The 144,179-nt window shown below is 41.2% G+C and overlaps 7 protein-coding genes across 10 annotated transcripts; 6 read left to right on the top strand and 1 right to left on the bottom strand.

The window, feature by feature from the left end:
- Positions 1-25,917: 25,917 nt before the first annotated feature.
- On the top strand, positions 25,918-32,840 carry LOC117745559 (endoribonuclease ZC3H12A). The gene is made up of 6 exons (XM_034553965.1): positions 25,918-26,135; positions 26,982-27,431; positions 27,833-27,972; positions 30,389-30,623; positions 30,794-30,900; positions 31,024-32,840. Exons 2-6 carry the CDS (start codon positions 26,989-26,991, stop codon positions 32,040-32,042), a joined length of 1,944 nt encoding a protein of 647 aa, XP_034409856.1. The 5' UTR covers positions 25,918-26,135; positions 26,982-26,988; the 3' UTR covers positions 32,043-32,840.
- Positions 32,841-40,723: 7,883 nt separating this feature from the next.
- Positions 40,724-48,143, top strand: LOC117745391 (cell wall protein DAN4). Its single transcript, XM_034553679.1, has 11 exons — positions 40,724-40,801; positions 41,689-41,811; positions 42,991-43,078; positions 44,175-44,693; positions 44,847-44,912; positions 45,041-45,069; positions 45,164-45,262; positions 45,582-45,738; positions 45,872-45,936; positions 46,248-46,349; positions 46,911-48,143. The coding sequence occupies exons 3-11, from the start codon at positions 42,994-42,996 to the stop codon at positions 47,160-47,162; spliced, it is 1,374 nt and encodes a 457-aa protein (XP_034409570.1). The 5' UTR covers positions 40,724-40,801; positions 41,689-41,811; positions 42,991-42,993; the 3' UTR covers positions 47,163-48,143.
- A 25,669-nt stretch (positions 48,144-73,812) lies between these two features.
- Positions 73,813-93,996, top strand: inpp5b (inositol polyphosphate-5-phosphatase B). 3 transcript variants are annotated; one of them, XM_034554135.1, is made up of 23 exons: positions 73,813-74,074; positions 74,929-75,009; positions 75,308-75,405; positions 75,565-75,594; positions 75,699-75,809; positions 77,085-77,228; positions 81,934-82,012; positions 82,820-82,984; positions 85,273-85,374; positions 85,620-85,734; positions 86,495-86,611; positions 87,019-87,206; positions 87,392-87,503; positions 87,605-87,714; positions 88,321-88,456; positions 88,661-88,771; positions 89,019-89,184; positions 90,980-91,215; positions 91,540-91,647; positions 92,052-92,136; positions 92,820-92,947; positions 93,044-93,155; positions 93,553-93,996. In XM_034554135.1, the coding sequence occupies exons 1-23, from the start codon at positions 74,019-74,021 to the stop codon at positions 93,657-93,659; spliced, it is 2,697 nt and encodes an 898-aa protein (XP_034410026.1). In that variant the 5' UTR covers positions 73,813-74,018; the 3' UTR covers positions 93,660-93,996. The 3 variants fall into 3 exon arrangements, with proteins under 3 accessions (XP_034410026.1, XP_034410022.1, XP_034410025.1); XM_034554131.1 differs by lacking the exons at positions 73,813-74,074; positions 74,929-75,009; positions 75,308-75,405; positions 75,565-75,594; positions 75,699-75,809 and adding an exon at positions 75,864-76,744; XM_034554134.1 differs by lacking the exons at positions 73,813-74,074; positions 74,929-75,009; positions 75,308-75,405; ... (1 more) ...; positions 75,699-75,809; positions 77,085-77,228 and adding an exon at positions 78,841-78,985.
- A 399-nt stretch (positions 93,997-94,395) lies between these two features.
- mtf1 (metal-regulatory transcription factor 1) lies at positions 94,396-108,385 on the top strand. The gene is given in 12 exon segments (XM_034554130.1): positions 94,396-94,769; positions 95,897-96,149; positions 96,152-96,463; positions 99,357-99,595; positions 100,608-100,739; positions 101,020-101,093; positions 102,396-102,529; positions 102,844-102,921; positions 103,114-103,207; positions 103,294-103,964; positions 104,324-104,393; positions 105,045-108,385. Coding segments are annotated over 11 exon segments (2,484 nt in total). The 5' UTR covers positions 94,396-94,769; positions 95,897-95,960; the 3' UTR covers positions 105,536-108,385.
- A 1,538-nt stretch (positions 108,386-109,923) lies between these two features.
- On the top strand, positions 109,924-115,137 carry yrdc (yrdC N(6)-threonylcarbamoyltransferase domain containing). 2 transcript variants are annotated; one of them, XM_034554369.1, is made up of 6 exons: positions 109,924-110,158; positions 110,995-111,121; positions 111,822-111,936; positions 112,032-112,151; positions 112,351-112,481; positions 114,262-115,137. In XM_034554369.1, exons 1-6 carry the CDS (start codon positions 109,987-109,989, stop codon positions 114,386-114,388), a joined length of 792 nt encoding a protein of 263 aa, XP_034410260.1. In that variant the 5' UTR covers positions 109,924-109,986; the 3' UTR covers positions 114,389-115,137. The 2 variants fall into 2 exon arrangements, with proteins under 2 accessions (XP_034410260.1, XP_034410259.1); XM_034554368.1 differs by having other exon boundaries at positions 110,926-111,121.
- A 1,538-nt stretch (positions 115,138-116,675) lies between these two features.
- LOC117745623 (glycoprotein endo-alpha-1,2-mannosidase-like protein) lies at positions 116,676-127,884 on the bottom strand. Its single transcript, XM_034554074.1, has 4 exons — positions 127,374-127,884; positions 125,232-125,341; positions 118,338-118,414; positions 116,676-117,312 (listed from the first exon to the last, which is right to left on the bottom strand). The coding sequence occupies exons 1-4, from the start codon at positions 127,882-127,884 to the stop codon at positions 116,676-116,678; spliced, it is 1,335 nt and encodes a 444-aa protein (XP_034409965.1).
- A 4,072-nt stretch (positions 127,885-131,956) lies between these two features.
- Positions 131,957-141,700, top strand: si:ch1073-284b18.2 (protein lin-28 homolog A). The gene is made up of 4 exons (XM_034553908.1): positions 131,957-132,068; positions 132,544-132,716; positions 136,472-136,656; positions 139,483-141,700. The coding sequence occupies exons 1-4, from the start codon at positions 132,038-132,040 to the stop codon at positions 139,697-139,699; spliced, it is 606 nt and encodes a 201-aa protein (XP_034409799.1). The 5' UTR covers positions 131,957-132,037; the 3' UTR covers positions 139,700-141,700.
- The last annotated feature ends 2,479 nt before the right edge of the window (positions 141,701-144,179 follow it).

Genomic DNA, 144,179 nt, shown 5'->3' with positions numbered 1-144,179 from the left:
CTGATGGGGAGACACTTTCAATGTTTTCATATGAAGACAAGCAAGGCATTGTCTGAGGTGCTGCACTACAGATCAGCAGGTGCACACAATGAGGTGAAAATCTGCAGATATAACCATTAGTATTAATGATTACAGTTCTGCCATTGCTCACAACTATCGCTGTAATATTAAGTGGCAGCTCTAGGTTTTGTCCACATATTGTATATTGTGCTGCATAGGCTCTCGAGATGCAGACGTTACTGCATTTCCAAGTCATTCCATATGTTTCTGTTTCAAATTGATATCCTATGCAGACGCACAAATCAAGCTGGAGATGCCATAGCGGTGTAATGCGAGAGTTACTTGATAAATAGCAATGTTGGGTTCTGCCAGCGAGTGTTTTCACTAATATTTCTCTGCGGTTTATTGTCTTCGGTTGTTCTTGTGCTGCATGATCGGTTCTGCTTTAACAGCGTGTATTGTTTTGGTGAATCCCCGCTGAGTCCAGGCCTGTATCATATCATCATATATTCATAAAGTTGTGGTCACCCAACAGTTGTAGTATGTAGCTGTGGAGATCGTTTTTGTTGGCTTCAACGCTCAATAGTTTACTCATTAATGAGCAATACAAATTGAGATTTCACACAGCTTCATCAGTGGCAGGTGTCCTGTTTTGAGTAAAAATCAGAATTTGGCCACTAAATAAAATAGGCGGTACATATAATGTAGGGAGTGATTTCAGACCCATCCTATGTGCTCTGTGAATTATCCACAGTTATGGTTTATTATTCTGGAAAGAGGTGTTGATGTTGTAGTTGGTTTTTTTTCATGTAATTATTTCATGATTTAACCACAGCAAATTGTATCCAATAAACTCCCATTGTATTAGTGTGGATGCAGAAATCTCTGTATTTAATTTGCCAAATCAAAAACGTGAATAAAATTCTCGTCAACATTATTGCAATTTCAGTTTTCTTGTCAATAAATTGGTTTTAAACTATGCTTTTTGAAGCATATGTTTATGTATATTCAGCTTTGTTTCTATGAAAAATAAATAAAAGTAGAGAAAAGCTCATGGGTTTGGACAAACAAAAATGTATTAAGATAGGAAGAGATTTATGAATCATAAAGTATTATCCTAAATTGCCCTATGTCAGCTGGGATAGGCTCCAGCGCCCCCGCGACCCTAATGAGGATAAGCGGTATTAAAAATGGATGGATGGATGGATGGATGTATACACAAAAATACATCTTATAGCAGTGTGGCTTGCAGCCTGCATTTACTCTCTCTGTCCCTCTCTCCCTCTCCCTCTCCCTCTCTCTCCCTCTGCATATGAGTGAGAGACTGTAGCTGATACTGTGCCCAGGTGATGAATGACCAACGGGGGATAAAATACACAGCAATAACCTCCAGGCAATCCGTAGCACACTCGAGTACGGGCCAGCAAATTTATCATTCAATTGTCAGAGGATTTTATCAAGTTTGTTTTCTCCCGTGTCTTTTGATTTATTTTACAATGTATAAAAGTCACTCTGAGTCAGCATTCGACAAGTGTCATTGCAGCCAATACACAGCAAACCTACGGGAGGCACAGAAGAAAATCCCGAAACGAATTCGAAATTTCACGGTGACTCATGAACAACAATGGGACATAGCATTTTACAAATTCTATTAATTTCGCAGAGAATTGTCAAATGTGTCCACAACAGAGGAGCATGAGTGGTGCTGAGGCCAACAGTATGCTATAAACTAAACGGATGGCCTCGCTCTCTCTCCTCTCTCTGCTCAGACGAGTGGAGTGCGTGGGTTTGGGCGGCGTGGTGTAGGAGGCACAAACCCTGCTGAGCCCCGTGGGCTATGCACACTCATCAGCACATGGAGTGCACTTCACTATCCTGAACAGAATATACATGCTCCCTCCCCCATTACACACATCTACAGCGGTGGAAAAGTTATCTCAGCAAACCGCTTGTTTATTTCTCTCTAGCAGGCTAATTGTTAATCATTTTCTTTTTAATTGTGGTGGTGGGTCTGGCCTCTCAATCTAAAGTGGCAGGCATCCTGAGGCTCGCCCCGGCGATAATGTGATGTTCAGTTGCATGCGTTTAGTCTTGCAGCGGTGGGCTGTCCCCCAGTAGTCACTGAGCACAGCGTGAAGGCAGCCCTTGAGGGACATTACCAGGCCATCGCCTCGGATGCGTAATATGTAAGCTGCTTCTCACTGGAGGCAGGGAGCCTGGTTCTCTGTCTTGCCCAGCTCTTGCCTCTCTCTCTCTCTGGGGGCTTGGCAGTGCCCATGTGGAGGTGGCAGTGATTGATGATGCCCACTCCGTTTAACACACTGTGGGAACCCAGCGGCAGATGGGGATCTACAGATGCATGCTTCGCCGCCAAGCTCCACAAACTCAGGTCTTGAGGAAGTCAGCGTTGCTACGGCGCGTCAGTGAGCCGTTTCACTCGTGCAGCAGATCATGTTGCCATCTTTCCTCGTACAGATCATCCAATTGAACATGCATCATCCAACATGACACTTTTAATGTATTCATATGAAAACCAACAAGTCATTGTCTGAGGTGCTGCACGTACAGACACGCTTCTTCCTGGTGTCAGCATCAGCAGGTGGTCACACAATGAGGTGGAAATCCGCAGATACAAGCATTATTATTAATGAATACACATCTGCAGTCTGTCATTGCTCACAACTATCGCTGTAATATTAAGTGGCAACTATAGGTTTTGTCCACATATTGTATATTGTGCTGCATAGGCTCTCGACAGGCAGACTTTACTGCAATTCCAAGTCATTCTGTATGTTAATGTCTCAAATGTATATCCTGTGCAGATGCACATATCAAGCTGGAGATGTGGAATGCGAGAGTTAGTTTATAAATAGCAATGTTGGGTTGTGCCAGCTCCTGTTTTCACATATATGTCGCTCTCGTGCAGCATGATCAGCTCTGCTTTACCGTCACTACGATGGCCTGCAGGTGCATTCGCACCACCAAAGTCCAGCAGAAGAAATGTAATGCATGAGCATAAAGCTGCTCTCGGATGGTCAGACATCTGGGCTTTGCGGGGAAAAGTGTAGCGGATTTAAGTGGCATCAGAAAGTGGCTACGTCACATCCTGATGTTATCTCATTGGCCGCATTTTAAAAAGGTCAGTGGCAATTGTTGTCAAATTTAAAATAGTTCCAAGTTTGAGCGCAGCAAGCGATGCGCCAGGCCGAGGGGAGCGCTTCCTGCATGTGTGGGTGTGTAGGTGGCTTCATGCTTGAATGAGCATTCCTATTATGCAGTTATTGGACCATTATCTTTCACAGGTTCATGTCATGATGTCCCCCCCCCCCCTCCCTCCTCCTCCATTCCTTTCACAAGTTTGACGTATTCATCTTATCAACGTCACAAGAGATGCGATTGACTTTAAACATTTTAAAGTTATGTTCACGCAAAGGGGGGAAGAAGGTAGAAGGAAGTTATTTATCGGTCTGCTGAAATGGGAGGAAGTTTCATTTAATTGGATTGTGATGTGCCCTGTTGTCATGGCACCCGGATCCCATCCTTACACTTATATGTACATGTGGGTGCATAAGTCTTTGTGTATGTGTGTGTATCTAACACAGAAGAGCGACAAGGTGGAAGTGAAGTAGAGACAGAAACAAAAGAGGGAATAATTATCTGACACAGGAAATGAGTTTCTATAAAGAGCTTTTAGTGATGGAGGTATAGCCAGTAATATTGATTGAGAGAAATGAACGTGTTTGGCCATTTGTCACAATGGGCTCAAGCTACAGCTGGTTAAGTGGCCACGGATCCCTTCGTCAGTGGCAAGTGAAATAGCAGCCAAGAGGTTTAGTGCATGTGTAATGAAGGGACACAAAGTCCATCTGCATCTCAGTCTGCTTTGATGCTTTGATGTGGCATGTGCTCCATCTCGATTTATCTCCAAAGGCGACTCTATAAAACCCCAGATTAGCTAGACACACACATCATTTGTCTGTGATGGATGTGGAGCACAAACAGAAAACTAAATTTGCATAATTTTGAAACCTTAATTAACTGGTGGAGAAAACATCCCTATTTAAATCAACAATTTGGAGAAGGGAGCATTTAGACAGTTAACTAGTGCCCAGAGTGTCTTCACTCCGATGGAGAGGTTTGAATGTCAAGTGCTTTGCTGAGGGGCATTGATGGTTCATAGCATTTGGCCAGCAGCCGAACAGTCTTTAAACATAACACTGATGTATTTCCAACTGATAACAAACATGTTAGCAGACTGTTGCTTATTACAGTAAAACATCAAGAAGACACACAGAAAGGTGTATTTGGAGTTGTGTCATCTGACAAATGTATATCTTATATTCTAATCTGACCTAACATTGACTCACCTTTTGGTTACAAACTGTCATGACAAACAAAGACTAGAACCTAAATGCACGACTCAAAGCAAAGTAACAACAAAAATCGCAGTTTTAATTAACTGGAAACAAACAAGCAAGGGGAACTTGAGTCGGGACACGGGGAGCACCGGGAGCTGGGATCGAGACACGGGGAGCACGAGTCAGGACATGGGGAGCACGAGGAGTCGGGACACGGGGAGCTGGAGTCGGGACACGGGGAGCCGGAGTCGGGACACGGGGAGCACGGGGAGCTTGAGTTTTGGACACACGGAGCCGGAGTCGGGACACGGGGAGCTTGAGTCGGGACACGGGGAGCCGGAGTCGGGACACGGGGAGCACGGGGAGCTTGAGTCGGGACACGGGGAGCCTCAGTCGGGACACGGGGAGCACGGGGAGCTTGAGTCGGGACACGGGGAGCACGGGGAGCTTGAGTCGGGACACGGGGAGCACGGGGAGCTTGAGTCGGGACACGGGGAGCACGGGGAGCTTGAGTCGGGACACGGGGAGCACGGGGAGCTTGAGTCGGGACACGGGGAGCACGAGTCGGGACACAGGGTGCACGGGGAGCTGGGATCGGAGCGCCGACGGCACACGGGGAGCTGGGATCGGTCGGGGCGCCGACGGGACACGGAGAGCTGGGATCGGTCGGGGCGTCGACGGGACACGGGGAGCTGGGATCGGTCGGGGCGCCGACGGGACACGGAGAGCTGGGATCGGTCGGGGCGTCGACGGGACACGGGGAGCTGGGATCGATAGGGGCGCCGACGGCACAGGGGAGCTGGGATCGGTCGGGGCGCCGACGGGACACGGAGAGCTGGGATCGGTCGGGGAGTCGACGGGACACGGGGAGCTGGGATCGGTCGGGGCGCCGACAGCACAGGGGAGCTGGGATCGGTCGGGGCGTCGACGGGACACGGAGAGCTGGGATCGGTCGGGGCGCCGACGGGACACGGAGAGCTGGGATCGGTCGGGGCGTCGACGGGACACGGGGAGCTGGGATCGGTCGGGGCGCCGACGGGACACGGAGAGCTGGGATCGGTCGGGGCGTCGACGGGACACGGAGAGCTGGGATCGGTCGGGGCGTCGACGGGACACGGAGAGCTGGGATCGGTCGGGGCGTCGACCGGGCACGGAGAGCTGGGATCGGTCGGGGCGTCGACGGGACACGGAGAGCTGGGATCGGTCGGGGCGCCGACAGGACACGGGTAATCAGAACTGGCATGGACTGCGGCACGGAGGCTGCAGCGGTAACTGGCGTGGACTGCGACACGGAGGAGGCAGTGGGAACTGGCATGGACTGCGGTGCAGAGTCCGCAGCGGGAACTGGCGTTGACTGCGGCGTGGAGGCGATATAAGGAACAGACATGGACTGCGGTGCGGAGTCCGCAGTGGGAACTGTATGCCGCCGCAGCCCAGAAGCAGCGGCACGTCGGCGTCGGGCTGCTGCTTCCCCTTTTGAAAGTCAACTTGGTGCGTCGCCGTCGGGCTGACTTTCAAAATAAAAACAGGAAATCACGAGACAACATGGACACAAGACACAAAACTGATTATCTTAACATGAGAGTTTCCTGGACATGACACAAACAACAGCTCTTGAGCTGCAAAATGCCCCACCATCTTCAGCGGCTTGTTTCTTAACTTCATCTGGGAAAGTAGCATACGGTGTGTTTATCAGAGCTCTTTCACTGAGACAGCTGTCTGATGCAGCTGAAGACGTCGCTGATGAGAGCTTTGAGACTGAACCAAATCAGTGAAGATGCGGGCCATAAAACCAAAGCAATCAGCTAAAAGACACAAAAAGGTTCTGTGGAAATGAGAGAAATTGCAGAGTTCAGTGATAACTCTGTGTGGGTTTGTTACTACGAGCGACCCTTTATATATATATATATATATATATATATATATATATATATATATATATATATATATATATATATATATATATATATATCTCAGAGCAATTTAATCCACTGTTTATACAGAAATATTGGCAGCTTCAAATAATACATTTATAATTCATAGAAGGTATGAGGCAAAGACAGATATACTGTGGTTCTGTAAATGAAAACAGTCAACGAAATACTAATAAGCTGTATAACTTTTATGTTGCTTTTCTTATTGTTGCTTGTTTAATGTTCATGTCACAGATTTGTTCGGTGAAAAGGACGTCTGTAGCTGTTTTCATTCAATGATTCCTGAATATATTTGTGTATAGTAAGCGATGAGACCAAACACTGAACTCAGAGCTGAGAGTGCAGCGTGAGGTAAACGCTATGATCACTGAAAAAAAAAAAGACGTATTCACTCTACAAACAATGTGTTGAATTAATTGCCAATCCCAGTCCACAGAAACAGTCATTAGTCTATAAATCCGGCTAAGAATGTTAAGAGTGGCATAAGGCAAGATTAACCATCCATCCTCAGAAGTACCAAACTGAGTCACAGTTGAGTGTGAATGTAAACACTAATATTGACATGGGGAGCTTTTGTAGCTTAACTGTGCACAAGGGAGCTCTGTAGCCAATCCACTCACTCACACACAAAGAGAGAGACACTTCTTTTGATGGCGCCTTACATCGTGAAAACAAATACGTATACCTTTGTGAGTTGTTTGATTTTTAAAGGTTTTCCCAAAGCAGGGAGTAGAATCATTTACAGGAGTCATAATTTAGAAAATCACTGTTGTTTGTGTCGAGGTGGTATTAATAGTGGAGACTTTTAACAAATCAAATGAGTCTCAATGAATTAAATATTGGACTATGACACTGTTAGTGGTGGCTTGTAACCGAGTGGAAGTAAAATTACTTTTCTATTTCATTTATTTTCTTTTTACAGGAAATACTGCCTTTTATTCCATTATAATTATCTGACAGATTTAGTAACTAAAAGCCCGTGCTCGGAAATGAATAGAAAGACTAAAGTCTATTTGAATAATCTTAGTATAATAATAAAAGGTCAAACTTGTGAGATTCTACAGAGGTGTAAGAATTTGTGTTTACGTTATTTGGTATGCGTAAAGATAGAACACAGCATACATTCTCTGCATTTCATTTCCGGCCTAACAAACCTGTACATTTTTGTAATGAATATCCTCACAAACCCAAAATCATATCACCACATCTGACCATTACCTGTGCACAAACTGACACTAATAAAGTGAAGCAGAGCAAAGTTGGAGAGGTTTTAGTTGAGGCATGTTAAGGGGGAATCTTCAAATTGGCCATTTGGGTAACAGTTATGCCATTTATAGTTTCCTTAATTAGTAAACTAATTTAACTTAATTTATCCATGGTAAGTCACTATAGGTATTCGTTATATGCTTTGGCTTTGTTTTGAAAAGTTAATCAATCAGACTCCACTTATTCCCATTCAAAGAAAACCTTAATTGTTCTCTTGTTTTAGTTCGTGAACTGAAGGCCAATGCCTTTAATATGTGTGTAGTACCACAATCCACCCACCAGATGGAGACATAGACTGTTTTCACATAGAAATCTGAAGATAGGCTGTTTGATGCTGGAAGAAGGCAGAGTGCGAATGCTCCTCCATGCCATGTCAATAAGGCGACTGGAACTCAAAAAAGATTCAGAGACATCGTAGGAGCCATTAGCAGCGTTGATATGCCCTCTTACACAACTTTACAAAACAGCTCAATTTAAAGTGACATGATTTATGGTTTTGACTTCATGAAGTGAAGTTATTTCTTTCTCTTCTTTGGCTGCTAGTTCAGTGAGTTTTGGTCAAAAAGTGATAAGACTTATACTTATATATAATAATGTCTAAGTCCCAGCTTTCATGACAACATACAGTTTGTATGGGTAGCTGTCAATACCCCAGGAAAAAGTGGCCCAACCGTAGAATTACATCTTCTAGGTCTGTCTTGTGGTAAATGGAGTGTACTTGTATAGCGCTTTTTCAGTCTTCCGACCACTCAAAGTGCTTTCTCATTACATGTCATCATTCACCTATTCATACACTGATGGCAGGAGGCTACCAAGCATGGTGCCATCTCCCCATCAGGACTATGTAACCATTCATACCCATTCTCGCACTGCAGGGGCACAACTTGCACAAGGACAAGAACCACTGATCCTGATTGAAGGACCCTGCTCTACCACTGAGCCACTGTCGCCTTTCAGAGCAATGAACAGGGCCCACACTCTCCAACGCTATATTCAATTGTCTTCGTTCAGATAGCACCAGATATGTCTCCTCGCAGCGCTGTGCTTGTTTGTGCTGTGTGCTCGTGTAGTTGCTTGGTGTTGGAATTGTGTTTGGTTTGGGTAAAAATTGTTATAATGAGCTTTTATCTGAGCTTCTTCCCTTTATGCGAGTATGCAGGATGACTATGGGACATGTTTGACATGGACATGTGCTTATCTGGTGGTTATTCCAATGTGCCAAAACTGCCCCTTGGACAACAACCCCTTAAAATGCAAAACATTACACGTTTCACTTGAATTAAAATGAATTAAAGTATATTTTAAGTGTAAAACCATTTAAAATGTACAAAATAATATGCTCTGATAATTTGTATGTGATCCTTAAAGGACATGGATTTTTCAATTAAGATGCAAATTAGGTTAATTAGTGTGTAGAAGAGTTTAGTTTTTTTTAACCCTCAAAGTGAGATTATGTAACTTTTGAAAGAAAGAATAACGCAACAATCCTCTTACAAATTAAAAATGTCATTCATAAGCAATAAAACACACTTTTGATTAATTCAATGAACTCAGGTATTTTGTTGTGTATGACCGTCAGTATGTTGTGGTTCACTTTATTTTAGCACTCATCATTATCCTGCATCCTTCCACTTTCAGTTCAGTAAAAGTTAGAGAGTCTTGTTTTAATTTAACTGGTTTGAAATGGGGCCAGAACCACCCCTGCCTATACAGAATGGTTAACAAATTAATTCCACTAACTATAACAGTAAAATCATGCCTTTACATTGATGCATGACTAAAAATTCTCATGATAGTTTATTAGTAACAGGACATTATTCTGTTTTGAGTACTTAACTAGTAAATACATTGAGTGCGTGTTCCTGATTATATTCCATACTTTCACTAAGTAACATTATTAGTAAAGGACCTTTTCTTGTAATGGAGTATTTTCACAGTACACAGTAAGTACTTTTACTGAAGTTAAGGATCTGAATACTTCCTCTTCCACTGGCAGATATCAAAAATAGATAAGGAAGCACCTCAGTGTTGCGTGCGAGCACTTAGATCCCACAACAGCGCTAACGGGAATCTGGAGCATCCAAATTTAGTCGAACGAAATCCAGGGTTAATCACCCAGGATGCAACATCTGTTAGAAAAGAGAGAGCATGGTAGCTTGCATTGGAAATCCATTTGCTCCTCAAATAAATTGGGGGGAACAGCGGAATTGTGTGAAAGTGTTTTCAAAATTCATTACCTATTAATCCAAATGGGCTGGCTTCTCATTTGCATCAGAGAAAATAATTGGTATACATACAAAATCTTAATTGTATTTAGTGGTGAACTAAATCACACATATTTGGCGAGGCTATATTCAGCTAGGCTCTGCAAATGTTATAGATATTAAGCCACATCGATTGCTGGCCAATATTTGGACTTCAAGCGAGGACGGAATATGGTGATGGTTTTTTTTTTGCAAAGCTACTGCTCTGCAGCTGAACCCTGCACTACAAAAAGCTGCGTTGTGTCTCTGGAGAGCTGAGGGGTTTCTATCCCAGTACTCTATTTTATCCGGCTATACTCCATGCTACCTGAAGCAGTGTTGTAAACAGGTACATGAAAGTGCAGTTCTCTAACGAGGAGTTTCCATGGCTGCTAAGTTGAGAGTAAAATCTTTTGGCTGCATGCCTAAGCTCCCGCTAATTGTCAGGGAGGAGGGTTACCTTGAAAACACTCTTCAACTCTCACGTCACATTAAGTCTTAACCAATACAGAGAAGTGGGAGAGAATGAAACAGACTTCACTCCAAAAAACTTAATACCGGATCCTGTGGGAAGATCCGTGCCCGTTCATCTTTAATGTATCTCAACTTGTGCTCCGAGGCTCTGAGGACTGACAATGGAGAGCAGGCAGAGCGAAAGAAGAAGAAGAATGGTGAAGGAAAGAGAGAATTGGGAAGGAAAAAAGAGAGGATGAGGGGGCAGCTTACTGGGGAATAGGAGTATACTGTGAATGATTGATGAGCAGACAGGGCTGTTGGATGCATTTGCCAAGCAATAGAAATAGACTAATCCATCCTTTTCACTCCCTGAGGATCATAGCACCGTAGTCATCACTGAGCTAGTGGGATTTTTTGGCACTTTCCAGTTTGTTCACTGACCAGTTTTCAAGAAGTTGAGGAGTTGGCACCAAATGGTTTCTGGTGTTTCCCTTGCCCCGACTGCCTGTCCCTCCCTTTGTCTCTCTGTACCTGGTTCATTTGACTGGATCAATCTGTTCTGCCCCGAAATGTCCACACTCATCTCCTGTGTCATTTCCCCCTTGACCACCCACTCTCGCCAGCTTCATTCATGCTGCATCCTGATTACACTTGTATGCCTCTTTTTACTACTTTTCACATCAGCTGTTCTTCTGTGTTTTTTGCTAAACACAGAGTGACCCCTGTTGGTGGAGAATATACTTACAGGCAGTAATGGCACATCTTTCTCTTCTCTGGGGGACATCAACCGTGAAATCAGCCTGGCATTGGTTACACTGTGACAGGCCCTCTGTCTCGGGGCCATATTTGCCCCCTGCTCTCCCTCCTCGTTTGGGAACTAGCACCAGTCAGCAGGTGGGGTTAGCCTCCTTGATTCAGAGGTCTCCACAGCGTTTCCTCTCTCTTTTAGAGCTACTGTACAGCTGACCATTAAAAAGCTCCACTGTAAATCCAGTTGCTGGCAATCAGCGCATCGTCGTGTTTTTCTTTCTATCTCAGAAACATGAAATAATGTGTTTGTTAAGTAGTGTGCTGTGGTGTAAGAAGTAATCATATTTTTTATTTAAGTAACCATAGCAACACCACAATGTAAAAAGAAGCAAAGTACTCGGCTAAATTTTCCTTTGTTTTTTATGGCAGGCCAAACGGTGCGGTAAACAAAGTGAGATATTTGGGTCACATCACCATGACCTAAGTGATGATGACGATGTGCAGCGCCAATGTTGCAAACGAGCCAATATGCTGGCACATGAATGTAATATGTGCACAGACGATGGTAAAACAGCTCTTTATAGGGTCTACTGTACTCTTTATACAGCCCATGTATGGTACAGTTATAGTAAAGCAAAAGATTCAGGTGGCATTTTTTATGCTTTTTGAAACAGTGAAAGTCCTATGTTTGTGACTATTGTTTCCACCATTCATGCTGTGTTGAGGAATCTAATGCACAAATTTAAATGTCGATTGACTGCATCAAAACATTTATTCATAAAGGTCTTAACTGAGCCAACACAAAGTGGAACAAGGTATTCTTCTTGTTTTTGGAAACATTGGAACTCTATGTTTTTTAACCACGAGTGTTTTCTGAACTGCAATAATTGCACCTGCATCTTGGTGTCCTCGTATTGTATTAATTTTTTTGTTGCATTTTGTAACAAGCTCCTGGCATCAAGGAATGAGCTCACTTAGTGTATATTTTTTGAATATCCTTTATTTTGTTGCAGACTGTCCCTCTGCTCTCCCCTCTCGTGCCTCCATTCATATCCACCTCATATAGGACACTGTCACTCATAGCTTGATCGCCTGCAGCTGAGGGCAATTAGGCTTATTCCCAGCACCTGTTCCCTGAACCACTCCCCCCCCCCCCCCACCCACACCCCTCCGCAGCTGGTCCTAACCACGCCCCAGCCACCACACATGTGTTTTTGTTGTTGCATGGACTCATGTGTCTGAAGAAATCAAGTTTAATAAGAATAACGAGATTACGGGTGTCACGTTATACCAGTATTGACGATAACCATGATATTAAAAAATTTAATATTGATAGCTTAATACCCATATAATAATATGTGTTGTACGGTTATAGTTATCTCTGCACATCTCTAAAATAGTATATTGAGTGTAAATCAAAAGACAAAATGCAAAATTAACAAGTTAAAGATGAATTTCACTGATAGCATCTTGGTACAAATGTTATACCGATATTGAGCCAATGTCCTTATCGAGAATAAGTTTTCTCCCAATAATCGTGTAGTAGAAGGCTGACAGCCCCTGGCCCCTGTGTTATACATTGTATATATAACTATAATATTATTGTATTATTGTTCTTACAATTATTAATATTGACCCAGAAGTAACATTTTGAAGGGATAGTTCAGGTCTACTTATTTGTATGAGTGTATTATCGACAGTTGATGGCGGACTGCACGCCAGTTTGGCGACAGTTATACCGTCTATGTATATATATGTATATATATGTATATATATATATATATATATATATATATATATATATATATATATATATATATATATATAGGGATGTTGTATGTGTACAGATATATATATTCAATTCAGTTTATTTTTTATGGACCAACATCACAAATTTGCCTCAGAGGGCTTTACAATCTGTACACATACGACATCCCTGACCTTTGACCTCACATCGGATCAGGAAAAACTCCCCAAAAATAACCTTTCACAGGGAAAAAAGGGAAGAAACCTTCAGGAGAGCAACAGAGGAGGATCCCTCTCCCCGGATGGACAGAAGCAATAGATGACATGTGGACAGAATGAACAGCGTTACAGAGTTACAACAATGAATATTACAGAAATGTATGAATAATGAGTAGTAGGCATGTACCACGATCCAGACCTCCCCCACCCATGAAACAGAAGGAGGAAGAGAGGAGGGGGGGGGGGGGTATCAGCAGGGCCACGGAGGCAAGAGGCATCGCGAAAGAGTCCGCACCAATGAGGCCAGGCCTTTGAGGCAGGAGGCACAAAGAAGGAGTATACTTGAATAGTGCTGTCTATGCTCTATTCAAAATCAAATCACTCATGCGTTATTATTGCACTAATTTTATATGTATATATGTATATACTTCCTGAAGTCTTGTTGACACTGTGTGGTTGCCAGGCGTCTTCATCTACAAGCTTTAGAGAAGCTGCGAAGGACATTTTGTTTTAAGCTGCTGGCTGTAGCTTCCTACATTTATTTTGAGTTATAATGATCATTTAACTCTTGGCAAGAATGTGTATTTCACAAAAGTTTAAACTATTGCTCTCTGCACAGCATTAAGTCGGTCTATTTGTGTCCATCTCATCTTTGTACTGTACGTTTTACAGTTTCAATAAATGTGACAGTCTATTAACATGTCCTGTGTGCGGACCCTCATCATTCTGTTGAAACAGTAACTTATTCATTCTGAGGCTGAGCAGCTTCCCAAGATGCAGAGTTGATATCATTGTGTTCATGCTGCAGTTGGTCTTGGAAGTCAAAACAGAGAGAAGTGAATCATCTTAAATTTGCTAAAACACTAAAATTATGACACAGCCAGCAGAGAGTTCTTTTGAACTCGGCTGTCTTCACGAAGGGAAGTGTAATTGGGTTTCAGTGTAGAAAAATGTCTGGAGTTTCACTTTTCTTTTGCTCCAGAGTAAAAAAGAATGAATAAGACATATGCAGATGGGAATGTCAATATGAACTATGCTTTCTCTTTGCTTTCATCATTCTCGTAAGGCATCGTGACGTTGACGATTTTGTGGATGGGAGTGAAATGTATGTATGCCTGAAACAAAGGGTTTGGGGGTAGCACCTGGTTCGTTTGATGAAATCATGTAGAACAGCGCTTCTATACAGGAGGACATTGCTCAAAGACACACAATGTAACCTGAGTGATATCTCACATGAAGATAGTTTACTAAAGCGTTGATGAACCTAATAGATAACATGCACCTGATGGGTTCAGTTGGTAAGTTAAACTTGACTTCTCCGCAGTCAATCACGCTCTGCTTAGACGACACACCGGGTCACCAGATAAGACCGGCCCCTCTAACACTCTCAATTACCGCACGTGATTTATTTCAGATTTCATTTAATGACCACCGACTCGAACCCCAGCCACAGACAAGACTGACTTAGAAACCTCAACCATGAGATTTTGATTTAGGGAGATCCAAGTGATTAAAAGTTAATTGTTGAAATGTGTCACGGTGGCTTGTTTAATTACGGCGAATGAGGCATTCATTTGGGCTCCGACTTAAAATAGCATGGCGGGTAACTAACACTGGGAGGCTCTCCTGTGTGGATGCAACGCTGCTTTATTTACTTTGCAGTAGTCACACCGATGACCCCTGGGGAAGATAATTAAGGTGGAATCAACATTTCATGCCGTACGTGATGAGCATATCAAGACAATTATGCTCTTCAGCAAAAGGGATGGGGAGCTTGAAGCCAGAGAAAATGCTGATAAGCAGTGTTACACAGGTTTAAATTGTGAGGAATAACAGACAGTTTTGAGTATTCAGATGTGGCTTATCCCTAGGCTGCTGCTTACACGGGATAATTAGGTCCAATGTAGTAGCTGGAGGAGGTAGATGGTGGAGTGGGAGTGCACAGATTCAGAATCAGCCTGTTTAAATTATTGTATTTATGTGTCTTAAGCTATTCCACACTCAGTCAATCCCCCCCTCACTGTCACTTGGGAACCCACAGAATGCTCTCCTATCTCTTTTAGATTTGTTGGGCTCATATTCATTGCCACTGATGTATGTGTCAGGTCATAGTCCACCATTGGCATTAATGTATTCCATCATTTCCACTGTATTCGAGTAGAAGAGAAGCCATAAAGAGCTTTCTTGCCTCCCGCAAAGTTTGAACTGGGTCACGATAACGACCCCGCAGGCCGTTTCTCTTTGCATAAGTATTCCTTTCATGACATGCCAGCTACACAGCAGATACTCGGGCAAAGTTCATTTCCATGTGAACTACTGCCCTTTTCTCTCCTTGTGACTAGAAAAAGAGCACATTCGACTATTTGTCAATAAGGTCACACGGCGTCATTGAAGCACAAGATACCAGACTCCAGCAATAACATCCAGTTCAGAAAGTAGCGCCACCTGCATATTTCTTTTTTTTCAGCTGCTGTGTGTGTTTGTTTTTCTATCTTACATTTTGAAGGTTTTTCATTTTGAAGATATTGAAGCTGCAAATTATTATTTTCATTAACAATGAATGTATTAATGTATTTAAATTATTGTTTACTCTATAAAACAAATGTCTCACTTACCCAGAGTCATAGGGGATGTTTCATATGTCTTGTTTTGTCCAAGTTGTAGTCCAAAAATCCCAAAATATCACATTTATAATTATATAAAACAGAGAAAAGGGATATTGGAGAAGCTGGACGCAGACTCTGTTTGGTATATTTTCTTTGAAAACTAACTCAAAGGGATTATTTGATTCTCAAAATAGCTGGCAATTGAATTTCTATGGATGCATAGACTAATCAACTAATCTTTGCAGATATTTTATGTTGAATACTGAGAGGAATTCACAATATAATGAGTGCTTGCTTCATGTCTTCTGTCCTTTGTGCGGCTTTTTAAAACATGAAATAATTTCCACTCTCATTTTGACACAATTCACAAATAAAAGCAAACACCAAAGGACTGATGGTGAAGAAAACAAAAGGATGAACAAGTGTTCTTCGGTTGGCACGGGACAAACATTTGTGAGGGGTGATGATGTCACCATTACATTTGCATGTCGACAGTTACCATAAATTACATTTTGTGAGTTTTGAGTGACAGGGTCTGAACAACATTTGTTTGTAAAGTAAAAAAAAAAAAAGCAGTTGTATGGTGTTAAATATCTGAACTACAAAAATGGATGTTATTGAAATCTTGTCAACATCTGTTGCTAATATGTAGAGCCATTAGCTCTGGACAGGGGACTATGTCTCTCTATTAGCACTTTAGCTTGTCTCAGCCTTAATGCTTGAAGCTTAATGTTCATAGATATTGAGAAACGTAAATTATTTATAAATCACATCATATTAACAGAACCAATAACAAAAGTGCTATTTTGCATGTTTTGCATTAAAACACAAACACACACATATATACTCATTCAAATGATGACGGCCATCGGGAAATAAGAATTATTCAATGTGTGCTGTACTCATTTCACGCCTGATGGACTCTCACCTTTAACTGGAAATGCGCATGTTTTTTCGATGCGGATTCAGGCACAGGTCTTCTAATAAAAGAATAATGAAAGCATTCTCCCTTTTTAATTGGAAATTGTTAGAATGACATATCAATCCGGCTGCGGAGATGCCCTTTCCATGTATGCTGTAATTGAAACGTTCCCTATTTCCCACTCAGAGTCTCACTATACAGGAGATTAAGATTGTTTATGTCTTGGAAAACTAGACTGTCTGCATGGTTGTTTATTGTTGACTCTGCTTTTCTATACATCATATCATCATATCAATTCATTTTTATTTATTGTCCGACTATTATCTTGACGCTGGTGTGATGTATTACTTCCATCTTCTGGGTTGTAAATGCTTCATGCAAAACACACTAATGTGCCATTCTCTTTTGATTCTCAATGATATTAACAGTACTATTATGATTGGTGATTCATCCGCCTTCATAGTATTCGCTTTCCGCAATTTTACAACCCAAAAACTCTGATTTTTCCATTAGCATTTTTGCAATTACCCGGAAATTCTATTAAAGTTCCTGGCAATGAAATGACAAGAAATGATCACCCTATTAAGCTCTGGAGCTAAAAACAACATAATGTGCACAGTGTTGTATGGTAATAATTTTTATTAGTGAAAGAAACTGGGAATTACTACCTGTGTTTAACCACTCAAAATTCTATTTCAGGTATTCATGGCATGAGGCTGACAAGTGAACTGAAACCGAGCAAATAAAAACTGGCATCCGCTGGATAAATGGCTGCATGTTTGGGTCATGATAAGGAAAAATTACTTTTTTTACACATCACTGAGGAGAGGAAAACAAAACCTGGTGTGGGGTTAAAAGCTCTTTAATCTGTTGGAAAATAAACCAGCGGGGGGGGGGGAACAAAAAGCAGCATTCTGTCTTACTGGTTCAAGCCTTTTTCTCGATGGAAGATGGAAGTGATTTAGAGCTCATCAAAATGACACAGTATGGCCCCCAAAGCACACGTAGTAAAAAGCATGATAGTGGTCCGCAGGATGGGCAAGGTACTGTATCAATCTTTTGGGGGCGTCCTAATGGAGCTATTAACGAGTCAGTTGTCATATTTAAACTTCATTAATCATGACAAGAGGGATACTATACTCCCTCGTTTAACAGGACAACTTCCAGATTCTCTATATTATGTGTAACACTTTTCTTCCATCCATCAATCCATTGGTCCATCCATCCATTCATTCAATCATCCATTCATTCATCCTCCATCCATCATCCATCTCGGAGGTCTGACTCATTGCCCTGCTCGATGTCAACCTGTTTTTCACCCTGATGTAATTAAGCTGAAAATGTCCAAGCAAATTCTAAAGAGACAATATGGCAGTAATAATTGGTATGATAATTAACAGAACAGGAACAATAAATTGTGCTCCAAGGATTGTTCTCTGTCATTAAGAGAGCCAGACAAAGTTTGATTTGACTGAATAGCATTGAATAAGGAATAAATACTATCAAGGAAAGTTCTATGAAGTTTGGTGTCATTTAGAAAATGTATTCAATGACAGTAATTACACCTAGTATTTATAGTGGGGAACTATGCTGATTTGTATATCAAGTAAATCATATAGTTCAATCGTTTGTTGCAGCTCTAGTTTATGTTGGTCATTAGTCAGAGATACAAAAGCCAGAAGGAAAGCGTAGATGCTGAATCAGTTCAGTCTTAAAGGACAAAAAAGGGCACGAGGCCGACGTTACATTACCCCAGCCAGTTGGCAGCTTGGCTCCTGAGAACCCACTCCCACTGGGTGTGGGTTCAGAAATCTAACAGCTAATGGCAACAGTCGCCCCATGCAGCGCTACTGACAGCAAACTAATGCCCACACATACAGAGTGGAGCACAAGAGCTGTCAACACCCCACCATGGCCCTGTGGGTATAAACTGGCAAAAGAAAGAAAACAGAGATGGAAAAATCAGCCCTCAGTTGAAATTGATGGTCGTTGTTTCTTTTTCCAACACCTCTTAAACACTTTTTACTACTGAGGGTGGATTTTCCTCTTCGGTGTTTGTCTTATAAGAGGGAGCACACTGAACTGGTCAGGGAAAGAGGATATTATTATCCAGTCTGTAAACACAATTCAAACATGTATTTTAAGCTCTCCCACACACACAATACTCACACGTGGATCTGCAGCAGGATGGGTGACAAATGAAGGGAAAAGCAAAGTTTCTTCTCATGCAGGATACTCAACTGGAGAGATTAAACATTATATGTCCTCATTTGATGTGTTGATGATGATTGTGGAGCACTATCTAGCATGTTTGCTCTCCCATAGGTGTTAAGCTGGGTTGGAAGTGGCTGTTTTGTTATGTTTCTCTTTGTGTTGTCACCCATCTATGATTTGGGGCAGATGTTTGCTTTAGCACATGACAGTTTACATCTTTGTTTTGAAATCTTGAACCTTCCTGTCTAACCTCAACTAAATTTCTCCAGCTACTGAAGGCCCGGCCCTAATTATGTGTAGCGCACCTTTTGGGCCACTAGAAGGCATCACACCAAATAGTCTTGTTAGTGCTGCATGAAAGTAAGACAATTTAATGCATGGTTATTATTCATCATCCTACAATAACATCCATCACTTCTGGGTTAGTTAATTTATAAATATTTGAATTGCTTTTCTTTAGCTATTTAATAATCATAAGCACTTTGCAGCATGTGAAAAACATTAACAGTCTTTCTTTTGTCACTCTGCAGAGAGCTGAAGTTTGAGAAAATAAAAATGTTGTCACAAAACGCCCGTGTTATAAACTAGTAACATGGAGTTTTAAGACTTAAGCATTTACCAGAAAAGGGGGGTCAAACAACATTATGGGAAATGGGATCCAGCTTTTTTTTCACTTGGCTCAAGCTAGAGACTAAAAGTGAAGATATCTTAACCTCTTCTCTTTTGATTTTGAACCATCTCCTTTTTAGTATGTCTCTTGTAAGTCGGCAAACTTTATAGAAGTGCAAAACTAAATTGCCGGTGTGCCCCTTTATATAGCATGAGTCACCTTTTCTGCCAGTAAAGCCACAATTCAGAAATGATTTTGTATCCTACTTTACATCATGACAGCAGAAGGAATTGGAAGCTATCTGAATTTATTAAAGCACTATTTAATTAGCAACAAAGCTACCAACCCACGCGGGCTTTCATGAGACGAGCGTGGACGAGAGTGAGGGAATCGCTGAACAGCTGCACTCATCGAGATGAGCGGTATCTCCGTGGTTCAGCAAGCAGAATCAAGTTTATCAGTGTACAGGTTAAACACCAACACAGAGCACCGTCAGCAGAGAACAGGAGTCCTGAGGGGAACCGACATCAGAGTAATCAACATCGGAACGCAAGAAGAGACAACACGCCATACAACAATTTCACCTTTTTTATCCTGTCAAATTGAATCTTCCAACACATTATTATTTATTTTGAAACAAAACCTAATCCACCAACATTATAAACCAATACCAATAATACAATGTCATGTTCTCCTGCAGGCCACAACCGTCTTGACTAATGAATGCCGGTACAAGTTCAGATCCTTGAATTAGTATCTGAAAGTGACAAACAGCAGCTCGTCCCAGACAACGCTCGGAACAAACAGGCATCGGCTTAAATCCATCTTGAGCAGCACACATGGCAGAATGCGAGACCGACATGATTTTCAATTTTTCAGCGTTGCTCCACAGTGCAGATATATTTGTGTGACTGAATCACCACAATATGAGCGAAGCACTTCGGCAGGAACTCCAGGTTCTTTCTCCGAGATCCCAGCAGAGAGTGCATTAATCATCACAGTCTCCCTTCTACGGGAAGACAGAGAGCAACAGCTGGAGAGGAGCTTGGCTTTAAACAGTACAGACTGCAGGAGGTTCAGCCATCACTTCTTGTTGTGGATTCTGACATCAATAGTAATGAATACCTTGGAGCGTTGCCTGACTGCCTGAGCATGTATTGCTATCACACATGAGGCCGGCCTTTGGAAGCGGTTTTGTTTGTGTGCCTTTGTGTGTGCTAGTAACCGTGTGTACTTGTAATGCACACACCTCTGTGTACCTGTACGCCCTCATGCATTGTTGTGAGTGTGTGCCTTTGTTGGGACAGATATGAGTAATATGCAGAATAACATGTTGGCCTAAATGACCTAAACCGACAGGAACAATTAATCATACCATTGTTGGTGCTCTTGGACAAGGCTGGTGCCTCATGCTGAGGTTACACCTGCATTGGGATCCAGTGCACTTACACACAATGATCTTTAAATGATCTATGGCTGGCTGGAGCACATTTGTTTCAAGCAAAGAAGCAAGTGTTTGCATGGTTGTTGGACAGTTAAAGGGTCAGTTTACCCAGAGTACAAACAAGAAAATGTGAAAAAACGGATTATCTCATTTGTGTAAGCTAAAAACAACTATCTGCCACAAAGGTGAGTAAATACGTTCGATCCTCAAAACTGAATAATTGGCAGTACACACATGGGGTGCATGCCAATTCCCTTATTTGATTACCCTGCTCCATTATCGTCGCTTGACCCGAACATTATTCCTGTCCGCCATCATGAAGGCTTTTCCTTGAAACCGACCTGAGCTGCAGCTGATGAGACTCATCTAAAACTGCATAACAACATGCACTGCAGTCCAGCTTCACAATCAAGTGCCCCATAATATTGATTAAATATCCCCATTTTGCCTCCCAGAACTGTGGCGAATATTCTCATAATTTTTTCAGCCCCACATTTACCCAGAAAGGTAAATGTGGTACGTAAAATGTCTTTACGTAAGTACTATTTTCAACATTGTGTTCATTGTTATTTGTGTATCATTTGTATATTTGTTACCTCTGAAATCACATGTGGCACCAGCATTTCTTCCCATTTTCAGCAACTAATTTTCAAATCATTCGAGATAAGAGAATGCTTAAATATCTGTATCTTATTGCGGGGGGGGGGAGATTGCTCAAAGTAATTTTATCCATTGGGGAAAAGAAGATATTGATTATAGCTGCTTTAAACATGTCTTATTAATGTAGCCATCAGTTAGGTCCCCTGTGTTTGGCAGTATGACAAGGAATGAGAATATGCACAGTAGAATTAAGTAATAAGGAGGCCATGAAAAAAGGTTGACAAACGTCTTACTTCTTACAAACTGAAATAAATGAGTGTGTGTGATCTTGAGATAAATACAAACGCTTCAACAGTAAATCTTGGTGGGTAGATGTCTGGGCTCAGCAGGCTGGAGAAGTCACTTAATTCCTGCTCAGGGAATTCACCTGTCAATAAATAAAAGCAAATGTAATTAAACACAGACTTAAAATCGGGGTCCTCCCCATTCCACTGCTCTTTTGTCCGCTCTTCCATCAATGCTCTAGCCACCTAGCCGGCTTCAATGCCTTACTCCTCTCCACTCACTCACAATGCCAGGAGGTCTTTGCTCACTGATCTTTGTAGGACAAGCAGTGGGATGTCTGATGCAATAAATGAACAAGATGAATGTGTGGGATATGTTCATTTGAAAGCTCTTGTCACTGAGGGTTTGTCGTCCGGCTGCACAAAGGGTGGTGCCGTCCTGCCTGATTTACTTTAGATTCAAACCATGGCTAAATTGGAAATCGTGAATCACTCTGACACCATTGGCGCAAGATGGATTACTCCAGTTAAAGGCTGCCTTTTCTTTACTTTGGTTCTTTTTAAAGAAATCATACAAAAATTAATTTTTCTGACAGACGGCTGACCCGGGCAGTCGACGAAAGGAATAGCAAAGGGAAGCCAGCACTGAGGCACTACAAAGCTGGTTTTATCAGCACAGCACTATTCCAGCGACATCCAAAAGCTCTCAGCGCACAAGGAGCCTGGCTGAATATTTGATCAACTGTCTCATGTTTAACGAGCCTTGCCAAACTACACCTGCCTGGAGGAAAACGATATGCCTTTGAGCAGGGTAATGCCTCCCCCCCCACAAGATGTTAAGGAAATAAGCGTTTGATGTTCACAATATCTAATCTGCACTAATCTCCTCCAATCTTGGGCACTCGGATTCTCAGCGAGGATCAAGATTTGCATTTCTGAACAATAGCTCTCTGAATGCAAATGATGCCTTCCAAAATAATCAAGCCATAAATTACTAAACAAAACACTCAACCACACTGTATAGGCTAAATGGAGCTTTTACGGATTGAATACAATACAAAATACTATATGACTGTCCTTCATGCCAAGTGGGATACAACAGATATTTTTGTCATAATGTATTTGGAAACTCTCCCACATACAAAATCATGGATAACTCACGAGTACAAAGCTTTGCCTTGTCAATGCTCTCTGTGTCTTTCTGTATTTCAGCCTGAGCTTGAATGTGAGTGTGTGTGAGCGTGTGTGTGTGTGTGTGTCAGTGTGTATTCACCCCAAATCATCGCTGCTGGCTGCAGCTCGTTGCCCAGCAGTAATATCAGGCCTTGCAGACACCTGGGACCAGTGGTGTGGGCCCTCGGAGGAGGCAACCGCCTGGCAACTGGCCCTGATTACTTTCTCCACTCTCCGGAACTCTACTCTGTATATGCCATTAACCAGTTGTGCACGGTGTGATCCCAACTCGACCGTGCCATTAACCCTGTACACAAAGGCTTGTTTACAATCGCACACATACACACGACAGACAGAACTTCACAGTTTAACCAGCAGGCTACTGAAGGCAAAGCCATCTGCAGACCAACATCCTCCATCATCTCCCTGGTGAGGCAGGAAAGCATGAAGCGAGGGGGACATCTAGTGGGCATATTGGAGAACAATCAGACATGAGCGGGTCCATGTCAACAGTCTCTGTGATGTGTTATTATTACACTGATATGCAGGGTAAAAAGGGGAGGATGCCCTCTAATCAAACAACACGAGGTAACTTGTTGTCGACCGTTTGCTTTATTTCTGTTTTATTACACGTTTCACATTATTTTTCCTTTTGCTTTGCTGTGAGTGAAGGGCATGGTGGTAGAGAGTAGAGTAGTGTCCAAGTATAAATATCTTCACCTCACTGTCACGGCTACCACCTATCATCCTTTAGTACTCTAGTACGTTTTCTTTCAGCAATTTCCATCATACATTATTTCTATTACGTACAGTTAAGACCAATTATTTAATTTATATTAATAAATGCATTATTTTAATATCCTGTTTAATCAGTCGTTTTGTTTTGACAAATACATTTTGTAATTTTGGGGGATTTACAGCGGTCATCAGATGTTTGGTTTTACTTTCTACTTCCTACTTCCTACTACTAGGTTCTCCCACACCTGCGTTTCATTAATTGGTTAGTCTCTTGTGTATTTAAGATGTGTGTTTCCCTGTTTCAGATTCAGGTGTTCTGCTTCAGTTGCTTCTTTCTACGTGTCAGCAATGCTCTCAGGTTTCCGTCTGTGTTCGGTAATCCATGTTTGTGTTGGATATACTTCTGCCTGCTTTTAGAATCAAGCTGGAAGTCATTCTTGTCATTAAATCATTATTCTCCCCGTTGTCTCCTCATCTCTTCATCTGCGTTTGGGTCTAAACCTGCTGATCCCGGACCTGTGGACATTTAGCTGGTTTGCGTTTTAAAGGGTCAGTGTAATCTGACATTTTAAAAGTCAAATCTCAGCCTTGACATGCCCTGGCCTCACATGCATTTTAGTTAAAAAAGCAAACACCGAGAGCAAAGCTAATATGACATTACTTCTCCAATAACATTAAAGTATACTGAAGCAATACTATGTGCAAGATGGTTACATTTGGCAATTATTTTCTTTAAGAAAAGAACACGTTTAGAGGTGCTTCACAGCCACCAACTGGAAAGAGTGAGGGACAAGAGATCGTGATGCAGCGCTGTTCTACCACAATGGTAGAACAGCGCTCCGCCTAAAGCCAGAGTTTTCTATGACTTTAACCTGGCGTGATTGTCACAGGTGGCAGAAATGTAAAAGCTTCTCTTTGGAGGGAGAGAGTTTTTAGAGACTGAATGAATCTGACGGCTTTTTCCAGACAAAATTCTCCACGAGTGATAGAAAAGCTCACACTGAAATGTTTCTAGTATTTTTTTGGCCATTTGACCTCGCTGGCTATAAAAGATGCCTTATGTAATGACGCGGACATACATGAATAGTTAACTATATTAATAATCAGAGTTATGTTTACTTGCATATGAAATTAGGTATAATTCCCTAAAAACAAATTGTTACCGCTTTGGATTATGTTTTTATGCTTGGTCCTGAATTGCTTAAGTTAGCACTGCTGGTATATTACAGCTAATAGAACACCTAAATGCAATTCTTCTGATTATGCTCCATCAAGTTTCCAAGAGTTTTAGAAGATTTACATTTAAAGAATCGGTTGGAAATAAACAGCATGCATTTAGAGTGCATGGATTGGTAAGATAAATATATTCACTTATGAATTTAAACTATTGGACATTTTCTACTAGCATTATTCCTCTCTTGCCTTACAGTATTTGCAACAACAGAGATGCTTTTTTAGGCAAGCATGCCATAAAGGCAAATGACGTGCCACATGCTTCCTTTTATGAGAACGAACTCAGAGCTTGATCGAGAAAGCCGGGGTTAACAAAGCATGTTGACTACCACCATCTTGGTACCCGATAACTCTGACTGGGCCTTTTGAGTGTGTCAAGCCAGCTAAGGCAAAGGAAGCCTGGCTCGGTTGAGCTTGCTTCATGGTACTCAGGTGCTGTTGCTTTGGTCTGAATCTGTGACGTAACCACGCTCCATTCATTTGAATTTAAGATGAGAATAAAAAAGAACTGGGAAATAAATGTGGAATTATGAAATAAAAGTCCTATTACATTCATAAATATGGAATTATGAAACAAAAGTCTTCTAACATAAAAGTAGCCCATTGAGAAAAATGTAATATTATTACTATACTGGCTCATTTACATATTGATTGCCTTGTTTATATATTTCAAGATTTATTTTATAGCCATATTTATTCATTTTCTAGGCATACTTTATGTATGTATCTATATATATATATATATATATATATATATATATATATATATATATTATAAATAACGTTAATTAATTAATTACAATTAATATTACATATAGTATTTGGTCAATAATAATAATTTAAATGCGCTCCATAAATAAATGAAGTGGATTTGTCTTTCCGGTGCTACATCTATAATGTCTCTTATCGGGGCAAATGAAGAGTGGATTTCATTTCATTTCATCCGTTTATTGCCACTGTATCGTCGCCTAAAGGGACGACGACAAACAACAAAGGCGATGTAAAATAGCCGAGACACGCACACACAAAGAATGAAAGAAAAACAAGTGGTGTAGCCAGCAGCGTGAATGACTGACAGCCGAAGGAAAACGAACACCTTATCTAATCTCTGCTTTATGCAAATATGTCAAGGCTCAGCGTGCCTCCGTCAGCAGGAGGAAAAAGCAAGAAATCGTTTCCCAAGAGGGCGGCGCCTTGAAGTCAGAACCGAGTCAAAGTTACACTGTACTTGTGCAACACTGTCGGGAGTTGTGACTGACTTCTGCTGACGGGCGGAGGGACGCGAGGAGAAAGAGGAGGAAGAGGAGGAAGAGGAGGAACAGGAGGCGAGCAGTGGAAGGTGAGTTGTCGGTTCGCCTCCCGAGAGTTGTTGACGAGGAAAAGGGCCGCTTGCTGCCGATAACCTGCCTCTCGGTCCGCGGTGGAAGCGCCCGGTTGGAGGCTTGTCCCTCCGTCCGGTAGATGGGCGTCCTCTGAAGAGGATTAGTCGTGTATGTTTCCGTCCAGCGGCGGTTGTTCCTGGTGTGTCCATCTGACTCCATTCGACCAGGCTGAGGGGCTGTACAGGAGGCCTGACGTGACGGGCTTCTTCTCCGGGGCTTCTTCTCCGGGTCCCGTGTGGTGGCCCAAGTGTTTTTCATTTGACTCCAAGTCCTCTTTATCAAACGGGACAATTACAACACTCACTTCCAATGAAACACGAATGTGTACCTTAATACACTCAATTATAATATAGAGAATATAACTTGTTGGTGTATGTGTGTGTATATATATATACTTTTTACTTAAAATAAAGGCAAATACAGTTACTTGCTAAATTAACTGATGACAATTGTCATAGGTTAATCTGACAATTATTTTCTGGATTAATCAATTAATGGGATGTCCATCCCGGATGTGGCATCAACAAATGGGTCGTTTTGTTCAGGAATGGGATTTGATATATCACCCTGAGGCTGTGTAACCTGGAAATTATTCAATTTACTTTAATTTAATAACAACAAAAGAAGCACATTCTCACATTTGGTCAGACTAATTTTGTTCAGTCTATTGGAGATGTCAGAGTTTCCAAAGATACCAAATGTTGGGTTAAATGATCCAAAAGTGAAAGATACAGGGAAAACTAAAGGTTAAATTATGTCAAATTAAAACATGTATTCCTATTTGAATATCTTTTTCCTTTCAGCCAGTTGATGAATATCACCCAGAGGCCGTGTAACAAGTATTCTATGCTGCTGATAAGAGGCCCATATGCTCCAGGAATGGATCAGGCACTTCCAAGCCAGAGCTCAGTGTTGGACCAGCTTGAACCGGACAGCGAGGAGCTCCAGCTCAGAGTGGACTTCTTCAGGAAACTGGGTTACCCCTCATCAGAGGCGAAAGCTGCTCTGAGGAAGCTGGGCCTGAGCACAGACACCAACTCTGTGCTGGAAGAGCTGGTTCTGAGCAGGACCGGAGTTGCACCCTGCATGTCCAGTTCTGATGGTGATGAGATTAGCACGGGCCAAAAGGACCCACTGCTGCCTCCCAGTTGGGCCCTTGGAACCTGCAGAACCAATCTACAACATGGGGACCGGAAGAACACAGACACAGAATTGAGGCCCATTGTTATTGACGGCAGCAATGTTGCAATGAGGTAATCTGGATACGCTTTTTCCTCTCTATTATGGGGTCGTAGATAATTTTGTTAAATCATATTGAACCATTTTCAAAGCTATGTTTTACTTCTTTGAACTATGGCAGCAGGTGTTGTCTACCTGAGGACCGCCAAGTGTCTCTAAAACAACGTGTCATTAAACTCAGACCCTGAAATATGCATCGCCGTGTTGCTTTAAAAAGAGGAGGCGTTCGCTGCCCTGCCTGTGCATGTTTCTGTAATGGATACTGCTACAATATGCAAATTCTAGGCACACGCCTCAAAATCTCCACCATGCAATAGATATGAAGTGTTATACAAGAAGTTCACAGTGAGTAACATCCCGAGCCAAGTTTTTCTTCCTTTCATATCCATCTTTTCTCCCCTGCTTCTTTTTACAGCCACGGCAACAAGGAAGTGTTCTCATGTCGCGGCATCCAACTTGCAGTAAACTTCTTTCTGGACAGAGGTCACAATACTATTACAGTGTTTGTTCCCACTTGGCGCAAAGAGCAGCCCAGACCTGACGGCCCCATAACAGGTGAGGATACAAGACTAAGTTATCACCAGGTGTCAACCGCCAGCTCTGAAAAGTGAAGCCAATGTTTAAGTACCTTAAACCGACATTCTTTCTAATGGCAAGCCGGGGAGACTTCTCTGGTTGCAAAAAGAAGTCTATGAGAACATTCTCCTACTCACTTTATTTATTACATCAGTAAATATTGTAAACATGATATTATGGTCCCAAGCCTTCTTCAATACAGCATCATGCAGGGACCAATGGTCCTGTTTTGATTAAAATAGACAATAAATCAGCAGCGGTATGCTCTAGGTGGCTACCTTGTTATTGACAGGTCGCTACCATACGGCGTCACACCTCCACAGTCCAAATATGGGCACTTCCGTTCACTAGTTGCAAAAAAAATAGACAGCAGCAGTCAAAATCCAAGATGGCGATGATCCAGTTGCCGAACTCGAGGCTTCATAGCCAAAGGGTGGCGTCACAGTGACTACGTCCACCTTTTTTTCTATGATAGTCATTGATTTCTTAAGCAAAACGCTGGCATCACCGTTCAAATGCACTTCATTACGAACAACAGTAAGCGAACCCATCAACGTTCACACGACCCAAAGTACATTTTGAACGTGTTCATTTCAGTAGTTGTTGACAGTCCAAACTGTTATATCCGCTTCAGTACAAAACTAGCCGATACAACCACGACCATAAGGTTAATAGCTCAACCGCCTATTATTTTACTGAGTATGAAATAGTTTCTCTGGCTTTTTCAATCTTTGAATATGCTTTTAGCAAGGAAGTAACATATAGTCAACACCTTCTCACTTAAAATTCGTCAAATACAGTAGCTTGGTCACTGGCCCTAAGCTTCAAACCATGACGCTCTAGGTACCCTTCTGGCATCAGTCTGGACTTGGCAGGGGGTAATGGTCAGTTTCTACTCGATACATGCAGAGTGTCTTTTCTTTGAAAGGAGGATTTTGACTGATGACAGAAATACTCAAATACTCGAATGGAGAACCGCTGACCGCCACTTCACTTAATACCAAGTCTGGGAACAGGACGAAACTATTAATCTGTTCAAAAAACGAAGCATAAAAGCATCAAGTTTTTTCTTCTTCTATTCTCTATTTCTTGGCGGAGAGCATTAACTTCTTTGAGTTTCCGCTGGTTGCCGGGCAACTAATAACCTAAGAATTGTCTAGCACATATACTTGTAAATTAATCGTTGTTTTACACTTGCGTTAGATTAAACAAACAATATATAACATGTTGATCAGTCAGCTTTAGAGGTGTAAGGAGTGTTAAGCACATTTTCCAAAATGTTGAACTCCCTTTACGGAGCTTTTCTTTTGTAAGAAATGTGATAATGACCAAATCTCCTCTGAAACTGTTGCTTTAGTAGGTATGCATATTCCTGGAACTGAGAATTAGTCCTGTGAGATATTGTTTCAATGTTGTCTAAAGCAGAACTACTGAACACATGCCAAAGCCATGAGGCAACACGGATAAGATTGTGAAACAGAGGATTACCCAAATGGCTGCAGAGTTATGGTTCCGAATGAAACCAAGACAACAGCAATTGTGGGCATACACAAACAATTTGTTACAGTGTTGTAATCTGTAACACAAAAGAGCTCTACATTTCAGACAGCTGAGTTCCTAAGGTTTGTGGGTGTATCTGCCAGATTAATATCATATCTACACCATCTCTTTTATTCAGTCTTAATGGATCATGGTTTCAAGCTATTCATGCTGATCTAACCTTAGGCACCTTCAACTATGTAATGAAGGGTGGGCCAACCTTAAAAGATTGACGCATCCTCTCTCATGATTCAGTATCTGTGTAGACAGGGTGGAGCAATCCAAAGCTTCTATTTTCAATCAAGGAAGTAAAAGCTGGCTCGCAGTCATTCCTGGGAAAGCCCCATCAGGAAGTACAGCTGGGTTTTTTTCTGCTTTTAGATTAACTGCTGTCAGTTAATCTACAGGAAGAGGTTAATTGAAAACTGAGAGGCACATAAATTAGAAGTGCCTTTAAGCGTTTGTGTGCATTGTCTGTAAGGCAGTAGCTCAGCCATTCACATGTCTAGCCTCTATGTAACCCGGCCTCTTGTTGAGTCATACACATTTCATTTTTCATTTAACTCTGTGTGTGAGTGCGTGTGTGTATTATGTTTTCAATCATATTGCAGTAGATGTAATATGATATTACGTAAATATTAGATTGTTTGTAAAGGTGATACCTTACTGGATGTCTTTTGTGTGGGATTGATTGCCGGGGCTTTTGCTGAATGCTTTGTGTTTGAACGTGTGGCTGTGGATCACGGCAAATGTGTGTCATGTTACATAAGAAAGCTTATGATTTTATAACAAAACAAGTACCTCCTTGTCACTATATCTCCAAAGCCATCTGACTGATGACTTTTTGAACTTTCAGATCAACACATCCTGACTGAGCTTGAAAAACGGAAAATAGTGGTCTTCACTCCATCGCGCCGAGTTGGTGGCAAGCGAGTGGTTTGCTATGATGATCGCTTCATTGTCAAGGTGGCGTATGAGTCAGATGGAGTAATTGTATCCAATGACACATACCGCGACCTCCAAGGAGAAAGACCTGAGTGGAAGAAATGCATCGAGGAGAGGCTCCTCATGTTCTCCTTTGTGAATGACAAGTAAGCAATTAGCCTGTTTTTCTTCCTGAGCATGTGAGGTTCCACATGTTTCTTCCATGAATGCTATTTAATTGGGTTCCAGAGGGCATATTGCATCTTAAGGGTATAATCAGGGAAGCTTTATTATGCAGCAGCCAGCTGATTTGTCACAAGTGCATTTTCTTTTCCAGATTCATGCCCCCAGATGACCCTCTGGGTCGCCATGGACCCAGTCTTGACAACTTCCTTCGGAAAAAGCCGCTGCCTACAGAGCAAAAGAGACAGCTGTGTCCTTATGGTAAATTGTGATTAGCATAGAGCTCCATTCCTTTAGATGGATAGTATCGGATAGTATACTGCTTCCCAAATGAGATTACCTATAATTTATGTGCATGTGTGTGTCCGTTTTTGTTTTCCTCAGACAAAAAGTGTACTTACGGTATCAAATGTAAGTTCTACCACCCAGAGCGGTCAAACCAGTCCTACCTGTCATTGGCTGATGAATTGAGAGAAAAAGCCCAGATTTCTACTGTAAAAGAACAAAGGAATGCCAGAGTATCACCCAGGCAACTTCAGTCTGATCCTGGGCCGGCTCTTGATGCATTTCCCCATCCTAAAGACTCAAACACAGAGCACACAAGAGACCAGCAAAGTTACTCACATCCCAGTCAGGTTTGCAAAAATACACTGTACTGGGAGGATCCTAGAAAAAGTCAAAATCATATGCCCTGTCCTGTAACAGGAGGCCAGGGTCAGAAAGAGTGGCCCGGGCTGCACTCCATGCCAAATCATTACTATGCCAACGTCTCTCACGATTACCTGGATTCTGGCCTTGGCTCTTATGAGAGTCAGTACTCTGACTATTCGCATTGCCTCAACCACTCCCACAGCCTCAGGCCTCAGCAGCAAAGTGCCTTGGCTGGGCCCAGACATGCTCAAAACAACACCAGCCAGTCTTGCAGGTGCTGTTCCCACATAGTGCCAGCTCAGCAGCAACACCATGGAGACCAGGGCACCAAGGGTCAACCCAAATACGACACTTACCCTCCTCACATGTTCCCGGCCAGTGTGCCACACCAAAACAGCCTCCGGAGCCATCTCCCTTACAGTGGAGCCCCACATCATCAGCAACATTACTGGTCGGATCCCTTTCAGGGGCTGCCCCAAGCCAGGACATCATGTGTTCTCCCCTCTTCGGTCCATTCATCACACCCTCACAACTGCTCTTACAAAGGCCAACAGCACCACTTCTCGGGCCAACAACAGTCGTCCTCTGCTGCGTACGACCCACAAACGTTGGAACTCCGCAAGAAGCTGCAAGCCATCTTCAACCCGCAGCAGGTGGATAGAGTCATGGAAATGTTTCCACATGTGATGAATGCGGAGAAACTGGCTGCAGAGATCCTCAACCTGAAGGCTCAGAGAGGTATATTCGGATAATTCCTCTGATTATTTTCTTCCCATATCAGGACTGACATGATTCTTGTGTTGACTCTCTTTCATAGTAAACGAGGAAACGCTTGAGAGGCTTCAAGTGTTTCTAGTGGAAGGATTTGTAATCTAATTGAAAATATGTTTCCGTCCGTGCAATTTGCCTTCCTATTAATGCATTCTGTTCAATGCTTTTTGTATGACATTGTAGTCAAATGGGACCCTATCATCCAATGATTTGGATGTAAAGTGCCTCTAGACCAAAAATATTTATGAATGAGTTTTTAGAGTTGTGACCGTTGATGCATATTGTGTCCAATGCTCCATGTCCATATATCTTTTTTTTCCAAAACAAGGAAATGCTGGATAAAGTATTACATTTTTACAGGAACTACCATTCTCAGTAGTTCTCCAGAGCAGCGTGTTGTTCAATAGTATCTCTGAGGTGTAGCTACACTATATCACAATATGCTGTGGCTGCCCGATGCATTCAGTGGGTGTCAATCCAGTTGAAGATCCGGGCTCCCGCATCGTATTCATAATGAAACCCAACAAGGAAAATGAAGAGATTGCTTTGTGTCACCACCTTTTCTTGTAATCAGCAGCTGTTTCATGATACATTCTCAGAACAAGTGTTGCTGTAATATTAGACGTGTATTTAGATCACTTTGCGTTTGAAGAAAATGACAATGGAAATGTGGAATTTAATTCTCATAAACAGAGATTATGTTCTCATATAATTGTATACTGTGAGATAAATGCATAGTTGGCGTATATCGGAATAAAATAAACACAAAAAATGTAAAAGTGTTTGATATAATGTGTGTCAGTTAGGTTAGTGCTCTACCAGTCTTTCTTGAGCTTAGCTAATTCAGTAAATATGTCTCCAAAGTTTCGTTAAAGTTTAGCATTTCACACATTCTTTTAATCCAGACCATATTGCTATATCACTAAAGTACGTCTCCTACACACAGACCTGCCTAATACAACCATTTTTCTGAAAGAAAATAGGGAAAGCCCAAGGGCTTTTACAAATGAAGAAATGCTCTTCAGCGCATGTTGCAAGCTTGAAACCTTTTTTTTTTTTTGTTCCACTGTGTGAGGGCAAAGGTTAGTCTGTGTGTGTGTGTGTGTGTGTGTCTGTCTGTGTGTGTGTCTGTGTGTCTGTGTGTGTCTGTGTGTGTGTGTCTGTCTGTGTGTCTGTGTGTCTGTGTGTGTCTGTGTGTGTGTGTGTGTGTGTGTGTGTCTGTGTGTGTCTGTGTGTGTGTGTCTGTGTCTGTGTGTGTGTGTGTGTGTGTGTCTGTCTGTGTGTGTGTCTGTGTGTCTGTGTGTGTCTGTGTGTGTGTGTGTGTGTCTGTGTGTGTGTCTGTGTGTCTGTGTGTGTGTATGTGTGTGTGTGTGTGTGTGTCTGTGTGTGTGTGTGTGTGTGTCTGTGTGTGTGTCTGTGTGTCTGTGTGTGTGTATGTGTGTGTCTGTGTGTCTGTGTGTGTGTGTGTCTGTGTGTGTGTCTGTGTCTGTGTGTGTGTCTGTCTGTCTGTCTGTCTGTGTGTGTGTGTGTATGCTCAGAGACAGACTGCCGTCAGTGGAAGTGTTTCAGCTATTCTGAAGTAAGTGTTTCTGTGAACTTTGGTAAACACATTCATGGTCCCCAGAGGAGGAATTGTAATCACTTTGAGTCCCGGACCTTTTGGGGTTTATCAGTTTTACAGGTATTTACCTGTAAAACTGATATTCCGATTATACCCTGCTGTATTTTGTTGTCCTAATTTTTTAATATTAGCATGCTAACACGCTAAATGTTCACGGTGAACATGGATAACATTATACCTACTAAACATTAATATGCTATCGGCATTATGAGTATGTTTGAGCATTTAGCTTACGGCATACTTTGTTCAGTGCTGAACTGGTTTTTAAGACTTATGGTTATCCAAAACTGAGCTTGAAATTCAGAATTTCTCATGAAATTAAGACACTGTGTTGCTCGTTTTTTGTGAGCATACGAGTCCACCAACTAACCCAACAAAAGAACAACAATTACTTTTTGCAACACCAACATTACTGACCGTCCAAGCTCACACAACGGAAGTACGTGATGACATGGTATTTTTATTGGGAATAACAAAGGAAAATACCTCAGTTTTATGTATATTCTTTGATTCAAAGAGGTTTCTCATTAGTTATCAAATCCATGCATGTAACTAGTGTTCTGCACTCTTTCTATGCATCCTAATGGGCAGTTCTACACCAGCAGTCTGTACTTCTGTCATTCCCAGGCCATCAGCAGTTTGTGGAATGATACAAAGACGCCATAGCCGGGCTTGCTGCAAAGGACAGAAACAGAAATAACAAAATATTTATAATGGCCATGAGAAAGGTTAATTTAAAGGTTCTTCAGAGCATTACTATAGAAGCAAACAACTATTTGCAATGTAAAGATATTGTAGGGTGACGTCATCCTGATAATAAAGTCACCCTCCCTCTGTGTGTGTAGTCCGAGTTTCTCTTTGTTGACATACCCGGTGATATCTGAAATGTGATATTTGAGTGACGCAGTGGTGAACGCAATACATTCCAGGGCAGCACTGAATGTCAGGGTTACACACCCTGAGACGCATTAGGAGTCTGCATGTTGCTGTTGCTCACACAGTAAGAACATGACATCAGTTACCATTCAAAGTAGCTGTGTCCCCTGTGGCTGCCATCATGCAATCCGTAATCAGGTGTCTGCAGCTCCACCCCAAGGTGGAGATCTGCCTCCCCCTGCAGGTGACCCAGGTAACGAATCGTTCCTGTGCTGATCCGTCCAGATGGCAGCATGATCCTGACCCGGTGACCCAGCTCCAGGTCCATAGGGGAATGGGGTACAAACACCCGGTGAGGCCCTTTGGACGTCCTCCATGATCTCACACTGGAAGAAGAGGGGTACCGTCAGTAATGCAACAAAAACAAAGACGATACATTTTAAAGTGCTTTAATTGACAACTTTTGAAACATCAGTGTTATTGAATAATGTACAACGAGTGTTCTTTCTCTGATAAAAATACCAACATTTCATTGTGAAATAAAATAATATTGATTAAATCCGTAAAACATGCAGTGTAGTTTGACAGTTTGGGAAAGACAGTCATCCACTTTCTTTTGAAAAGTTAGCATCAAAAGATTGATAAACACGCAATTAATTTGGTGTAATAGTAATAATTTGGTGTAATAGTGAGCTTTAAAATGTAGCTTTTTCCCAGTGTCTATGGAGTCTCTGTGTCTATGCAGTCTTTGCCAAACTACCGCTTTAAAGGGCTGCACGCCTGCACCTGGTGGCTGAGGAGGAGGGAGGGCTCGAGCTTAGTGCCAATGATAGGGATAACTGGCTGCCTGACAAACTGCTTGCATAAGTGTCACTTCTTGACGACACCTCTGAACCTCTGTGTTGGTACATCATTCTTGAGACACCACCTGTTTGTTAGAAACGAGCAGTTGACATCATTATTGAATTCAAAAGCATGAATGTATAAAAACACTTCTAAATGAGCCCAGTGTGTCATTTACTTGAACATTGCTCCACTGCGTCTCCATTGTCCACCCCTGAGTCTCCATGCTCATCACAACGGTCCACTTTCCCCAACCGTCCACCCTGAGAGGCCAGCTGAGGAAAAGGAGACAAGTTATCATCACTGAAGTCCACTGGTGGAAAGTAATAAAGTACTTTTACGCAAGGTTTGTTCTGAAAAATCATTGTGGATGCCAGATCTTTAATGGAGTATTTGTATTGTTACTGTCACTTAAGTCAATGATGTAATATTTCTTCCACCTCGTCATAGGCACAACTTCAACGACACACACATGTTCACGATCTCACCTGATTAAGTAACTCTCCCTGTTTTCTTTGCAGCTCCGCAAACCTCATTTCCCATGATGCTCTCTCACAGGCGACCCTGGTCTTCAGTGACAGTATCTCCTTCTCGGTTTTGGTTAGTCTTTGGTAAAAGGCTGTTGTACGGTCGGGGCTGCCTGGTATGGCTGCTATTGCTTTACTTTCAGATCCTGACAAATTAAGTCAAATGGGGTCACCACATCGTATCTTTATTTACACACGTGCTGACGAGATGTAAAGTTGATTTGTGGAAGAATGCAGGTAGACCTTTAGCTCCATAAACTAAATAGGACAATAGTAATAATCAGAATAAATCCTTTATTGATCCCTTTATTGGGGAAATTCTTCTCTGCATTTGACCCATCCTTAGTAATGAAGGAGGCTGCAGTGAAGCGCCCGGGGAGCAACTGGGGGTTCAGTGTCTTGCTCAAGGACACTTTAACATGAACTATGGGGAGAGCGGGGATGGAACCAGGGACCTTGTGGTTACAGAACCACTCTCCCCATGAGCTACAGCCGCCCCAAATACAACTTGTTGTGGGTTTACATTCAACCCTGATCGATGTGGTAGATAGACTTTATTTCATCATAACAATTCATTTTGGTGGATACTGAAAAGTCATCCTTACCCACAAATTGTTTCAGCTGTCGGCTCGTGCCCTCTATATTATGATGTTCCCTTGGCAAAAATTTGATTGCATTGTATGGGCATATCTGAAATGCAAATAAATAAGGTTTATATCCACCATTAAAAAAATCAGCCCTTATCATAACGTGATAATGCCATGTCCAGGTATAAATGACACATTTCACAGAGCAAACACTCACCCAGAGGAACCTGCAGGTGCACAGTATCCCCTTGAATGTCCATGTAAACGCAGTCCACATGATGTATGTCGTCATGTTGAAGCATGTTCACCTCACATTGTGATATTCTGACTGGGGAAATAATTACTGTGAATGTGAATTGACAGTAATGGGGGGATGTAATCAGAAATGATATTGATCTCAACATTACCATGTATTAATGATAGTTTTACTGGACCGAGGTATAATGAGTTCAAAGGATCAGTAGGGTGCTAAAGAAAGAAGGCTATGCCATCGGTAATTGGATGCTGCCACGCTATGACTAAAACAAACACACATCAAAACATGGATGGAAGCCTCCTGTTGGAAATAAACAGACAGAGCTGGACACTGACCTTTGCCAGAAGCTCAACTGTAGGATGGAAGGAAACAATCCCATGCGGGGTAATACGGAGACGATCAATGGGTCTCTGTCCTAGTCCATGTTGAATGCTAATGTGGCGCACTGACCTGTTGCTATACGCACCACGACTGTGTGAACAGTGCTGCTGACGACTGCTGGGGAGGTAAATCTTGTCTAATCCTCTTAGTCATGCAGTTATAGGGCCAGGTTCCATTCAGGCTGCTTAATTTGGGCTACTGAGCCTTATCTATAAACAATGTGAATAAGCCTCCACATGCACTGCAACTGTGCTGGAAGGAGGAGGATTCAGTGGCAGCATCCATCTGCTCCGTCTGTCTTTTGATTCAGTTGTAAGAGCTGAAGTGATAATAAACAAATATTACTTGAATTTCCATTTAATTTAGAACATACTTTATTTGCATTTCCATCCACGCCACATATTAGTTTTTTATTTGCATGTTCCAGCTCTTCATTACTGGGGTTTTTTGTTCGTCTTTTACACGCAGTAAAATATAACAACCCAAGGGACTTTAGACTTCAGACCCTTTTACTCGATGGAGGTATGTGGACATAGTTAAACAAATACAAAATACAATAGAATAATAAAGAAAAAATAGTAAACAAATAAGTTGAGCAAACAAGCACTTTGTGGTCAGTGTAACCTCGGATACCATTAATATTATAACAAACGTAATAATATTGGTTAACTTAAAGTTGATTTACTTAGACAAATTCTATGGTGGCATGAACTGTATCTGTTAAGGGTTTCTTGTAAAAACTCGGACAAACTATTAATTATAATATTTATAATATTACATGTCTTGTGTATCATTTTATATGAATGTTCCCAACTGTTTTTTGACATCTTTGGTAACTTTGGTATTTCCACTAAATGTATAAATAAATAAATACAGACAAGGCAACAAGGAAGGGACGGTTAATTCTACTGACCGCCTCCTTTCTTCAACTTTCTGTTCATTTAGAGTGTTAGTTAGTTATTTGTAATTAGTTTGAGATACTTTAAATAAACCCTAAGCACAAGATCTACTGAAACAATACTTTGAAACTAGTTTAACCTTTAAGCCCTTTTACAACTCTTCGATTTTTATTTAGTGTTGCATTCAGTACTAATGAAGCAAATGATCAATGAATAAAATGACTCCAAACACAGGGCTGTGGGGCCTCTTTGGCTCGCTTGTAAATCCAGCCTTGAACCAAGGAGTTTGGTGAAGAAGTTTGTTGCAGCTTAATATTAAATATGATAGCTTTATCATTTTTAAGGTCTTAATGTTGACACTGCCTGTATGATAAAGGCTGCAGTTTGTTCTGTGTTCAGAGGATGTGGATGTTAGCACTCATTAGAGCTGACATTTTACCTTGCCCTGACTTTCATTTATTTTCTATTGTGCCAGAGCATGAGCTATGTACACTAAAAGGCAGGCATTGGATTAGAAATGTTTTACCAGGCATTGGGTTTGTATGACGTTGCACAGAAGCTTTATAACCATGAAGCCATCACCCAGTAAAATGAGGGAAGTGAGACTGCAACCCAGACTGTCTCACTGAAATACAATCATCAGAAGGGTTCATTATCCTATGGATTATTATACAATAGTTTTTGGTTTCAAAGCAAAGCTGGACAATTATGTGAAATGTGAGCCAACAGGGAATATTTACATGGTTAATTGCTGTGCGTGAATAGCCGTATAACATCAACCCTTGTATAGTCAGCTTCCGTTCAGGTGTGCTGCGTTTCACTCAAAAAGGCAGAAAAACACGGATCAGGGGCCATAAGTATTCGGACTGCGGGACAATGTTTCTAATGTTGCCTATTTACATGACTGGAATGGATTGTTTTAAAAGCAGTCAATATGTGGTTGAAGTGTAGACTTTCCGCTTTATTTCAATGGATATAACAACCATATGGTATTAACTGTTTGGGAACTACAGCCATTTTTACACAGACCCCAACATTTTCAGAGGTTCAGAAGTAATTGGACAAACTAACATAATAGTGAATATAATGATTATTTTTAATACTTGGAGGAAACTCCTTTGCAGTCAATGATTGCCTGAAGTCTTACAGCCATAGTCATCACCAAACGCTCCGTTTCCTCCTTGAGATGCTTTGCCAGGTCTTTACTGCAGCCTCTTTCAGTTGCTATGTGTGTGGGTCTTTCTGCCTTCAGCTTTATCTTAAGTAAGTTAAAAGCATGCTCACTTGGGTTGAGAGCAGGTGACTGACTTGGCCGTTGAAGAATATTCCATGTATTTTCCTTGAGAAGCTCTTGGGCTCTTTTCACAGTATGTTTTGGGTCATTATCCATCTGAACTGAGAAGGGCCGTCAAATCACTTTTGCTGCATTTGGCTGAATCTGAGCAGATAGCAAAGCCCTAAACAAAGCTCATTCTGCTACCTCTAGCAGCTGTGACATCATCAATGAACACCGGTGACCCAGATCCATTGGCAGCCAAACAAGCCCGTGCCATAGCACCGCCTCCTACCATGTTAACCAGGGGACTTTCCTTTCCTTCTCCACTCTTTTATCTTCCCATCATTCTGGTATTAGTTCATCTTGGTTTCATCTGTCCAAAGAACCTTCATCTAAAACTGATCAGGCTTATTCAGATGTTTTCTGGCAAAGTCCATCTGTCAATCACAATGTTTCCGCTATCTGCCTGTTAATGTAGTTTGTCAGCCTTTTAATGGCCTCCTTCATTTGCATTGACACCTCTTTGGTCCTCGTGCTGAGAGTTCCCTGGACCAGCTGCCAAAGACCTTTTTATTTATCAAACCATTTGTAAGACAATGGTCCAATTACTTTTGAGCCTCTGGAAATGTGGGGGTCTGTGTAAAAATGGTTGTAATTCCTAAACGGTTAATGCGATAGTTTTGTTATATTCACTGAATTAAAGCTGAAAGTCTACACTTCAACCACATATTGACTGTGCCGTTTCAAATCTGTGTAAAGTTATGTAAAATAAGAATAATTGTGTGACAGTCCAAATACATACGGCCCTGACCAAACTAAACAGTAACTCTCCACATCCCCAGCATCAAACAATAACAATGATATCTGAGTTATCCAAGCTACTCACAGTCACTCTTTTGTCTAAGAATTTGCATCACGTTGGCAGACAACAGAAAGAAAAAAAAGAAATTATGCAAATTATGAGAATATTTACATGTATATACTGCTAAACATTATGCGTTATGTGATATCGAGGGAACACAAGCTAAGTTGGCAGTCCTAAATAGAAAACCATTTTGATTACTGTAAATAAACAACTGCATGCATGCAAATGTATTCCCAAGAATACGTGAGGATGAACAGTATCTATGTGTGCAGTGGGTGAAGACAAATCTCCTGGGACAATAAAGACGATCTATTAGCTAAAACTTGATAAAGGGAAGAATTCTGAATGTATTTTGCTTGCATCCTTGTATGTAAAGAATACGTACATGTCTGTCGATGTTTGTGTGTGTCGCTCCCTTCCTGTCACTCTCTTGATTACGGCTAATTCCCCTCACCTGTCCTCCACAGCTGCCTTCCATCCGCTCCTCAACTCATACACTCGTCGCTGTATCATCAATTCGTAGTCTCCCCCTCTCTCTCTGGCCATACATTGGGAGAATATATATTTCACCATTGGAGGCACGTCAGGTTATGAAAGGAGGACTGTAAGGTAATATATTTGTGGAGTTACAATTCAAATTTAGACCTGATTTTACCACCTTCAGAATGTTCTCTCAAACTGTATCTTCCTAACGACACCTTGAAAAAGCCAAACACTGCGGACAACATTGCATGCGTTTCATGAAGCTGCGATGGAAAAACAGAGGTCTTTTGTCACCTGTATTGTGCAACTGCCTTTTGTGTCGTGCCCAAGAATTCTACGTTCTTTAGGCCACAAAGAGGTGATTGTAGTCTGTGGGGGCTTTATTGCTGGTAGAGAGAGAGGGTCTGATTTCACATTGTGCTGAACAGAAACCAGCTCCCTATACAATCCCCCCACAGGGCACTGAAATCTCACCTGTACTCTTATAGACTCTCAAAGGCCTAATCCACTGAGTTATTTTAATAAGTCTTTAAATGTTGGTTGTTATCCTTTACTAAAGTAACCCAACAATGTGATTCATTGTAATTCAATATCATCTTTTATGTTGAATTGGCATGGAAGTGTTATCAAATGGTATTTTAATAGCTAAAGAGTGAAACGATGATTCAAAGTAAATGTTTTACCTGTTGTGTGTACGTAGCACAATACAGTGTAGCAGAGTTTTACTAAATGTGCTTTTTCTTTTCTTTTTTTTGGGGGGGGGGTAATTATTTATCATGCTGAATTAGAGTGTTTAGATGAAATATTTAACCAGATTCCTGGTCAAAACTCATAACCAGTCGTGAAGGGATAGTTATTAATCAAGTGCTTTTATAATGCTGTAATTTATCATTACCGCATCAATTTTGGGGCATCTTGAGACCCACCCAGCCACTGCAGGCCGTTAGTCTCCTCCTCCCTCACTCGTATAGCTGTGCAGGTGAGAGTTTCCCCTTCTTACATTGTCACTTCAGTGCTGTTGGCAGGAAGCAAAAGGGGGGAGGTGACAGACGGCAACAGAGAACGGGGACACCAGAGAGAGGCTCTCACTTCAACCACAGCTGACACACTAAAAATCTCTACGAACTGCACCGCAGGTGAGTGGACTTTTAGTGGAAAAACAACAGATTTTTATACGATATTTGTCGGTATGATTTAAATAAAGCGTTGATGTTTTCACCTCTTTTTCTTTAATTATATTTTGTATCTTATTTTTTTCAAAGATTACTTATAATTTTGTTATTTTTCAGTCTCGTAAACAATATCCTTAAAAGTATCCTATTTTGGCGGATTACAAAATGATTCACAAAACATTGAGGTTTTCTGTTAGCATCTCCAACTGAAAAATACAGACATGTATGAATAGTCTCATGAATGCAGTATACCCAGCAGGTTCCCTATGTTTTCATGTAACCAGTCTAGTCATTAGGTATTGCCCTTGATTCACCAGCATAACATGATTCATGTGTATAGGGAGTTTATTTAACAGGACCTACAGGAACATGTGAGTCGCAGCACGATAATGTAGCACCTGAACACCAATTTAAATATCATCTAAGAAAACTACTCTTGACTTTTTCCAGTTAAACTCTGCATTCTTGCCTGGAAGCCAACACGGCCAGTGTTGTCACTCAGTTTCTAGGGTGAAAAGCCCAAAGGACGCCTCGCTAAGGAGAGGGGAAAAAACAAGCCTTGCTGCTTAGCGGTTCTCCCAAGGGGACTGCTGGAGGAACAAACACATTTTAATTGTGTTCACTGATAAACCACTGCAAGAGACACGGGATATCATTGTGTCACTGCACATAAGTAATCTGGACCTCGTAATGGGGTAACCACTGACTCAATTAGCTTATTATGCCTTTTTAAATTAAAATGTTTTGACCAAATATTTTGTACTAGGTTTTACTTATGTGAGAAACCTTGTAAGTGCAGATTTAAATCTCACATGTATTAATTTCTTAAAATTGTAACTCAACCAAACAATTATGAGCTCCGTTTCACCGGAACAATTAGAGGATTGTAGACCACAGATGACTTGCCGTTCACAAATCACGAGTTACAAAGAATGAGCACGGCTGCAATTCAGAGACCTGTTGACCAACGTGGGCAAACAGATCAATTGTGCCCACAGCACCATCCACCATGAAGATCTGTTGTGTGCATGCAAATTGTTGTTTTTTTTAATATATATTTTATATATATTTTGCTTTCTGGACACTATAGTGAAACATGTCAGCTGTTTTCATTCATGTCATTTTTCTGTATATGTTTACCAGGACATGACTTCATTACAAGCTGGACGAAGAGCTCTTTCTCTTTCTGTCAATGTGATAATGGCCTCCACTACTTTTATAAAGGAGACAGGTATGAGTGTGCGTTTGCTTTTAATATCATTGTCTGAGGTCCTACATATTTTATGTGTTAACATTTTGCTGTTGTGTCTTTTAGGTCTATTGTTTTTAGGTGGCGCTTGTGTGAAACTTTTATGCTGTCATCTTGGCCAGGAACCCCTTGTAAATTCTTTTATTTGATCAAATTAAAATAAAAGGGTACACAGTAGAAGCAATTAATCGGTTATTTCAAACAACCTCTGTAAAGTTATTTTATTTACATAGCACAAAATCAAAGTTGTGTCAATGTACAGCATATGACAGCCTTTCATTGTTAAATTATATAATTTATAGAAATTTCCCCCAAAAATACATTTACAGGACCGAGAGACTTACAATCATATAGAGCACTGGTTCTCAGCTGGTCTGGCTGTGGGACCCACCATCACCCCTTAATGACAAGCCCAAACCGAGGACATTTTCAACTTCTCAAATGTATTTAAATTAAAAGATGGTACAGTTTGCTGAGTACAGAATATCCGTTTGCCAACTCAAAACAAGTTTATGATGAAACATAACAGCCAGCTGGTGGCGACGCGAGAGAGGAAAATATTCCCTTTTACGATCAATTAGCTGCATTTGAATTAAAACCCCCAAAGTGCATATTAAGGACGGAAGGTAATGCAATATAACAATTCAGTAGGTTCAGCCTTTTTAACACTCCATGGTGCTTTCATGCATAAACATTAAATAAAAAAAGTCCAACTACTGAGAAGTAGTTTCAAAAAGAGTAAAATTATGTAACTTTAGACGGGTAGTGAAGCCACACTCGCAGAGAGACGGGTAGTGAAGCCACACTCGCAGAGAGACGGGTAGTGAAGCCACACTCGCAGAGAGACGGGTAGTGAAGCCACACTCGCAGAGAGAGACGGGTAGTGAAGCCACACTCGCAGAGAGAGACGGGTAGTGAAGCCACACTCACAGAGAGACAGGTAGTGCTGAATGGCTGAAAGCATCATATGTATTGTACTTTAATTAATCATTCATTCATATTATTTTGTATATGCTTAATTACTGCAACTGGTTTCCACACTAAAATACATATTTTCCTGTTATGTTTCCTAAAATAGCAGGCTGCACAGGCATCCTGCAACTCCTCCTGTTAGGACTACTTCTTCCATCAGTATTAGTGTCAGGCCAAGAGTCCACTACTTGGATGTCCAACTCCACATCAACCACCAGTACCAACACCAGCCAGGCACCCTCCAACATGACCGCTGGAACCACAGCAAATCTCACAACTACCCAGTCCCCCACCACCTCTGAAAGCACCATCATCCAGCCCTCCAGCTCTACCACATCTGGACCTGCATCAACCTCAACCACCATCCAGTCTCCTTCAACAGTCAGCAGCAACACAGAGACCCCTGTCACCGAGTCTGCCACCTCCACCACCTCTGGAGGTACAGCAATTTCCACAATCACCCAGTCTCTCACAACCACAGCAACCTCCGGGGGCTCAACATCCACCACTGTCACCCAGTCGCCCACCACCATAACCACCTCCGGAGGCCCAGCAATCTCTACTCTCACCCAGTCCCCCACAACTACCTCTGGAGGCATTACATCCACCACAACCACCTCTGGAGGTACAGCTACTGACGCAACCTCTACTATAGCAATCACCACACAGTCTGGCACCAGCACAGCAACCGCTGCAAATTTTGCATCTCCAACTTCTATCCCCACTTATAATTCAACCGGCACTAATAATTTAGGAACCACCTCTGCCTCCTCTACAGACATGACCCAGTCAAGCTCCAACATGACCTCAATGATGTCCCCCAGTCCGTCATCAAACTCCACTGGTATGTTTTGATTCACCGCATAATACGATGTTTACTTCTCAGGGTTTATTCTGTAAAATAAGGAAAACTGTTTTATTTGTATTTGTCTTTCCCCATCTCTAATTGTGACATCCATCTTTTTGTCCCAGAAATGCCTAATAAGAATGAAACCTTGACGGTAAGTCCACCTTGTCACAGGCGTGTAATATAATATAACGCGTCTCACTTTAACCTCTCGTCTTGCTCATGAGCCTTCCATCTCTCTCAAACAGATATACTGCCCCTCATTCACCTGTAACTACTCCGACTGCTATACAATGTACACCAGTCAGAATGTCACTTTATGTGCTGCTGGTGTCTGCTATTGTCAGGTAGGGAGGCAAATGACACCATCCAACTAAACTATTTGATGTATATTGCCAATGACAAGTTGCATCTCAGCGTATGTATGTACATGCAGTTAAATATACAGAAAATGTATTCATCAGTATTCTACCAAAGCAACTGTGAACTCAAAATATGCAGTAGTTTCTCCAAGTAACTGAAAGTGAGGGTGTTTATACTTTACACTTGTATTCTCTACACAAATCTTTCATTGTGCTATATGGTTAGTGACATCTATTGAAAGATATTTAAAAAAGTCAAGAGCAATTCAAATATCTTCTAACGTGTCATTCTGCAATGTATCAGCTGATTAGACGGACAGACATGTGGTATGCTGTTAGCTGCAGCGTCTCCTGTGCTGAGAGTTGCGTCAACGTCTCTCAGACCAACTGCTCTGTGAATTGCTGCAATTCTACTGGATGCCTCAATAGCAGCTTTGAATCCATGACCATGACACCCACAGGTAAACAGACTCACTGTCAACGTCCCCATTGTATGACTCATTGTTTGTTTTGTCATCCTCACAATGTCCTTCCTTAATCATGAATGTGTATCGTGACTGCATACTTTTTTTTTTTTTTAATTAATGATTTTAGTAATCTCAACCACAACGACAATGGCAGCAACAGCAGCACCACCTACCACTCAGCAAACCAACAATGTAAGGACAAAAGCCTGTATGTATGTATGTATGTATGTATGTATGTATGAGTGTTGGCATGTGAAGTTGAGATTTGTGTTCATCACTCAATTCAGTTAATTATGTCTCTGTCACAAATTATCTTTTGTGACTGACCGCTAACAGCTGTCAGTATTTGGACACAATGTTAAATATTTTCCCAGTGGTTAGAATAACTTGAGAATATTTTAAATTTGTATAGAACAAAATGACAGTTTGCCAAAAAGTGGAAGTAAAGTCTGGTATGAGATTAGTATCATCCTTTCCTCTGTGTTTTTTTTTTTTTTTTTCAGGGAAACAAATGTCGTAGCGGTACATGTACCGGTAACGAATGCTACAAGGATTTTGTAACTCAAACGGCACAAATGTGCTCCTCCTCACAGCCACACTGTCAGGTGAGAACGGCTCACTTTTTTTTTAAAAGTCCAGGTTTGTTTTGGTTTGTTTTTTCTTGTTTTCTCTTCATTCAATTTAAAAGGTGCTAATCAAAGACTGAGGAAAAAAATGTGTCTTTCATTGGCATCATTTAAATTGTCCTTTCCTCACATAAATCTGTTTGTTTTTTCAACACAAATGCATAACATGTGATTTTAGGTATGAGCTGTCGGGATCCCTAATTATGAGAAATATGTATACATGTTTAGTGATGATCCCTCAAGCTATTTAAATAACTTTTTTTTAATAAAACAAAATTCTGTATTTATACACAACAAATACTGCAGGAAAAAAAACTATAGGAAAAAGCTTTAATTTTTGTTTGCACACCATTATTGTAAACCTGTAAAACACAATGTATTTATAATTCACTGTTTAGAAATGTTCTTTCAAAAATGAGTTTAAGCCAAATAAACGTATGTTTACAATATACATACCAATGAATAGGCAGAAAACAAACATTTGGCTTTCAACCACTTGGATTCGGCAATGTTCTTTCTCACTCACTATTGCCTTCGCAGCTGAAAAAGGAGTCTGTGGACTCTAACATGAAGTGGACAGCAGGTTGCACCACCAACTGTTCTAGTCAAACCCCATGCAAGATCTCCACACAACCTCCATGCCATCTAGAGTGCTGCAACGCCACAACGACCTCCTGCCTCTGGTTGAACGGTACACTGCATGTCCCCAATTTGTCCACCAGAGGTCCTCATCATCACACAGAATTGATTGCTTCTTCACTTTGCCTGCTCGCCATCACTTTGCTCATGTGAGTGACTGAATGGGAGGAGCTTGGTCAGCTGCCCTGTGGGTCACTAGGTAATCAGATTTCTCAGCCCCTCCAGGTAAAGAAAATAATAACGCTTAGCTGTGCAGAAGTTAACACTATTACACCAATTTATCTCATCAATATTCATATGTAATTGTAATGTATATGTATGGGATTAAGTAACTCCTCGGTTACAATGTTGACTTCACTTGTTTTTTATTAAAATGTCCCATTCTTTGGTTCGAGACCATCAAAAATGTCTCTGAACAGTATTTCTAAATTTAAAAACTATATCAATTTAGCGAATCAAGAAAAAGCATGCCAGATGCAACTCAGCCTTGAAATCCCTTTTTATAATGAACAAAATGATATATTAAAAATAAATATGCTTCTCAGTTCATTTTTAAGAAATAATGTAAGACAGCCAAAGATTCACGATTTGTTTGAGCCATGAACTTGCCTGTAATTGAACTTGCCAAATGATGCTGTTTCTCTTTAAACTGATTGTAAAAACATTTCGATTTTGGATGGGTGAGTGAGCCAAAATACAATACTTTATGTTGACATGGTAATAAATGTTTTAATTCCAAAACCTGTCCGTAGATAATCATCTCTTTAAGCCATTGTGAGAGTGACGCAGCTATGACTCTATATGCACTTTATGAAACACAAATATTAATCTGTTACAGGGTGTTGTGAAGGTTTGCTTAAGCATTTCTGTAAATGTAACTATAATGTAATGTGCAATTTAGTACTTTTGGCTACTCTTTGTCGAATATATTTTGTGAATAGGGATTTGGATATCTGTATGGTTTACGAAGTATAATGGGTCATGTAAATGAAATCAGAATTGTTACAATTTATTCTAGTTTTGTGATAAAATTAATCTAATAAACTGTCAGATGAATCTTCAGTTGATTAAGTCACATATTTCATTGAGTGCGGTGTAAGGTGACTTTTCTGGGGAGCCTAATAGCGGTAAAAGGGCCAAAAAAAGGATTTGTTATGAAACTAAGTCCCGTGAATTTCCAAGTGGTGACCACTGTCAGCTAAATGAATCAAGTGGTTCAAAGTATTTACTCAGGGAACAGTGATTGTAACTAAGTACATCTATTAAAAAAACTTATCAAGTACAGTTTTCAGTTACTTTGCTTGAGTACCTCCTCTACTTTACATTTCAGAGGTAAATATTGTATTTTCTGCTTCATTCCATTTATTTAGCTACAGTTACTCATTACTTTTAGGAATATAATTTGACATCAAAACCAACATGAGATAAGATTGTCAGTTACATGCTGTTGGATTGGCTTGTGAACACTTCTAAAAACGCTGTGGGCCACTGTTACGTTCCCCGACTGAAGTCTAGGGGAGGCGGGGAGCAACAATAAGTGTAGCGTTACCGTAGGGACAATAACCCACAGGCAACAAAGGGATAAACAAAATTTTTTTATTTATTAATCAAAGGCAAAACAAGAACTACCTAAAAGTGAGGAAGCGACAATACTCTGGATCAGTGGATTCGACAGTAGCAAGATCTACAATAGTATGAACTGTACAAAAACAGCAACAGCACCGACACACCGGTTGTAGTCGTCTCTGGGCCCACGGGGTCGTCTGGCTGGCTTCCCCAACCTCTTATCCACCGAAGCTCCAATTGCCCTCAGCTGGTGGCTCATCTGCAGGCGGGTCCCAGGCATCAGCTGCATGGATCCTGGGAGAGAGAGAGCGAGAGCACAGCAACGACCACACGTAACAGGCACCTTTGTCTGAGTTGTTAGGAGTTCAACTGAAGAAACATTTTACTGGCATACCATGGAGCCAAATACAGGCCAATAGTTCTGATCATTTGAAAAAAAGATTTTGAACCTGAAAGTTCATGTTTGGTCTTGAAATAAAAAATAAGTATATGAAAGGTTGTTGGGGTTAAATATCATTTTGATTCAGTTCTGGATTAAACTTTATGTTGACATGGTAATAAATGTTTTAATTCCAAAACCTGTCCGTAGATAATCATCACTTTAAGCCATTGTGAGAGTGATGCAGCTATGACTCTATATGCACTTTATGAGACACAAATATTAAGCTGTTACAGGGTGTTGTGAAGGTTTGCTTAAGCATTTCTGTAAATGTAACTATAATGTAATGTGCAATTTAGTACTTTTGGCTACTCTTTGTCGAATATATTTTGTGAATAGGGATTTGGATGTCTGTCTGGTTTACAAAGTATATGTTAAGGTATAATGGGTCATGTACATGTAAAATGAAATCAGAATTGTTACAATTTATTCTAGTTTTGTGATAAAATTATTCGGTTAAATAAGTTAGTTAGGCTATGGTAGCATCTTCCAGGTTTTGCTCACTTTGCCTATGTCTTAAGTGGTAACTTGCATGCTGTTTTTTTGTTTGTTTGTTTGTTGTCTGTGTGTGTAACTCAAAACATTTATTGAAGCCGGTAAAATAATGTGTGTTTGTTTATTCTAGGAGCAACTGAAAAGGGACTTTCTTTAAAAACTACTGACTAAAGTGTCCCAGGTCACGCAAAGACTGCCCCTAGATGTGGACTACTTGCAGTTTGTGGTCAACCAGGAGATGGTTCTGTCTAGGTCATTGTCAGGTTGAGATGCCACAGGATGTTGTAAATGCTTTGACGGGGTTGTCAACACGTGTCAATGTAGAGGACAACTCTGATCTGAAACCTAATCAGGTGCCAGTGATGCAAGGAGTAATGGGACGGCCAAAATATGTTGTGTCTCCTCAGCAACTACAAAGCCTGATAGAAATGTTCCTACCAGCAACATGCATCGCAAAGCTTCTGGGTATTTCCGTGAAAAGGAAGGTGCATGCACGATAATGGCCTTTACAGAATACAGTTCTACAGTAACCTAACTGATGAATAACTAGACAATTTAGTGAGTTCAGTGAAAGCCAGGACACCACATGTAGGATATTGAATGATGAAAGGAATGCTGCTGGCCATGGGCCGCCGTGTCCAGTGGAAGAGAGTGTCTTCATCCATGCATGAATGACAAGGATGGGGTGTGTTGTAAGAAGGACATATTCTGTTCAGGGTCCTCTGCACTTGGTACATATCGACACAAATCATAAACTCATCAGGTAGGCTATACATTTGATATTTACATGCTATTTAGATATACAGTTTTGCATCAGCAAATAAAAGGCACACATACTAAATTAAATAGATGTTGTGTTTCTTTTTCCCCCAAAGATATGGCCTTATTATTTTTTGAGGGATTGACGGCTTCTCACAAAAGGTTATTTATTTTTCACCAATAACCATAAGTGAGATGATGACAGTTGAAAATGACCTGCTAAACTTGCAGTAGGTCCTTTTAAAGGATTTATATTTTTGTCTGTCAGTATCCATCTGATACCACAGAGCAAAAATGTCTGACGTGAACAAGCTAGTATTTACAGACATTTACTGGTCTGGGAAAATAAATAATAATAATAAAGCATCCACTGCACATGATTTCTTCTTGGAGGGAGTGCACAAGTATGGCTTTCCATTAAGGTAAGACCAACAAATAGGTGTGTCTCGCCGTGGTACTCATTCCTCAGTCATTTGTGAATTAGCTGTCAGTTAAAGATCTACATACTTTTTATGTTAGGCGTGAACAAATGTTATACTGGCCATCAGTTCCAGTATTCTTGTTTGAGCAGTGAGCTGACCAGAGAGATTTATACACAACTAAGACATGAAGTAACTAAAACCAATTCTTTATTTCTATTAATTAAATTACTACACTAAGTTGTTAATAATTTAAACAAATCCTATACTTAATTACTTTTCAAGACAGTGAATCAGTATCTATCTGTCTGTTGACCTGTTGATGATCAAATGTATAGTGTACAATACTTCATCACTTCACCTTCTATCTATGCTGGTAAACAATTATTTGAATGGTTTGGCTGATACTATTAGGTATTTGTCCAAAGTCCATGTATAAGTGTGTAATACATTCTCTTCAGAGTAAGAGGTGACCAAGGAGTGGAAAATGTTGGCATAGCACGATGCATGTTCACTATTACAGGCTGCGTGAGGGGATGTACCACGGAGCTTTTTGATGCAGCAATTTTCGAAGATGGCAGACAAGATGAATAAACTCTGTTGTATTACATTAGATTATACTACAGACAATAACACCATGAGGAGACAAGCATCTACAGAGATTTCAGCCCGCGTTAACCCATTCTATGCCAAGCTAACAAGTGAGGCCATAATTGATCCGGGCAGCGCTTTCCCGGACAGAAGGCGAACATTTCTCCTCTGAAAGGCAAGAGAGAAGAGGTCATTTGGTCTTTCAGCCAGCAACAACACACAATGAGACGAATGAAAATTAAAGCGGTTGACTCAGCACTTAAAGGTCTCAAGGGTCAAGTGTCAGAATTTTAGTACGAGCTGGAACATTGTGAAGCTTACCAAAGTGTTGATTTTCATAATCAATTATAGACCAGGTGGTTTTACAAGGAGAAAAGCCAGTAAAAGTCCCAACTTAACTTAAATGTACAAACTGAACTGCGAGCTGAAGGTCATAAACCAACGGCCCAATCTCCTTGAAATCAAAACGTATTCGGATTTTATTTTTTCTTCCCATAAGTTTTTTTTTATTATGTTCATTTAAATACATTAACATTAAACATAAATATCACAGTTAGACTTGTCAGACAATAATAAAGTACAGAAAAACAAAACAGAAACAAAATACCAAAACAAAACAAAAAACAAAGCAGCAACAACAACAAAATTACACTCACCCAGACACCCCGTTAATTATCTTTTACATGTAAATTTGCGCACTCACATACCCTGCCTTTATTCCTGCCTTTTCTTGATAACCCAAATTCCGTCGACGCATACTTGACCACTCTAATTTGTTATAAAGGCCATTAGATTTTTCCATGCTTGGTCAGTATGGCTTGAACTGTTCTTTACTCTGGCAATCATATTTTCAAATGCAGCCGTCTCTGTCATGAGTTTGAGCCAGTCTGTGAGCGTGGGCGTATGTGGGCTCTTCCAGTTTCGCAGGATAAGCCTCGCTGCCACCATGAAACCTGTTAATGATATTCTGATCTCTGCCTTGGTGAGGCCTGATGGCACTATCGATGTGTCCCCTAATAAACACCGCTGTGGGGATTCTGGTAAAGGCCGTTTGAGCCACCCTTCTAACATTTCTAGTACTACCTTCCAAAAAAGGCAACACATTGAAGCACTCCCACAACGCGTGTAGAAAAGTGCCCATTTCTATGTTACATTTCCAACATTTATTATCCTGCATCAAGCCCATTTGATACAGTTTCAGAGGTGTACAATAATATCTATGTACAATTTTGTAGTGAGTAAACTTCCTTAATCTCAATGTTGAGATCTTTTTGCCATACTAGTCTCAGGCCTTCGCACATTCCAGCTTGAATGTTTGACATTTTATGATAGAATATTGAGGCAGAGTGTAGGGTACAGGAAGCACTTAGGAACTCCTGAATCTTATTCCTCTTCTCTTTTCAGTCCAAACCCAGACCCCATGCTACTCCTCAGCTGTAAACTACTTCCAGAAATCCCCCCTTCTCATCTAAATTAAATGTTTCTTTAAGGTCCTCGAATGATTTAAATGAGCCGTCTCTGTAGAGATCTTTGATAACATGTATTCCTTTTGCCAGCCATGTATCCCATAGAAATACTTTTTTCCCTAAACAGATGAGAGGATTATTCCACGTGGAGGAGTAGTTTTGTTTGTATTGAGAAATCCCCAGAATCTTATGTGCCCTTACCCATGCCCACTTAGAGTGTTGTAAAATTAGATTTCCTTGGTCTATTTTTGTTATGTGTTTTTGTGATAACGAGTCCATAACCAGGAATGGAGCTGTTAATTCCTCTTCCATCTTTACCCATACGATGGTTGGATTCATAATTTGCCCAATGCCGTGCTAGCTTATTTATTTTGAATGCTATGCTATATAATTCCATGTTTGGAAGAGCCAATCCCCAACTATTCCTTGAGGCAAAGAGCTTTTTCATACTGATTCTAGGTGTTTTGCCACTCCATAAAAATTCCTTAAATGGTTATATTGTTTAAAGATTCCTTCGGAAATGGTTACTGGTATCATCATAGAAATGTAATTAAATTGTGGAGCCACCACCATCTTAATGATATTAATTTTTCCCCATAAGGTAAGATTTAACACTTTCCATTTCTCAAAGTTTGTCTTAATTTTTTTTATTAACAGGAGCATATTAATAGGTTGTATTTTCTATATCTGACCGCAGCCTAATACCCAGATATTTCAGTCCCCTTGGGATCCATTTAAACTGGAATGAATCAACCATTGATAGAGTGCATCCTCTTGATAACAGCATGCATTCAGACTTTTGCCAATTTAAACCGGATATTTTAGAAAATGATTCAATTGTAGAGAGAACATTAGGGATTGACACCACACTTGATTATTAATAAAATATCATCTGCATACATAAACATTGTGTGTTCCTCTTCTCCTTGTACGACCCCCTTTATACCTGCCTGTCCTTATTGTGATAGCCAAAGGTTCTAAGAACATTCTAAAGAGTAAGGGGCTAAAAGGGTCTCCCTGTTTGGTATCTCTTTAGATTAAAAAAGGGTGATATCATGCCATTTGTTAGAACTGCTGCTCGTGGATTGGAGTAAATTATGTTCACCCATTGAATAAATGTTTCCCCAAACCCAAATTTTTTCAGGGTATATCGCAAGAAGCTCCACTCCACCCGATCAAATGCCTTTTGAGCATCCAAGGATAAGGCCGCCATGGGCGTGGTTTCCCCCTGATTAAGCTGTATAAGATGTAGCAGACATCTCAAGTTGTCTGCGGATGATCTTCCCTTTATAAATTCTACTTGATCTGAATGTATTAAGCGTGGTAGAATAGCTTCTAGCCTCATTGCCAAAATCTTTGTTATGATTTTGCAGTCCACATTAATCAAGCTCACAGGTCTATAATTTCCCGGATCAGTAGGGTCTTTATCTTTTTTTACAATTAATGATATCAGAGCTTTGTTGTATGTTCCTGGCAGCTCTCTCAAAGAGAATGATTCTTCATACACAGTTGTCAGGATAGGAGCCAATTTATCGGCATATTTATTATAATATTCGGCGGGAAAACCATCTAACCCACACAGCAAAATCGGTAGTGTTACTTAGTGTTAAATTTCCAGTGAAAAATATTTGGAGTTGATCAGTGTTGTTTTCGGTGTTCATTAAGCACTTGCAGTGTTGAAATCACTTTGGGGGCGGAGTTATTTCGGCGAGTTAAGGCAATGCACTCCTGACTGAGTTATCTACACATCCGCTTTTTTCGCGGTCTTTCTTCTTGAACTGACGGTCGGTGTCCGGAAGATCCTTTCAATTCAGGAGGTAAGAACGAAATATAACGTTATTTACTTATGCAGGCTGTTTATCTTTAGCCTTGTATACAATTATGTGTTGATGTCAAGTGTGGTGCAATGTGATTTATGTGTCATTGAGCCTGGTAACTAATAGCTAACGTTAGCTATCTAACAAACAGTTAGCGATAACACTATTTATTTAAGGGGCATTTTCTCTGGTAGGATTGTCAAATATATTGCTTCGTTAAGTGTGTTTCAATGTTATTTGGATGTCCAACGTTAAATTGTTTTGCTATGCGAAAGTTAATTGTCAACCAATAATTAAAGTTGTAACTAATATGGTTAGCTCATATAATGCTAATGTTTAAATGTTAGCTAACTTTATCTAACATCAAAACGTTCTGAGATGATAAATAAGTAACCGGTCTAGCATATTTCACAAAACAATAATTGGCCTTTTTGCGTTTTTAGAAAATGTATGTGACAATATTTTGCAATCAGAGATGCAACCATCCAACATGACAGGACAGAAAGGTTTGTACTACAGCACTCTTGGCGGTTAATGGGTTTGTGTCACTGCCGTCTCGAGCACTGCTCATGTTGCGGGACTGCCCTCTCGAGCAGGATAGTATTTAACCTTACTGGCTTTTTGGCACTGCGGTCTCGAGCTCTGCTAGTTTGTGCCTCGTTACTGCGGTCTCGACCACTCACGGACTTTATAGTTTCGCGGCACTACGGTCACGAGGGTTACTGCTTTCGCGGCATCTTTGTCTCGAGCACTGCCGCACTTGTTCCTTCACCTCCTAGCGTCTCGTTCCTTCACCGTCTTTATCGCAGCACGGGGCCCCCGTGCACGCAGAAGCTAGCACGCTAGCTTTTAGCGTGTTAAACACAGCGTCCAATGTCTATGCGCGCAAGCGTGTGCTAAACAGCTACACTGACAGTAGAGGACAGCAGCAGCAGCAGCTTGTGCCTCATTGATACCCAAAACGGTAATTATAGACCTTCTGTGTAGTTTAATTTACAATATGAGACTATATATACCTTATAGCCTGTAACTTTGACCACTTGTTTCACTTGAGATATGTTTAATAACTCTTTGCCTTGAGAAAGTTGAACAGCTAGTTTTTTCCACCATTGGCAGTTTCTGCAAGATATCATGCTGCTGAAGGTGAAGTACCACTGGACAAAGAAGTACATCAGATTACAGCAAGAGTTCACATACTTGGATTTCATCAGTGCAGGGGAGTAACATCTCCTGTATGCACACTGTTTAAGTGGCAGTTTTCTTCCAAGATATTTTCTGTGCTGTGCATTATTTATTTATTTGTATCATTTTACTTTGTGCTATTTGTCTTATGATGTCAGAAGAAGGCAGTATACTTCTTGCTGCAGGCACTTTTGGTTTATTTTGACATGCTAAATAGGAAGCATTGATAATAATATAATATAATAATAATAATACCTCACTCAGACAGCTGAACTGTGCCGACTTCTGACGGTGGCTAAAAACCTTGCAGAGAACGATCACATCAGTAAGTTACATGAAATGCATGGTTTATATTCCAAATGGCTGGTGATATTATCTGTGTGCATTCCAGTACATACTAATGACTTTTTTTTGGTCTTGTTTTTGCTCCTGGTAGACTGGGACAGTGACATGGCTTCTCTGCAGCTCCTTCTCCATCTCTTGCCACCCACAGCTGGACGGAAGAGAATCAAAATAAGTCCCAGTAGTCTCTTTTTTTCCTACTGGAGTAAGCTATGGTTTTCCCCCTTATATAAGATTTGGAGGCTTCCCATACTGTTCCAACTTTATCTGTTGAACCAATGTTCCACAGGAAGAAATTGTCAAGTTCCTCTACAATTAAACTGCTAAATCCTGGGTCCTGGAAAAGAGATATGTTTAACCTCCACCTATTTTTCTTTACTCGCTCTGGTTCTATTACTAATTCTAGCTGGACTGCTGCATGATCGGTCAGTGCAATGGTTCCTATTGAGCAGTCTGAGACGCTCTCCACCAGATCCTTGCTTATCAAAAAATAATCTATCCTGGAGTGAGATTTGTGTCTATGAAAGTAGAATGTATATTCCCTTTCTCTAGGGTTGACAAGCCTCCATATATCTGTCAGTCCGAGGTGCTTCATCAATAATTAAATTGCCAGCCTGTCTTTTGGCATATTAAATGTAGGAGTGGTTTTGTCTAAAACCCCATCCAAAACTTGATTAAAATCTCCAGCTATGATTGAGTGCCCATCATCTATGTTCCCCACTGATTTATTTACTTTATGAAAAAAGTCTGGATCTTCGATGTTCGAGGCATAGATATTACATAGATTCATTTTTATTCCATCAATGTTAGCTTCCAAACATATCATTCTTCCTTCCACATCCTTTTCTTCTCTTAACAATTGGAAATTCAACTTTTTGTGTACCAGAATAGCTTACCTTACTTTGTTTGTTTTGTTCTTAACTGCCTTATGTGCTGTTCATTCCTGCATAACCCGTTGACAGCACTTGGCTTTCAGCAGTACTTTAACAAACTTTATCTGATATTTAAGATTTGAAAAAAAAAAAAAAAGTATACTTGCTACTCCCAAACTTCAAGCCCAAGTGCGAAGTCCCATATCAAGTTGTCAGATATTTGGTGATGCTGAAGCAGCTGTAAAGGTCTTGTTCCATCCATCCATTCATTATCACCCGCTTATCCGGGGTCGGGTCGCGGTGGCAGCAGGTTCAGCAGGCCCACCCAGTCTTCCCTCTCACCCGCAACACTTTCCAGCTCATTCTGGGGGATCCCGAGGCGTTCCAAGGCCAGCCGGGGTCTTGTTGCCAGTGTCATTCTCTGCAGCTCGGGTTAGAGCTCAAGTAGCATTTGATATTTAATTCCGCTGATCCCTCTCCTCCTTGTCAAGAAAGTCCATTGCCTCTCGGTGATCTGCGAATTTCATTCTTTTCTCCCTCCATGAAAAGCGCAGCTCAGCTGGAAATGCGAGAGTGAAACGCAAATCCAGGTGGTGTAGCCGGTTTCTCACTTCGTTGAACTTTCTTCTCTTCTCCGCCGTCTCCTTCGTCATGTCGGGGAAGAAGACAGTTTACAGCCTCCCCAGATGATATCCTTCTTGTTTCTGTACTTCTCCCTAGCAGCTGCCAGCACTCGCTCCCGCTCCAGAAAGCTTAGAAACCGAATAATTATCGGTCTGGGTGGCCGACCTTCCTCGGGCATAGGGACCGGTGCTCGATGCACTCGTTGTAGTTGCGCTCCGTCCAGTTCGACCCCCAGAACTTCCGAGATGATCTTCCTCACACATTCTGATGGTTTACCGTTCTTGAGCTTCTCCCTCAGGCTGATGAGCCTTAGATTCTCTATTAGCGGCATCTTCAACAGCCCGATGTAGTTCATCGCACTTTTTAGCGCTTTTCCCCGCAGTTTGGCAAAGCTGATGGTTGTCATCCTCCTGCTGAGAGATTCGATTTTCTGCTTCATCTAGGCGAAGCGTTATTCCGTCTACGTCGGTTCTAAGGCCCACACTGGTCTCTTTAATCTCCGTCATATCGGCTTGCAGAACTGTTAAAAGTTTCCCAACTTGCCCCATCTCCTCCATGGCTTTTACCAGGGACTGTTGCATAGCCGACAGCACGCTTCCCTCTTTGCTCATGCCTTCAGGGTTTGCAAGTTTAATATTAGCACCACCAGTAGTAGCATTTTGTTTGGCCGCTCTCGTTGACATATTGCGTGAGCCACCGACTCTCTCAGCTCCAACAGTATTTATCACTTTAAGACTTCACAGCACATTCATGCTAATATCATTAGCGAATTTGGGGTAGTTAGGTGGGTTTACCGGGACGTATCCAGTCAGGCAGCCATCTGGCTCGGTGGTCCCACATGACCGTTTAGCATTGTTACATTCGTATTCAGATTTATTAAAGAAATGTGTTACTTTCGGGGAGATGATGATCGGCTGGAAAAGATGTGGCTCAACGGACAATGAGACAGAGGAAATGATCCCTGAAATGATCTCTGGACATCTGACAAACAAAGATCTGTTCTCAGAACGCATGTCATGGAAGATTGAATAAACAATATTGTCCTTGAAAGAATTCTGAACATGTTGATCGGTCACATCCAGAAAATGACAGGCGTTGAGCGTCAGCTGATACAACATGACATCCCGCAGGAAACTCTTGCAAAGACATTTCTTTGGCTGGTCCTTCAAGACCAGAAGAGTTATGAGAGGGTATTTCCAACAGGAAAGGAAATGAAAGTTGACGATGACGTTAAAGTTATGTCTTACATTGATCAACATCCGGTCCAGTGTAAATATTGTACAAACATTGTCAGATGTACAATTACACCGGAAGTTAAGGCTTACCTTTCCAGTCGCCTCACACATGGGATGGGGCCCGAGATGATCTCAGAAACAATAGCAAGAAGATCATCTTGCAATTAGTCACGTGCACAGACGTACGCTGAGGCACTGAACAATATATTTACTTTCCTGAAAGAGATGAAAGTAAAGATCGACACACACAAAATGGAGTGTCTTTCACCTGCTCACGCGGCAGAAGAAGGCATAAAGGACGATGTACGATCTTTAACTGATGACTCAGAATTGGACATAACGGACCCTGAGAGTCTCTTTCACCAACTGACTTGCCGCTCCACTGTCTAAAGATATGGCAGACTTCCTAGAATAAGTGAGAGAACAGACCCCGATCTCTTTCAACAGCTCATGCGCGCCCAATAGCTTCAAGAACTGCGTAGATTCCTGGCGCAGTATTTGATGAAATAGACCTTTAGCCGCTTTCACCAGCTCAGGCGCCGCTCTACCGTCTCAAACATGTCTGATTTTCCACAAGAAGTGAGAGAACGGAGCCTGGGTCTCTTTCATCAACTCAGACGCGAGTCTACAGCTTTGAGAACGACGAAGAAAAGGTAAATTCAGTTATTCGTGGAGGCGGTGGTTTCCCGGATCGTCAGGAAAGTAAAAGTGGATGGGATCATTGAGGCCATCACCAGAGGTCTGTTAGAAAGAACATGGTTCGAAGTTCAGGATGTCGATTTCGATCCCACCCCAAAAATGTTTAAAAAACTAGACACGGCCATTTTCCAGGAGTTTTGTGAGAGGTTGGGCAGTGCATAATCGGTGCTGTTGTCCATTCAATCAGGGGAAACAGCAATTGGGAACTGCATTGCCTCCTTTGTCAAAGATCACCTGATCTCACCACCCAGAAGGCTCAACACTAGGGCTGCAACAACGAATCGATAAAATCGATTATTAAAATAGTTGGCAACGAATTGCATTATCGATTCGTTGTGTCGCGCGATTATTACGCCACCCAATAAGACGCGGAGATGTTACAAAAAAGTTGAGTTGAGCACGGAGCAGAGCAAAAAAAAAAGCCGGTGTTACGATTTAACGGGCGACCCTGTTAACTGCCGACTTTTCACGTATAGCGGTCCTTGTGAATGCCGCTTGGTTTAATTTTGTGTCAACCCCTCTCATATACATAATAGTATACACTATACAAATTAAACAATGCGGCAGTCACGAGGGCAGCTACATGTTCTCTTCCTATTTTCAACAGCTGTCTAACTACGACAACAACGCGTTTGTTCAAAGTCGCCAGTTAACACGGTCGCTTCTTAAACCGTAACACCGGTAGAGCAAAGACCATCGGAGAGACCCGTAACGTTGTGCGAGAACGAACTTATTTATTCCGTGGTGAACGGCGCCACAGAGACAAGCCACGCCCCCTTTTCCTGCGGTTTATAGACAAGTGCGTCTTATTTCTGTACAATTTCTTTTTTCTTTTAAAAATTAGCAGGTGCGGCCTATAGATAGGTGCGCTCTATAGTCCTGAATTTACGGTACCTGTGCATTTTATTGCACAGTTGTTTGTTTTTATCCGATTAATCGAACAAATAATCGACAGATTAATCGATTATTAAAATAATCGTTAGTTGGAGCCCTACTCGGTTCTTATCCGTTAATATTTAATAATATTAAAGTCTGAATATTATTTAGAATAAAAATATTTTATATTTTTTTTGAATGAGGTGACTGTGTCTGCCTCCCGGACTGAAAGTGGAAGCTGGTTCCATAAAAGAGGAGCTTGATAACTGAAGGCTCTTGCTCCCATCCTACCTTTTAGGACTCTATGAACCACAAGTAGCCCTGCATTTAGTGAGTGACGTAATCCTTCTGCTGGGGTGGCAGCCTTTCCAGGGAAGGAACCAGGCTTTTAAGAAAGAGTTCATCCTCAGATGGTGGTGGAGCAGAAGAGGAACATAGCACTTTGTTGTTTAGCACTTTAGTAGCACTTAAATGGCACTTACTGATAGTACTTTGTAGTTTAACTTTATTGAAGAAATTGTACTTGCTTGATTCTTGTTGTTCTGAGTTTGGACTCATGGTTTAATGCACTTATTGTAAGTCGCTTTGGATAAAAGCGTCAGCTAAATGACATGTAATGTAATGTAAAAGAGGCACTCCCTAACGCACTAAGCAGCTGCTCCTCAATCTCCCTCTTCCTCTGACTGGCAAGAGACCTTTTTTGGGCCCTTCTTCCTGTATGAAATGGAAACACCATATTTTGTGAAACTATTGCATTCCATCATGTTCAGCTTGTAAAACTAATATTTGTCATAGTGAGATACATACCATGAATGCATAAATTATAATCATACAAAAAAATGGAATCCAACTTTGGTCATGGACATACCTGGTGGTTTAGAGGGAGCAGCAGCGAGAGCAGCACATTAAGGATCTCCCTCAAACTGATCTGGTTCATCTTTAAATATTAACAATAAAACAATTTTATAATCCAAAAGTGCCACTTCAATTACACAGTATTTTTTTCTGCAAATCCGATCAAATGTGTTGTCATTTAAGTTGCATATAGTTGAAACTAGGACAGTATATATTTTTTTACATCCATGTTAAAACTCAAATAAAAATAAAAAAACTCCCTATTCTATAGCAAAACAAAGTAAGTTTTGTACCCTGGTCTCTGGAGGATTAAACTATAATATAAACACTGGACTAAACCTAGCTATTACTAGAAACAGAAACAACAAATAGCAGAAACGTTGGTCTATTGTTACTTTTTCAGCCATATTAATCCTTTTCTGTATAATAACCAGACTGATTTTCTGTCTTCACTTAACTTGTCAACTGACCTTCCCTGTCAATCTGCGATGGCCCTGCCGCTGCCTCTGAACTGTCATCCTGGACTGATCCTGTATACTCTGCGGTCCCGTCTTCCTCGCCCCATGTTACCGCTAGTCTACCGCTAGTATTTACATTTTTTAAATGTCCCTGCTCCTGAGCCATTTCCTTGTTCTGTTGCCCTCCTCTTTTCTTTCAGTTACGTGTCCCTGAAACCCTTCCACCTTTTACGGCATACCTCCACTGACATGAAACAGATATGCCGGCGATTGGTTCAAAGTAAAGTACAAAAAATAGCTAGAATCAAATCACATATACATACAATGAAAACTTACCAGGTATTCCCACAGGTATTCAGCATCTTTCTTTAAACGTTTTCGATAATCATACGACGATGTATTGAAAATTATCGGGTGTCCGCAAACCGCGACGATCAGAGTGTCCTCCATTTTTTCTGATTCACCAACGGCAGGACAGTGATGACAGGCAGAGAATCCCAACGCTGATTGGCTTTCGCAACCTCGCATTGGAAGTTTAAATATTTGAACTCTGGCGAAAACGCGTCTATCGCAATGCCCTAGCTAGGCTAGCTGGTAACGTTAGCTCGTCCACTGTCGACAGTGGACGTTGCCTCTCTTCTCTGCTCGGATACCAAGTTTCACGACACCAGGTGACACGTTGACCAGCACCCAGTGCTACATTACCGCGTACATACATTGAAAATGGTTACGTCTCTACAGATGCTCAATGGTATATAATAAACTCTGTGCATTCAAAGATCACAAACCTTGCTGTGCATGAAACAATGAATATCGGATAAGAGTCATTACTATAATCATACTACATATCTATACAAAGAGCCATCTAAGAATATAAGAAATCATTAGTGTTCAGCTTCAGCATAAATGACAAGAGGGTCCTCCGTCTAGAAGGAGGATTCAGCCAGGAAGTGCTGGAAGAACTCCTGAGTTTTCCTCTTTTTGGCAAGATCCTGCTTGGTGGGTGACCTCAGGAGCAAGGACGCAAAAATGATGGCTATGCAGGAAGAAAATGAGTAATCAATATAGCATTTACCCTGCTAGAAAAAACAGCATAGACCAGCAAAGCTGGTGACCAGCAACACCAGCATATGTTGTGTTTTGGTGCTGGTCTAGCTGGTATGTTGCTTTATGATGGTGTATGCTGTTTTTTGCTGGTATGATGGTGTATGCTGGTTAATGCTGGTGACCAGCATGAACCAGCGTACACCATCATACCAGCATATAATGCTGGTATGCTGGTATATTTGACAATGTCAGGTTCATTGGTCAGGTTTTCAAAACATTTATTATTAGAGGACAGACATATAATAAGGAACATGGTAACAATATTAACACAGAGAAACAAACAAATACTAACTATTTACATAACTATTTAGAATTAACTATTAAAACATCAAAAAATTGCAGTCACTCATTAATTAAGCGGTTTTTTTTGTTTGTTTGTTTATGTCCATAATTGTTTCTGTTATGTAACGACCAGCCTTTGCCCATCTGGACTGCAACTCCGTCTCACCCAGGTTTTTTTTCTGTAGCCACTCCTTGAAGCGACTGAAAGAAAAAAAAATTAACTTTAATGTTTCTGTCACATCAGAACAAAGAAACACTTGATATCAAATAAGCCGGTCTGTGGTATCCAAAAAAGACTATAGCTACTGCTACATCAAGAATGCCATACCTTTCAATGTTTGCAGCTTCTTTGGGGTTAAATGCTGTCGGGTGGTTTTGGTGGTGGGGCACTCCTTCCCAGTAAGGCTTTTTCCCCCCAGGGTTTTAGTGCCCCAGATTGCCACTGCCAATTCCTTCACAAATAAGGAGTCGCGGTTGTTCCTGGTAATTCTGAACCAGGTCTCGTTCCTAATAGTGATGTCTCCTTCCAAGGTAATCTGAAAGAATCCCAAAACATAAACAATCAAAACATTAGATTATAAGAAATCCTTGAAAGATAGTTAGTATATTAACCAGTCAATACAGTTGCAGAGGTATTGTTTACTTGTATACACTATATGTTTCCTTGTTTAGGTTTTGGCAATGTATACATATAGTATATTGTAAAAGAATGGGTACACATATTGTACCTTGTCTCCAAAAAGAGATACAGATGGTTCCTCTCCAGCCTTGCATCCAGTTTCTGAAACTACATAGAGCAAGAAGTAAACACAGTCCTAAGAACTGCAGTCATTAACAACAGTAATTTAGCAAACTTCTACCATAAACTTCAGAAAACGTAATATTGTCAAAAAATAATGCAGTGTAGTTATAGATAGGAACGAAATAAGACAATACATTTTCAATTCAATTCAGTTTATTTTGTATAGCCCAATATCACAAATTACAAATTTGCCTCAGAGGGCTTTACAATCTGTACACATACAGCATCCCTGTCCCAGGACCTCACATCGGATCAGGAAAAACTCCCCAAAAATAACCTTTCACAGGGAAAAAAGGGAAGAAACCTTCAGGAGAGCAACAGAGGAGGATCCCTCTCCCCGGATGGACAGAAGCAATAGATGTCATGTGTACAGAATGAACAGCATTACAAAGTTACATAAACACATTACATGAATATGACAATGTATGAATGGAACTCCAATCCATGAAACAGAAGGAGGTAGAGAGGAGGCGGGGCGCATCAGCAGGGCCAACGCGAGACCGGCTCACCAGGCATCAGACACCTCCAGGTCCAATGGACCCTATGAGACGTGAAGTCACAACGACTCCGGGGAGGAACCAGAGTTAATAAGGTGCAATGGAGAGATGTGAATTCATAAGCACTATCAAACAGGAAAGTCTTAAGTCTATTCTTGAATGAGGTGACTGTGTCTGACTCCCGGACTGAAAGTGGAAGCTGGTTCCATAAAAGAGGAGCTTGATAACTGAAGGCTCTTGCTCCCATCCTACTTTTTAGGACTCTATGAACCACAAGTAGCCCTGCATTTAGTGAGTGCAGCTCTCTAGTGGGGCAATATGGTACTACAAGCTCCTTAAGATATGAAGGTGCATCACCAATCAAGGCTTTGTAGGTGAGGAGAAGAATTTTAAATGTGATTCTTGATTGTACAGGGAGCCAGTGCAGAGCAGCTAATACAGGAGTAATGTGATCTCTTTTCTTAGTTTTTGTGAGTACACGAGCTGCAGCATTCTGGATCAACTGGAGGGACTTAAGAGACTTATTAGAGCAGCCTGATAATAAGGAGTTGCAGTAATCTAGTCTGGAAGTAACAAAAGATGTGCCTGATTTTTGAAATGTTACGTAGATGAAAAAATGCAATCCTTGAGATTTGCTAAACGTGGAAGTTAAATGACAAGTCCCGGTCAAAGGTAACGCCGAGATTCTTTACAGTGGTGTTGGATGCCAGGGCAATGCCATCTACAGAAACCACATCACCAGATAATTGATCTCTGAGATGTTCAGGGCCCAGTAAAATAACTTCAGTTTTGTCTGAGTTTAACATCAGGAAGTTGCAGGTCATCCATGTTTTTATGTCTTTAAGACATTCTTGAATTTTAGCGAGCTGGTTGGTCTCCTCTGGTTTGATCGATAGATATAATTGAGTATCATCTGCATAGCAATGAAAGTTTATGGAGTGTTTCCTGATAATGTTGCCCAACGGAAGCATATATAAAGGTAAATAAAATTGGTCCAAGCACAGAACCTTGTGGAACTCCGTGATTAACGTTGGTGGTCATTGAGGCTTCATCATTTACAAATACAAATTGAGATCGATATGATAGATAGGATTTAAACCAACTTAGTGCGGTACCTGAAATGCCAATCGACTGATCCAGTCTCTGTAATAGGATGTCATGGTCAATGGTGTCGAACGCAGCACTAAGGTCTAACAAGACCAGTACAGAGATGGGTCCTTTATCTGATGAAATTAGGAGGTAATTTGTAATCTTCACCAGTGCTGTCTCTGTGCTGTGGTGTTTTCTAAATCCTGACTGAAACTCCTCAAATAAACTATTCTGATGTAGAAAGTCGCACAACTGATTTGCGACTACTTTCTCAAGGATCTTAGAGAGGAAGGGAAGGTTAGAGATGGGTCTGTAGTTAGCCAACACCTCTGGATTAAGAGTGGGCTTTTTCAGGAGAGGTTTAATTACGGCTACTTTGAAGGAATGTGGTACATGGCCTGTTAGCAAAGACACATTAACATTATCCTTGTTGGGATGGGGTCCAAGAGACAGGTAGACGGTTTAGAAGTAGAAATTGTTGAGGACAATTGGTCTAGGTTAATGGGAGAAAAGCTATCCAAATATACACCAGGGCATACAGCCGTTTCCAAGGCCACTCCTCTTGATGACAGATCGGCAGTAGTTGAGGGCAAGAGATCATCAATCTTGCCTCTAATAGTAAAAATCTTTTCATTGAAGAAGTTCATGAAGTCATTACTACTGAGGTCTATAGGAATACACGGCTCCACAGAGCTGTGACTCTCTGTCAGCCTGGCTACAGTGCTAAAGAGAACCCTGGGGTTGTTCTTATTTTTTCTATTACTGATGAGTAATAGGCTGCTCTGGCATTACGTAGAGCCTTTTTATGTTTTAAGACTATCTCGCCAAACTAAGCGTGATTCTTCCAGATTGGTGGAACGCCATATGCTTTCGAGCTTTCATGAAGTTTGCTTTAGGTCGCGGGTCTGAGAGTTATACCATGGAGCAAACCTCCTTTGCCTCACTGTCTTTTTCTTTAGTGGGGCTATCGAGTCTAGTGTCAGTCTCAGTGAGCCTGTAGCACTATCTACAATATGAGCAATCTGGGACGGACTAAAGTTAGCACAGGAGTCCTCCGTCACATTGAGACGTGGTATTGAATCAAATGCAGAAGGAATCGCTTCCATAAATTTAGCTACATCACTGTCAGTTAGACATCTGGTGTAGAAACTTTTGACTAACGGTGTATACTCCGGAAGTATAAACTCAAAGGTTATGAGGTAATGGTCTGACAGAAGAGGGTTCTGATGGAAGACCTCCAAATGCTCAATGTCAATGCCATATGTAAGAACAAGGTCGAGGGTGTGGCCAAAGCAGTGAGTGGGTTTCTGTACTCTCTGACAGAAGCCAATCGAGTCCAACAATGAGATAAATGCAGTACTAAGGCAATCATTATCAATATCCACATGAATATTAAAATATCCTACAATAATAACCTTATTCAGTTTTAAGGACTAAACTTGATAAAAACTCTGAAAATTCAGATATAAATTCTGAATATAGACCTGGAGGCCGGTACAGTATAACAAATAGGATTGGCTGTAATGTTTTCCAGGTTGGATGTGAAAGACTAAGAACAAGGCTTTCAAATGAGTTGTAGTTTAGTTTAAGTTTAGGATTCATTAATAGGCTTGAATCAAAGATGGCTGCTACTCCACTTCCTCGGCCGGTGCCTCGAGGAATGTGAGTATTAATATGACTTGGAGGAGTTGATTCATTTAGACTGACATATTCTTCATGGCTCAGCCATGTTTCAGTAAGACATAATAAATCAATGTGATTGTCTGATATTAAATCATTTACTAATACAGCTTTAGATAACAGAGATCTAATATTTAGGAGTCCACATTTAATTATCCTGTTTTGTTGCACTGTTGCAGTAGTGATGTTAACCTGTATGAGGTTATTTTGTATGACTCCTCTTCTGGTTGCTTTTGATTTAATTAATTTAAGTGGCCGTGGGACAGACACAGTCTCTATAGAATTAAGGTTAAGGGTGGGTAACTGCTCGGATGGAAGTGCAGAGAAGGATCTCTGCTTCTGCTTCCTGATCTGAACTCCGGGTCATGGATTAAGTCCGCTAATCAACTTCGCCATGTTCGCAGAAATGAGACTCGCTCATCCCAAGTGGGATGAATACCGTCTCGACTCATCAGATCAGGCTTTCCCCAGAAAGTCTGCCAGTTATCTATGTAGCCCACATTGTTTGCTGGGCACCACCTGGACAACCAGCGGTTGAATGACGACATGCGGCTATACATGTCATCATTGATCAGATTGGGGAGAGGGCCAGAGAAAACTACGGTGTCCGACATTGTCTTGGCATAAGTACACACCGATTCCACGTTAATTTTAGTAACCTCCGACCGCCGCAGTCGGGAGTCATTACCGCCGGTGTGTATTATAATCTTACTGTAACTACGCTCATCTTTAGCCAGCAGTTTTAAACAAGATTCAATGTCGCCCGCTCTGGCCCCCGGGATGCATATGACTTTGGTCCCTGGCTACATACCCACGATGGCACCATGAGGCATATGGTGTGTGCAGATAGAGCTGGATTAATCAAATACCAAAACATGACCAGCTCCATTAATGAGTTATTGAACCAGCTTCACCGGCAAGGACACCCTGGTGGACCAGCATCATTAATGAGTTATAGCTGGACCAGCTAAACCAGCATCGAACCAGCATAAAAAGTATGCTGGTTTTTCTAGCAGGGGAAATACCGAGCAGCCATTTCAGAATGAGCTCTCGCTTATTCGGCCGCCGTGTTGCGTTCACTTTCACTCCGCCGCAGGTGTCGCAGTAATACAGGTGAAACAGAAGAAGCAGGTGAACCGTCTTCCTTGTGGTAAATAAGTTCACAGATTTGTTTTGTTTCCTCGAACAAGTTGGGACAGGCTCGAGACCAAAACTCTCGGGAGTATCTGCGCAGGAAATCCGAGGAGCGTGTTTCTGCGCTAAGGGTTTGCGGCTCGAGCGAAAGTACTTTGACCAAAGAAGAAGAACCAGAGAGAGAGGGAGAGCATCACACTGACTTCCCTGAGCTTCACAATAAACTGACCACTTAAAGGCCTCGGCTGAACTGCAGGTATCGTCATCACATTAGAGGTGTGTAAATGATAATCCTCTTCAATGCCAGTCTGCACCGAGAGGCTCTTCAGTTTGGTGTTTCAAAATTTTCTAAGAAAGTGTGTTGTCTCCTCGTTATTTCAACTTGAACATGTTGTGTGTAGCTACAGGACACTGGACCCAAACGCCGTCAACACTGGAAAAGGCAACTTTATTGCTCCACAGGATTCAAAACAAACAAAACAGGCTCACACACATGATCTTCAATGATCTAGACAAGACGAAACGACTAAGGGGAATGACACAAACAGGACTTAAATACAGAGGGCTGGTGCAGGTGATTGGACACAGGAGGAAACAATCAGGGACAGGGTAGACAATCACAGGGACAGGAAGTGCAGAGAAACAGAGGACACGAGAGACAAGGACTTCAAAATAAAACAGGAAACACGACAACACTACAGATCCTGACATAACCCCCCCCCCTCAAGGGGCGGATTCCAGACATCTGAACACAGTCCCCAAGGGGCGGATTCCAGACGTCCCCTCCACCCACCCTGGGGGACAGGGTGGGTGGAGGGGAGCCGGAGGCGGGACCAAAAGCATGGCAGAAGAAGTCCGGGGGACGGGCCGTAAGGACGACCACCAAGCGGACTCCGGAAAACCGGGCTCAGGGGAACCGGGCTCTGGAGCCGTAGGCCGTGTCAAAGGAACCCCGGGAACAAAAGCCGGAAGCGGCCAGGGTGGCGACCAAACACGGAGCCTGAGTCGGCCGGGGCGGCAACGGGACAGGAGGAAACAAAGTCTGCCGGGGCGACGACGTGATCCGGGGAACTGGAGTCGGCCGGGCCGGCAGCGGGACACGGGGAGCCGGGACGCCGACGGGACACGGGGAGCCGGGGTTGGCCGGGGCGCCGACGGGACACGGGGAGCCGGGGTTGGCCGGGGCGCCGACGGGACACGGGGAGTTGGGGTCGGCCGGGGCGCCGACGGAACATGAGGAGCTGGGGTCGGTCGGGGCGCCGACGAGACACGAGGAGCTGGGGTCGGCCGGGGCGCCGACGGGACACGAAACTGCGGCGTGGACTGTGGCGCAGCATCGGCAGGAACCGGCGTGGACTGCGGCGCAGCGTCGGCAGGAACCTTCGCTGACTGTTGGTGATCTGGTTGGTGATCACTGGTCTGCCACTCCTTTTCCTGGTCTTCCAGAGTCTGTTGGAGGCTCTCTGTGGCCTGAAGGAGCGAAGTCTTTTCCTTCTGCCACGTATTGTTCTGGCGCTCCACCAGCTGCTCAGCATGAATCACAGCTTCATTCAGGGCTTCTGCCATGTTTTTATTTTGAATGGCAAGTCTCTTTTTCATCCGTCTCGATGGTCTGGTAGTTCTCCAACTTTATCTTGATGGAGACCATCGTCTCAGTCACAGCCTTCAGCTGCTGATTGGCCTTCCGCAGGTCGGTCTTTAGCTTCATATTCTTTGTATCTTTCGCTCTGGTGATCTCTACCAACTGGACTTCCTGCTCATGGATCATGCAGGTCTTTTTTTTTAAGTCCAGGTCCGCTCCACTCATCTCGAGGAGGGTCTGGTTTGCCTCTTCATTTAGATTACTCATAGTCTTCAGCAGGTCTCTGTTAGTAAGCTGGGCGATGTGCAGCTCTGCACGGAGTGCAGACTTCTCCTTATCCCACTGCATTGTCACAGCTTTCACCCTCTGCTTAGCTTTCCACAGATCAGTTTTCAGCTTCTCTGTTTTGCGCTGCTGGACGTCCACGGTCTCCTGGCTGGTGGATGACCGTGGATTCATAGTATCTTTAAGGGCTTCTGCCATTTTCTGATTGGCAATGGTCAGTTGCTGTGTTTCAGCAATCTCAATGACCAGGTAGTTCTCCAACTCAAGCTCGGTGTTGGACTTCATGTCAGTCAAAGCCCTCACCTTCTGCTTGGCCTTCCATAGGTCGGTCTTAAGCTTCTCTGTTTTACGCTGCTGGATGTCCAGAGTCTCCTGGTTGTTGGATGACTCTGGATTTTTGGTGTCTTTCAGGGCTTCTGCCATTTTTTTATTTGCAATGGTCAGTCACTGTGTTTCAGCCCTCTCAATGACCAGGTAGTTCTCCAACTCAATCTCAGTGTCAACCTTCATGTCAGTTAAAGCCCTCACCTTCTGCTTGGCCTTCCATAAGTCGGTCTTCAGCTTCTCGGTTTTACGCTGCTGGATGTTCATGTAGCTCTCCAACTCGATCTTGGCGTTGTTCTCTCCCTCTTTCTCTCTCGTGATCTCTGCCAACTGGACTTTCTGCCGATCGATGATGCAGGTCTTCTGCTGCAGGTCCATGTGCGCTGCCTTCAACTCGAGGAGCGTCTGGTTCAGCTGCTCATTAAGAGCAGCCAACTGAACTTTCTGCTCATGGATGATGGTCTTCTGCTCATCTCCAATCATTTTGATGGAATGGTCCTCTGGGTTTCCCAGGTTTATGCTTTCTAATATATGTATAAATATATATGTATATGTATAATACTTTTTAAATATATATGTATATCTATTTAGATGGTGAATAATTGCCGTTGTTGTGGGGTCTTCTGTGTGATCGCTCTCGGAATTCTCAAAATCTATCTCTAAACAAAAAAGCATGAGGGAAATTGGGAGAAGAACATAACCTGTTCCCATCTATTTATACCCTTCCAGTGGGATCAAAGGCACAGATTGTTTTGCGCTCCGTGACGTGGATCGTGGAGTTTTGGATGAGCAAATATGGCGTAACCATAGAAACGAAAGCTAGTAAGTAAGTGTAGTATATTTCAGACACAGTGGGAAAATTAATATTTGTTCAAAGAAGTCAAGGGGCAGTGCGTCTGTTTGATTTGCAATGAAACTGTAGCCGTGATGAAAGATTATAATGTACGACGGCACTACGAAACCAGCATCAGACGTACACGTCTTAGACCGGTGTCGAGCAAGAAGACACCGTTTAGCAAATGGCGGCTAGCCTGCTAGCTCCACCATCGTATTTCAGCCGTCCGAACAAAACACAGGAAACAGCCACACAGCTGCGAGGTCGCTCGACTCGTAGCGCGACACGGGGAACCTTCCTCCGGGCGGCGACTTCATAGAACAGCGCCTCACTAAAGTCGCAGGAATAATGTGCAGGGAAAAGATGGCGGAGTTGAACAACAAGACCTGCGTCAACGCCGCACAACTTATTAACACAGTTATGCGGTGGATCGAAGACTTGTAGGCTAACTTAAAGCATCGGGTGTCACATAAAGCTGTTAAAGTGCTTTTGATTTGTACTCGATGCGTGTGACGAGAGCACAGACGCTAAAACCCTTGCTAGTTCCCGATCTGGGTCGCTTTAACGTGTTTACCATGAATGTCAGTATATAGGTGCACAATAATGTCAGTGGCGGCTGATTTGATCACAGAGAGAGATCCGAGTGTCAATCTCCTGCTCCATCTTACCCTCACTCGTGAAGAAGACCCCGAGATACTTGAACTCCTTGTCTTGGGATAACTAGCATTCTGTCCCCACCTGGAGGGAGCAATCCACCGGTTTCCGGCAGAGCACCATGGCCTCAAAGTTAAAATATTTAAACTCAAGTTTAGTATCTTTAGAATAAAGTCAGAATGTTGAGACTTTATTACTCGTGTTCTGACAGGTTTGCTGGCTAGATGGATAAACAGATACCTTGATACCTTCTTCTCCTCACCTACAAAGTCTTGATTGTTGATGCACCATCATATCTTAAGGAGCTTGTAGTACCATATTGCCCCACTAGAGAGCTGCGCTCACTAAATGCGGGGCTACTTGTGGTTCCTAGAGTCCTAAAAAGTAGGATGGGAGCAAGAGCCTTCAAGCTCCTCTTTTATGGAACCAGCTTCCACTTTCAGTCCGGGAGGCAGACACAGTCACCTCATTTAAGAACAGACTTAAGACTTTCCTCTTTATTAGTGCTTATAGTTAGGGCTGAATCAGTTTTGCCCTTGATATGCTGCTATAGGCTTATAGGCTGCTGGGGGATGTTTTAGGATACACTGAGCACCTCTCTCCTATTCTCTCTCTCCTTATGAATGAATTTACATCTCTCCATTGCACCTTATTAACTCTGCTTCCTCCCCAGAGTCTTTGTGACTTCACGTCTCATAGGGTCCATTGGACCTGGAGGTGTCTGATGCCTGGTGAGCCGGCCTCCTGCCTTGGCCCTGCTGATGCGCCCCCCTCCTCTCTACCTCCTTCTGTTTCATAGATTGGAGTTCCATTCATACGTTGTCATATTCATGTAATGTGTTTATGTAACTTTGTAATGCTGTTCATTCTGTACACATGACATATATTGCATCTGTCCATCTGGGGAGAGGGATCCTCCTTTTGGAGAGTTTTTCCTGATCCGATGTGATGTCGTATGTGTACAGATTGTAAAGCCCTCTCAGGCAAATTTGTAATTTGTGATATTGAGCTATACAAAATAAACTGAATTGAAATTGAATTGATGGTTTTAATGGTCTTATGTGAAGAACTTTGAATTGCATTGTTGTTGAAATGTGCTATACAAATAAACTTTTTTTTTTAAATTCCCAAAACGTTCTCACTGTGTTGTCTAAAACTGGAATTAGTTCTCACAAAGATAGATGTAAAACACACACACAGATTAGCCATTAGTCTGTACTGCCATCTTTTGGGGAGTTGCTGAAACTGTTCCTGCTCAGCAGCAAAAGCAATATATATTCCTCACCAGAATAAAGTCTAAATAATTTGAGAATAAAGTGGAGATATTTTGAGATTAAATGTTTAAAAAATTGAGAATAAAGTCAAGATATTTTTTTTTTATTAAATCAAAGTATTTTTAAACTTAAGATATTTTTAGAATATATTTTTAATATTTTTAGAATAAATATTAAATATGTTTAGTATACAGTTTAAATAGTTTTAGAGTAAAGTGTAAATATTTTTAGAATAAACTCAAAATATATATTTTTTATAAAATTAAAATAGTTTAAGGAAATATGAAATAGTTTTAGAGTAAAGTCAAAATATTTTTTTAGAATAAAGTTACAATATTTTTCGACTAAATGTCATTTTAAACTGGGTACATGTATCAAAGTTTGGTTTTCACCTGATGGCTCTTTAAACCTCCTCGAAGGCTGCGGCATATCTTTGCGGAAACTGGGATACGGCTCTATTGTGGGACATAATCCTGTTTGGGTCAAACGCCCTGAGGCCCAAATCCAAACCCAACCCAGTTGATGACAGCTCAGATGTGACGTCAGCGCGGGCGCACGGTGCCGATCCGGAATCAGTGCGTGGCAGACTGGGCCGAATCAGCAGCGGGTTAGAAGAACGCATCTGGGTCGAAAGGAGAATAATGTCGGATTGCACGAGGATCCTGAAGTGTCTCTGTGTTTTGGAAGAGGAATAACTGGAGTTACTCGAAACTCCTCCGGGTACTTTCGAGTCCGGGAGAGAGCAGAAGTTGTCAAGCCGGTTCTCACTATGGATCAATCCGTCGCAATTCAAGAGACTTTGGAAAGGGGAGAAAACTGCATCATAGTATCCTTTGTGCTCTGGTTTATCGATTATCAGAACTTCACACGAAGGATTACCTGCGTCAAACTAAATTGGACGATAACTTCGTTGAAGAATATCAGAGAGTTCGGAGAGGGGCTTATGAGATTAAATAATAATAATAAACAGTAGCCTGTGAACTCAACGCAGGCGGTGTATTTACGGTGCACGTAGTTCGTAGCACCAGTGCAGGTTTAACTGTCAGTCCAAATCGGGTGTGACTTCCCAAGGATTTGGGCAAACCCTTTGAAGTGAGACCTCTCATCCGCAAGATGGCAGCTTTGTGTCACGAGCGGCTGCTTTGTCTTAAAGGAAGAAAAAAAGATCCTTCACGTAATACCAACTCAAAGAGAAAACTTCATTAAACGTTGGCCTACAATACCTGCATTCATAATGTTACTTAAGTCAACTCAATTATCAAAAGTAAAAGTGTTTTTTTTTTAATGCAGGAAATTGGTATAATGTAATATTTGACTATTATTCATGGCTAGCATGTAAACAGCATTTTAATGTTGTATTTGGTCATGGTGGAGCTTATCTTAACTATTTAACATTCTGTTAAGCAGTGTCATATTTTATATTCTGCTGATGCAGTTAATGAGGAGTATTAATTTGTGAGGTAACTACATATGTGAGATGCATGTAAAAAAAAAGTGTAGAGGAGTTAGTATAAAATCGAAATACAACTACCCAACGCTTGTTGAAATCTACTACAAAATTTGCCCATCGTACCAAAAAAAAAGTTGAAATTAGAGGAAGGTCATGGTAAAATATGAAATAGAAGGTGCAACTGAAAGAAAAACACATGTCCACTATACCTTTAACTAAACTGTAAACATGCGGTCCAATGTGACGTCTTCTTTGATGACATTACAGAGAGCAGACTGCTGGGATTGGTGGAGTCTACAAAAGAGCATGCGTGAGTTTTAAAATATTGTACAATGGTTATTGAGCATGCGTCTATTTAAAAGTGAATGTAATTGTGTCTCCCTTTGAGAGAGGGAGTGACAGGATTATGCAACGTCACAAACTGGCCAGAGTTGCATCCACCTGTGTGACACAATAACCACAATTATATATTATAAAATGGTAGTGTTTACTGCAGAGCTGCAAGGCTCTACTGTATCAGCTTGCGTGTAATACATGTGTATTTTGTCGTGCCCTCCCCTGAATGCATCTTCAGACTGCTCTCTAAATCCAATTGTAATATTTTGTAGAATCTTCATTTATACCCATCGAAGGATGGCTATTACTGCTGATGACGTGTCACTGGAGGACATCATACCCATCTCCCTCGACTTTGCTGTCGTGGAGGGTGAGCTGCTTTTACATGTTGTATTCCAACGTACACAGACGGACATTTAAAAAGGAGAAACGGATAATAATGTGTTGCTCAAGATAACAAAAAAATGGCATGATAGTCATTTATCTCAAGGGCTGTTACACATTTGTCATGCGTTGTTCTTTTTTTCAGTTTCCTCACCAGAGGAACTTGCGATCGTGGGTGAGTTGCCCTTAATGACAGTAGCGCTCAGTAATGCTACATAACTGATTTACTGCCTGACAGTCAACATCCCATTTTTACCTGTGTTCCTTATCGGATTCTAGGTGCCGACACTAAAGTGAGAGTCAGCTACCAGGAAGACGAATTGGAACTCAGACTTCCCTTTGGTTCCCACTCACGGCTTTTCCTCAGTGAGGTCAACAGGGCGTGGAGTGGTATGTCAGCCCTCAGAGATGAGTGATATTTTCTCATGACATCCAGCGGAAATTTCTTTTATTGGGGATGGTCAGAGCTTTTGAAAATTCCTACAGTTTGTGGGAATTTTAAGAAAAAAAGACATTGGCAAGGATACAACTGAAATGTTTTGATCTGTGTGAGAAAAATACTATTCATTCAAACAATGCAGTATATTGGACCCTCACTTCTTTTCATGCATTTGGGTCTAGTTGTTCATATCTTTAGATGTTCTTGTCCGAGGAACCCATGCCTGAAGAAGTACAAACAATCTGCTGCTCTAACCATGTGTGAAGGAAACTTGTTCAACCAGTCATCATTTGCCTCAAGGTTACATTATGTGGCAAAGTATAAAAGACCTTTATTTTTAAATATTGACAGTTTATTGAAAAATGAATTAAAAACAAATTCTTTGAGACAGTTGGTGGCTGTGGATTACAATGTACACCATTTTAGAACTACAAACTGGTGGTGCCAGTTATTGGGTGTGTACATGACGCATGGCTGACAAAAAAAAGAGAGAGAGAGAGAGAGAAAGGGGTGGAGTTTGGATAGTGTACTGTCTTTACAGTAAGTGTTTACAGAGCGACATGATAAGACGGGACGTGTATTTTCCTCTTTAATGTGTTTCTCTGGTCTACTTTTTACTTTCTGCATCCTGCGCATCTGAATGGAATGGGCCATTGAAAGGTTTACAGTCTGTTTTGTGAGGGGTGTGTCACCTTTGACACCGGCTCACTATTTTTCACGGTGGAAACTCCACACGATCACGGACAGAGACTGATATGTGGTTTTTTGGTGGAACTCTAAGATGAGCCACAAAGGCTTTTAACCTGGTGAAGGATATCAGCGATGGAAAAAGTGAACGAACTTGCACCTGTTGTTGTTAAAAGGAAGAGCGCGGGAAGTGGTAAAGGTAAGCATATCAAAGCGAGATGTCTGTAACTAGTAGCCACATTTAAAGCAGCAGAGCAGAAAGTGTGGAAGTGGTCTTATAAACTTGAAGTAAGACCCATATGGAATAGGAAGAAATAGAAAGATGTTGCTTAGAAGTACCCCTTTTTTATTTCTTTAGCACAAGGGGAGTAGATAACTATGCACTCTTGTTTATAGCATGAATCGCACCATTACTGTCGCTCTATCTTCTGCACTTTTGCCTGAAAAACAGATCGAAGTTCAGAACAGGCTCTTGTTGTATTCTTCACTGGCAAAGTATTTTTCATATTCCCATGCTCTCTCTGTCTGTCTTTCTTCAGATGTTTGCAAGTCAACCACACAGGCACAGAAGTTTGAATGGATCAGCAAGTACGACAAAGCCCCCAGAAGCCAGGGAGTTGTCAAAAAGGCCCTTGCTCCCCTGGGCACAACACTCACTAAACTCAACCAGCACCGGAAAACAGGTTTGTAATTTCTTTCTATTTGCAGATATTCCCAGCAAGTTCATGTCCAATAAAACTGTCAGTAAATTGGAATAGATCTATCAGTATTTTTACAGGGGATAACACGAGATGCTCATTTTTATCTATTTGGTGTTTGCATAGATAGCCTGAAACAGATAAAGATCTACATCTTAGGCTTGCATGATCAAACAAGGTGGTTTTGAAAGCACCACTTCCTTTAAATGCAATTGGCCCAAACTGAGTTGTAGCAAATACATTTAACTGTCAGAGAGCCATGAGGAAAGGGAAACAACTCACAAAATAGGCTTGATGTGTCACAGCAAAAAAGACAAGTGCATTAGTGCAACTAATGACATTGATTATGGCTCCATTTTATTTAAATGTAATAACAGCGAGCCAGCATGGATGACAACAGTGTAATGGGTCTGGCAGAACTACATTGAATGGAGTCATTATTAATGTTTTTAATAACACTTGTGTTATGATAGTAAGTAAATAAGTAACCTTTATTTGTGTTGCATCTGACAAGATTCTTACCAGGTGCACATAAAATACATTACCAAAAAAACAATTTCAGGAAATGGTCAAACATTATGTATAAGTATAAGATATACAAATGTCAGCCTATACAGGTAGGTTTAAAATGTAATGTGGCATATACTAAGCTGATGTGATACTTAAGGGTGGTAGGCTCCACACTGGAACTTAGACAGCAAAAGCATGCTATAATTTGCCAGGCCAAATAATGGGGCTTTTTGTAAGTAAAGTACCTTCTACGTGTAAAGTATAGAGTATAGAGAACATTTCACATTTTTAAATGTTACCTAAGCTGAGAGGAAGTAAACATATGGGCCCAAGCTGTTCAAGGCAATTCCATTGAAATGGTCTACAAACAAGATTCCATCTGTGAAATGTCCAATTTGTAGGCTTTGTATGTAGTTTGTGTAATTCGTCTCACATGTTGATGGCCAATTTCACTTATTTACATGACGTTAAAAGTATTTAAATGTAAAAGGAGCAAACAAAAATATAATGTTTACGTGCAAACTCATACCACGTTTTTCATCAACCTAGTCCTTACAGGGTGTTAAAATAAGCTTATACGTATTTATTCAATGTATCTATCGTCTTGAAATGCACGAGCGCGACTTCCTGGTGTAATACCGATGTGATGAAACGGTTTCCGGTCGCACGTTTCTGCATAGTGTCTGTGTTCGTTCAGCCTCCTGTGCCTCTGCAGCAGTGGAAGCTAAACTCCTCCTACAACGCTGGTATGAGCAGGTGTTACGGTTTAACAGGCGACCCTGTTAACTGGCGACTTTCGGCCGAATGCGTCTGTTGTCGTAGTTACGGCAGCTGTTGAGAATAGCAAGAGAACACGTAGCTGTCCTCCTGAATGCCGTATTGTTTAATTCCTCAATTCAATGTCAATGTGCATAAACAACACGCGACGTTTCAACTCGAGTGGAGGCTTTCTCTTAAAAGACTCTACAACGTCTAGTCCGGTATGTTTAGACCCGACACTATACGATAAGGTTTGACATTGAATTGAGGAATTAAACAATACGGCATGCACGAGGCCAGCTACGTGTTCTCTTGCTATTCTCAACAGATGCCGTAACTACGACAACAGCGGACGCCGAAAGTCTCCAGTTAACAGGGCCGCCTGTTCAACCGTAACACCGGTCTGACACTAACTGGACATTGCTCCTCTGCACAGACTGATTGGGAGATGTCTAGGGTGATGGGAGACTCCGGTACGAAACAAATATTCCTACATTAGTTTTTGTTTTTTATTTGTTTCGGTAAAAGGAAAAAACCAACGCACAACTCCGTAGCATCCGCTACCTCGCAAACTTAATGCTCGCGCTTAGTAACGTTAGTAACGCTCGTACTCGTTTCTAACAAGCTAACTTTAGCCAAATCGGCGAAAGTGCCGATTATCTTTCAGGCGGAATAAGAGTTTGTTTTAAACCCCTGGTTATATTATTGATATGTTCCTAACGCGAATGGTCGCCCACATAGACGGTTAGCTACATACGCGAGTTACGGCTGATAGTCACTAGTCCCGGCTAAATGTTCACGGTGTAGCTGTGCGACAGACAATTACACACCTGCTGTGGTTGGTGGTGCAATAACGTGTTTTTTTGGTGACAGAATGGTGTCATCATCAGGACACTGTTTTTGTCTCGCTTCTCGGGCAGTGTGCTCTTCTATTTTACGTCTGTTTTTCCTGATAGAGACTTTCACTCGTAGCTCATCCTCCAAACTAACTTGGAGAACTTTAAGCCCGTTGGTTTAAATCAGTGGTCCTTAAACTTTCTTCTGGCCTCTCGGTGAGATTACGGTGCTTACTTACTTTCTTACTGCTTTAAAAAAAGAAAGGATTTGCAACACTTGAGTAGAAAACTAAATCACACAATTGTGCTCTGCAGTTTATTACCTGTCGTTTTACCATGAGGGGAAGTTGTGCAATGTTGAACTTTGTGCAGATGTAGTTAAAAAGCTCTGACTCTTTTAATACTGAAGAACTTGAGAGCTGATATATCTTGACATGTATGCTGATTTATGATCAAACACAGATAGAGGCACAGGCATGTGAAATTGCAGTTACTCACACTTCATGCAACTTACTCCTTGGAAGTTGAAAGTTTGATTAAGCTCATTAGCTGGTTAAGAATACTTTAGCATTACCAGGAATGTACGACATGCCATGAAATAACAATGGTGATCACACTCAAAAGCCTCATGGCTGCAGGGCTTCATTTAGGTGCTGGTTGCAGTAATGGTCAGGTTACGTAACTAACCATAGGAGTCCAATGCATTGTGTCATAACTGTCTTTGGCATGTTGCAAACAGCAGTGACAGTCTTTGTCTTTTGTATTGTTTTTCTGAGACTCGGTAGATGTTAACATTTTCTAACAAGAACTACCACTTGTGCATTTATATTGAGACTCAAGATTTTGTGAAGTTCAAAAAGGAAACAATGTAGAACTCTTGTATAATCTTATGATGTCATGTTTGCTCCACCTGGTATTCAGAGCAGTTTAGAATAAATGCTGTAAAGTTACTGTACCGTTATGCTATCGTTGCAAACAATAGAATAGGAAGGAACTCTAATGGTTTATGGTTCATCAATCAGTATCTGTGCAATCCAAGATTTAGGGTTGTTAATACTCATTTCTGGTTTTGCATAGGAACAATTGAAACTCTTGACTCGACAGGTTTTTCACCATCTCAAAGTTAGCATTCCCACTCACACTTCTAGAAGCATTTCACAGTTTGCTGTTGGTTTTCTCAGCCAAACAAAAGCCCTTCCTTCTCCGGTTCCCGCAAACAACACAGTCACTGGTTTTGAATTAAAATGTCATCACTCAATTCTTCTTGTGAAAAAAAGAAGTTTATTTATTTTTACACAACATGAAACCAATGATGTCAACATTACAGACATGTTGACCTTTTCTTAAAGGTGGTTAGTCCGGTTACAGCCTGTTTTCTTAGTAAAGATGGTGTGATAAAAACATTTCCTTTTATAAAACTAAGATTCAGCAAAACATTGTGTTGTATGTCAATTGTGGCAATAATGATGAAAGCAGTGTTTTAACTGACTCAGACTTTAGCTGCATTAAACACAGCTATTTCAAAATCACACCTCTCTAACATAACTTGTGCTGTGGGATAGGTACAGCATTGTCAGTCAGACTTAATTCAATTGCATTGTTTAGATAGGATTTATTTTCAAACTTTGAATCCTTTTGGTTGCACAAATGTATTATCTCTGTTTTTTATGACCTTGTTTTTAAATTAGTTGTATAATTAGAGATGTATTGTTGATATATCCACGTCCATCCAGTTAATGTCAGTGCATTTGAGCCATGTGGTTCTTGCATTAAATGCTACTCACAAACGGATCAGAAAACAAATGCATCATGGTTCGTGATACCATTTTTAAGAGACAAAGTGGCTGTAAGTTTGCCAAGTAGAGATCATGTTTACTAAAAAGATCACAAACATGTAAACCGATACGCATCTCATCTTTTGGGTCATGAGTACTGTTGATCAGATGCACCCTTAATGTAGTCTGCCACAACTTTTGTAGAGTTTAATTTCCTGTTCAAAGAACTTGGCTTTCCCTTTCAGAGCAGCCAGCTGTCTTCCCTGCCAAGCTGCAGGAGACAGGGGCCATGCTGTCTCCTACTTCACACGCGCCCATTAAATCCAGCTACTTAGGATGCAATAACTGTAACCAACTGCAAACGGCAACGTCAGTCCATTGACCGCAACGACTGACCTGTGACATGGCACTTTTTATGATTGGGTGTGAAGTGGGTGTTACTGTGGGTATTTTTTTATTCTTAGTGATAATTATGGATTCCCCATATTAGTTGTTAAAGAGTCAAAATATGGGTTTGCTAAGGGTTGGGTTCTTTATTTTTTGAGTGAGTCTTCCCAGGTTGTCAATACCTCAGGCAGAGTTTAAGATCATGTTGATGGGAAGGTCTCCCAGAAGCGGACAAGGCACACTGACACATAGTCTTAACTGACAACCTGGAACCAATATTTCAGTTCAGTTTTTGTTAGTGCAATTTGACATTATATGGAACTGTTCTATAGTGTGGCCATTTATCTTTATGCTCTGTGTATAACATTATTAAAAGTAGAACAAAAATGAATCTTTCTGTTGTCTCCCGCTCTTCCCGAACAGAGAAATCGTCACACGAAAAGGAGACCGGTGCCCACAGCGGCACACAAAAGTCCAAACCCGCCTATTCCGTCCCAGAGAGGTAAGGCCTTTTTTTCTTCTTTTTTTTTTACATTGTGGGAGCTCTGAAAATGCTCAACATGTATGTCTTTTTACACGGTGGCAGATAGTCTTAGAATATCCCACTACTCAAGTGGTGTTTCTTATCTTTTACTTTACAGGTTTTCTTTTCAACAAAGTTGTTGCGTTCATTCAGTGTTATTTACCAAAAAGTGTTTATTAATTATGGTGATTTGATTACTTTCCTCCACCAGCTTTACAACAGATACTGTGTACGTGTCTGTCAGCAGCTTGGTGATGAGCGTTAAATGTGTTTAAAGTTGTTAATGTCTAAAATGTAGTTTTGCTCAGTTCAGTTGTTTAACCTGGAAGCCACTGCTGCTACTTTTGGATCGAATGCCTATACTCTAAGATGGAGTTCAGTTACAGCATATTCTTGGAAGATTACAGGGTCCAGGCATATTGCATTTCTCCTTTTCCCCTCAGCCTCATTCCATATTGACAACATGGAAATAGAGCTTCACCACACAACCCGGGTCCCTGTTGTCACTGTGGTGATCTACTGAACTTTAGGCTGTTAGTCTGGTGCAGAGTGTAATGTTTCTGCTATTCCAAAATTGTATTTCTAACTTTTAGCAGAGGTATTGCTTGTTGCAGTGAGGCTGCAGTATCCTGCATGAGAAGTGGCAACTCATACAAACACCCAAACGCATAGTTCATGATCATTTGTTCCCTCTGAAATCACACCACTTTGAGAAAATGACTCTATTTCTGTCTTGAATGTCTCTCCTCCCTCGCCTAACTGTTATTTCTTCTGTCCTGTCTTCAGTCAACCCAGTCGCGAGGACCGGGATGACCTGGTGCGCTCCTCCAGCCACACCACCTCCAACAAAGCTCAGATACTGGCCATGCCACAGTTTGGCCTGCGAGACAACCTCATCAAGTGTGAACTGCTGAAGAATGAGGTCCTTTACACTTACACAGCGGACTTCAGGTATTTTTCTTGTATCCGCTTGTCATTTCAGTCATTAATCGGTTTTAAAAATGTACGTGCGTTTGGCAGATTGGTGCAGCAACTTAGACGTAGAACTAGCTGATCATTAGGGGTGTACAGATACAGATTTCAGGCCGTACTGACTAAAACAGCTGGCTCTGTGACACTGGGGCCAAACTATTCAATTGAATTGAATTCTACACGATATAGATTATATAAGGGATTTCATGTTTTGATCATAAATAACAACATTTTGTTTTAAAATGTTAGGAAAGCAACTTTTTTTTACTTTATAATGTGTTGATGCTTTGAGTGGGGCACAAGTTAAGAGTCTAAAATAGTTTCTTAAAGACAGTTCATGCAGGAACAGGGAGAGGACAAAGTGTAAACCGTAAGCACAGTTTGGAGTTTAAATTGTTATGTAAAATGAAGTCAAGCTCTGGTTTTATATTTCTGTGTGTTTAGGTCTTTTCTAAATTAAGCTCCTCTGTCTTATGCTGCGTTCACACCAAAAGCGTTGCGAATTTTTCTCGCGAGTGGATTCCATACAAAGTCAATGCACAGACGCGAATGGTTGCAAATGATGCACATTTTCGACGGGCGGCATGAATGACGCGAATTGAGCGACGCGAACAATTCGTCCGACGCTGAGTTGCGAAAGCCAATCAGCGTTGAGACGCTCCGCCAGTCGTCACTGACGCCGTGCCGTTGTTGAATCAAACTGGCTGCTGCTACTCTAGCAGCGCTGTAAGCGGCAGTTTCAAGACGTAACCTGTGAAATTCACCAAGCTGTTATGTATAAATATATATATGATATTAATGTTATGAACCCAAACACGAGGGCATTGGATGTTCCGACGTTTGTGGGATATCCACAACCAGTATAAAGCAGAAATAATGGTTAATTTTTGCAACGCTTTTGTTGTGAACGCAGCATTAGACACCAATGTAGTGCATTTACTGCTGTAGCTCAGGTTGTTTTTATCAGATGTAAAATATGCATTTGCTGAAGTCAGCATCATGGTTTTGCTATGATGCTGACTGCCTCCTGCTGGTAGATCTATGTCTTACTATTTAAACCTACATAAAGAATAAACCGTAATATCGATATAATGAAATGGAAGAAGGAATCTTAATAATTTAAAAATACAACATTTGTGATGCAAAGAAATCCAAAAATCATTTCAGCCACTCTGAAATCTGTAAACCATCAACAATTCTAAATGCTATCCTTTTACTTAGTGTTTTTTCCCTGAGAAATACAATCTTTTATTTCATTATTATTGTTTGTTTTTATATATCGATTTACAACAAATCTTGTCATTCGTAGTTATTATGATGTATTATATATTTAACCAGAGGTATAGTGTAAAAAGGTCATAATTCATCTCTAATATGTATGTATTGTCTGTGAAAACATCTCCTTCATTCAACTGGATTATTCAAGTTTCTTACCAACACTACATTTTACATGATTACACGTCAATTAAATTATGTTATCGTTTACCTACGCCCAATACTCATTTTCACTGAACAACGCCTGAACAGATTGGTTGTTATAATAATAAACTTTATTTTACACTGCAGTGGTTAACTTTAAACTATAATAAATCTGCAGTTCACGTGCAGGGAGAATTTGCATGTTTGGATTCCCCTGGATGCTTTTATTTCCTCCCACACCCCAGACACAAAGCTCAGGTTCCGTGGAACTCTAAATTGTCTGTAGTTGTCAGTCTGAATGCGTTTGTGTTTGGAATGTGACCGACTTTCAACTTCTCAAGGTGTTTACCTACCTTTTCTTCAAAGCTGGCTGCCATAATCGTAAACAGCCAATATATAACAAAGGTTACATGTATGTGCATTATCTGCATATATACTGTATGTATGTATGTGTGTATGTGTGTGTACGTTAGTATATGTGCAAACTAGGGGGGAAAAGTTAAGGAGAGCAGCAGTCTGTATAATGACAACATTGGCTTCTTTCTCGTTAGCTGAGGGTATGAACATTAGGGCAGAAATTGTTGTACAGTGCGATGACAGTCGGCATAAAATTCAGAGCTCTATGCTGCTCCTTTTGCAGCAGCATAATCAGAGCAGCTCCTGCCTGAAGGTCAGAAGAGGGCTATTGAAAGGGAAACAGCTGATTTTCAATCTCAGTGGGGCAGAAAAAGGGGTTTGGTCCTTCTACCATTTCTCACAATTTAGGTGACCTTCAGCAAGGCACTTAAGTTCCAGTGGGGCTGCTCAGAGGTCAAAAGATGACTCTTGTTATTCTCCAATATCTACAGCATTTTTCTCGGCACGTACAATGTGAACGGACAGACGCCAAAGGAAAGCCTCCGTCCTTGGCTGAGCTGCACTGCGAACCCTCCTGACATGTACTGCGTGGGGTAAGTACCAGTCACCCTGCTTGAGAATAGCCTTACAACGCTCCGCTTAATCCTATTACACAGACGGATAGTTACTGCTCAAACTTCTGACAGATGTATGCAACCATTGATCCTGTTTTTAAGTAAGATCAGACCTACCCTCAGATTCAGCACTGTGTAATCCTGCCTACGTTTGAACATTTTTGAAAGTACCATAAAAGTGCTGGGTTAAGCTCAACATGTTTACTGTTTGTCCTTCCCAATAGTTTTCAGGAGCTTGACCTCAGCAAAGAGGCTTTCTTCTTCAATGACACCCCCAAGGAGCTGGAGTGGACAAAGGCTGTGTCAGAGGCCTTGCATCCAGATGCCAAGTATGCCTTAGTAAGGAAGTCTTTTTACACATTTTTAATATATATATATATATATATCATATTTTTCCTGTATTAACAAAGTTATCTACAGCGAAGTTGGTAGTTTGGACTGGCCTGTGTGCCCACTATATGTTGTCCGTAGAGCTTGTTTAGCTCTTTTTAACATGGATGCTCGTACCATCATTTCTTTAATTTATGTTGTCTTTCTCATTCGGATTCATCTACTTCCCTTTTCTCACAGCGTTGACTCTAACTTATTCACTTCCTCCTTTCTTGGATGTTGTCTTCTAGAAATGTTAGTGCATACAGGATGTCTAAGTCACGCAGGCAGTATAATGACGTGTCATTTCTTCACCCACTGTCAAGGCTCTGACTAAAGTACACTGGGCTGATATGTAACTGACACTGTATAGCTATATAATGCATGTTTTCATCTTCACATCTGAATGTTGAAGTTTGAGGCATATCAAACTATTTTTAAGTCCTCTCATGCACAACTGCTTGTATTCTGGGATGTACTTTTTGCTTCTGTTTTTCTTGAGATAAGGCAGGGGGTGACACTAAATGTCTTCAACTGTAAATGGGTTGCGGTTGACACACTTTTAAGAAGCTGATAAACAGAAACACTGTATAAAAGCACTTTTGAGCCTGCAGGGCCAATTAAACTCCACATTCTGCCATTTAAATAAATGGTTAAAAGATCCAGCCAATACGCATGTTGCATTACTTTGTTAATCGTTGATATTGGTGAATCTACTCTTCTGCTATAGGTGAAATTGGTGCGACTGGTGGGCATCATGCTGATCTTCTATGTGAAGAATGAGTATGCAGAGTTCATCTCTGATGTGGAGGCTGAGACTGTGGGCACTGGCATTATGGGAAGGATGGTAAGGACAGGTCGCAGGTCTTAATCTTTCATGCTCTGATCTTCATGTAAATATACTGGTGGTGTGTATATTATAAGATATTACATCTGCACTGACACATCACAGCAAGATGGGCCTGTGTTCGATTCCCTGGCTAAACAGAACTTCTGTGTAGAGTTTGCTTGTTCTCCCCCTCGTCAGCGTAGGTCCTCTCTGAGTTATCCGGCTTCCTCCCACAGTCCAAAGGCATGTGTGCGTGTGCATGTGCGTGTGTGTGCGTGTGTGTGATTATTCTGCAAGCAAAGGTGCACATATAGCTGCATAATGTCTAAAACATTGTGTTTTCGCTCAATCATTTGCAGGAGCTTTAAGTTGTGTTGCTTAATATGTTATCTGAGTTTCTCTTTCAAACACTCATTGATTCACAGGGAAATAAGGGTGCTGTGGCAGTCCGTTTTCGCTTCCACAACTCTGATATCTGCGTGGTGAACTCTCACCTCGCTGCCCACCTTGAAGAATACGAGAGACGTAATCAAGACTACAAGGACATATGCGGTCGTCTCCAGTTTCGACAGCTTGACCCTTCCCAGCCTCAACTTACTATCATGAAGCATGAGTATGAAACCAATTGAATTACAGTGTGAATTACAGAGTTACCATTGTGTTTTTTTTTTAATAGATGATAAACATTATGCCACTACATCAAGAATGTATTGCAAATTCGCTTCCAATATTCAACTGAGACAACATTTTCCTCATATTCAATTTATCTCCATGTTTTTAATCTTCTTCCCCCATCAGTGCGATTTTCTGGATTGGAGACCTCAACTACAGGATCAGTGAACTTGACGTCTCAAACGTGAAGGAGCTAATAGACAAAAAGGACTTTGAAACACTGCACAGTTATGATCAGGTGATATCAATGTGGTACTCTTCTTGCTGCTTTTTAAAAAGTCTTTACTCATCACTCGTGTTTATGAGTCGTGATACTTACCAGCTGCAAATGGTCCTCAGCTCAAGAGGCAGATCGATGAGGAGGCTGTGTTTGTTGGCTTTGTGGAGGGAGAGATTGTTTTCCAGCCTACCTATAAATATGACACCGGCTCTGACAAGTGGGATACAAGGTAATCTAATATGAAGGCCTGAATGCAACATTTATAGTAAGATAATGATGAGATTCTTCAATAATGAGTTATGTTCACAGTTAAGATAAGGATAGTTGAAATGTCAACTACTACAACAATGAAACTTCGCCTGTGAATGTTTCTCTTCATTTATACTGAGACAATGTCTTTTTATTCATGTCAAAACCACTTAACTGAAGTATTCATGAAAAGATTGGCATAAAAATATGGGGTTCAGGTTGGTGAGACAATATTATATTGTAATACAAATCTAGTCCAAATGGTCAGTTATTAATTGGACTCTGCTCTGTAGCAATGTTTGAAACGGCTTGAGGCCCTGGGCCTAATTCAAGCACTCTTGCACTGAGCCAGGGGTGTAGTTAAAATGCCTTTATTAATGTAGGGCATATCATACTTAAATGTATTTTAACGTCATTCTTTGCTTATTGCAAATAGGCCTGAAGAAAGCTTCCCTTCTTCTATAGTTGACTAGTTTACACTGCGATACCGATGCAATGTTTGCCCTCTGTATTCAAATAGTTTGTAGAGTAAAAACTGAAATCAAATGACTTGAGTATTAATGTCTCGGCTTTCTTTTGCATTTAGTGAAAAATGCCGCGTCCCTGCGTGGTGTGACCGTATCCTGTGGAGAGGAAAGAACATCATGCAGCAGCATTATCAGAGTCACATGACTCTGAAGACCAGTGACCACAAACCAGTCAGTTCCCTGCTTGTCATCGGGGTAAATGATTCAGCGTTCTTAATAGTTTCATCTTGAATTTCCTTAAGTTTCTTTAAAAAAATGTGGGGAAAAGATCATTTTCTGCTCTATTCACGTCAATAGGCTCTGTTTTTCTATTGGCGTGTATTATTTAAAGTTCATATTACAGATGTCTGTGCTGCATTGTTACTTTGCCTCTAACATCTTTCTTCTCTGTTCCTAAAGATCAAGAAAGTAAATGCTGAGGCCTATAAGAAGACCTTTGAAGAGATTGTACGCAATATAGACAAAATGGAGAATGAGTGCATTCCATCTGTAACTTTGTCCAAGCGAGAGGTAAAGTTTCCCATCACATTCAGTCCTAGTAGAGTGTAATGGGAGCTGTAATACCGCTCTGATGCACCTTGTAAAATCCATTTCTGTCTCAATATGGTCCTTTGATGAATGCAGTTAGTAAACCATTGCCAATGAAGCTGTATATTTATCTTGGCCTGTGAGGATAATGGAGATATTTAAAGGAAACATTTACGTAGAATGTAGAATGTTTCTATTTTGCCTCATGAGCTGTTCTCTCTTCTTTTAGTTCCACTTTAAGGACGTGAAATACATGCAGCAACAGGCAGAGACGCTGCGCCTCTTCAATGATGGTCAGGTCCCTTGTCAGTTTGAGTTTATCCAGAAGCCAAATGAGCCCACATACTGCAAACCATGGCTCACAGCCAACCCTCCCAAAGGCTTTATTGCTCAGGGTAAGTAGTAGGGTTGTCACAATACCAAAATTATAACTTCGATACGATACCTGCCATAAATATCATGATACCAGAATTTGATACAATACCACAAATACGATTCTATACTGGTATCTTTATCAATAATAGTAATACATTCATAGTTCCTTCCATAAGTATGAGTAATTGTAGAGTTACATAACTTTACAGATGTGTGTTTGAGGTGAAAACCCTGTGGTCTGTGTGGCTTTGAAACAAGTTTAGCAGACGGCTTTCTGTATGTCAGTGGGCTTTCCTTCACTGTCTGTGTGTCAGTGGGCTTTCCTTCACTGTCTCTGTGTCAGTGGGCTTTCCTTCACTGTCTGTGTGCCAGTGGGCTTTCCTTCATTGTCTGTGTGTCAGTGGGCTTTCCTTCACTGTCTGTATGTCAGTGGGCTTTCCTTCATTGTCTGTGTGTCAGTGGGCTTTCCTTCACTGTCTGTGTGTCAGTGGGCTTTCCTTCACTGTCTGTGTGTCAGTGGGCTTTCCTTCACTGTCTGTGTGTCAGTGGGCTTTCCTTCACTGTCTGTATGCCAGTGGGCTTTCCTTCACTGTCTGTATGTTCGTGGGCTTTCCTTCACTTTCTGTGTGTCAGTGGGCTTTCCTTCATTGTCTGTGTGTCAGTGGGCTTCCTTCACTGTCTGTGTGTCAGTGGGCTTTCCTTCACTGTCTGTGTGTCAGTGGGCTTTCCTTCACTGTCTGTGTCAGTGGGCTTTCCTTCACTGTCTGTGTGTCAGTGGGCTTTCCTTCACTGTCTGTATGCCAGTGGGCTTTCCTTCACTGTCTGTATGTTCGTGGGCTTTCCTTCACTGTCTGTGTGTCAGTGGGCTTTCCTTCACTGTCTGTATGTCAGTGGGCTTTCCTTCACTGTCTGTATGTCCGTGGGCTTTCCTTCACTGTCTGTATGTCAGTGGGCTTTCCTTCACTGTCTGTATGTCAGTGGGCTTTCCTTCACAGACAGTATGTCAGTGGGCTTTCCTTCACAGACAGTATGTCAGTGGGCTTTCCTTCACTCTCTGTCTTCTGCACTTGATGCCATGTGTCCTGCACTTGATGCCATGTCTCCTGCACTTGATGCCATGTCTCATGCACTTGATGCCATGTCTTCTGCACTCGATGCCATGTGTCCTGCACTCGATGCCATGTGTCCTGCACTCGATGCCATGTGTCCTGCACTTGATGCCTTGTCTTCTGCACTTGATGCCATGTGTCCTACACTTGATGCCATGTGTCCTGCACTTGATGCCATGTGTCCTGCACTTGATGCCATGTGTCCTGCACTTGATGCCATGTGTCCCCAGCGATCACTCGCTGTAAGTGAGCGCTGCCTGTTAGTGTGTGAGCGCTGGGCAGCCCCGCCCCCCTGCAGTCAATGTGTGCAGACAGCATGACAGGGAGCGAACAGTGCACTCTTCTCGCGCACTATTTGAATGAAGTAGCGATACTAGAAAAATGCAAAATCGTATTGTTTTTTTTACGTACGGGTACCGCGGTACCTTTTTTAGTATCGATACACCGTTCAACATTAGCACATAAAGTACGATTTTCACCCTGGATTCACATATTTCATTTTGATAAAGTATCATTGTCCTGCCTTTTTAAGTGTTTTAATTGTTATGTACACTTACAATGGCACACATGCAAGATAAATAATTACAGATTAGAGATGTGTTGATGGTTCACAAACCCTCAAACCGTATTACTTCAGAGGGTGCTTGTAGTGATCCAGTCCAGCCACACCCTTACTCACTTTATGTGCATCTCTCTCAACTTATAGGTGGTTCTGTGGACATTGAGTTTGAGGTTTTTGTAAACCGCTCAACGGCGCCTGAACTTAACTCTGGAAAGGAGCAGATAGAAGACATCCTCGTGCTCCACCTGGAGCGTGGCAAGGACTACTTCATCTCTGTGACAGGAAACTACCTGCCCAGCTGCTACGGCTCCTCCATCCATTCATTGTGCCAACTAAGGGAGCCCATCCAGGACATGCCCCAAGAGACCCTCCGTGACATGGTTAGTTGTCCCACGTGCAGAGCAGGGACTGTGCCCTTGACATACCTCTCATCCAGTCAGAGCTGTCTCATTGTTTCCTCATAAAACATACTTTCGGCCATAACTCAAAAGTTTGTACGAACAATATGAGATTTAATGGATCTGATAGGATACATTTGTGAAGTGAGGACATTTTGGCCGATATGGATGTAAACTGCAACTTGACTGGTTAGCGGAGGCATAAACCCCTGAGGCGGTAACTCTGGTTTTATAGTGTTTAATGTTTTAAGTTGAATCCATTTTAACTGAACTGCGTGTCTTTGCTCCGTTTGTTCTCAACATCAGGCGGAGAGGTCTGGAGATGAGAATGGAACATACACTGAAAAGCCTCTAGACATTCCTAAAGAACTCTGGATGATGGTGAATCACTTGTTCCTCAAAGCAATTCATCAGGTAAGAAAATTGCTAAAGCTTCTGTTTTGGTGCAATAATAAAATGAATGAAAAAGAACACGATAGTGTGACATGTGTGGCAATTGTCTTGTTTGCAGATTCATATCCATTAAGTGAATTGTTTAACTGTTGGCCTCCCGTCATACTGTTTGTTTGTCTTCCGTATGAGGACAAATAAATGAAAGTCGCTGCATGCACCCAGTATGCATTGATAAGGGAATTCTCTTGATTTTTATAATTTAAACATGGGATTTTGCTTTTAATTTTTATTTAGTCTATTGCAGCTCCACTATGGCTCAAATCAAAAGTGCATTCCCAAGGGAGCTGTTAGTAATTTACATCCTTGACTTAATTACTGTGCATTTTAAGGAAAAAACGACTTTATATTCACTCGTCTATTTGCAGGAAGACATATTTCAGCAACCTGGGCTCCGAAGTGAATTTGCAGAAATAAGGGATTGCCTCGACACTGGCATTCCAGATTCTCTCCGTATCCTTAAACACTACAGCATAAACATCGTTGGACTTTTTAGCAGTGTAGTCATACGTATTTTTTTTTTTTTTATAACTCTTTTTTTCTGTCTGTTTTGTTCCACTCTTGGTTAAAGGTATTAGGAGGAACTTTAAACTGGTTATGAAACCATCTCAATTTATTACTGATGCCTCTATGATCTAAATAAGTACGAGACGATCAAGACCATCAGCCAGAAGAAGAGACGTGCCTACGAGTGTTGTGTACCCATGCCGCAGCTGTGCTCCTTTTACTTTTTCCCCCTAGTTTGCTTAATGCTTAATCAGCATAGATTTTTAGTACATTTTCAGTATGTGTTGTGTACCCATGCCCAACACCACACTGCTGGAGGCCCATGCCATATTTCTGGGCCCTTTGGAGTAAAGACCAGACCCTTGAGTGAGCTGGGAGAAGTCAGAAGAACTTGCTGCTGTAAAGTGAGAGGTTTTCTAAAGGGACTTGGAATTGCTACCACTTTTGTCCACATAGACTACCAAAGACAAACACACAATGAAAGTTCCTCGTAGTATCTATAACCTCCCCTTTTTAAATGAATCCTGGGATGTAACGGTATATTAGATTTTTATTTTTGCACTTATTACATTTCAAGACATACAGATTCTACTCAACAATTACAGCCTTGACTCAGTTCTGACCTGCAGCGGGCAGTAACCACTCGGCAGCAGAGGCCTTGCTTCTCTTCCTAGATGCCCTACCAGAGCCGGTGGTTCCTTACTCCTTCTACCAGCAGTGCCTAGAAAGCTGCTCCAATGCCAGTCAGTGTGAGAAAGTGAGTCAGATGGCCCACAGTTAATCGCTGATCACTATTAATATATAACAACATGAATTGTTAAATCATAAAAGTGTTAATTTCTTCTGTTTTCAGATTATTTCCATGCTACCTCAGTGCCACAGAAATGTGTTCAACTATTTAGCTGCCTTTCTCCGTGAGCTGTTGAAGAATTCTGCAAACAATCGATTAGACGTCAACATCTTGGGTAAGAAACGGAAGCAGGTTGCATGTCACTTTCATTTGTCAATGTGTTATTAGCGGCTGCTTTGTGTTTTAGTCAACATAGATGAGAAAGTGAAGGGAAACTAAGAAATATCCCGTCCAAGGGCTGTTTGAAATGAGAAATGGATGCTCACTTAACCTAACCTGTATACATAATGGTTGAATATTAATAAAATTATAGCAACAGAAGTAATAGTTGCAACATAATGTACAGATAATTATCAAAAATATATACATGATGATTTATTACATAGAATTTCTTCTCATCTTCTCTATCACATAACAAATAACCCTGCTAATAAATATAGTACATACAAACTCAGAAAAGGAACCCTGTCTTGTACTATGCTATATTAATTACTAATTTTCTTCCTGCATAGCCACCATTTTTGCGTCCTTGCTCCTGAGGTCACCCACCAAGCAGGATCTTGCCGAAAAGAGGAAAACTCAGGAGTTCTTCCAGCACTTCCTGGCTGAATCCTCCTAGACGGAGGACCCTCTTGTCATTTATGCTGAAGCTGAACACTAAAAACTGTACAGTCCAGTATTTGAAATAAACTTTAATAATTTCTTATATTCCTAGATGGCTGTTTGTATAGATATGTAGTATGATTATAGTAATGACTCTTATCTGATATTAATTGTTTCATGCACAGCAAGGTTTGTGATCTTTGAATGCACAGAGTTTATTATATACCATTGAGCATCTGTAGAGACGTAACCATTTTAAATGTATGTATATTTTATTTAAACAAAAGAAAAAAGTATTTTAATGTTTCTGATCTCAACCGCAAGTTTTATACATAAAATGGTTAGAAACAATGTGTGTCACTGGTGCTTTTGTTTTTTTGACAGCCAACAACTAAATAAACACGACATTGTGTATTTTGTTTGTATGAAAATACAATTTATAAAATACATTTGCCACATAAAAAGTCAAAAGTCCCATCTCTTTATAAAAAGATTGACATTTGATGTTTTAATTTAGCATCAGAAATGCTATTTAATTTCCCATAATTCATCACGAATGGCTGCGAGTCTGTGACGTTGTTTGGTATCATTGGGAGGGGATAGAAAGAAAGTGCTAAACACCCAAAGCATATGGATAAGGCTTAAAATTGGAAAGGTAAATATATTTGTTAATGTAATTTCCTGTTTAGTTGACGAACCTACGCGGTAATGTAGCACTGGGTGCTGGTCAACGTGTCACCTGGTGTCGTGAAACTTGGTATCCGAGCAGGGAAGAGAGGCAACGTCCACTGTCGACAGTGGACGAGCTAACGTTACCAGCTAGCCTAGCTAGCTGTGAGCCAACCCGTTGCTAGCTAGCGAAGCTATGCATGTGCAGATAAATAAGTGATAACGTCAGTTCTCATTGCTTGCGAATAGCTCCACAACATTCATGTTGCTGTCTGATGCAAGAATGGTAACTGTTACGTTGGCTCTCCCATCAAGTCACTCAATGTGGAGAAGAGTTAATAACGATGGACGTGCTGTTTAATATCCCACCAACGACGTGTGTTTGTAGCAGGAAGCTAGCGACGCACATCTGAGGCGATGCAGACCGACATGTAACGTCACTCTGAAATAACGTCAGGTCGGTATTAATTGTTACACGGCTTTGCTTAACGGTGTAACAACCATCCGATGTGTGACACTTGAGTTAAAGCTAAACACGGCGTTGTCATTCAAACGGTGTGCAAACTTGTCAGTCGCTCCGCGCCCATCGGGCCACTGTGTTTGGAAACGTGAGCCCGCTATGGCGAGTGAGTTACGGAAAAGTTGACTGGCATTCGTGGGAGACATCTATCTCACGGTACTCGTACGGTCCTGTACATGGTAACATGGGGGGGGCTTTAATCGATTGGGAAATGATCGATCCTGTCAGTTAAATGAGTTTGAGTTGAGCCGCAACTGTCTCGTGACTTCTGTCATTGAAATCCGAAAGTTCTAGATGTCGGTTTCGCTGATGTGTAAGGTTGGCTGCAGGCTTACTAGCGAGCAATCCATTGCCAGTCAAGAAATATAATTATCTTTCTTAAGATTGGCATCACTGACGTATTCACATTGGCTTTTAGAATAACGGTAATATAAGTACTTCCTTTAGGCAGAAGATGTGTAACGTATTGTTGCTGCATTGGTCCTTTCTGCTAGAACAGGCGTGGCAGTACTCTCTCTGAATATACTGTATATGTGATATGATTAACCTAAACATGTGCAATCTGAGTTCCTTTAAAGAGGCAATATGGCTCTTCCTTGTTGAATTGACGGTCACCCATCTGGTCTACTGCTCCGCTTAGATCTGCTGCTAGGACTGTCCAAACCTCTAATAATTTGAGACGGCATTGCTTACTGTCTATGGAGATGCAACATTCAGTCTTAATACATCACATATTTGGAACACACTCTCTGTAAACATGAGGTCTGCTCCAACTCTGTTTGTGTTTTTAATTAACACACTTTGTTTGCCACTGCCTTTTTTTATTACATTTAATTTAGGACTATTTGTTTATATCCTGCACTTTATTCTAATGGCACTGTCATTTTCATTCATCTGTTATCAATGTTGACTTACGCCTACCTTTCATTTACACTTTTTAAACTCTATTATGTGTATTTTTTTATAACATACTGTGTCTCTAATACCTTACTTTTATGTCTTATCTAAATCTCTTAGAAATGACAAATTTGATGATATAATAATTCAACAAATGTATATTTCAGGCTGTAACGTTAACAGTGTGAGTGTGCAGTCCTCCCTGCCAAGGAAGGAGAGGCACCAGGGACCATGAGTGAGAATGGCCCTCATACAGAGGCGACAATGTACTTTGAGGTGGAGGTGGATCACCTTGAGCGTGACGACGAAGAAGAAGACGACGACGACGAAGATGAAGAAGAAGAAGAAGAGGACAAGATACACTTCGACAAAGATGATGATGACCACCTGATCGCTGAGCCTTCATCGTCCTCTGGACGGGTGTGTACGACCGCACTACAGTACTCATTGAGAGGGACCCAATCCGGCTAGATGAGGAGGGTGAGGAAGAGGGTCACTGTGGAGGGTACGAAGATGGGGTCACTTTCCTAACTGAAAGGAATGGAGATGAGGAGGATGGCACTCTGACCTTTATGAGCGACCCTGATGGCATGTCACAGGGTTATGTGCACCACACCATTTCTCCGGACCAGATCCAGTTCACAATAAATCCTGGCTCCACTCGCATGCCACGCAACATCGAGGGGGCCACCCTCACCTTGCACTCTGAGTGCCCAGAGACAAAGATGAGAGAGGTAAGCCTAAATATATGCATCTCCTCCATAGGATGTACAGTGTCTACATACTGATGCATGTTGTATATGCTTGTTGGATTACCATGGACATTTATGTTCTCCTTTGTAGATAGTTTAAAGATTAATCTAACATGTCTAATGTCCTTACAAACTGTTTGATGCATAATGTAACAATATAGGAAATGGTTGATATTTAGTGAAATGCAGAGTAGAATTAAAATGCTGAAAGGTCTTTCAAAATGAGCTTCCCCAGCAACTTGAGTCTGGTTGCGTTATTAGTGAACTTTAAAAACATCTCACCGTAAGTGTGTGTACTGGTAAAGTAGCTGGTCCTCGCGGAATAACAGGTACGGTGCAGAAGGACTAGTGGACATAACTGTCATATGGTTCATACTATACTCCCATCAAAGAAATGCAACATACAATTATTGTGCCAAGCACATCAATTGTCAATTATTGACCAGTTGCCTCAACAACTGTTGTGAATGCAGTGTTATCCCTAATGCTATTAACACAGAGCTCCCACAAGGGAGCACTTTCTGTCCAGTGCTGTTTCTAATCTTGACTTTTCTGATGGCATAGCCAATGTTTTCATCAATAAAGATGAGACAAGCTATTGTGGATAAACTGATCAGCTTGTCAGCTGGCAGCCCAGTTTTGGGCACTTTGTAAACACACATTTATTTTAATTGTATACCCCACTGCCATCACAGGCAGAATGACATTGAAGTTGTGGATGAATACACATTTCTATGGAGAGTAATTCAAATAAACTCTTCTAATTTACTGTGACTTTTTTAAAGACTTTGTGGTATGTTTTCTTGTCTGTAATAATTGGTGATGTGCCACATCCACTTTTTAGTGTAAATCATTTATTGACATGTTTCTGAGGGAACAGGGTACTTCCTTTTTGTGAAGTCCCGTGCCTGTAATATTTTTTACCTCGGCAAAATAATATCAACAAACAAACAATATGATACTGTGTTTTTGGCCAGGATTTGTGGGTGTTAACTGCTGTACACCGAGCATGGTATTTGTTTAATCTTCATGTAATGTGGGATTGTCTTAATGAGCATCATTGTTCTTCCATTGTTGGTTGGCTTTTATTTGTATTGTTTTCTTTTTCAATGTTATTGTTATGGCGTTATGACTTGATTTACCATGACATTGTGATTGATGATGATGACACAATGAATTTCCAAGAGGAGAGTAAACGTTCAGCTACAATACTTCAATAATCTGAAGTGCACTCGCAAGAAAATAGAAGAAACTTCTAACCGGTTTAATCTCCATCTTGCTTATTATTTATTTATTTATTTATATATATATATATATATATATATATATATATATATATATATACACACACACACACAATCAGATCAATGACAAGCAACATTAAACATTTAGTAATGCATTGCTCTAAATGCAATCGCATAACCATTTAATTTGTAATGGAGTGGTCTTTTTCCACGATACATGTGGGAGACCAAAGCATAAAATTCTCCCACTGATCAAACTGATGGAGTAGAGTCACGGTGGTGAGGGAGATGAATACCGTACTGAGCTACAAGCTTTAGCAGGCAGTGGCTTTGGATACAAATAATCTCTCCCACATCCTTAAAATCATCCTTAAAATTTAAACAAATAGTCTTTTCATGGCGTGATGAGGTGTGTTGGAGAACGTGTCCTGAAGTGAAGGTTTGAAACTGCTACATACTGGCTGACTTATTTTCCAAACTGACCAAGTCCCCACTTGCACCATAACAAATACTTAACATTATGAAGAAACAAGTTTTTTCTGATGGAAAAAAAAAAAAGATCAACATTCAATAGCAGTTAACTGGTAAGAGCATTATCATTCAGTCAGGCAGTTCTTTGTACATTTTTCAAAACTTTCTTTGAATTGAACATCGGGTCTTGTTTTCTTGTCAATGCTGCGATTTTCACAAACCAAGTCCTGATCTCAAATTACTTCAACAAAATTAAGATTTTATAAACCTTCATTCATTAATCATTCAAAAGACATGATTAAACGTTTTCTCTCACTTTCTAATCCTCCCGCTTTGCCGGCTACTCGGCATTGGGGTTCTCCCTGATCTAGTCTAGGGATGCACTGATCTAGTCTAGGGATGCACTGATCCAACGTTTTTTAATCTGGCTTGACCTAAACATGCTAAACTTGTTTTCCTAACTTTGTAAAGCAAAATGTAAAAAATATGTCCAGCTACTTAAGTCAGTATCGACTCCATATCTGATATCAATATTGGTGTTTGTGCATCCCTACTCCATTACAGCCAGGGGTTAACATGCGCTTTGCTATCTTGAGTCATGTCTATGGGAAACTTTACGGTAATTATTTATATTTTTTTACAATATCTCTTTGAGAATCAAGACCGTGAGTTAAAGGAACAATGTTGGCTGAGAATGTGGATCCTCTTGTCGTGGTTGCACAGCACAAGCTTCCTCCACCTGACTGTGTTCATCACAGGGTAACGAAGAGGAGAATGAAAAGCCTTTATTCACATTGCCCCAGGTATTTTGCGTGAGAAGGGAGCAGTCGACTGCCACACTGCAGAGGAGCTCGGTGCTGGATGGGATGTATTGGATGGTGGGGTTAGTCATCATCACTGTCCTTTGTGCTCACTCGCTTCATGTGCTGACGGGTGGCTGAGTCATTGAATTCAGGTCTCATCTGAAAGGTCAAACCGAGTCAGACTGTCACTCATCGTACAGCCAGGCTGGTTATTACTGAGAACAAGCACATTCTTTGCTTTTTGAAATACAATTTAAAGACCATTTAATGGATGTTAACTTTTGAATGTGAATGATTTCACAGTTTATTTGAATTTCACCATGTTTAAGTGCCGATGTCCCACTCTTCTTCTATCAGGTGAAGCGCTACCAGTGCATGTTCGAAGGCTGCACCAGGACGTACAGCACGGCGGGGAACCTGCGAACACACCAGAAGACGCACCGGGGCGAGTACACTTTTGTGTGCAATCAACAGGGCTGTGGAAAGGCCTTCCTCACCTCTTACAGCCTCAAGATCCATGTGCGTGTTCACACCAAGGAGAAGCCGTTTGAGTGTGAGGTGCAAGGCTGTGAGAAGGCCTTTAACACATTATACAGGTAAGCATTTATGCAAGTAATATAGATTGGCCTGTGTCATCAAGTCAATTGTTTGGCACGTCCTGCCATGAAGTAGATTGTCTTACCAGTTTTGTAAAACTACTGACATGTCTAACTTTTATTTACAATGAGTAATTAAATATAACTGAAAATTATGTTTTTTAAAGAAGTGTGTTGTCTGTCCACAGTTAGTATTTTAAAGTATTTCATTTGTAGCTTACAAAACTCAAATGTAAGTATGTAATCAAAAGAAGGACATTTGAGTGGTCAGAGGTGCACTAAAACTCACAGGGTCAGTCCATAAAAGGAACAATACCATGGAAAACCAGAACGTCATCATCTCAGGGTGCTTTGTTCTTACCAATTCTCCATGAATGAAAACCCCCTCCCTTATCCCTGTAGTTAATTTTTTGTAGCAATTGTTTGCCTCTTTTTGCTCAACTAAAATGTTGGTGGAGGGGTGAGTTTGGTCATTCAAGTTATTGAATTTGTTATTTTAAAAGTCAGGTAAACAACACCAGGCCAAAGTTCCAGTTGTAGTCTATTTTGACCAGTGCCAGGCATCTTCTTAGTTCATTGCATTTTGACTGTTCAGATGTTGCTGTATTTTTCTGTGATCTCAAGCAGTCAACATCCAAGCCCTCTGGTCTTTATGTGTTTGGTTGCTATCATGTGTAGAGCTTGGTGGAGCTGTGCCCCTGACATCAAATCCCTGGGAGAGGCTTGTTCTCAGGCAGCCAAATAGTGGCACACATGACATGGGTGGATTTATAAAAATAAAAATAACATTACCCATCTTTCATGTCACCCAGACTATGCGACCACCATCTAGAGACTGTGTACTCTGTTCCCATGTCTGACTAGATGCAGTTGGACTCAAATGTCTTTGTAATTATTACTTACATTTCTTCTTCTTTTCAACACGTGTTGTTTAATGCCACTGTGCCTCGTTTGTTTCTCTTTGCATGTCTCCCATTGTGGTTTAATGCAACACACTTGATTGTCTCTACAGACTAAAAGCACACCAGAGACTTCACACAGGCAAGACATTCAACTGTGAATCAGAGGGATGCACAAAGTACTTTACCACACTTAGCGACCTGAGGAAGCACATTCGCACACACACCGGGGAGAAGCCATTCCGGTGAGCATTTCCATTATCACACCAGATTTATTCCACCCCTTAGTAGAAGATGAAGGAACTGTGATAGACATTGATACTCAGTTTGTTTTAATGTTTGCCTGTTGAAATGAAATGAAATGAAATGGTTAGGGCATTTTCATGTTAAACACTTTTACTCGGTGTCTTTCACTCTGTTTTTTTATTAGTTTTTTTTTGAGAGCTGCACTTTGGTTTCAATAAAATTCATCACTGTCTAGTTGTACATTTGTAACATGAATGTATTTTCTGTCTTTGCCTTCAGGTGTGACCACGATGGCTGTGGCAAAGCATTTGCTGCTAGTCATCACCTAAAAACACATGGACGGACACATACAGGTACATATTACTGTTTATTTGATGTAACCTGATATGCCTGATTTGCATTTATTTACATTGTTACAACTGCCTCCCGTGCATATAAAGACATTTTGATTTGGTTTTGTTACAACTATGTTTTCCTTTCAACGGTTTGTGTAAAAATGTAGTAATAGAAGCTGAGATAATTAAAAAAACAATGTGTACTTTGTCTTATTGGACAAATAACTTCCCTTATTGTCGTTGGCTGTGCTCTTTCATCTGATAGCTTGAAGACTAAGTTTAATATAAAATAAGCTTCTCAAATACTCATTTTCCCAGATGTACTAAAGTTACTCTACAAAAAGGTGATCTGCTAGATCTTAATTGTAGAGCAATTTCTATTGTTTGCATAGCAGCTCAAATGTAAGAACATAATAGGTATTGCTAAATTGAAGTTTGAGAAAAGCGGCACCTACAGTAAGTAGACTGCACAGTGGAACAAAATGTCCTAGAGGATTTGCTTGTTTAGGTAGATTCAGTCTTCTTAATGTTATTTAGTTTTTCAGTGTTCTTTTATTTTATTTCTCACTAGGTTTGTGTGGAGGACACTTTCAAAACCAATTATTTATATCAAATATCTGTTAATCTCCGGGTATTGTTTCTTGAGTACACCTTTGAAAACGAAACGATGCATTTTAAGAGTTTTATCCTCAAATTACAAATTGAAACAATAAATTCAAAGGAAGTTCCCAATAGGGCAGCTGAGGTTAAGTTATTCCTCAAATGCTCAGAGGCTTGTTCAGGGAGAGAAGTGCCAGCGACTGACTAGTTCACAGCTACTCACTCCTGTCCAGGTGTTTTTTTTCTAATATGTGGTTATTTGTAGTTCTTTATATAGATGATTCTCCCAAACTTTAGATTGAGCTAATGTACCAACCTATCAATCTCCTAAATGTAGTCCTCTTCCAGTGAGTGAGAATATACCTTTGTTTTTATTGTTATGTATGCAGTAGAACCTCCTATTTATTAAAACAAAAGTGAAACATAAGATTCTGTGTGCAATATACTTGCCCTGTGTTTCCAGCTATGTGCGTAAAAAAGTAACCGGAAAGCTGCTGCAGTTTACCGCATTATTGTCTTAGTCTTTGATGTCAGATCAAGTGGTTCCACGTTTAGTGTCTGCAATAGGTCATTGTTAGATTTCTTTGTAACATTTTCTCTATTCAAAGTTAAGTCGCAACTTTAATCTTGGCTGACGTTTAATGATTAAACTGTAACTCCCTGTTCTTACCTGTCGGTCTCATCTGTGTCCTTTCCTCTTCGTCTCTGCTCATTCCGTAGGGGAGAAGCCATTCAACTGTCCCAGCGATGGCTGTGAGAAGACGTTTAGCAGCCAGTACAGTCTGAAGAGTCACATCCGGGGCCACGACAAAGGACAGCCCTTCACTGTCACTCTCACCCATCCGCTCTCTGAGGTGAGTCACCGTACAGCAGCTTCATCTGCTTCATATTAGCACCTGTTCTCCATGCGCAGCCTGAGGGCAACATGACAATGGTCCTCATAATATTCACTTCATTAAAAACGTGTGAATTTTACCTCAAATTAACCTCAGCAAATCTGAAAGTTACTGTGAAAAATCACATCTTCTTCACAAATAGTTAAGAGTGAAAATATTTTTACGAAAACATATACACGTTGCATTCTTTTCAAATGTTGCTCCACTATCATGACACGTGATACCTTAGCAGTGGCAAGTTTAATCAGGTCCAATTAATCTCTTGATTACAGGATGCAAATCACTCGCTGTGCCTCAGTGACTTGAGCCTCATCTCTACAGACTCGGAGCTACGAGAGAACACCCATAATGTAAGTCTGGCCTTTGCTTCAGCTTTGTCTAACAGACGGTGGTTTAAGAATGTTTTCAAGATCGTCAGTAAAGGCAATAACAGGCAACCATATTGACACCTAAATTAAATTGTCCCTGTAAGAAACAAGTAAAAAGTTGTAATACTTAGGCCATTTAATGAATTTATCGCATATGTTTTAATTGTACTCCAGGCTCAACATTTGGACCTCAGCAATGTGAAAATCTTTGAGCTCATGTTCCAGAGTCCTGAAAATAGTGTCAGCCAGGATGATGGCCACCCCAACGGTTAGTACATTCCCAAAACCCGTCAGCCAGAATTGTATTGAAAGTTCTTGTTCACTAAGGGGAGTTTTTTGTTGCCTTTTTCTCAGAGAGCCTTGCTGAATCCTTCAGCCTAGAGACGGCTACCCATTCGCTAGTGACTGATGGATCGCCTCTCATCTCTTTCTCTTTCCATCCTACCTGCTCATCTTCCTGTTCCCACACAACTGCAGTTATGGAGGCTCCTTCCCAGCTCAGTCAGAGCTCTTCCTCTCAGGCCTCCACCCCTGCTTCTGTCACTGCTACTGTGCGCTCAACACAGCCTCCCCCTTTCATTCAAGTAACCGGGCCTCAGCAGATCTCCGATGTGCCTGCCCAAGCCTCTGTCCAAGCACCAAACCATGTAACCCCTCAGCACTACGTGGCACTTCCACCCAAATTCCTGCAGCCGGATAGTGCCACCCAGACCACTCCTCGACCACCAGCTGTCTCCGCTCCGGCTGCAGTGGCTCCAGCACTGACGACCGCAGCGCCAGGCGCTGCTCCTGTGTCTGTTGTTGCAGCCGCCGCGACAGACGCTGTCGTGGCAGCTTTGGCTCAACCTGTGCCTTTGGCCAACAACCCTGTTACCAACTCTGGCCCTGGTTTGGCTACCACCCCTACCACAATCACCATAGCTCCCACCTCGAACCTGCTGCAGCCCAGCCTGGTCATGTCTGACCAAAACCTCCAGTGGATCCTCAGCAGTGCTGCCAACAGCCAGCAGAATCCAGAACAAGCGGTGAGTAATGCTCCAACTCAGAGATGGTGACTTGATCTGCACTAGTCTTGATTTTTAGATTTAAAGACGCATTCCTACATGCATGAAATGAGGGATTTCTGGCATTTTGCCTTCTAACCATAAGTATGTTCATGTGGGAGCATTAGCACAATCCAGTTGGGATAGCTATAGTGCTCAGCAGTGACTCTATATTTGTGTAGCAAAGGAAAAGGTCTTACTTTGTTAAATATTACTTTTAATAATAACACAGATACACCACACAATTCCCTTCAATTACAGTTTATAAATCTGGTGTAATTCAACCTCATAATATTTTTTGATATCCTGCTTCAATTGTGTTATTTAATCTTTGTTCACAGTCACTTCAAGGAACTTCTAAAGTGGAAAAAGTGTTCTTCACTACAGCTATACCTGTGGGAGGAAATGCTGGTAAGTTGATGAGTTGTGAATTATTATATATTTGTATGTTTTGGACATCGGCCAAAAGGCTGTAATTAAATCATAAATCTAGTTTTGGCATTGAGTGCTTTACTTTAATAGGACTCATTAAATGGTCAATTGCTTCCCTAAGATACTGTCACAATTAATGCACAGTGCTAGAACTGTTAAAATGGTATCTCCATTATATTAGTATTACAAGTAAAGGCTGAGGAGCAATAACATTCAGGATAAGAAGAGCATAAGTATTGTCGACGAACCAATTAATTGAGCTTTTGTTTCAGCTTTTATATTTTTCTCTTCAAAAGAGTCCTGACAAAGTTTATCTTGCAGTTGTTCCCTTAAAGGTTCAAGATGCTGGGAAGGAACAATATTCAAAGCTTGCTGTTCTTTTGAGGGCAAAAGCGGTCCCTCCGTCACATTGTGTACTTTTTATTTGTTGACCAACAGGTCTCTGGCATTAACTCTGCTCTCTTCTCCGTCAACAACTGATGAATGCCAATGAGCAAGTTGTTGTCGCTCACCCCCCCATACGTTTTGTATCTTATCTTAATTTTCTTTTGATGAGCTTTGCAGGACATCTGGAAAACAAATGCTTCTTGTCTTCAGTGAACTTTTAAATGTTTTTTTTCCTGTTTTCAGGCAGCTCGGTTCAACAGATCGGCCTCAGTCTGCCCGTCATCATCATCAAACAGGAGGAATCCTGCCAGTGCCAGTGTGTCTGCAGGGACGCTGCTAAAGACAAAAGTTCAAAGAGTGCCTCCTCCATTGTTTCAGCCCCAGCACAGCCGCAACCACCAGAGCCCCCTCCTCCCCCACTATCACAACCCCCAGAGCCTCCACATCATCCAGCCACCTCCTCTTCTTCACGCAGCCTCCCCGCGTCTTCCTCCAAGGTGGGTGAGGTGCGGCTGGAGGCCCCCTCTTCTTCTTCTTCTGCTTCCTCTTCCTCAGCTCAGACCTTCTCCACGATAGTGAGCAACACCGCCACAAACCCCCCCTCGTCTGACGGGTTAGCCAATATGGATGTCTCGGACTTCCTCTCCCTGCAGAGCCCAGAGACAGTTGCCAACATTGAGGCTCTGCTGCTGGTCGCCGATGACTTCAACATGGCCACTGATGGCAATACTTAGAAGAGCGGCCTTCTGAGTCTGGCACCATGTGTTCGTCTTTTGCACCCACTCATCCACAGGCATCAATTCCACCCACATCTCTAGTCATTCTCCACAGCGACGCCTCCTCGTTCTCCCTATATAGTGTGTGTATCGTACCTGCAGTGCTTTCTGTTCTGTAGAGAATTGTGCAACATATATATACACAAACTGAATACTTTTTTCTGTCGAGTCTCATTGCAGTAGTTGAATTTTTAAAGATGGGATTAGTTTGCTTATTGAGATTTAGCAATGTTCATGCTAATGATGATAATCCAGGGAAAAAGCAGTCAATCTTTTTTTTTTTTATGAACATAATCCAAATGTATATAATAACCCTCAATATCCAATTTGAATTGATTGAATGAAACAGATGAGTGTTGTCCAAGCACTGATGACTTAAGAGTTCCATTTTCCTTGAAGGTCAGACACCTTGAAGGAAAACCAAACTTGTCTGTATATCTTTGTACTGTACTACAGGTCCTAACGAATGCTTAAAGCTGGCATGCAACTGACCAGAATGCACTGTATATTAGAGGAATTTAATTTGGACAAGCATTGCTCCCAGTAGGAATTTGAAGGGTTTGGTCACATCCCCCCTCATAAGGCTTACAGTATGAAGTGATTTCCTCAGTGTTTTTATTTTTTTATTTTTTCTAGGAAATTTGTGATGATTATCTTTTAATTTCTTTTGACAGATATTTACTAATCGCAAAAAGAACCTGTGAGCTGATCTGTCTAAGTAAAATTAATAGATCAATAAGTTGCCTATAACTTAAACTAATTTAAAATTGTACATGTTAATTTATTTAAATACTTGATTCTTTCATCATACTGGTAATACTATTATCCTTAAGATAGCAGAAAAATCTATTAATTTATTCCAATCACTTGTTGTATTTTTCAGTTGAGCTGTTTTTATTACTGTTACTGAATTGTTTTGTTCTTTAAGAACGTAATGGGTATTGCTAAAGCAAGTTTGAGAAAAGAGGCACCGATAGTAGACTGCACAGTGGAACAAAATGTCCTAGAGGATCTGCTTGTTTGCAAAGATTGTCCACAATGAAACAGTAAGGAACTACTGTCAAGATCCCGTGTTTTATAGGGTTGTGACCCTCTCAGGGATGCATCAAGTCATATGATCCTGGTTCCTTTAATTTGTTACTCAGACATGCGTTTTTCTTACCAGATGCCCACACTTGCAGTAGCCCTACGTTTTGCTGCACTCTTCCCTGTTTATTGCACACTAACTTGTAAAGTGAGTAATCTGACAGCTTGCTAGCTGAGGCGCAGCACCACTAGACTTTTTGTATACAACTGCTGTAAAGTAGCATTTAAAAGATGGTGTCCGGGCAATGTAAATACAGTACATTTTAGTGTAAACATCTTTGAGAAACTTGTAGATTCTAGAATTTGTATTTTTGTATAGACTTTTGAATTACTAACTCTGAGTTTGGAGCTAATGTATACCCTCGATCCCTGCATTCTTCCCCCAGTCACATTTATGCAGAAGAGTTTTTGCTGTGTTTTTAGTTGAATTGTTCTTGGAGCAGCTGGGCTTTTGTACAGTCCCCATAGTAACAAAATATATGTAACACATAGCCTCCTGCTCAGAGTTTAACAGTATTGTTTCACACGGGACACAATGCAATGATGATTGAACCAAGGCATTATGCCCTGTATACTAGTGTAGAGCTACTTGGCCTTACAACATAACTATTTCCTTGAGCCTCCTTGCCTTCAGTCTCTGCTTCAGACCGACTTGCCGTTGACATGCCAACCCATCATCTTCATCGAGTCTCAGGCAATCACTTCCAGCAGCAGACCACAATAAGGCAAAATCGTTGACAGACAAAGTTTACGTTTTGGTTTGTTTTTTTCAGCTTTGTTTGTAAAGTCATTATTGGATATGCAGCATAAGTTACAAGGGATGCGATTCAACATTTTAGATCCAGGTTGTAGGATCAAATCAAACTGACATGCACATCACAAGTCGTGTCTGGTTTCTTTTTTGCCAAATCATAGGAGTGGAGCGTCCCCTTAATTCACAGGTGCCCAGAAGGCAGTTAGATATGATGTGAAAGGCTCCAGTCACACATGTTGTGCTCTAAACCATTCCATGTATGCAGTATTACTGTCTCGACTTGGTTCCATTGGATTACAAAATGTTAATTTACTCAACTCTTCGTTGTAAAGACACTCTAAATTTCTGCCACGTATCAACTTGATACATCAATATATTTTCATGAAGGCATACAGTCAAAGAACTATGCAATTTTACATATGGCATTTGCAAGTTTGAATACCGACTCCACGACAAAAAGATTTATTCCACCCTCAATTAAATGGTATTCTGCCACAACCTTATATGCGGAACTCGAGGCAGAAGTTGCCTTTCTAATGCATATAATGTGAAACAGGTTTCTTGAACTCCAGTAAATGTCCAAGTGCTGTTCCCATGAATGTTGCAGCAAAGTGATCCTTTTACATGCGGTTTAAAACAAACTGGCTTTGTTTGAAGGAGTATTTAGTGAATGATTCTGTTTTAAGAATTATTTCAAAAGTCAAATGTATGCTGCAGCTTTTTTTTCTTTTCTTTTTTACTTTTACATTTTATGTAAACACGTTTCATTTGGGCTCACTCCATTTATGTAATCATCACCTTTCACATTCAATTTGTTGGCTCATCTTCACCAGTAAAAGTAAAACTGACAGCTGTCCATTTGTTGTAATCAATAAGCAGATAAATAGTTGGATATGTGGCCCAGGTTTGTCTTTGAGAGTTCACCTGAAATGTCAGATTCAGAAAAAATAAAAGTACAAATTAAATCACTGGAGTCATTTCTTTGGCTATAACATTGTTATCAAGCAATCTGCTGCCAAAGTGGTTTTGAAATTGAGATCCAGAACACAAATGTTCAACATTTTTCAAATTGGGCAATATGTTAAGGGAAAAGAACTGTTCCCAAATGAATGTCTTGAAACCCAAAGAGTGAGGAATAATTAAGGGTTTGTATAATGTGAACATGTTTGCTTATGCTTGTTTCGTATATGATAAATACATTTCTGAATTGAGAGCAATATAATACTAATAAAAACCTTATCCTTGTCACTGAAACGATTGCTTCTCTGCTTAAAAAAAAAAGGGGGTTCAGTTAAAATTGACGGTTGAGCTTAATTAGATTTATTTAGTCATCAAATAGAAAGGAGGGGAGGGGAATGTTCCACGTGGTCACTTGTGTGGCGATAAGGACACATCCTGGAGAGATTTCCTCTGTGGGGAAATACAGATTAATAGTTTAAAAAATATATATATATATATATATATACAAAAAATAATGATTAAGTCACAACCATCCAAAGGAGAGAAAGGCAAGCTCACCACGAGGACACCACGTAGATCCCTCAAGTCATTCAGGACTTGGTTGCACAGGTTGATGTTATCGGACAGGGTTCCTAGTCCGCCCTCTAGGTCCTCCAGATCCTGTCAAAAACACAACATGGAGGTCGTTTGCTAATGTTGGGCAGAAGGCAATCGAAAGTTCAAGCTTCATGGTGGCTGACCTGTTTGGCCGGTGACACGGCCTCGTCAGTTCGCACGGTCAACTCTGTACAACCTGTAACTGTTTCACAAACCTACTTAGAGAAATGGAAACAATGCAACGATTAAAACGGAAAAGTTCTTTTGTTGTTACCTGTGTCCGCAGCCATGTTCATCGATTTATTATTTGACCTCTAGCTCTGCTTTACCAAATTGCGTGCGCCTTCTGCGTATTTAAGCAAGTGCTCACAGGTGATTCACATTTCCCTAATTAGTGAGCAATGAGGCCGGAATTCAGGTAACATGGATGTGTGATCTGTGGGAGGGTTTGAAGAAGTGCCAGAAAATGCTTTTCTAAAATAAAATCATGTACAGTATGACTATAATTTTACTTTTTGGATTGTCAAAATGATGCCATACCAAACTTTAATAATAAAACATATGTTGAGGGGTGTAAATGGAAAAATAGGAAAATAAAAAAATGTGCAAAAGGATGTAAATGGAAAATAGGAAAATAAAAAAGTAATTTAACATATTTGTCACTGGTCCAGACTATTATTTTAAACAACATTTTTCAATAAGGTTGGGAGCGTTTCCAGATATATCTTATATTTATCTTTATATTTATAAAATGCGCAGAAATACCCTCAGAGTATATCTGGAGAAAATGTCCACATACGGAGCATTCATATCTTACCGTTCTGGATAAAAGGTTATACCATCAATAGAATGATGAAGTAAACTTATTTGTCTCCACTTGATAGTTAAGCCGACGTGCTGCTGTCCCTTTAAGATAGTTGGCGTCATTGTTTGCGGGGCGTAACCCGGAAGAGTTCTGGACATTTCATCAGGCGACAACATGCCTGCTCCCCGGCTGTGAGCCGTTGATTGTATGAAGTCCGTTTGTAAAGTCGCTGTTGAATTATTCACATCCGGAAGAACTCACAGTTCAGCCTCAGCTCGTCGACTCGGAGGAGAAATGTGTAAAGAGCTCAAGACCAAAGTGCTGCGGCTGCTGTCGCCGACTTCCAACGGGCCATGTGTTCATCAGCAGGGCCAAACAGGTCAGCTTGAATTCACGCCAAATGTGCACGTGCATCCCTGTAGACTACAGGTGTTATGACTTTGATAGATTTGAGCCACGGTATTGAAGAACGATGTTCAAATGAGTTACGTAAACACTGCAGCGTGTTACATCAGACTCCTGATGTTCCTGTCCGGCGAGTTTGTAGTACACACCCACACAGCTTATGTCATACAATGCAGTAACATTAATATACTTCACAGTCAGACCGCCTGAGCATCAAGGCATCAAAGATGTATTTATAATGTCATCACGTGACAGTCCATGGCATCAGGTGTTGATCAGCTTTGTGGAAAGTATTGTAATTCTGCACGTCAATAAAATAAGGAATTTGATATGTGAAAAAAAGATCAAATTAATGTAAAATACTCCTTTACAACTTACTTTCAAAGTGTGTCTTGTATAAAAGGGAGGATGGCCTAACTGCAGATGTTCTCAGCTATTGGAAGAGAAATTACTGGATGAACTATAGATCTGTAATAAATGTGTGGCAGTAGAAACTAAAGCTATTCATCATATTCCTAGCTTCTTCATCGGCTTGCAAAGTACCTTGAGATCAGTGTAGTTAAAAAGAAACCACATTTCCCTCAGAAATGTTGAGGATATATGAAATAATAAAACTCACTGTTGCACTGCATGCATGTACCTTTTCTTAAAGAATGGTCTGCACTTCCCATCATGCAAGTCAATAGTTATGCTACAAGTTGTTTAGCCTCCCTTTACCCTGCTTGCCTTTTTGAACTGCAGATAATGCTGAGATTCTGAGTTGTACAGTAAAATCTCTGAAGGAGGGCCATGTTGTCGGCGTGCCCACAGACACCATCTACGGCCTGGCATGTCTGGCCCAGAACTCTGAAGCCGTCAGAAAGACCTACGACATCAAAGGACGAAATGGACATAAACCGCTGGCCATCTGTGTCGGAGAAATCCAGGATATCTATAAGTGCGTTTTTTGTCCGGATGCTTGACATTTTACCTCAACTGTGAATGTGGGAAACTGATATTTCAAACAATTGGAGTGCAGATTTTGTAATTTAGAACATCAGCGGTGCTTTAGAAGTGTGATGGTTTTAATCATAGACCGAACAAATATATTGGTCATCCACAGATGAGTCAGATGTAGAAGAGGCAGAAATACCGTCTCCACACCAACAAGACATATTTTACATTTTGAGTGACGGGCGCACCTGCTGTCACAGAAACACCCCCGTTGTCATTCATTATAAGCTCGGGAGAAATCTCTTACATTTAGGCATCACAACATAATACAGAGGAGGTGAGGCAGACTACCCACTGACAACATCTTGGATTAAACATAGAACATCACAGGCTCACAATGTGGAACCGTGCAGTTGTATGTAACTCTCAGATCATTTCTGACTGTACCACTGGCTTTATAAGAGAGCCGGCAGCTCGCAGCTAACGGTGCAACAGTGTTTACCTGACGGGGAACTGGAGGTTTGGGTCGGGGGCTGCGTTATCAGCGCTAACCACCGTGTATGAGAGCAGTGGCTCAGTGGTAGAGCGGGTCGTCCTTCGATCAGAAGATCGGCGAGTCCAAGTCAATTGTTTGCTGCTATGTTAATGCTCTGAATCCTGTCGAGAGAGAAACCTTTAAACACCCTTCTTGTTTCCATGGCCAGGTACTGTAAGGTGAAGGTGAAGGATGGGCTGTTAGGTGACCTGCTGCCTGGTCCTGTCACGCTAGTGTTCGAAAGATCTCAAGTACTGAACACGGATCTCAACCCCTTTACTTCAGTAAGCCCACTCCTTTTCCCTGGATAGTACTGCAAACAAATGGTTTCGTAGTGAACGTCAGTCATTTGCCATGAACATGTCCACGTGCCCCTCAGCTTGTCGGTGTTCGTATCCCGGACGACGCCTTCATGAGACGCCTTTGCCAGATGTGTGCCGAACCACTCGCTCTCACCAGCGCTAACATCAGCTCTCACACCAGCACCGTGGCCGTGCAAGTGAGTGAAAAATAATACATGACAAGTTTAGTGGTGCTTTTCTCAGTCTGGCTTTCACTGTTTAAAAAAAAAAAAATGTAATTCAGTATGTTTCCCAACATTTCACTTCAAGGTTGGAAGGGTGTCTCTTTGTTTGTTTATCTCTTTGTCATTTAAATTTCCTAAGTTCTTCTTTAATGTTGCTGTTTTTCCTCTGAAGGAGTTTCAGGAGCTCTGGCCCAAACTGGCAGTGGTCGTAGATGGCGGACCGATAGGAGACCACAGCCGCCTCGGATCAACAGTGGTCGACCTATCGGTTCTCGGCAAATACCGCATCATCAGACCCGGCTGGTGAGTTCATGCCCTTTCTGTGACCCAGTTAGCGCTTTCTCTCTGCTGTTACATGTACCGGTTACTCTCCCCAAATGAAATCATACCCACCAACAATATCCACAGGAGCACCAAACTGTTGGCAAAGAAAAACCTTTTTATGCTTTTGCGCCGGCTGTCCATTTTTACCGTTCTGGAGAATTTGGCACAAACTCAGGGACCATAACTCAATTATCACAGGAATATTCAATTATCATTAAAATGATTCAGAGGTCCACTTAAAGAAAAGGACCTCAAGCTAGTGAACATCATGTTTTACTTGCATTATGATTCAGTGCCATTGTGTTTATTTTCTGTGCCCTCGGTTCGTATTTCAGTTTGTTTGCTTGAAAGATTTGTGCCGCTTCATATTGGCGCTTTTTATAATCACCGCCATCTCGGGAATATTCTGGTTTTGATCTGCCTGAGTGAAGAATTTAATAATTCTCAATAATTTATCAGTTATGCGGCTGGATAGCACGGCGTCTTGGTTAGACCCGGTTCATCTAATATTGACTTTTAGTTTGAAGTGATAACATTTTGGACAGACATCGGCAACTTGATGGGATATAACCACAAGACTGTAATTGACAGTCACAAACACAACATGTTAATAAAAGCGGTAATAAATATATGGTCTAATATGCAGTCGGCATACATTTGTATCTGCACTGAGCACTTCATTTTCGTTAAGTGGCTTCCCATTTTTCCTATGATACATTTGTGGCCTTTTTGCTATACATCACTGTCTGTGTACACAAAATAAATAAACATGATGCAGGTCACATAATACATTGTAATAGCCCAGATGAGACTGATGCTGCAGTTTGTTATTTAGGTATTATTATAATAATAACTTGTATTTCCAAACACATTTGCCCAAATCCATTCTACATACAGGTTTAAGTATACTCAAAGCAGACAGTATACATATTAAATACACTCAGTTTTTGAGTATGAAGGATGTTTACAAGTGATTACTTTTACAATGAATTGTACAAAAAATATATTTAATCTTAAGAAAAGCATCGGGATGTCTCTTTGGGATATTAAATTGCCAATAGATTTCCAAAGAAGCAGTTTTATTGCAACTGACATGACATATTGTATTTACTGTTGAAATGTTAGTATCTAAAGTATGTTATTTTGTCACTGCTAAAACGGTATACTCTTTAGGACATGCTGTATAAAATTAATATTCACTGAGGTATGGATTTGGGACACTTTCGTCTGCCCATGATTATTTGCATGGTAAAGTTAAACAAAGAGGAAAAACATTCTGAGCTTTGACAGTTGTACAGTCTTCAGATGAAGTGAATTGGAGACGGACCAAATGAATATATGCATTTAATATGTTTATTACACAACTCAGGAAAAAGGGAATATTCAAACTAAAGGAAAAGAAAAGGCTAATTTCCTCGAAAGATGCAGCTGCATGCATCAAGCACCTGCCAGTGCCTTTTGGTTTATTGCTGAAGCAACAATGTCATCAAATTGTTCTCCACCACTGGGAGGATGAGCCTCCTGCAGCACCTGCTGTAATTATGAATCTCCTGGAAACTAGTCAACACAATGTAGTCCAAGCCTATGGAGTCAGAATAAGTAAATACTTGAGTAATCAAGGGTGTAATGGATTAATTAGCAGACCAAAACATGTCTGCGGACATTAAAAAAAAAAGCTTTATTGCATCGTGTCCGCCATCATTTACTCTGAAGGGCGCTCGGTACATTAAACAGGAAATGACTGTGATTCTGTTTGCAGTGCTCTTTCTTCTACGGTTGATGTGCTGGAGCACAAATATGGACTGTCAGAGGACTCGGGGGGTGAAGATGAACCTTTGAACTCTCCGCCCTCCACATCACGCGCTGAGACGCACAACCGCCGCTGACCGCTGGCTTCTTCAGAAGAGATGAACGCTTTTCATGTTCACATGGAAGAATGAGTGTTTCCCGAGGAAGGACTAGAACTCCAGAACGACTCTGCGGCTCAAATGGTTCTGGTGGCCGCTTTACGGTCTGGAGGAACTTGTTTCCTTTGATGACCTTATTCTCTGACCAACTATGTGATCATGGGTTCATGTGGGATCTTAAAGTGTCACAGTTCTCTACCATCTTTTTAGAAACACAGACCAAGGTCAGCTATATTGTATTGAATTTATTTTCTTTGCATATAATTAAAACTGTACAACTTTTTTTATTGTCAAAACAATGTGGCTTAACAGAAAATACAATTTTTATTATATTATTTCTATACAGGTTAGAGGTCTCATTGGGTTCATTTTATGGCTTAAATGTAATAACATATGGGATGGAAGGAGTTCTGTAAATTGCATTGACTATACATCAAGTCCAGAACTATATTTTATTCTCTTATGAATCTCCTATATTTATTTGATCTGCATGTCATTTTAACCGTGTGAACATTGCACTACAGCGACAGCTACAATAACTGTTTTATGGCGGACCCTAAAATACATTTACAAGTTTGAAAATACCGTAATATTTCAGATTTATGTTGGTCAGCATGTTGAATTAGTGGATGAACAATATGTAATTCCTCTGCCAATTTGCACATTACAAACTGGAGCGATGGATTGCGCAACCTTTGCGCAGCCACAATAAAAGTTTTTTTTCAGTATCAAAGTCTTATTTATTAATAAGATAATATTTGAGCCAAATGTTTGTCTTTATTTTTAGGTGTCTGGAAGTAAAGTGTCTGATTTCTATTTTTTTTTTTTAAAGCAGAAATCACTCATAAGTGCCCCTCACAACCAAAGAGCATATTTTTATTCTCAAAAATGCCTTTTGACAGTACCTTTTACTTTAATAGCAGGATTTCATCAAATTAATCCATAGAGCAAAACATTGAGCCTCACCCTTAACACTTCTGTTGTCAAGTGACTGAAGGTGGCCACCGTGAACATTGATTGACGTAACCATAATGTTGCCAGGCGACCAGCAGAGACTCTACAGTCACTGCAACTGCCCAAGAAATTGCAAAACCACAACATGTCAATTTTTTACACTTTGGTTTTTGTTCATAAATTAGCATTAGAGCTGCTGGTAGATTAATTTATTGACTGTCGGACAGACCCAGTCGAGCTGTTTCCAGACTTTGTATTTTTGTTTAACATGACTGATATCGATCTTCTCATCCAACTGTCTGCCAGATTGTGAATTGTGGCTCTCTTCACTTTTAACCCTACTTACTGCTTTTAAAACACCATGGCTGTGTTCAAACTCACATGCTGTTTATACTAAATAAGACGGAAAATTTAGTATGTAGCGTGTTCCAACTGCATACTATGTGGATTTTGTGTACACGAGAAATGTCCCTTAACATAGCAAAAATAGTGTGTATGAAATATGAGCTTACTGGACATACCCAACCGACCCAAAATGCATTGCTGCCTTTCAGACTGTCCAATGGCAGCCAGTTTGAATAATTAACCGTTGGATAAAATCATCAGAAATGATGGTGACATTGAGGAACAATTGAAAATAGAAATGTTACTGTAGAACACAAATATTTATTAATTTGAATTTTCCTTAAAATAATACTGGAACATATTCAATTGAGTGGTAGAGGTAAGGTTGATTAAAATGTGTGATAGACAATTCTTGATGCATAGAAGACGTATTGCTCGAGTATACTTCAGTGTGAGCAGTGTGCTGGTAATGGCATACTCAAACCTTAATTGAATAAGCAATATGCAGTACATACAGATTTAGTATGCAGTACGGCATTCACAAAGGGGATGTCGCCATTGGTGTCTCAATCAGTTTGACAGACAGTTGTGTCTGAAAGTGAGACCATAGATGTGTCTGGCTATTGTCATCAATGCTATTATTTAACTGCAGAGAGGGAAAGAGGCCCTTACATGGTGATCGTTCATGAAGTTGTATTAAGGGAACAAAGGACCAAGAGGCGGCTAACAGAAACCTTCAAGGCTGTCAGAATAACCCTTTTAATGCTGCTTTACTCAGAAACTCAAATGAGATCAGTCACACCAACGACACGGTGTCCTGTTCTTGCAGATCAGCTTGTGTGCACACACTTGCAGAAACTCTCACATCCGGTTTATCTCTACAGCTCCCCCCCCCCCCCACCCCTGTCGTACATGTGTACACACACTTCCACTCGAGCATGCCGTCTCAAGTCCGTTTGATGAAAGCTCACATGAGCCACTGCTCCTTCTCTTTGTTGAACTGCTCTGCCCAGCGGCGGGTCAGCTCCAGGTAGTGATCGGGTCCGTGTGGCTGATAGTCCAAGTACACGCGGGTCCCAGTTTTTTTGGGCATCGCCCTCTCTATCTGCGTCCCCTCGTGCCATTCATTAAAAGATGTGATGGTGACGACCTCCGGCCTCACATTCAGCGCCGCCTGCAGGGCCGTCTCGTAGTAGCGGCCGTTCACCCTGTTGCGCATGTTGTGGTTGTTCCACGGCCGGATGCTGGTGTCGATGTAACCCGGTCCGACGCTCGGGATGAAGAGTAGGTTGTTGCCGTCACAGAAAGCTTTGATGGTCTTCCAGTTCTGGTGAGAAGAGCCGAAGGAGAAACCGTTGGAGGCAAAATAAGTGTACATGCCGTCAAAGCCACCAGCGAGGATGTCATGCTTGTGGCGCTCCTCCACAATCAGGGCGATGAAGATGGCGTCATAGGCCGAGCCGCGCACGCTGTGGGAGCCGGTGGGAGTCAAGAATTCAGACCAGGACTCTGGAGGAGTCAGGTAGGTGTCGTAGATGTAAAATAGAGGAAGACTCTTCCCTGTGCTGGAAGTAAAGGTGTAGAAGGCTCCATGGTCACCATACCTTTTTGAAGACATTAAACACAGTAAAATATTAACAGAGGAAGTTAGTGCTGACATAGCTGATTAAGTCAAAAGGCTGCTGTGTTCTTTACTTTGCAAGGCTAAATTAATGGGACTAAAAAGGTGTATCCCCTCAGCATTAATATTATTAATAAGTCAGTATAATCTACATGTTCAAGTGAGACATGAGGAAAACACAGGTTAAAATGGAAAGGGGTTATCTTCTGGGGAGCCTGGCTCTGCTCAGTAAGTTTCTTGACAATCTTCTTGGTATTTCTCAAGTTGGTTGCGACCAAAACCAGAGTTGAAAGAGAGTGAATATTGGACCATCATGTGGCCAGAAACACAACTCTAAAGGAATAAAATATGTCTCTGAATCTGCTGTAGTTAAATAGTTAACTTTTGGAAGTTCACCATATCGATGGTGAGAAAATCTTAATTTTGTGTTCACAATTGGTTTCTGATGTTCCAAAGTGGCCATAATAAATCAGTTATTGAAAGTTTACATAAGGGGGTAGTAACACATGTGGAAATTGTCTTAAAGCACATTCATAGGATCACCTAAAACATAAATATGTATCCTCTTGGCACCATGAATTTCCACAGAAAATTAAATGAACCAATAGATTTAGGATACATTGTCATGGACACAGTATGTTGTTCCAAAGGAAATTAAGAATAGGGTTTCTAGAGAAAAGGTCAGAGGGTAACTGATTCTTCATTTAATGACAACATGCATTGCTTTCTATTTCTTTCTAGAAGAAAACTGACTATCTTTTGGGGGGTTTGGGCATTTGAGTTTGAATGTACTTGACATGTGCTCTTTTTCAGAGCAACCTTTATACTTCAAGTTTTGTAAAATGTTATTTGCTTCAAAAACTCATTCATAAGTCATGAAACTAGCCTTATGTAATCAGAAATGCTTTCTAAACGTATTTCAGTTTTGTAACTAATGTTCTTTTAACTCCATGAAATGTTAATGGTTTTCTTTTGAAGTGGAGTCGGTGATGGAGAAGTGCAGCCTACCTGTCAATGATATACTTGATGTTGTCATGCACGCTCTGGTCGTTTCGTCCTCTGTATGGTTGGATGTGAAATGCAACCTAAGAAAACATGCAGAAAGATACACGCTTTGTTACTTTTTCCATTTATCTTTTTACTGCCATGAGAAAAAGATCCCACTCACAGATGACCTGAGCAACTATTGACTTAAAATCAACTTTCAGTTGCTGAGGGGAGACTTCTCATCAGGGATTGACAATGTTGACCATATGATCCTTTGACAATATGTTTTTTAATTAAAGGTTGTCACAAATAAGATGCATATGATCTGATGGTCAAAGGCTGTAACAGCTGATTCGACTTCTGATCCCATAGGAAAGGCCTAATGCACCATGTTGGCCTCGTATTAGCATGATGTCTGGTTTCTCATCCCTAATACCATGTTACAGATGACTGTACTTGACTGTATTTTCTAAAAACCTATGAATAGATCCATCCAACACAAACGTTGGCCACCAGTACATCACAATACAGTTTCCCATTCAAGCAGGTATCTTTTGGACAAGATGTGACATGTTTTCATTTTCACGACAGCGTATATGTCACACTTTAGATGTTTTCAGCCTCAGTGCTGCCCCTCTGGAGACTTTTGTAAAGCTCAGGCAGTGGCTCAGTTAGAAACTGGTACCGGTATTTGCAATTGATGAACAACAGTAGTAGAGGAACAAAGGACCTGAAGTGACACGTACAAAAAAAAGTGCTTAAGTTGAATATTTTAAGGAATGGCCAGAGAATTCAGAGACTTTGAATAATGTATGATCAAAGTGAAACACTTTCCTTCTCAAGCAGTGGACACCCGGGGGGGCAATGTGAATAACAATTTATTTTTAAGATGCTGGAGACCAACGGTAACTAAATGGATGTAAGATGTCATCAAGTGAGCTACATCACCTATATGTTGTATTAATCTCTTGTCCCGGATTAAGACCTAATGAACGTCTGCATTTAGACCACTATTTCTTTAACGAGATAAAGACTGATTGGACAAGTTACTTTTGAAAATGTTCAGGGATCACCAGTTATTACAAATCCTCCTGAGAAGGACATGGATGCCAATTTAATTGTAATCTACATAACAGTTGCAGAGACAATTCACTTAAACCCACAAATGTCTGCCGGTGGAGCGAGAGTGAAAGTCAGTGGATCAACAAAGTCATTAAGCACCCACAGAATTAATTCCACCGTGAATGTCTGTGCAGAATGTCGATCTATCGTATTGTTGCGTCTGAGATATTTCAGTCTGCGTGCATCACTCTCTAGAATAAGAACTTCTCAATGATGAAAAGAATGTTTTTCCATTTTAGAATTATTTTCTCATGTATTTTGTAATAAAAAGGTCTACTATAGGGAAGCTTGTATTGCACGCATAGGTGTTCACACTGCACTGTTGTTTATCTGTGGAAAAGAGGACTGTTGGCTGCACCGAGCGTGTCTCTATGACATTGAGCATAATTGTACTAATGGATTAAAGTGATGTTTAGAATTGACGTGAGACACGCAACTTATTTTAAACTGCAAACGTCTATAGATGAACCGCCACCTTGTAGGCAAGAAAAAAGAACCGCTTGTGCCACTAATGGGGATGCTACGTGATTTTATTGTGCTACACAACATGGTGTAAGATGCAGTTGCTGGCAAAATATCAATTTCAAGAAAAGATAGAGGAAGGAGGATCCTGGGCATCCGATAATATGAAGCCTGGAAACAATGTTTGTTCAGCCATAACTCTCTGGACTTGTAAAGTAACAGCCCAATAATGTGAGATCAAATGTGAACCTATTTTTAAAGAAACTGTGAGGTATTAGCAGATATGAAGCCAGATAATGATCATCTACAGAGGGGGGAAAGCTGTGATGGTCTCCTCCTGTTCACTGCAGCAGAACGCAGGCCACTAGAAAGCTCATTTTCCAAACACATTGGCCCATTGCTCTGGTAATTTAGAAGTAAATGAGACAGGGTCTTTGCATTTTAATGACACATAAACATTGACAGCATGGGCCAGGATCAACCCCGTGATTCATGCTGAGCAGAGTGAGATGTAGTGCCGTTTCATGCAGAAAGCACTAAAGGAGAGATATGAGCCATCAAAGAAGATAAAGGCCCAGACCCTTATAACAATTTGATCAATTTTAACAAAGCACATTTCTTCATGAGAGTTTGTCAGTTTTGCAGCCAGTGGATGGAGTCACATAGTTACTGCTAGGATCTGGAAAGTGTGGCTGATGCCATCATAGGACACCCATTGGCGCTATTGCCCTGTGTGCACGCAGCGACATGGCCTATTTATTGGATAGAACTTGTTCAGCCCCTCAGGGTGCAGATTGTTCAGAGCGGCAAACTGAGTCATGGGACCCATGATGCACATTTCCCCTCTGCTCCTTCCCTCCTGCGCCCAGCTTCCGATCACCCCCACCCTTTCCCCACCTAACCGCCCCCACCCCACCCTCCTCTGGGCAGGAGGACTATTTCAACTCCTCTTCAAGCCGAGGTCGAGCAGCAGCTCTGCTGTGGAGGCTCCATGTGATCTGCTCTCCGACTCGGCTGTACAAAAGCTTTTTGTGTGGGTGCTGCTAAAATACTGTTCAACTTATATAATAAAAATGACATTGCTTGTAGCATTACTCAAAAGAGGAGCCAGAGTGCTTTTAGCTGTGTTGTGTGAGATTGCCAGGAATATGGAAGTTGTTTTTTTTTGTTTTTGGTGAGATAGATCTGCTCCAGTTTCCATTCATCTTCATTTTAACTTGTGAAGATATAGTTATACAAAATGTGTAATTTAGTGTATTTCTCTTATAGGAAGTGATTACAGGTATATTAGGGCCGACAATATGAGAAAAATAATGTGGCTACTGAACATTAAAGCATGTAAATGTGGTAGAAACCCAAAATATACGTAGGAACCTGAAAATCAGCATAATATGTCAAATTTTTGATAATTGATTTATTGTTTAAGTTCTTTTTCAAGAAAAAATGACCAAACATTTATGCTTTTCTATGCCAGTAAATGTAATACATTTGGCATTTTAAATGTTGTTTTAATAACAACATCAATTTGAATAGATCAACTTAAAACTACATGTTTAGGAAGTTATATTTGGTTTGTATTGTGCTGTCAATGTGATGGTGCATAGTCCTGAATGCATAGAATCTTGAAAAGGTCAATGCCAAATTCATGTCACAGTGAGCCACATAAAACCACCATAAAGACACATTCACATGCTGCTTTTAAACTGCTCCATGAAGCAGTTCAAAGTCTGCCAAGCTCCCTGTAATCCTTGTTTTGTGATAGGAGGAGTGCTGCTGTGACAAACAGGCTCAGGCAGCAAAGGACAACGAGGTGAGATGGAAAACAAAGTGAATATGGAGGATAATGATTTATCATGATTTATGTTCGATTTATGTCCATGTTTTTCTGTCCTTGTCTGATTGTTCGTATAGTTGGTTGTTATGCTGTTATGTCATTTGTTGTTGTTGTTGTCGTCTAGTAATGTGAGGTAATGTGTAACTTGTAAAAACTTACAATAAAATGATTGGAAGAAAGGAAAACAAAGTGAATATGGACAGGTACCCTATCCCACTTTTGCTCATCTTTTTTTCAGTAATAAAACGTTATTATATTTGTGTATTTATATTGACTCTCCAAGGGCCCGATGTTTCAAAACAACACTGCTCATGCATTCTTAGAAGCATTTCTCAGATTGGCTGGTATCCACTTTGCTATAAAAGCAGATTGCCGATATGCGTGTTTCCTGAATCCTGATCTGATACATCTTTGGCCCGTGGGACCATCAGCCTTCCTTTGGGCTTCCCTCCCTCCTTTTAGCCTGCCTTTCAGTTGAAAAGAGCAAAAAAATAATCATTTACGGTTGTTGCTTTAGAAAAATGTGCATTCGAGTTCCAAATGATCGGAGTCAAAGTTCTTTACCTTGTCAGCATTCTTGCTGATTTTATGCAAGAGGAAACACTCCAGAGAGAGGAATGACCTTGTGTGCAGAGGGAGTGGAGGAGTTCATCAAAAACAAGGAAAACTGGAAGAGGATGCCTGGAAATGCTGCACTCGCCATGCTGCTGTGTACAGAGAAAACTATTCTCTGGTTTTCTCTGCTCTGCTGCCCGATCGTGATCTTCTAAGAGCTTTCCGTCTCAATGCAGAGAGGTTCTGAAATGTTCCGTTGATTTGTAAGAGGCCCGTCAGGGTCTGTCTTTTCCACACAAACGTCCTCCGCGCTTTTCTGAAAATGTTGTGCTTGCTCGGTCACTCATGGTAATAGAGCATGGCATTACATTCAATCTATTAGCTTCTCTCCTGACAGCATTATGTGTAAAACCTCATCAGCTTAGCGTTGCATGTCTAATCCGGCCGTTCTTGTCTTGCCTTCGCAGTGATATATTATTTCTTTGCCTGCAGCCAAACGGCACAGTAAACAAATGTGATATACAATCTGACAGACTGGCCTGACAAACTGTCTCTCATCAAAGTTGTTTATATGCAGGACGAGGCCAATATGTGTCACATCACTGCTGGAAAATAAATTATCTTTATCTTCACATCAGGATACAAACACATCATCATAATGAATGGTGTTATAATGATCCTCCGATGACTTTGCTTTGTAATTAACCTTGGTGATAACTTTAGCAAGTTGTCGATACAACCTGCTTTCTTATAGATCAGTGACTGGTTAGTTTTGGTCCTGTATGTTAAAATAAGAGCATACATCAAAGCACAGTTACATGTTGAAAGTAAGAGTAGAGGTGGTGTTTCTTTTCCACAATTTGACAAATGTCAAATTCTAACAGCTCTAAAAACCATAGTAACTCAAACAAAACCTTCCAGTAACGTTGATTACTGGTCGGCTGGCTGATTTTTCTGTACTTAAACATTTAGCGTGTTCTGCAAATGCTGTAAGTGCATTATTAATGGCACCTGCTTTTACATAGGAACACTCTTACTAGCTTGTCTCTCTTATATGTCATTTCAAATTCATACAGAAAGCTTCTGAGTAGCTTTTTATGTGCACATGAACACATGATGTACTTTCCTTCAACTCTCCTTTAAGAGAAAGTCTGACCAAAAAAACACCTCAAACTCCGATCATTATGTCGTGATCTCTTTTCTGTCTTTCCCTTCCTCTCTATCTTTATCTGGAGAGAATCTGACGTGAATTGTATCACATTACGAGCAAGCTTTCCCTGTAAAAGTTTCATAAGTCTTCGATACAGTGACAGGAGGCAGAGAGACCGACATGGTGGGCAGTTTTTTCCTCCAATGTGCCATTTTCCAACCTAATTGGCAAATCGGTCATGTGGTTTTGCTACCCCCCCCACCGCTCCACCCTGCTGATATGCTCATCCTGACTGAACAACTGATCCAGCAAGAGCAGCTATTTGACCTGTTTTATTGTTGTTGTTTTTGTTCTCTAATGCTGGAGAGGAAATGTCATTGCAGCTGCACTCATCCAGAGTCACATTCATGAGTAGCAGAGACAGCTTCATCGGAGGCAGCAGAACAAGTTCAACATCTCTCAACCTTCCTCTCCTGTGACCACAACAAACTGCTGTTTCTGTGTATAACTCCCCACAGATTACGATCTACTATCATTAAGCTCTATTCACCTTTCTGAAACGCCATTAATCCTTTTCTAGCTCCCGTGTCACTCTGCTCTTAGTAAGATGAAAGTATGATGAGATAATGGAGATATTTACCCATCAAACCTATGCCTTGATACTACTATACAGCACATTGTCTTTGTTAGTTGTAGCTTTGCTGTAGTTTAGTTCGTAGTGTCGGAAATTCAGTGGGCACTGTTCAAAATAGCTTACTGTAATTATTGGAGTGCCTCAAGGTTTCTTTCTTGGACTCCTTTCTTTTTTCTTTTCATAAATCATGTTGGTTGTTTCTGCCCGTGGAACTAATACTCATTGCTATGCAGATGTATATGGTGTATAGCCGTGGTTCTTTTCTCCCAGATACAATTCATAAATACAAGTCCTGTTTGTCTTCTGGATGCTCTTTATAAAGCGTGTTTATCCTCGTTATATCAAATCACAAGACAGATACAACATCTGTCAGATGAGGAAGTCTTTCTGTTTTCTTCTCTAGCCACTGAAACAGTCTGGAATAAATATGATGAATCTAATATATTTCATATAAGACGAGAAATCGACAATTGTTTCTTTCTTTTCTCTGCCTATCTTTAGTCCTATTTTACTATTATTATGTGTTTTTCTACACTTTTTATCTGTCGTCTGATTTTGTATTGTTTCATCTGAAACTTTTCATGCTGCCATCTCGACCAGGTCTTCCTTCTCAATGTGATTTATTTAATTATAAAAAAGGTTAACGCTACTACAAGGAACTGTCAGGCCCCGCTGGAGTCTGAGCTCAAGGACTTTCTGGTGAACCTGAATGATTTCATCTGATCTCACGCGGAATCCGACCAGCTGGCACCGATGACTAGCATTAAGAATAACTATATAGACATAGCTAACCTTCTCACTTGTTTACTTATGTCTGTCATATAGTTTAGTAATAAATTGAGACTGTTTTATAAGCAGTTAAATGTTCCTCAGATGAACTTTAATTAAATACAAATAGAAGAAAGATAAAAGTTGCAAATACCCACTACAAAACGCATACCAGCATTATTGGTTTCATCAACAGCTGCTGATTAAAAATGGACGAATCATTGAACAATCAGCACTATTTTTCCTGCGACTTTAGCTGATAATGGATTTGGTTCATTGCTCTTCCTCCTGTCTTGGACTCTTTCCTCACTTTGTTTCAGGTCCCTCCCACACACACACACACACACACACACACACACACACACACACATACATACACATGCCTTTTACCTTGAGGTTGTGTCTATATGCAGCGTCCAGCACAACTGGTACCAAATCCTCAGTGGGTTCCCCGTTGTCGTCAGCCAAGCTGGGAGGATACCAGGACAGAACCAGAACCCCTGGAGACACACGTAAACTCATGAGTCTGATCATGAAATGCTGACAGACCTGTCCCCCAAATGGGAGCGGAATAAACTTTTGCTTTCATTAACGTGAAGTGAGGTTTTTTCATGCACCCCTTCACACAGTTGTACAGACCCATTTGAGACCATTGAGCGAACACAGTCAGTTGTGCATTTATTAAACACACTGTGAAATTTCTGCACCCATAATCCATTTGGGTAATTACCGTATTTTATATGACCAGACAGATGCTGTCAAGGTTTGTGGTAAGATACTGTGTGCATGGTTGGATTATGAGACAATGAGTCATTGGGAGCAGATATGTAAAAGCCCCCCCCCACACACACACACACCTAAATAGGAGCAAGACACCACATAGAGCTGAATGCGTCACTTTGGGGTTGTGTGGTCATTTTGTGACTCTTTGTGTTCATTCGGTCTTCGTGGTCGCTTTGCATTTCTGGTTGTTAAGCTTCTCTCTGTGGTCATTTGTGTTGTGTGTTGCGCAAATGCTGTTGGTGCATTTTCCATGGAACCTGCTTTGACATATCCATAAGAAATGTTGACATTCACTTCAAACAGAGGCTCATGTGCGGTGGCCCCTTGGGCCCCCTGAAGCCCTGGGCCGCTTGGGCCCCTTGGGCCTGTGGTCTAGAGGCGTGTTCAGTCAATCCCTGTCTGGGAAGTGGAGAGTAGATTTTTATCTGAATGCCTACCTGCACCCGATTGATGAATATACACATATTTATTATGTCTTGTTTTAGTGGCAATCTCGCCGTGCTGACACCTTATAAATTGTGGTTGAGAAATGCTTTCATGCTCTGATTCTGGCTGAGAAATAGCTTCATATCAGCAACAACGGCGCCTGGCACAAGAGAGGATCTGGCACATGGGATGTGCACTAAGAGCTAATTAATTAAATAAATGTCCACTTGCTGTGGAGCTATGAGGATTATTAGATTACAATAACCAACTATGTCTGTGTGTATTAAGAATGAGGCAGCTGCTATTCATTTTATTTATGGGCCTCTGTGAAGTGGTGGGGAATCAGTCATCAAGCCAAATGGAACTATTTAGAGTTTGGCTGGCTGTGTTGCCTAATTAAATTGATTATTTTTACAAAGCATTGTGAGCCAGCACTCCCATGATCCATCTGTCTTCGCAGTGAGGTTACAAACGGATGGATGGCGTGGTCATCATTCCGGATGGTGTACAATAACCTACTGAGCTGCGGGACAGAAGCATCCGGGCCTATCATGTGCTGACAGCTGGACACACCATGGCTGTTACTCGATACGACGCTACAGGACTCTGCTGTCTTTTAGGGAAGCCATACAAGTTTTAAAAAGAATAACAACATACCTATCAATATTTCATGAGACACCAAAGAAAAACAAAAAAAACGGAGCTGACCCTTAACAATCAGGGCTGAGTGATAATTCAATACTCTACATCTCTTCTTTTATGCAAGCCTTGTAACACTAAACATAAGATAAAGCACATTTAAATGTATTCCCCTTGAAGCTGTAAAGCTCTATTATCAGTGTTTTTTTTTTGCCATATGAATATTGTAACATATAACTATAACTATTCTGATATTGATTTCAACCATAGTACCCAGCACTGAGGAACATGCTTGAAAAACACACTGAAATGTAACCACGCTCGAAATATTCTAAATCAATTTTGAAATTGTGATAGTCAGGAAGGTGTTCCAGTCATAATGTAGACCTAATAAGTTGATCTCTTGATTACTGGCGCTTTTAAAGTCATGACGTTTCTCTGAGCTGCAGGAAAAAGTGCAGCAGCAGATCTGTGGGGACTTTGAGCTCGTGGTGTGGGGAGCTGTCCAGTGGATGTGTGGTGCTGAAATGTTTTGTGCCTCTCCAGCAGCTTCTTTTTTTTTTTTTCTTTTTTTTTTAGAGGCCAGAATATTCTGTGCTGCATCTGAGCACGAAAAAGCAAAACTGAACTATTTTTATTTATTTCCACGAAATCTAGGCAGTCCGTTGCAGCTGTGAACTGTACCTGCTGCAGATGCTCCTATCTGCTCCATGTGGGACTCCAACACGTCCGGGTCCCTCGAACTGTACGGATTGAGTTCGGGGTAGAAACTGGAGCCGATGTCCTGAGGCGGCATGTGTCTTCCTCTCGGGTAGCTAGATGCGATTTTGGGGTCCCAGTGTGGAACCAGGATGTGGTCCCAATGGATGTATTTGCCGTCCATATGAGGGGTGCCGTACCATGTGTAGTAAAATATATGAACATCATAAAAAATGATCCCCTCGGGGCCGGAATTGGACAAAACTGCTTTCGTGTTGCTGCCAGCCGGACGGGCTTGGTCCGGGGACGCGGTGGCGTCACGGGACACGGAGCGCCGGTCCATCTTCCCCGCTATCATCGGTAACAACTCCGAGCCCGGAGCCAGATCCGAGAAGCCGTCGCCGGGCTTCAGGGTCCTCAGTCCCATCATGGTCCCAAAGACGAACAGCGTGAAGAGAAACAGAACCACGCACGCTTTCCTGCGTAGCCTTGCCATTATGTGGCTGGAAGGGACCAGGAGCGCAAATAAAAACCTCCCCTCTGATACCGAGAGTTCACCTCACAATATACGAGCTCCTCTTCAAAGTGTCCTGCAATGCAACTGCAAATAGCATATTCTTCTGAATTCACAACAACAACTAAAACAAAAAATAGTAGCTACATGATTGCAGTCCGGTCGCAGCAGACTACTTGACGCAGTTGGCTGTTGGATGTGTAACTTTCTCGTGCTGCTCCGTGTTTTCCATTCTGCTGAGGTGCGTAGCCTGTCGGTGTGTCGGCGGCACGTGAGGAAACTCACTCCCTTATGAACTCACTCCCTTATGAACTCACTCCCTTATGAACTCACTCCCTTATGAACTCACTCCCTTATGAACTCACTCCCTTATGAAGCGCTCCACCCGATGGGAACCACCGAGTCCGATAACGTCTGCTCCCGTTCGGCTGTATATCAGGGCGGAGGGTCGCGATGCTGTCCCCATCAAATCGCGTCGATCACCGATCTCCAAACTGTTCTTCTCTGAGCTGCTTGGCTCCAGCTGGCCGCCGAGTCCCGCCCAGAAGCTGATCCATCCACCTGACACCGGACACGGACAGACGGCCGCGGTCGAGATAACGCACCGCGGTGACATCCAGAGATGGTTTCCAAGCCTCCGTGGTTGGTTGCTTTCTCTTTTAGACCGTCCGTTTTGGGTGTCAAGGAGAGGGGGCTCCGTTGGTCTCTAGTTGTGCTTGTTTGAACATGGCTGCAGAGCCTCGCGCAACACAAATAGCCATCATGTGAATGCTGTCCCCAGATCAGCCACAAAGATCAAGGAGGCCGGCTGTAGTCGTGTTGGTGTGTCGGACGGGACATCCCGTGACTCACACAGGCTACTCTCTTTAGCACGAGACACTATCAGTTGTCATAACATTGACTTTAAAGTCCAAACTCAAGTGTTTAATTGACGGCTCGCTGACTTCAGGGATGTACTGACATCTAGTGGTGTTTTATAAAATGAAACCCGAGGGCACTTCCCTGTGCTGCCTTCAGGTACTGCCGGGAATTAGGTCATCCTAGATGTCTTGCTGCTGTGATGTCCAGTGTAATAGTCAGTAGGGATTTTATAAATGCGTATTATTATGGTGATTATTATTGTATTATTATAATAAATCCGTGGGAACTGCAAAAATAATGAGTTTCTCTGATTCTAATGTATTGGTATATCTATTTTTGATCAAAGGCAACATGTTCATTTCATCTTATTTATTACTGCCGACTAAATGAAGGAGTTTATCTTCAATCCAACAGAAGGGGAAACCCCGGTTAATTTAACGGTATACAGGATAAATGACCGAGCAGTCCATTAGCTCGTGGCCTTGGCTGGAGTCCAGCAGTGAGATCTTGGCTTCCTGCCAAGATAATCTGAGGCAGAACTCTGGAGGCACTGACCCGTCCATCTGGTTTACTGATAATTCATTAGATTGTCTTCCTTGTCTGCTGAGCAGTTCGTTTATGCAGTTTGATGAATCTCATGAATCTGGCGTTTTAACTTCTGGTATTTAACGTATAATTAAACCTTAAATAACGTATCAGTTAAACAAACTTAATTATCCCTATTCGAGCACAATTTCTGTTCAAGGATGAAGTATAGGACCGATTTTTTTCTTTAGTTTTTATAATGATAAATTCGCACACCGCAATATTTAAAGAGTTGGAGTAGTTCAAACGTCTACTGTGATTTTTTGAAAGGACAGTAAAGCATGTTGCGCACGTTTAAGGCCTGTAGTCATTACTGTAATCTGTCCAACTGTACCAACAATAAAGAGACCCAGCAGTTTAATTGTGTGTTACTTTGAGAATACTTTCTTGTTTCAGAATGATTACTTATAATCTCTAAAACTGAATCGCCTACTTCAGGCTGTCCCATTCTAAATCCTTTTAAAATGTAAAAAAGTAGTAAAATATGCAGAGATACTTTTACAGCATTACAAACGCCATGATAAACAAGATTATGAATATTATCATTTATTTTGCAGATTCAAAAATACCACAGAACCTCTGGTCATTTTACATTTCAACGTCCCAAAATATAATATAATTTACCAAACCAATTCAAAACAAAGAATCCAATCAACATAATGTATCAAATCTATTTGGTGTATTTGGTTTTATAGCAGAACTTTAATAGTTCCTATACGTTTCCTTTCTATCTTCCTTCCTATCTTATAGGTCCAGAAGATATTTCAGTAAACATGACACTTTAGTGGAGGTTCTGCTTCACATATAATATAACATATTACCCGGCCAAGAAGCATGCTAATAAGCACATTTATTCCAAGATGTTGTCCAAGTTTCTTGAAAACAACAATGTACCAGTGTTATGCATTGATATGGTGCATACAGCTTTCTCTGATTTGTGTGGTTAACAATTCCATAATTTTGGATATTTAATGCGGACGATTATGAAGCCTAATGTTCAGGGTCATTTATCCGCGTGTTTCGGGTCCACAAGGGGTCGTTGTGGTAGTTGTGATGAAATCGACAGGTCACCTCTGAAACATCCATCAAGCGGAACACACACACACACACACACACACACACACGCACACACACACACACACACACAGAGAGAGAGAGGTGGAGCTGTACTTGTTTGCATTCACCAAAAATAATACTTACAGAAACGTTCAAGTTAATCTCAACGGATAAATGATGTGACTAATTCAACTAGTATTTCCCTCATTCAATAATTCGTGTATCCTTTGTTGATATAATCTGAACAACTTAATAATAAAAAAATAGGTTCATTCTTTCTATATATTTTGTTGTAGATTTTGTCTTTATTGTAGTTTTTGTCAGCTAAAGTTGTTTTTAAATAGTTTGTATTTCGTTTGTATTCATTCATTGTAAAATAATTATTTTTGGTTAACCTTTTGGTCATTTTAGAGCTGGACTCTCTCACTTTCAGCTTGGTTAAAAGATCACTTTATTGTGTCTTTGATTCATCCATCACTCCACAAGGACACGAGTCAACATGATCAATCACTATTGATCCATGAATTCGTTTGGCCAGGTTACATGTTGCCACCTTGAGGGCCGTTAAAAAAAATATATCTTCTGCATTCTTCTTCTTTCGTTTACTTCTATTTTTTAAACTCTCCTCGTCGGTTTCGCCCAATAAAGTCCATGTTAGTATTGTCTTATAAAAAAACATGTCTACAAGTCTACACTAATTAAAAAACACCTAAACACAACTGACTTTTAAAAAACCTGGGTGTCAAAAACTTCAAGCTCCACTAGTTTTATTTCCTCTCCCACCTCAGGTATACTATGGATCCCATTTTAAAATAGGTTAAACCAAATGTGTGTGTTTTTTTTCTTCATTTTGCCTATTTTGGAGTCACTATTCTCAAGTCGTGATGGAGAAATATTTGCCCAGTCCTGCAAAAAAAAAAAAGGCCAACAAGCTACAAATATTCGATTGAAAATGTAGTTGTATGAAAGTCACCGTACTATCAACTTACTGTGAGTTTCATACAAGTCTAAATAGAAATGCCATAATAATGTCTCGAGGACGGGTCGAGGAGTGATTGGTCACTGTTGAGCGCTTCTTCTATTACACAATATGCAAGCTATCCTTGGGGACTGTATAATTGTGAATCACGTGGACGTGACCGAGAGTGTGTGGGGGGTTTGATGGAAGAGAAATGGTCATTTGTATTGACCAACAGAGCTGACCACTGCAAGAGAGAGAGAGAGAGAGAGAGAGAGAGAGAGGGGGGGAAACACGCGTTTCAGGAAAGAAGGACACCGGGAGTAAACTGGCCCACAAACATGGCAGAAGGTATGTTGGGAGCTTTTGGTGGGAGTTATCTCTTCAGAGTTTGATTCTGAGTTGTTGTATTTTTTCTTTCTTTCTTTCTTTCTTTGAGGGGGGGGGGGGTAGTCTTCGTCAAACACCCTGCCCGGTGACCCCCCCACCCCCCTCATTGTTTAGAGGGAATAGGTTGCCAGCCCCCTTTTGTTTACCTCCCTCTCGCTGCGCAGGATCTGCTTTTCACAGCATTTTGCATGAAAGTGGCAATCTGTGAGGATTACCCAGTTTGAGGGCTGAAAAAAGGATACTGTAGCGTGGGTGCTAATTTTGACTCAGGGCAGAACTGAAGACATGGGCTCCGTTTCTAACCAGGAATTCCCAGGTTGAGTAACACACATGAACAGCATTTTGCTTCTTATTTTTAATGAGTTACAATGATGTTTTTCTGGTGTAGGACTGTGTATCTTTATAGCAGTAGAACATGTTGAGGCATTGTTCCCACACGTGATGCAGCCGGTGTCTATCGATGCATTAAACGCTCTTTAGAGATTCTGACAGCACGCAAACCCCCGAGATGACTTATTTTGCGGCATATTCATTGAGAAAAGAAGGTCGCGTGTCGTTCAGTTTCTTATGCGAAATCGAGCCACATTGCAGCCTCGGCTTGTTCCTCATTTCATCGATTCCTATTGATTGGTGATGCAGCAACGCGAGAGAAAGGAGAAAAGTTTTCGATTTTTTTCCCCGTTTTTTAGACCATGCTCGAATTTTGTAGGCTTACTGATTTTTTTAAAAATTAAAAAACATTTTTTTTTATAAATCGTACACCTTTATTTATTTATTTATTTTTATCGCAGGAGTGTGTAAGACCGAGGAGGATGAGGGACCGAGCACCGAGGAGGATTCGCAGTCCTTCCACGGGGTCGGCATCTGTAAATGGTTCAACGTCCGCATGGGCTTCGGGTTCCTGTCCATGACCGACCGAGAGGGAGTGCCACTGGATGAACCGGTCGACGTGTTTGTCCACCAGGTAAGGACGACTCTCCGTGACGGAACCGGTGACAACTGAAGCCCCGAATCCAACACTGGTGTAACGGATATCAACGTCGCTCGTGCTGAAAAACTTTTTCCTTTTGAAATCAAGTAACATGTCTTGCCAGCAGAAGTGAGATCACCCCACCTGTTTCCAATACAGCTTAATTAAATGTAGGATTTGTGTGTGTGTCAACGTTAACAGATCACCCGAATAAAAAACACCGACATAAAGAATAGGGACAAAAAACAACAACCTTAAAACGGTCTTACCGGGAGTTTCAATATGTTTGATAACCAAATTAAAATATGAGATATTTTCCACGGGGTTAGAGGGGCGCTTTGTTTTCGCAGTGTGGTGGGTGTTTCTCCCTCAGGGGACCACGTGTTGCTGCCGGCCTCCCTCGTGGTTGTTTCAAAGAGGAGCACTGATAATGTGATGGAAAAATAAAAGTGTGGTCAGAGTTTAGATTGAACTAGTCTGGCCGTATACGTATTGGGTGAGTAGAAGTGGAAACGGATTATTTAAAGGGGAGGAAACGCCGTGGCGCTTAATTGATCCTCTTCTGGAGATATTTGTACATTCGATATTTGTTCAATTACATTTCTATTCGGAATGTGATGAGTGGATTTTTACATTTATCATTGCATCTGTTTAAGTGGAAGCTTTGACTGGGCTGACATGGACCAACCATCTAAACAACTGGTCACTTTTTAAGTTTAAAGAAGGTGTTTGACACGTATCCATGTGAGGCATGTTGTAGTTTTAAGGTTGGAGCGGTTCCTCTACGCGTTTCCCTTCTTCACTTGAGCTTTAATTGTTTCTCAGTCTGAAGAGATGAAAGATAACTTGTATAGTCTTCTCAGTTCAAGCCAGTTACCATCTTGTATTCTACGGGTGGAGTGGGTGGTAAAGAGGTGTGTGTGTGTGTGTGTGTGTGTGTGGGCGCGGGGGGAGCGAGTGCCTCCATTGCTGTCTGATAAGATAAAGGCTTAGCATGTGAATGTGAGGCGTCCCACTAGCTGCCCATCACCTCAAGGTTCCTGTCATAAAATGATTAAAGGCTCTTTGCTGTCTGCTCAACCCCCTCTGTGTGTGTGTGTGTGTGTGTGTGTGTGTGTGTGTGTGTGTGAGAGAGAGTGTGTGTGTGGCACTGTGAGCTTTAAAGAGGAAAGGAGATCTCAGGGTTTTATTTTAGGTTAATGTTCTTGTCCACGCCATGCTACTGGTCTCCAGGGTCTCATGCTGTGGAGACTTCTGTCTACTGAATTCATCTTTTTTTAAAGATGTAACTTTATTTGATTTTTTAATTTTCTCCACACTTTGTTGAAGCCAGTTTTCAGACACACACTTCTGTCATAAGTCATTTGTGCTCCATGATGATGCATATCCATAGCTGTTGTAACTGAATTATTGTTTGACTCTATACAGGAAGTTGCTGTCTGATTAATCATAATGAAAACTAAAACATAAGTTAAAGTGGGGTTGGAAACCTACAGTTTGGCATTAAAAGAAAATGTAGATGAATGGGTGGTTTTTACAAGAAGTATAAGATGAACTGCCATTATATGCATCCTACAAAAAAATATTGTATCTCCATTGTGAAAGCAAGTTGACTGTTGCTGCAGATACTTAAAGCAAAGCTCAAATTGAGAGAAAATGCTCACTGCTTTACTGAAGACCTCATGTTCTCTCAATTTATCCACAAGAAATGCGTAACCAATGACTTACTTCCCTCTCTGTCAGTAGAAATGGTGGAGACACGCGTGTCAATGATGGATGTATAGGGGTTATGGCAACGTAAAAGGCCTCAGCCCGAAAATTAGTGGCTGCGTGTCAAATTAACTCCCAGGCTCCACTGGCCTTTGTGCAGGTGGACAATAGAGCCATGCATCCGAATGAAGCACCCCTCAGCCGTGACCGAGCCCCTCTTTGTCTCAGCAGCAGTCCTGCTTTTGTTCCTCTTTGCTCTGATGTCTTTCTCTGCCACACTCGGTTTCCAGACACATTATGGACAGAGTTTACAGTACTCATAACCCCCCCCCCCCCCCTCCCCCCAACACACACACACACACACACACACACACACACACACACACACACACACACACACACACACACACACACCAGATCCTTAAGGGTAAAAAGGCGCCACCCTGATCCTGATCTGTACCTGTATCTGTGTGTGGATAACCTGATGTGGGCATGTGGCTGGTCCGGGTCCGTTAAGGTGTGGGGAAGGTCACACATGGAAGATGAAGTGGTTTCACGGTCACCGGGGCAGAGAGGCCTGACGGGATTGGGACTCTGCAGACGTCCATATCGCCACTCAGATGTCATGGCTCACCAGTTGTGTTGCTCAGGACTTAGCAGCAGATGCTTCATTGTGAGTTGTAGGATTAGAGAAGGTGGTGCTTGTTTGTTGCTAATTGCAGAGCACAATGCTAATTCACAGCTCATTAAACTATTGTATGCTTTAACTGAGAATTTTGTGTGCTTTGAGGACTGTTTGACCCCTGGCTGATTTGCAACACATTGCTCATAATGTAACTTTACTCTAAAAGAAAATGGGATTAATGTCTATCAAAACAAACCTGCTTCATCATGGATATTTCTTCTTATGTCAACAGTCTGTTCTAGTTGTGACATCTCACACCAAGAAGATTTTAGAAAGGAGTTTCCCATGTTGTGTTAACCAAAGCTGCTCCACACCTTCCCCATGTCACTCTTTTCTTTGCAATTTCTAAGGCTCACTTCAGGTGAACCCCGTTTCAGTGAATATGTTGCTGAAGTAGTTTTTACTCTTGGCATATTCAAACCGTTTTATCTTGTTGATTATTGATTTAAGCCAAAACGCCTCCAATGTTGCCGACAACAAAATCATATCACCAGGTTTCTTTCACAAAAAATATGATGTCATGTGTTCAAGCACTGATATCAAAGGCAGATATCAATCATTTGTTCTTTCCCTCAACTTTTTATCTTTCATGTCTTTCTGCCAAACAACTATCCAAGGAATGTCCCCTGACCCCCCCCCCAACCTCCCAGAGAAGCCACACTGCCTTCTCACCCCACCCCCAACCGTAGCACTAACCCCTGCATCCTGCATTTTAGGGTTAGTGGTGGTGGTGGTCAGTGTGTTAGTAGAGCTTTGTGATGTGGGTGGGAAGAGTGATGGGGTGGGGGCAGCAGTGTGGAATGCTGTTCCTCTGTTGGGGGGGCGGGGGGGATGGGTTGAAGGTTATCCTCATCAGGTTTACCACTCAAACACAGCCAAAAAGACAAAGCAGCATTAAGACACCGGTGCCTTTTAGGCAGGGCAGTATTTGTACAATCTGATCTGTAAAGTGGGAACGGCAAGCTTTGTAGTGCTTGTTTGTTTTATCAAGGTAATAATCACCGTAAATACCTGATAAGTCCTATCAGGCTGTGACGAGATCACACAGTGAAGAATGGGTGGGGGTTGTTCTCAAGGGCCAATGTGGAGGCGATTTGGACACTGGTCTTATAATACAGCAGGTTATCAATATATATATATATATATATATATATATATATATATATATATATATATATATATATATATATATATATATATATGCACACACACTAAGCAATATTTTCTGTATTTCTGTGATGGGAAAAAGATTTAAATTTACGACTCGTCTTTCCTTTACAAACCCAAGTCGCCACATAACTGGACACCAGACAATCATTTTGATGCTGAATCCTCGTCCTGTGTTACCTTTCAGAGCAAGTTGCACATGGAGGGCTTCCGCAGCCTGAAGGAGGGCGAGGCAGCCGAGTTTACCTTCAAGAAGTCATCAAAGGGCCTCGAGTCGCAGAAAGTCACTGGACCAGGTGGCATCCACTGTGTGGGCAGTGAAAGGAGACCCAAAGGCAAGAAGGTGCAGAAGCGACGCTCAAAGGGAGACAGGTAAGCAGGGAAGAGATGGGGAAAGAGCAGGAAAGACATTAAATGAATGCCAGCAGTGCAGCTTTCTAAACCTGTGAAAGGACATGTTGCAGTTTATCTAAAACATATTTGGAGATACTTGGTTTCCTGCAACAGATTTTGCGCTTTTACATTTGAGGCCCCTCAAAGGCTTTCTTTCTCAGAAGTCCACAAACGGTCATTGTTGTGTCCAGTTTGGATCAGATATACAATGGTGTTTTAGTTTCTCCCCATTTTCCTTCCTCTTTCTCAACCCCAACCCCCACCTCTAGCCCAAGCAAAGGGTCACACCAGCGGGCTTGACGTGTGACCTGGATCAATAACTGTTTAAATCTGCTGGCCCCTAGTGAATTCACGCCCACTGGCTCCCTCTCTCTTCCTAAACCTTCCTAAAACCATCAATGTGGTTTGAAACTCCAAAACCAATCATGATTTAGATAACCTAAAGAGTCATCTAGGTTTTGTTGGTAATTCTTACACTTTCTCTTTAGAGAATGAGGAATTTGACCAGCTCTCTGTTATAGTCATTCCACATTACTGAAAAGGAAGTTTCATATTTTCCTTTTGATCTGAACCTTTACACGATCCCTGGGAAAAATAGTTTCAGGGTTCAGGTCCTGAGAGAGTACCAACAACGTATTGTTCAATCTTCAAATATATCATCCTTCATTAAATTTCTCCTGAAGGTTTGAGGGTTTCGTGCAAAAGCAACAACGTCCCTCCAAGTGAAAGAAAGAGAAGCCAACAGCCTTGATTTTTGGGTAATTCTTTGAATATCAATAAAGCACAGGGTTAGAGGTGTATCAACTTCACCCTCCTGTCAGTTGTGATTAGAGCCAGAGAGTAGTCGGTGTGAGAACATAGATCATTACTGCCCCAAAGAGTCCTGGGAGGCCCGCGGTGGCTCAATAATGCTCCCTTGACCACACTGATCCATGGATAAGATATCGTACCCCTCTAGCGTATTTCTAATGCCACTGGATGGTGTTTCATTGGTTCACGAATGGATGATTGATCATAACCAATAGTCCAATATCATTGGGACAGGAGTAAGAAGTAAATTGTAGTTCTTAGTTCGTGTTTTGCCAACCAAAGTAAACAGCGGTTTTTGAAATCTACATTTGATAGACCACATGTATGTATTTTTCACATACATATGCATTCTCTCTCTCTCTCTCTCTCTCTCTCTCTCTCTCTCTCTCTCTCTCTCTCTCTCTCTCTCTCTCTATATATATATATATATATATATATATATATATATATATATATATATATATAAAAATAAAAATCTCTTGTCCATTTAATTGATAGCAGATGTAAGAGCCTGGGCAAGGAGGTGAAAGGTCACTGTTGTCATGGCAACAGTGTATGAGTAAATGCAAGAGGGCTGGGATGGGGGGGGGGGGTTAGAGAACTGAGGAGAGGGCGGGGAGGGCAAGGTTCAGAGGTCATTACTGCAGCTTTTTAGACAAAGGGACCACTTCCCCTTCCCTCCACTTGCCTCCTGATGGATGCTGATGTGGGGAGCTTCTGTGATGTGGCGTATAGACCCCAACGGCCATACTGACCCCTCGGCAGGCGCCCTGTTCAAACGTCATCTGCTGCTACAATGGTGGCAGGGCCTCCGCAGTGGCACGGAGTGACTGCCTCACTCCCACGACCCATCTGTTTTCCGCCCCTGCACGCGTAGCCATTCTATAGATTACGTTCAAACAGGGGTGGCCGATGGCGTCCGTGATGGCTCCCGCTGACCCCTCATGGTGTCCATTTCTAAAGTTCAAAGCCGATGAAACGGATGTCTTACTTTTGATACAATAGGGTCCAACAGGGGGGGAGCTAGAGGCAGTGACACACCGACAAATGGGACAAGCTGTTCACGATACTTTGAGATGATGAGTCCTGGTATCACTACCAGGGCCATGACAAAATATGATCCGTGCCACTTAAAGGTGTAATATATTGGATTCACAGCATAAATACAGCAGCAAACTACTTTTTGCTATGTAAAGCTATGATGGAGAGAATGAGGTCGTACATTTTAGTCCTAGTTTTGCCTTGCTTCGTTGACAGACAGGCCAGTAGCTCGTGCCTTTCTGTGCATGCGAGTAAACCCCACTGGCGAGCTCCCAGCTGCCGCTTTGCACATACGGCCAGTACAGCCGCCGCGTAGGACCCCCCCCCCCCCCCAAGTGTGCTCCGCTACCGCAATGTGGTGTGACCTAACATGCCCTTTCAAAATGTTTGACCAAATGCAAACTCCAGTCATTTCAGGTGAAATGTTGCCATCTGGTGGAAGACAGGTGCAACTTAAAAATGCCCCTTAACTCAAAAATGTGCTTTGGTTATTGTTACTGTTTGGATGTTTTGCCTTCACTGCTTTCACTTTCATCTGCTGAAGGACAAACCTTTCTCTGTGGCAAAATCTGAGTTTAGGATGTGCACGTACAAGCAACACCATTTTTGTGACACAGTTTTTAAAAGCTGATCAGGGTTCAATATGACATCTGACTTTTCATTGAGGTAGCACATACCTTTAAATTAATTTCCACGCGCTACCTGCTCAGTGCCAAACGACAGACAGACACAGTTGGCGACTAGGTGGTGAACATAATGACGTATTTAGCAGCTAAAGAGACAGATATTTCCCAATAAGACTCAAAATGCATGAATATTGGACTTTGCCTCATTGGCCGGAAACATCACAGCTCCACACCAGTAACAATGTTGCTCTGTTGGATGTGTAAATAAGCCGGTTATTGCGTGTTCAAGCACACCATACACAAGACTAAATACGTTCTGCTCTTTTAGGTGCTACAACTGTGGCGGCCTGGACCACCACGCCAAAGAGTGCAAGTTACCACCCCAGCCCAAGAAGTGCCATTTCTGCCAGAGCATCGACCACATGGTTGCCAACTGCCCAATCAAAGCACAACAGTCCTCGCCGGGTTCTCAGGGGAAACCGTCCCCATTGAAAGGAGACGAGGAGCTCAGCCATACGGCACCGCCTCCCGAGACCTCCGATTAAGCCGGGGAACACTGACGCCGGGGGAAGCACAGAGGCCAATCAAACTGCTTTGATGGAGAGACGGGACACATGGATCCCCTTCCACCTGTCGAAGCTGCTTTTGGAACTACCTCAGGTCTAAGAAAAATAATAATAATTACTGATGAAGAATGTTGCTGAAGTTTTTTTGTTTGTTAGTTTTTCAGTTGGTGTAACACACACTCAGGGATACTGCTGTATTATTGCACTCAGGACGCTTTCTACATGTTAAAATCACTGCTGTTGCTTGAGGGTTTTACGATTGTAGTGAGCAATGCCATATAACGGGTTATCGTGATGAGTTTTTGTAGAATTCTTTAATTTTAATTTTTTATATGTGATATTGTGCCTCTCCTGTGGGCACTACTATACCTCTTCTGTTTGTGTGAAATATTCAGTGTGTTTAGTAGAGTTACACTTTTGCTGCCTTACCATTTAGTCTCCTTCCTGACTGTTACACCTCAGCATCCAACAGAGACGAAACAGTGGGTACCTCTGCATTGAATGTTGGGGAAGGGGAGGGTTTGGGAAAACACATGGGACGGGTTTTAGGGTATAGCTATAGGCCATGTATTGGCATCTGCCAATATTGCAATTGACCATCCAGTTTTCCTGGGGCCAAATGAATGTCAGCCCAGAAGTGGTTTTCAGCTTTTGGTCAGAGTTACTTCTTTTCTTTTTTTTTGTCAATTCATAATTTTCATCCAGCGTTTTGCTGGCTGTCTAAAGGTGCACGGTCTACCTCATGGTGCTTGTTTGGTCTGCTACCAAAGCTGTCATTCTAACCGCTGATGGTAAACCAAATATTCTCAGAATACAGTTTTGGAGATTGGGATTTGAATTGGGATTAAATCAAATCCTCTTTGCACTACAGTATTTACAAAGCAATGCAATTATGTAATCACTTAAAGCTAGGGTTGGTTTTGTTCTTTATATGTGTTGAAATTATCATAACATACCGATAGCAATCAATAAATCAAATTTGACCAACATAAGTCTGGTATCGATGGCTATCGCAGGACTAGCCCGTCCAATCACTTCATTGTGGCCTAAATGAAATGATTGGACGGCCTGCCTGCTTTCTTTGCTTGTCAACGGAGTCTTCCACGAGCTGCTACCGATAGCCAAGTATGCCGTTTACGTTCATGCTTACAACAATAATTTAGTAAGAATGGCTTTGAAGAGATGGTCTGTCAGTATTGCATACTTAGCGACTTTCTTGCTAGATGGAGCTTGTGCTGCTGGTTACATTCATTAGATAAGAGTTGGCAACACTGGGCTAGGTTGGATTAATCATTTATTTATTTTTTTAAAAAAGGTTCTCTTGCTAGTTTTGAAACATTACCGACCCTAGCTTTAAATAGGAGTTTAACACATCCACACCTTTTTTTTGTAAATGGTGTATGTCTGTTTGGAAAATTATAGAAATTGTGCATTGCATCCCCTCCAGTTCAGATGCTGTAAAAGTGCAGGAGGAGGATGATGTTTCAAAAGTGTGTCGACCATCGAACGAGCAGTTCTGATGGAGCATACTGGCCAATTAAATGTCTTGAACCTCTGACCACACACCAGCTGGATGTGGTCAGCTGTATTTAGGTGTGAGGGAAAGCCAGATTATTAGACTGGGTGTAGTTACTCTTAGAAGTCTCAAACACAGAGGGCAGCAAAACACAGTCGTTCAGCCTGCTTTAACATTTCTGGGCCCTTAGTCAACTTTCCACCTGCAGTGTGTTCTTGTGTGAAATACTGCTGCATTATAATTACCGTAACTTGGATTTGATAGAATTCCAACCAATGTGACCCCAATACATCATCCCACGTAATAATATACTTGAACTGGACTGAGTTACTGAGGGGTCCAGCTAGCTCTCCTCTTGATACTTGAAAAAAAACGAGGCAGAATTAAACATAATGTTGCCAGTGGGAAGGCTAGTGTTTTTGTTTTATATCCAGTGTGATCCATTTCTAGGTAGTTATTTAAGACATTACCTCCCGACGACCCTTAGTAGGGTAATAGTTCAGGAACACCACGCCTGCACAGAGGAGGATGTAGAACTAGCTAGTTAATCAGTGTTTTACTCCCGTTTTACAGGAGAAGCTGACACAATTTTTACACCCAAATAATATATATGTAAAATTATTCTAAAGCCTTTAAAAAAAAATCAGACTAATTTATTTTCATCCAAGAGTGCTGCCGCTTCTCCCTCTGCCCGTTGAAGCCATTAATGTTCTAGTAGACATCAGAAAACTGCCAAATGTCATTCATTGCTATATGACTTGAGAATATATTTGACTAACACATTTTTAACATCAAGGTACTCCTATAATTTGTATATATGTGCTTGATAAATCACTGTCAATGTCCTTAACAATTCAATGCAGTATGAATGCAGTGTAACAGTAATATATTGCAACACACAAACAATATACAGTGCATACTGTACAGGTACATCGAATTATGAGGACTGACGTAAACTGTGAGTTTGTTTTTCCTTTGCCTTGTATGAATTTCCTTTTTTTAATTTATTTTTTTATGAACAATGAGCCTTTTGTAAAAGAGTCCCATTGTTATTCCTATCTATGCCAAACCCAATGCAATGTTACTCTGCACTAATCATGTGTAAGATGCATTAATTATTTTTTTATATTCAGTTTATTCTCTTTTTGAATATGTTCCATGTTTTGTATTCTTTTTTTAATTTATTGTCATATACCACATACGGCCGGTCGCTGGTTGGGGGAGAAAAAACTCAACTCCACTCTTAGGCTCATCTCAGGAATTGCCAATCTGAAAACTCAGGGAATATTCAGATTGATTTGAAGGAGTCGAGGAGTGTTTTTACAAGACTAATTAGAGACTGAGTGTTCATCCGCATGATGTGGAGCATGGAACAAAGATGCCAAAGTAAAAAGGGTTTAGGGATGTCTTAGTGTGTCAGTTTCTTTTTTTACTTTAAAAACTAAGATTATGGCCAAGAAAAAAAGCAATGAATACAAATTATGTGAAATGGTTGTGATTGAGATTCATAAGATTTCTGACTCTCATACTTTGTCAACTTCATGCACCCAGTTTGATGATGTTCTTTATAGTTTATCCTCTTTGACACAACTTGCCAAGATATGACATAATATGAAGAAAATGTTCCACTATTATTGTATTTGTTTCCTCTATAATCGTTGTAGATGGGGATGTAGTAGAATGTTGTTAAAGGGATTGGGGCTAGTAGTATATAATCCGGGGTTGTCTCAGCTCAACACGTATACCCGATACTTGGTGTTTCAGACTATCAATGCTTAAGACAAAAAGAATGTGTCATGGATGATTTAACACTCAAATATTGTTTTATACTCTGCTGTTCGGTGGTGTTTATACAAGTTTAAGATTTGATGAAAAACGAATAACTCAGGATGTGAAAGGACGGAAAGATTGTTAAAGTAAGTGCTCTGATTAGATGGAATGGTTTACTTTTCGGTGTATTTTTATGTTGAAATTGTGATTGCAGTGCCAGTATATCCTCTAACTTGAACACTCTCTGATTAACTTTCATTTTTTAATCCCTGAAACCTCTGACTAAGTCATCTGTCAAAGATTAATTGGATTCTGACACCCACTATTTAGAAAAAATGTTGAATGAAAGTGTTGTATTGTAATGTTTGCAATATTCTGCTGTACCTAGTAATGTTTTCCAAGTATCATTTGTGAACTAAAGTCCATGTTAGTCGGGTGTCCGATGGTTCAGACATACTTGTAATATGTGCTCAGGGCAACATTTGAAGCATATCAAAGCGTTCTGTATCACAGTTTGCATTATGTGTGCTTTTCATGGTATATCTTGTTTGAGACCATCAGCCATTTCATCGGTGGTGTATCTTATAAGATTAGGGTAACCAGAAAGATGATCTGATATCAGATTTTAGAGCTACTTTCCACAAAAAAAATAACATTTATTACAGATGAATGGATCAATGTTTACTGCCATAAAACATTTGTCTTGATCCATCGTATGTTGATTTGATGACTAGTTTTTCAATGATGAGCAGCATGTAGGCTTTTCAAAGTATTACAGTGATTATGTTTATGTTGAGATCTGCTTCATTTCCTAGTAAATATGTCAATATTCATGGTCTTTTTTGCCTGTTTTTTCTTGCTCTACTAACAACTATGATTTTAACTAAAAAGCTTGCATTTAAAATTAATCTAAGCCCAATAGATTATATTATACAACACAAATGTATGTGTACAGATTGTAAAGCCCTCTGAGGCAAATTTGTAATTTGTGATATTGGGCTATACAAAATAAACTGAATTGAATTGAAATGTCACCAAATTCTGATAGTTTGATAAAATCTTAAAGTGAATTTCTAATACATATTAGTAAAGCTGTTTGTTTATTTAGTATAACTTGTAAACATAAAGAAGGCCTTATTTCAAAGTGTTTCCCAGGATTTCAATGGTGAACAT

The sequence above is a fragment of the Cyclopterus lumpus genome, chromosome 16 (genome assembly GCF_009769545.1).
Source record: "Cyclopterus lumpus isolate fCycLum1 chromosome 16, fCycLum1.pri, whole genome shotgun sequence".
In the NCBI taxonomy this organism is placed as follows: domain Eukaryota; kingdom Metazoa; phylum Chordata; class Actinopteri; order Perciformes; family Cyclopteridae; genus Cyclopterus; species Cyclopterus lumpus.
The sequence above is the reverse complement of the archived record's forward strand: the minus strand, read 5'-3'. Positions and strand labels throughout refer to the sequence as shown.

What these genes read in the sequence shown, in the direction of transcription:
- LOC117745559 (XM_034553965.1), top strand. Translation starts at nt 26,989, where the DNA reads ATGAATATCACCCAGAGGCCGTGTAACAAGTATTCTATGCTGCTGATA. An exon ending in ACCTGACGGCCCCATAACAG is followed by an intron (nt 27,973 to 30,388) that starts GTGAGGATACAA and finishes TTGAACTTTCAG; the next exon opens with ATCAACACATCCTGACTGAG. An exon ending in GAGACAGCTGTGTCCTTATG is followed by an intron (nt 30,901 to 31,023) that starts GTAAATTGTGAT and finishes TGTTTTCCTCAG; the next exon opens with ACAAAAAGTGTACTTACGGT.
- LOC117745391 (XM_034553679.1), top strand. Translation starts at nt 42,994, where the DNA reads ATGACTTCATTACAAGCTGGACGAAGAGCTCTTTCTCTTTCTGTCAAT. An exon ending in TCCGTCATCAAACTCCACTG is followed by an intron (nt 44,913 to 45,040) that starts GTATGTTTTGAT and finishes TTTTTGTCCCAG; the next exon opens with AAATGCCTAATAAGAATGAA. An exon ending in CTGGTGTCTGCTATTGTCAG is followed by an intron (nt 45,263 to 45,581) that starts GTAGGGAGGCAA and finishes GCAATGTATCAG; the next exon opens with CTGATTAGACGGACAGACAT.
- inpp5b (XM_034554135.1), top strand. Translation starts at nt 74,019, where the DNA reads ATGGATCAATCCGTCGCAATTCAAGAGACTTTGGAAAGGGGAGAAAAC. An exon ending in GAGTCTACAAAAGAGCATGC is followed by an intron (nt 75,010 to 75,307) that starts GTGAGTTTTAAA and finishes AATATTTTGTAG; the next exon opens with AATCTTCATTTATACCCATC. An exon ending in ACTTACACAGCGGACTTCAG is followed by an intron (nt 82,985 to 85,272) that starts GTATTTTTCTTG and finishes CAATATCTACAG; the next exon opens with CATTTTTCTCGGCACGTACA.
- yrdc (XM_034554368.1), top strand. Translation starts at nt 109,987, where the DNA reads ATGAAGTCCGTTTGTAAAGTCGCTGTTGAATTATTCACATCCGGAAGA. An exon ending in GAAATCCAGGATATCTATAA is followed by an intron (nt 111,122 to 111,821) that starts GTGCGTTTTTTG and finishes TTCCATGGCCAG; the next exon opens with GTACTGTAAGGTGAAGGTGA. An exon ending in ATCTCAACCCCTTTACTTCA is followed by an intron (nt 111,937 to 112,031) that starts GTAAGCCCACTC and finishes CGTGCCCCTCAG; the next exon opens with CTTGTCGGTGTTCGTATCCC.
- LOC117745623 (XM_034554074.1), bottom strand. Translation starts at nt 127,884, where the DNA reads ATGGCAAGGCTACGCAGGAAAGCGTGCGTGGTTCTGTTTCTCTTCACG. An exon ending in GATAGGAGCATCTGCAGCAG is followed by an intron (nt 125,342 to 127,373) that starts GTACAGTTCACA and finishes GTGTGTCTCCAG; the next exon opens with GGGTTCTGGTTCTGTCCTGG. An exon ending in ATCAAGTATATCATTGACAG is followed by an intron (nt 117,313 to 118,337) that starts GTAGGCTGCACT and finishes GTCTTCAAAAAG; the next exon opens with GTATGGTGACCATGGAGCCT.
- si:ch1073-284b18.2 (XM_034553908.1), top strand. Translation starts at nt 132,038, where the DNA reads ATGGGCTCCGTTTCTAACCAGGAATTCCCAG. An exon ending in TCGACGTGTTTGTCCACCAG is followed by an intron (nt 132,717 to 136,471) that starts GTAAGGACGACT and finishes GTTACCTTTCAG; the next exon opens with AGCAAGTTGCACATGGAGGG. An exon ending in CGACGCTCAAAGGGAGACAG is followed by an intron (nt 136,657 to 139,482) that starts GTAAGCAGGGAA and finishes CTGCTCTTTTAG; the next exon opens with GTGCTACAACTGTGGCGGCC.